The sequence below is a fragment of the Syngnathus floridae genome, chromosome 12, assembly GCF_059516105.1.
Source record: "Syngnathus floridae isolate MCC-2025c chromosome 12, RoL_Sflo_1.0, whole genome shotgun sequence".
In the NCBI taxonomy this organism is placed as follows: domain Eukaryota; kingdom Metazoa; phylum Chordata; class Actinopteri; order Syngnathiformes; family Syngnathidae; genus Syngnathus; species Syngnathus floridae.
Window position 1 is genome coordinate 8,801,140 of NC_142424.1, and position 107,445 is coordinate 8,908,584.

A 107,445-nucleotide genomic window follows, 5' to 3' on the forward strand; every position below is an offset into this window, starting at 1 on the left:
AATAGCTTAATGACCCTTAAGGAACTGTGTAATGTATGCCTGATGTTTTTTCTCTAAATCATGGACACGGCCAGAGTCGTCTTGACCGTTCAGTACTTGATTGTATCTTATGTTTTGACTAATGCTAGACGCCAGTTTTTGATTACTACTGAACGCTCTGCACAGAGGGAAATATTTTGCCTAACAAAGAAAGAATGAGGTACGACAGTGTATGTCCAAGATTGGAGAAGAATGTTCACAGGAAGGTCACGTGGAGATAAAACCAGCAGGTGCCAGAGGGAGCCAGCCAAGGAGTCGGCCAAAGATGATCGCCAAGGCCGGAAGATGGGATGGAAGACAACAGCCCCCCACTCACACCGAATCGTCCATAACCAGCACCCACTCCCATGGCGAACTTGCCCCACCCCAAAGACTCATCACCCATCAATCTCGGCCCACAATGGGCAACTTAATATAAACTGATCAAAAAACCTTGAACATTGCCTTTTCTGAATAGAGACTTTCCGCTCTTGAAGAGCCCAGCGCAGTATTGTACTTTCCTGAAAACAGAGCTTTTTGATGAGCCTCGATGTCTTTAATTTGAAAAAAAAAATTAAAAAAAATCACCAAAGAGGGGTTCGGTGAATGCGCATATGATACCGGTGGAGTTCGGTACCTCCTACAAGGTTAAGAACCACTGGGTTGGAGTCAGCAAAAAACCAAAAGTGGCTCAAAAGGAGGGAAATCAAGGCTGGAGACAGCAAAAACCAAAAGCGCCTCAAAACGAGGGAACAACACGGTGGCAAAGAACAGAACTGAAAAACACAGAGCTCAGGCTTGACGAAAATGTTTCTTCTAAACTAGGTTCTCTCAGGTTATCTCTGTAACTCACACGATCGCTGGTGCTCAAGACGGGACAAGACGCATTGGCACAAGACAAGGGGAAGACGCTGGCTAAATACACACAGAAGGGTGTGGACACAGGTGCAGACAATTGGGATCAGGGAAGAGGAAGGACCCAGGAACTGAAACGAGAGGAGAGTTACCAAAACAAAACAGGAAGTGACAATACGACGAACAGGACAAGACAAAAACAACTCATAAAACATGACAGCATGACACTTCCTACTCCTTTTCGAGCTGTCCTCATTGTTGTTGTGTAAGTTATTTACGACTTGCTTGGGACATTTTGGTATTGTTCTGTTTTCTTTTTCCTTTTATATTTTACTGATATCTTTTTCTGTTTTTAAGCTCGAAATAAAACTGATCAACACGTTTTTATGATTCCCCCCTCACTGTCGTTACTTGCGTCTCACGTCCCACACATCATCCAGGTACGTGTTCAACTCCTCTTGATAGTTCATATCTCGAGCTTGTTAAACACCAACGAATAAAGGACGTTGTGGCCTAAGATGCATTTAGAAATGAGCTAGAGGCACTATCAAAATCAGTTACGTCACTGTCATTATATACAAAATGACAATAAAACAATAACTCTTTATTGGTTTGTGCCTTGTGGTGCGCGCAGCCATTCAGGTATTATGAACAGCATCGAACAGGCCCTTCCAACAGGTCAAAGTCAAACAGGGCTTTTTTTCAAGAAAGACATCTTTGGGGAATGTTCATACTGTCTTCGTCTGTTAAATTGAAGATAATTTTCTTTTAATAAGTCAGAACATGTTGTGAGTATCACTCATTTTGTTTTGTCTGTGTGTTTAGCTTATTGTAGTGCAGGCATTCCTGATGCTTCATTTTAAAATGCCCTGGTGTTTTACAACACAATATATTAACAGATGAAAGTCCATCCGGCCAAATCGCGTACGCACATACGCACACACGTTAGTCTGACGTGAATATAGTGGCTTGCATTGCATGGCTAGGTTAGCTTCAATTATTTTTCAAAGCTAAATCAACAGGTCAACTGTATGTTTTCTCTATGGGAGCGGTGCTTCTCAAATCATGGGGCAGACCCCATGAGGAGGGGTGCATGGTGCGATGCGATGTCGGGGTGGGGGAGGTGGGGTGCTTGTGACCCCAGGGAACACGTTAATTAGAATACGCAAAATATTTTCTTTCTTGGGGAGGCATACCATGAAATAATCAAGAAGCACTAGGGTCAAAGGTACAAGCAAGCAAGTTCTTTTTGCTACATATGATAAATTTAATTTTTTTAAAAAATTGTCATCTTTTGTTCATTGACTATACAGGCGCATTAAACATTTAGACGGTTAGTTATAGACATGGAGAGGAGTCGATAGTTAATCCGTGACAACAAATTTAAGGGGAAACCAAATAAAAAAATGACAAACAGTAGAGTAAAATAGAGTAGATTCAAAGGGTTTTATTCTGGTAACTTTTTAGATTTTCTTGAAATTTATATAACTTTAAATTGTCAAAAAATGTGAACTACAACAATAATAGCAGCCAATTTTTTTTAATGTTAAATTGAGGGGGGGCTATTTACTGGCTGAAGGGGATGATGGGAGTTGATCTCAAGACAACTGAACTGAATGGATTTGAGGGATGGATTGTGCTCATCAAAACCAACTGAGTTAACGTCGAACAATCTGTAATATTAGTGTAGCGGACCTTGACTGGCAATTTTTATATGCTGCTGTTGCATTGCGCTTTTTGGACATCACTAACTCAATGGGTTCAAATTCAGAGGATGCCGTTGGTGGCAAGATGATTGCGATGAGCATAGTTAGGTGCGCTTTCTATGAGCCACAGACTGGTTGTAGTGGAGGGCAGAGGGAAGAGCTGTCTTCCTGATGCGACATCAAGTCTCCAAGGCCTCCCTCTGCACTTGCTGGTGTTAAGGCTCTCGTTGCTGTCCCCTCTTGAATGGCGGTGGTCATGCCGTCTTCGTTGTACAGGCGCTTGATACCGTCGTAGAAGTCATCCACTTCCATCTCCTCCACCTTAAGACATAGAAGACATAAAAATATAGATTTTTTTTAAACTAAAATGGATCATCTTAAATCCCTTTGTGCAGTTCAGACAAATCCAAGTGGATTAATGCAATTTAATGTGACAAATCCTTCTTGTGTAAAACAAAAGTTGGCGACCATGAGAGGATGCATCTTTTTATACTTCTCTGAGCTCTTTGAGAAGTTTGTGATTAAGGCCTATATAAATAAATTTGACTTTGATTTTTTTCTTCGGCACCAACGACAAAGAAGCTACCCAATGCATATATATATTTTAGGGATGATTTATGCCTCCATACCTAAAATATATATCCAAAAACATAGTATAAGAAGAATTTTAAATTTGGTCTTCACAATTTTCGCCTATCGCGGATTCTTTTACAATCATAACCCCCGCAAAAAACTCCACAAGACTTTACTCTCAACGGATTTTTTTCGCTTTTTTTTTGCTCTTAATAATATGTCATGATGGCGGTCAATGCCAGGCATCGTCCACTAGGGTGTAGCAGTGAGTGAAAAGATCCCAAGTGATAAATGAAAACACCCATTTCAGCTTCTGTGTAAGATTAGCAAAATAAAGTTGTGGATTTCAAATTTTCTATTTTTGGTGTCTTCAAAATCAAACCGTTAAAACACAAGTGTCAAACTCAAGGCCCGGGTGCCAGATACGGCCCGCCACATCATTTTATGTGGCCCGCGAAGACAAATAATAATAATAATTCATTAAATTGTGCATCAAATTCGTGTGTCATTACTAGAATTGCAAATTGTCTTCACTTTTAATATCTTTTTTTTTTTTATATTTGACCAGTTTTTACTCGTCTGATTTGAAAACGACTTATTTGTCAGTTTGTTTTGTAGCTTTTACTGTATATAATATGAGGTGCTCATACATTTATTCGGGTTGACAGTCATAATGGCCCTCCGAAAGAAGCTATGGCTACAATGCGGCCCGCGAAAAAAAATAACTTTGACACCCCTGAGTTAAAACACAACTAGTAAATCAACTTGGCATTGCTGTATACAAAACAAATTGATATCAATTGTTATGCAAACTTACAGTTTTATGCTGTATTCATATTATATTCAAACCTCTAGTTTATTGCTGAATTCAAATCAATGCTGTATCCAAATCATATTCTAACATCTACCTAATTTGTTATTTCTGTATTCAAATTACGTTATTCTGGCCAAATCTCTGTTTATTTTATTTTTTCCCTCTTATCCTGATTATAGTACATAGTATTATAGGTAGTACAGGAGTAATGTGGATTGTGTGGCAGTGAAACCATTGGTTGCAATCAGGACGGGACTAGATAAGCAGAATCGGTTCAACCCGCTTCCGTTTTTGACAAGTCATGTAAATCAAAATGTGAATTAAAGTTTAAAGAAGTGTGTTGTACTTGCTGAAATACACAAAATGTAATGAAATACAAAATCACACAATTCAATTAGTGAGTTATGCACTACAATTTTATAATTTAGTCTTATAATAATTCCCAGTATCTTTTGGACGTTAAACACGTTAAACTGACTTGATTCTCCAACATTTTCAAACAAGAATAGTTGTGTGCTCGTCTTACCTTGCGCTTTGTCGAGGCCTTGCAGCGCACAGTGACTTTGTGCAGGCAGTTGAGCTGACCAAACTGTTTGCGAGGAGAGAGGAGCGTCACGTGGCTGCTGCGGTTGGCGGTGGACAGGACGGTGCCGCATCGCTCATTCACTCGAGCTGCTGCCATGGAAGGCTCAATGGAGGAAGTGAAGCTCCCTGAAGACAAGTGGGAAATAAGTGGGATAAGAAACACTGCGGTGGAATGACTTAACTTTCGTGAAATTAGTGTTTAAAATGAGTGGGGCATTTGAATTACTGATCCACATGAAGTTAACATTAAAAATTCAGAATCCAGCAAATTTATTTCACATTGGATTAAGGCTTGAGATCTCTTTTTCGTTTTTACTGCTGTATGGAATATTGTGTCTGACACCGTATGTGTGATGCAGTCTGATTGTATACCCAGAATGTCCTGTGCTGCAAGTTGCAAATTGGTATGGCTTTGAAGAGGTTGGTAGATGTAGACAGTGTTTGGAGGTAAGGAAGCTCTGGGTCTGGAATGACGACTCGCAACCAGCTCTCGACTCCGAATCAACTCCGAGGTGTCAATCTAAGAGGACGAAAACGGAGACAAAATCAGGTATGTATTATTTAAACCCAAAATACAACAATTTACTTTCATCTGACCCTGTCCTGGATGGAACTAGATGTTATTTTAATAAGTTACCAGCATTAGTTCAGTATGAAACACGACATACTCCTGGAATATTATTTGATGCAAAGTCGACATAAGCTTCAGCATATTTGAACTCCTGTATGAGGCAACCGCTGAGCAAAAATTACACATGGCAATGTTCACCCTCTTTTCTTTTTGAGGTCTGTGTCGTAATTGTGACACGGGCACATTGCAGGTCAGTTTGCCAATCTTTTTTCATCTATGGCACACCTTTTTTGGGGGAAAAAAATCTCGAGGCACACGAGCGCACTGGTTTGCACGTCCGCTTCACCGTCTAGAGGGGGCGGGTTCGATTCCAACTGCCTGTGTGGAATTTGCATGTTCTCCTCATCCCAGCGTGGGTTTTCCCCGGGATCTCCACTTTCTTCCCACATCCAAAAAACATGCATGATGGCCGATTGAGCACAACTTGCCCATAGGTGTGAGTGCGAGTGTGGAGGGTTGTTTGTCTCTATGTGCTCTACAATTGGTTTATCGGGTCTACATATTACGCCTGTATATTACGTTTCTGTGTGGCCCCAAGAAATCACCACATTTGAAGGCGCTCTCGTACCTGTGCCTTCCTGAGCAGCTCGATGGTGACAGCCAGCCAGTGGTGACAACAGGTCTCCAGCTCCAGAGTGATGAGGGCCAAGGCCAGCATGGATCCTCTCAGCTAAATGACAAAAGCATCAAACTTATACAGTACATGCACAAGTCCAAAATGTATGAATAAAAGAAGACAAATACTGCAAACAAAATGACTCAAGCAGAGGGAAGAAACAAGATCATCTCCCAGCAGGGAAATTCACTTGTCACTGCAGCGCATATGAGTGCAAGAATAAAACAAGTGCCAACATTTCAAAAAAGGGTAAATAACAGACAAGGACAACTATTCTGTGAAATAGCAAAATCAGCGGCAGTCTAAAAGGAAAATAAAAACTATTTTGGTTGGGCCCTAATATATATATATATATATATATATATATATATATATATATATATATATATATATATATATATATATATATATATATATATATATATATATATATACACACACGCACGCACGCACGCACACACACACACACACACACACACACTAGTATATATAATACTGTTCTACGTATAAGCAGTGTTACTCACGCAAGTTGTACCTGAATGAGTGCGTGATCAGCCAAACAGCGGTAAAGTCGTTGTGTGAGCAGGGCAAGATGCTGAGAGCGGTTCAGTCTCGGCAAAGAGTCCAAAAACCCAGAACACGACAACATCATTGCATGGAACTACGGAAGCAGTAGAAACAATTGGGGGAAAATATGAAAAAAAGAATTCACTCATTCATCTCTCATGCCGCTTCTCCCCAAGGGGGTCAGGGCGTGCTGGAGCCTATCTCAGATGACTCTGGGCAGTCGGCGGGGGACATCCTGAACTGGTTGCCAGACAATTGCAGGGCACACACAGACGAACAACCATACGCACTCACACGCTCAGCCATGAGCAAATTGGAGTGCTCAATCATGCATGTTTGTGGGATGTGGGAGGAGACCAGCGTACCGAGATGAAACCCATGCAAGCATGGGAAGAACATGCAAAGAGGTGGCAAATATTTGAGCTCAGTTCAATTAATAACATAATGTTCTTTTAATTATTTACATTAAATGAATTGCCCGTTAAAAAATTCCTGATTACTGTTTACTATCGATTTATTTTTATTTATTTGGTATTATTTATTGGTTAAAAACAATTAAATAACACCTAAGCGATATTGCACAAGGAGGATTGATGGTCATTGTTTTAAAAAATAAAAATAGATGAATGCAAATCTCTTACTTTGATTGATTACAAAAGATAAATCTGTCTGCTTTCATGAACTAGAGAAATCACAGAATTATTACTTTCCAGATCCTGAAATCAGAAGATTTGAACAACCCTTACGGTATTTCCCACACAATAAAGGCGCACTTAAAAGCCTTTTCTTTTCTCAAAAACCTAAGGTGGGTCTTTTAATAAGGTGCGCCTTTTATGTGTATCGATTTCCAAAATCTGTAAAGTTGTTTTGTGCGGCTTCCGGATACTGGCTTCTGTGTTACAAATTCGGATACAGAAGATGAGTACTTTGATGGATAGCGTATAAATATTGATTCAAAACAATGTAAGTACAGAACATGGTTATATAATGAAATAGGGTACAACCAAACTCACCGCCTTGCTCCTGTGTTGTTTTATTTGTTTACCGTAATAGCATGTATGCGCCCTATAATGCGGTGCGCCCTGTGTGTGGTTCAAGTAACCGGAAGCGCCTTATGGTGCGGAAAATACAATGTTCCAAAAATGTCTCAACTATTCAAATATAAGGCAATTTATTTGATAAACAATCTGTTACCAATTAATTGATTAATTTTGACACCTCCATTGCAAAGATTTCTGAAGCAAACCTCGGCTTCACCAGCTATCAACAAAGCACAATAGGTTCACTTGTGAACGGTGCCGGTCCGTGGATCATTTGGTACCGTGCCGCACAGGAAAGAATAAATAACTTGCGTTTTTGTACACCTTGGTTACGTGTAAATACAGTACTTATGTTGTTGGCACAATGTTATGAGGATGCTGCAAGTAAAGTTGCAAAGAATAGACAGTGGATTCACGTTTATTATTATGTTATACTGTGGTGTTCGCATGCAGAATTCCCCCTCGGAACTAAGAGTTGAAGGGTGTGTTGGGATGGTGGTGTTTATGTGGTAATGCATTTCTGCTATATGGCTGGAAAGACAGTACGATGATGTTTAGGATTATAGTTGGTCTGTTTTACGGGTTGCAGTTCAAACGCGGATGATTTTTGTGAAGAAAATCTCCACATAGAATGTACAGTAGGTGATTATTTGATTCCTTGATGCTTTCGACATTTGATTGTGATTTTCTAGAATTGTTTTTAGAAGTTTTCTTCGCAAAAATCGGGACGTCATCAAACACTGGTCCGTGAAAATATTGTCTGACAGTAATCCGGTCCGTGGTGTTAAAAAAGGCTGGGGACTCCTGAATTAGACAATTATCATCAATTACTGAGACATTTTTAGATTAGTCACAAACTCCAATAAGACAAACATACTATATAACGTGAAAATATAGACTGCAACGTTAAATCCACATAGCCTTTCACAGGAGGTCCTACCTTTACGAGGATTTTAACGTATGATCTTTCAAAGTGATAAATTGTAGACCATGAACATGTAACAAAAACGGAATCACGCGGGACAAAAAACTACATTCGAGATTTTAAGGTTTAGGTTCGAGGTTTTATCGTTAGTCCCAGACCAAGCAGTGTTTTACCTACAAACATTCGCTGTAATCATGACTGAACTACCACATACTCATAGCTCCTCAGTATTAATACAATAACCCCTATCAGAAACGGTGAACAAATACGTACAATACGTACAATATGCAGAAAGTCCAATGGTGTTGCGTTGTGGAGATCCCAGTTGAGTTTATCGAGGATGATTTTTTCCATTCTCAAAATTTCAGATGGAGAACAACCACAGTTGCTGGACACAACCAAATCCTTTAGAGAGGGCACACACTGGGTGACAAAAAAAAGCACGCACGCAAACGCGCGCACACACATACAAACGCACACACACACACACGCATCATGTGAAATAACTGGCAACTGCATCACTCTCTATTGCCGTTTTTTTCCCTATTGTGTTTACCTCATCCTCCTCACAGGTCTTGACAGCCAGGAAGAAAGAGGCAATTGCGATGCAGCGCAGGTACTTTGGCCGAGCCTAGAGGCAAAGAACACAATGAGATACGTAAGACATATCTATTATCCTATTCATTAATCCATCCATTAAACAAGGACTCACCCCACAAATAAGGTTGTCCAGACACATTGTACGTAATCCATAGGTTTGGCAAAGTTGACATATGAACTGGATACCAATTTCAAATATAATTTTTGGTATTGATTTTTATGGTTCTGGTGTTCACATTCACCTCGCTATCTTTCAATCTCAGATTTTTATTTTCTAGATGGTGACAGCAACACTGCCTCACCGCAAACAGAGACGGGATGGCCTTTTAACTCATGTGAATGTCTAAAACTTGTGTGTGCATGTGTGTGGGGATCTGAAACGGCGTGATGTTTATGTAAAAAATAAATGGTCATGTCCGCTGATCCTCAAAGGCACATCCAACAATTTGTAAACAGAATTTAATATTTACAAAGAATAAGTCATGATAGATGCACACACACAATTAAAAAACAAGGAAATTAATGAATGTATTCGTGGCATGGAAAAATAAAACATGACAATTATGTAAATATTTGTACATCTGAAAACAAAATGAAAGTCACAACTGTATTCGTGTATATAATTTTGACACAAATTTCACCCCAGACTAGTGCAGCTTTTGAACCTGTTCTAAAAATAGCTCACCCGTGATGGGACATTGTACTCTCCTTGGAATGTTGCATAAGGAATCTTTTGAAAATGTAAACACTTGCGGAGGTTTATAAAATAAAAATGTGTACATTCACTTGTCAGTCATAAAGTCTCTGGCAGGTTGCAGTGGCAAAGTGGCGTGTGCCCTGCATTTACTTACTTTGATGGAAGCGAGAAAGCGATCCAGAATGCTAACTGCTAACACCAGAGTTTCTGGGTACAGCTGCAGTCTGCCATGGAGCTCCGACAGCCAGCACACGGCCTTGTCCCGCTGAGTCGGGGAGATATCTGTATCCTGAGTGAAAAAAGTAGAGAACTGCAACAACCTTGCACCACACTGTCAAGGATTTGCTTTTGTCTGAATTAATTATATTATCTTATGTTCTGGTAGAAAATAATGAAGATTAAAATAAGTTTGAAAGGCATTGCAGTAGTTGGATAATTGTATTCCTAAAACATCTTACACTATATTCCCAGTGACCACAGTAGTCTCATTTTAGGTCATGGAGGATGAAAGAAAAGATGTTCATGACGCCACATGGGGGATGGGTCAACTGTGACAGGCCGTTTTTGTAGGAGAGATTTGACTCATTTTTTTCATCATCCCCAATACAACACAATACACTAGAAACTAGGCTGTTGTTTAGAGGTACAAAAACTTGACAGGCTTGAGCATTATAATCCGAATAGGGGACCAAAACAGGAAATAGATGGATAGCTATAATAATTAGTTATAATCGTGCTTTGCAAGCACCGATATGCATTAGTCTGAAAACATTAAAAGCACCGAACTCAGTCATCCATCTGTGCATCCATTATCTGAATCACTTAACCTCAAAAGAGTCACTGGCGCACTGGAACCTCTCCCAGCTGATTTCAGGCAGTAGGCGGGGGACACCCCTAACTGGTTGCGAACCAGTCGCAGGGAATACAGTCAAATAACCATTCAGACTCACACCTAGGGCAATTTGGAGGGGTCAATAAGCAAACCAGGGAGACCTTGGATTGTGGGAAGAAACCCATGCAAGCATGGAGAGAACATGCAAACTCCACACAATCAAATCGGCAACCTCTGCACGGTGAGGTGGACATGCTAACCAGTGCACAACTATGCCACCCAGAACTCAGTCAGTCATAACTATTTTAGATTCCTACTTTGACTCTGCTTGTGACTTCAGAATTGACTACAAACTGTATGAGAAATATTTAAATAGATAAGAATCCAGTTTGAGTCCATCTTAAAACAATTTTTCTATCTGAATCACTTTCAAGCAAATTTATGATCAACATTAGAGAAACTCATCCTTCAGTCTTGCACAACTTCCCATCTTGTCATTATAATGTACAGTACATAATAGTGTGACAAACTCAAACATGTATGACTACGCAATGCACTATTTGACACCGCAAGGCTGCGGTGTCTGTATGGACTGAAAGTACCAACTTCTTCTTAAACTCTTGTCTCAGTGAGTATTTTCGGTTAAGCCTTTTAATGTTTTTTTCCCCATGTTTTCCTTCCCTGTAAATTATAAAGAATAGAAGGTGTTGATTTATAACTATGAAAATGAACTGACAAGAAGTACTTGCAGAGTTCAAAAGAAGGTTAAAAAATATTGTGTTACCAAAATAAGGTATAAATATGATTCTATATCTAAGTACACACATTGAGTTACTAGATGTGAATTTGTTATATAGTATGCCTAAGCCCTTACCTGTGAGGAGGGCTTCTTCAGCACGTAGACCCTCCACATCTTGGCTTCCCTAGACATAGCCTTTTGTAGAAGAAAAGACAGCCTGTGGATTTCCCAGGGTTCGGAGAACTTCATTCCTTCTCACCCTGGTCAAGCCTTTCTCCCCACTGGACACAGCTACCTGTGAGATAATAGAACTCAATTTGACTCATCCACTTGAATCAAAAGCTGGTTCATGATTGCTGCGAACTCATGTAACATTGTGATACATTAAGCTAATGTGGGACAGATAGCTAGATGATAGATCTAGTATCAATCTGTCATCGATCAATGGTAGGTAGGTAGGTAGGTAGGTAGGTAGGTAGGTAGGTAGGTAGGTAGGTAGGTAGGTAGGTAGGTAGGTAGGTAGGTAGGTAGGTAGGTAGGTAGGTAGGTAGGTAGGTAGGTAGGTAGGTAGGTAGGTAGGTCGGTCAATTGATTAAGGTGGCTCATAGATAGATCGATGATAGGTGGCTGACAGATCAATGATGGATTCATGGTAGAAATAGATATAGATGAACTATTACGTTCATCAAAGCTTCTGCTTTGTGCTTATAACAGTAAAATGCAGCATCGATTGTGGAATGTTACATGTGTTGGAGCATAACGTTCTGCTAAATCTATATTATTTTTTTTCTCGAACTGGGCTAATGACAGTTTCCGCAAAGCTCGCTAGCTTGTTGACTTGCCATCGCAGATATGCTAAAACCTCTCTTGTACGTGTAACAATTAATTGATGCGAAAGAGCATTATTACTATATAAAACCTGGATCATCAGTTATAATTGACAAAAGAATGTACGTTTGCTGTGACAGCATCGCTGGATGAATGGTAAGACCATTTAAATAGCTGTCAAGTATCCAAGAAGTAGACGGCGCCCCATAGCCTCACCTCCCCTGCGAAGCGGAGAAACCCACGGTTGGATTTCATCCGGTCCACTCAGTTGCGAGATAATTATAGTCGGGGAGACTGTTTTTTCGCTTAGTCGTCCATCTTGACTTTAGGTTGGGGCTATTATTGCAAATTATTTAAAAAAATAAATTGGGCAAAGCAGACAGCTACTGCCCACTTCCGAAGATGGGACTGGGGAAAGAGAAAATGAAACAAACCCCGCCTCCTTCTTGGCCCAGCTAAGAGGAAGAATAAACAAAATACTCTATGAGATCGGGTTTGTTTCAGTAAGTTCATTAATTTTTAAAAGCGTTTCCTCCATATTTAGCTGGACGTTTATTTAAGTAATTTCCAAACACACTAACATTCAGTCAAGCACAAATCCACGAGATACGTTGATAAATAGGTCTGCTTGGATGCTGGTACATTTATAACGTCATTTTTAAGGACCTATATTTCTGCAGTACAATATATATTTTGCACTCCATACTAATTATCTAATTCTATCATTTTGATTGGGTATCTGTTGCGAGCACTAACGACAGCACAAGAGGCTAGATTTATGTAGCGAGCTACCCAAAACCCTTACGTAATGCCTTTATTTGCGTCAGTACCCAGTCAGTTCACGAGCCAATCAAAAACGTCTGATTTGGGCGGACTATTTGAACGTAAAATAGTGCAGTTTGTTGATTGGGCAATGGAAATGTCAATCTGAAAACAGTCGTCTTTTGTCAAGGTCGGCACTAGTGTCTCAATTTTCAGTTTCAATTTTCGTCTACGTGAAAATATACTCAGTATTATGTTTATGATTGTTGTGAAGTAAGTCAAAAATAAAACTGATACTGTCTGTAAGAACGTATGTATGCTTGAATGTTAGCCAGTACGACTGGAAGCAAGTTGCTGATTTACAACAAAGCCATGATTGGTACATCCCCCATGACGTCATGGAGGCGGGGCGGTGTATGTGTTAGCAACATCAACAAAAGAAAAGCGAGAAAAGAGTACCGAGCGATAGAAGGAAGACCGAAGAAATACGTCGGCAAAGTACAACCGATATGTGGATGTAATTTACCTTAATAGGTAAGAACACTCATATAACTCTATCGGGATTAACGGTATCTGACACCAAACGCGCGTTTTCTTTATTCTGTCTCCTACGGAGAAAAAAAATAACGGAGGAAAGTGAACGAATGACAAAATTTACATCGACTAAAGCTAAAGTAAAGAGTAATCGAACGATCATCACATATTCACAAAGCGTCTTTTTCGATGAATGCATCATTCCAATTTACGTTTAATACGTACAGTTAAAAAAAAAAACTACATGGAAAAGAGGCATTCAGTAAATATTTCCTGCTTCTTACGTTGGTTTGGGTTAATAGGAATTTACCATCAGTTTTAGAACCGGATATTCCTCGAACAAATATCTGTTTATGCGTTTTTCACTTGGTGTATTTGCTATCGTTCTGTCCAAGAGATTTTTTTCAATCACAGTAATTCAGAAAAATGCATGGATATTTAATCTATTGATTATATTCTTGTGCCTTAATGTCGAAAACGTTTGTTGTTGTGTCGATGATGGTGCTGTAGGATAGAATGTTTTGCAGTTTGAGGAATTGGAAAAAGAGCCCCTCCCCCGCTCCTCAGGGTCGATTTTAAAGGTTTGCTAGCTGCAGTCAACAACAGAATCAGCTCCCTCGGTTGCCATCTATAAATTAAGAAAACAGAACCGAATCGTGTGGCGCATTTTAAGTGTTTTTTTTTTTTGCCCAAATAAACAAGAACAACGTAAAAAAAAAGAGACTGTTTTTCGGTCTGTGACCCAGAAGGCGTTCACTAAAGGAAATCTGACACCCGAGTCCAGCTGTGGGGAAATGGGCCGGGCTGGGAGCTGTTCGTCTAACACCCCCCCCCGGTTAAATCAGGTCAACAATCTGGACTAGATATCAGTGACAACACGTATGCCAACAAGAATTACATAAGTTTTATACTTGTGTAGTGACAAGACGAGACTGCCAGCTGAGACATGGATGCCTTCAAATTGATGAAGGAGCTGCGGGCAAACTATGAGTTGGAGGTTTATTATCTCCCCAAAGAGACAGGCCTGAGTCTCATTGAGTCTAGTAATCAGGTGAGTCCATGCACTACATCATCTCAAGCAAGTTTCTTTTAAAATATACTCACGACTACCCGTTGTAAATTATGATCATAAATCCCATAAAACAATTAACCAGAGACAAATTAAATAGCAGTTCAGACGCAATGTGACCTGCTTTGCCCAAGTGTTGGTTCCCCACCCTTGATTCACAGTAGGAAAATCTTTTACGTTTGGAGAAAAAAAGTATCTCTTGGCGGCAAAAAAATGTACGCACAGGCTAATGGTCATCAAGTTGAAGATTTCATTGCATTTTTATTGGGCTGGAACCAATGGTGTTGGTTGTTAGCAAGTCCGCCTCGCAGTTCTGGAGTTCCGCTGTGGTATATGCATGTCCTCGCTGTGCTTGCTTGAGTTCCCTTCACTGGCATCGTCCCGCATTCCAAAAACATGCATTTTAAGATCGATAGATAGTTGCCCATAGATGTGCATGAGAGTATGAGGGCCGTAATGTTTCAAAGCCTAACTGACAAGTGTTCATTTTCTAGAATGATGGGCGGATCTCAGCCAAGTGCAGAAATGCCAAAGTGGAGGATTTGTGGAGTCTGACCAGCTTCTTTGGCTACACCACACAGACTTTCGTCCTGGCTATTAACTTGCTTGACAGATTCTTGGCCATGATGAGGGTACACAGAGTTCCTTATTTGACCGTTGCCCTTTAAAAGTCAACTTTTTGATGACACAACATGGGAGGATCATTGAGTATTAAAAACAGCATCTTATTTCAGATCCAACCGAAGCACTTGTCTTGTGTCAGCCTGAGCTGCCTCCATATGGCCGCCAAAGCGACAGAGGAGGAGTGCAACCTCGCATCCACCGACGAGCTCATCCGCATTGGACAGTGCCGCTTCAGCGTGTCCGACCTCGGCCGTATGGAGAAGATCATCACAGAGAAGCTTGACTTCAAGTGCAAATCTGTCACAGCTTTGACCTTTCTGCAGTTGTACCATCAGATTGCACTGTCTCACTCCACGGAGAGGTAAGAAGGAATACTGATAACTTCATTATTTTATGTTCACCCCTTTTCTTTGTAAGGTACAGGGATAGATCGATAGAAAACTCACAAAATACCAAGAAATCATTCAGACTCACAATGACACCTATAAACAATGTACAGTAGTCTTCAATTAAATTAGCATGAAAGTGTTTGGATTGGAGAGGAAGTACCCAATTAAGCATGGAAAGAACATGTAAAAAAATAAAAAAATAAAACAGACTACCCCCTCGCTGAGAAAAACAAACAAAAAGTATTTTTGCCTATTCACATATGCGCCTTTCTTTCGCTGTAGACGTGTGTGCCGTCTGCAGAATTCAAATTTGGTCAACATATTCTGCTGCTGGCATTTCTGAAACCCTATTGTTTTTGCTTGGTGTGGTGCTTTTCCACCACACTCTCTGTTGTTTGTGTGAGCAGAACCGCTCGCTTTAGGTCAGCAGTCAATTATCAGACAGTTGCGTCTGGCTGAAGCGCTGTGATAAGATTTATGGCTGACTGCCACTGACTCCAACACTTGCATAACCAGTTTGTGGGTCATGTTTGTTTTTTGCAACACACCATATTACACATAATATATATGCTTTTAATCACTGTTTTAATTGCTCTTTTTAATATAGTTGCGTGTCAGCATAAATGCCTTCCTTCCATCCAACTTGTGTGAACTCCATTGATGCTCATAATTTGTGTGAACAGGAAGGAAACATTGAGCCTGGAGAAGCTGGAGGCTCAACTCAAAGCCTGCCTGTGCCGGATCGATTTCTCCAAAGCTAAGGTAGAAATTCTCAGCAGAGATCAACTCGCATTACAACTTCCAAATAAAGTTTTAAGATGAGCCCAAGCATGAGAGCAAATGTCAAAATGATTCTACAATTTCATATTTTCTTTGCCTTTCTATGCTTCCTTCTCTTCTAATTCCATCCAGCCGTCTGTCCTCGCCTTGTCCCTCCTGAGACAGCAGATTGAAGCTATTCAGTCGGTGGACATGTTAGAAATAGCCCATCACATCCAGAGACACTTAAAGGTAAACAAAACATTTGTGGGAAATGTGCTGGAAAAACATTAAGAGGAAAACTGCCACTCATTAAAAGAGTTTTACAGTTTTAACACCAGGAAATCGCTCTAATGTAACAATTTTACCATGATCGCAACCTCTCTTTGTGGATGCAAAAATCAGCTGTTATTTCTGCCTTAATGTGAGGAGTGTAGTATCCATTTTAAGTTACTAAATACTAAATACGTCCGATGAAGTGCAATGACGACAGGTTTGTCCACTATAAGTTTTACATGAGCAAAGTGAATTCTCGGGATCATGTAACTCTGCAATCGCCGGAGAGTTGTGTGCATCGTGTATTCAGTGAGTGGCGACCCTCATTTGCATGTGTACAAATTAAGCATGTTTATTTTTAGCCAATCTCTGCACCATTAAACATGAATTATCATGTCTGTGGAGGTATGTTCGTAAGAAAGATTATATTAATGATTTATGCATGCTAATTCTGTCAAAAGTCTAGCAGTGGAAAAAGTACAGTGAAATGAGATTTGGAATTAGAACAGATTTGGTGGATTTAAAAATTTGTAGTTTCCCTTTTTGGATTTTGAAATTTTGCTAAAGTTACTTCAACATTTCAAAGACTATGGCTGTTGTTACCGGTATAACTTGTGATTGGGGTTTAAATGAGTTTTTAACCCAACTACTTTTGACCTGGTGATGTGAAAAAACGAAATGTTTCAGTGTACAATGTCACACTTGTGTTTACGCGTTTACTGTCAGTGGCGGAGCAAACCAGGCTAATCGCTCTGCTGCCTGTTTGGTTTCAGATTGCAGACAGTGAGCTCCTGTTGTGGCGCGATCAAGTTGCTCAACGCTTGTCCGACTACGCCTCGCCAGAGTGCAGCAAACCCAATCATAGAAAACTGCAATGGATCGTGTCTCGTCGTACCGCTCAGAACCTACACAGCAGCTACCGCAGCGTACCTGAACTGCCCACCATCCCCGAGTGCTGCTGGGATGAAAGCGAGAGGTGAGAATTTTAATTTTAACCAACGCAGCCTGGGTCTGAGGTTTACAACCTTGCAAAAAAACAAACGTCCACTGAATTTGGATATAATGGCTTAACAAAAGGGACATTATGTCGATGCAGCAAGCTCTAAAATAGTAGTGCGCGCACGCACACACACACACACACAGACTTAGTCACTGAAGACAGGATTCAGTAATCAAAGCAAAGCAATTTGCAATTTTACAGTGTCTGATAACCTCTGGGTGGGCCAGTGTGATTGTAGTTTCTGAATAGTTTATCTATGCACTCATGCTAAAGTCATCATGTAACGGCGGGTAAATGTCAGCTGAAAAATACCGAACACGTCAGTGCCCGTGCGGGTTTTCTCCGGGCACTCCAGTTTCCTCCCACATCCCGAAGACATGCTTGGTAGGCCGATTGAGCACTCCAAATTGCCCCTAGATGTGAGTGCGAGTGCGAATGGTTGTTCCTCTTCAACTGGTTCAGAGTGTCCCCCACCTACTGCCCGATGACTGCTGGAATAGGCTCCAGCACGCCCGCGACCCCCGTAGGGACAAGAGAGATAGAAAACGGATGGATGGACTCCTTGTGGTGACATATCAGAAGAAAACAAACAAACCCTGAGGGTCATCACACACATTTGAAGTTTTTCTTCAGCAACCACAAGTTTTTCTTCTTAATTTTCACATTCAAAGTGAGTTTTTTTGTATGATAGCTTCATTCCATAGAAAGTGCAACCACACACATTACGTCACACAGACATGACGGGCTGCTCGACTGAGTGACTAACATGTCTTGCTGGTGCCTCTCCTATCTCACAGTATTGCATGTCTGGATGTGTGCGAGTCATGGGTCACGTCCCAACTGAGACAAGACCAGTTTCCGTGACATCACACAAGGCCACGCCCTTTAATGTATCATGGGGTTTGTTTGAAAATGTCCGCTTAATGTTGAAACTAATGAAGAAAGAGGAACTTGAGTCACTGGCCACAATATTAGTTGTGAAACAACTAATGACGTCCATTGTCAGAGCTGACTAAACAGTAATGTTTAGTTTTAATAGGTATTACATAGTTTTGCACCCCTCACAGCTTTTAATGAGATGACAAACATTAGAAACTGGCTTGCCTGACTATTTATTGCCTGACAAACAAAGACATAACCCACAGGCTAGGTCAACAAACTTGGTGATGTTCACTTTGACGTTACAAATAACTGACTGACAGTCAGCTGACAACCGTGACGCAGACAGGTTTAACACACTACTATCAGCTGATAATAAAGTGGAAGCTTGAAATGCATGTTTGCTTATCTTTTTGCTGTATCATGCATATCAAAGAGGAAATAAAATGTTTGAATAACCTTGTTTTCCTTTCTACATTTAAAGGTGCAGTGACATTTCTGTCTATCAAGTAAACAAATATTTTCTAATTATCTTTCAGTGAGGACTCTTGTGAGGACATGATGAGTTCGGGCGAGGAGTCCCTCAGCAGCTCACTGGGCAGCGATGGCGAAGGGCCGTTTTTTCCGGCACACCTCTACCACCACCACAAACGCCGCCAATACCTCAATGCCTGACGCCTTTGTCACGTTACTGTGCCTCATCCCCACCCTAATCATTCACTTTTAATTTATTGTCTAATAAGCTCCAGTACTGAAAGTAAATTGCACAACAACTGGCTGCTGAGCATGTCTAGATCAGTGATTCTTAACCTTATTGGAGGTACCGAACCCCACCAGTTTCATGTGCGCATTCACCGAACCCCTCTTTAGTGAACAAATGATGTTTTTCAAATTCAAGACATCATTGTTTATTTATTACAGGTGCACAAAATGAACCATGCATGAACATCACCTTGTTCAAAGAACATAACCAATACAATGCATGAACTCAAAACAAATTACATACCTGCAAATCAGCGTGACTTCTGCTGTTGCCTTTGCGAGACCAGTTCAGATATGCGTCGTCACGAATTTACACAATAATTCAGGTGTGTTCAGATCTCCGCAGTGAAGGCTCTGCCGGACCCCTGAGACTGACTCACCGAACCCCTAGGGTTCGACCGAACCCAGGTTAAGAACCACTGGTCTAGATTTTTAGTTAGTAGATGTGTTGGTACATGGTACATTCCACGATACACAGCAATTGGTTGAAGACACTGGTTGGTTGGAGAACAAACACTGCAACCAGATCAGAGCAAAAACGTGCCAGTCGTTGTCAGAAACTTTAATTTACCAAAATCTGGCAAGTATAGAAAATGTCGGCTGTTTATAATCAAAGATGAATAAGTTTACTCATCCACTGAAGCTGAGGGCAGCTGCAGTTGCAATTATCTGGGCTTGATCTAGTTGCTTACATTTCAAGACTACTTTCATTTTTAATCATACATTTTAGATATTTCTATTGTATTACAATATTTGTGAACATAAACCCCAAGATATGTTGACTCATAATAATTTGATATCAATACAACGTCAGCTGCAATAAGGATGGAAAATTAGTAACTAAACCTGAACATTAAATTGCAACACAACGTCCCGTTTTGACTGAATACTTTAGTGACTGCAACTGCCCTCACCTTTGGAGTTTGTTCATTTGCACAGGATGTCATTTGTGTGTTAGAAGTAGTTTGTGTCCTTGGGGAAAACAGATGTGTGACAAATTTTGTTTTTCTTGCATTAACTCTCCTGAGGCCATTTACTCAAAGTTCAGTAAAAAGCACTTATTTTCCTTGGTCAAACACTGTTGACTAATTTTGTAAGAATTTATGATTTTGAAATTGCCAATTTTAGGATGTAGCTTATGGATAGAATGTCATGTGGAATGAACTATTGCTGAGTTCAAGTTGGGAAAAAATGTACAAAAATGCACAGAAAAATGTAAAATTGTAAATGATGTAAAAAAAAATTGTTCATAGTTTATAGATACGTTAATTTATTCTTTTCTTCACATGTACTGAAAAAAATCTTATAAAAAAAGTTGTTTTTTAAACTTGTTGGATCTCATTTTCACCCTTTCAAAACCTACAATGAATCAACAGCTTGGCTGATGGACAAAATAAGGAAGAGTTACATCATAGATGTCCCACTTCTAGAGCAGGAACAGCCAACTTAATTTTGCTAATTCGGTTTTATTTATAGTACCTCATTTGCACTACCATTGCCAAAGTAGTTCTACTGTACAATGCACATTGACAAGTTAAAAACCTCTAAATATAAAGACACATTCATACTTAGAGGGCAATATAGTCCGAGACAACTTCCATCACTTGTTTTCTGTAATGTTCCTTTACTTTAAGCCACAAGCTGGTTGCTATGACAATGTGTAATGGCGTTCAGCACACATATGCTAAAAGTGAAGGGGAGGAGGTGATTGTAACAGAATTAATAGGCAGAGAGTGCAGAGCAGAAGTAATCAAAGATTTATGCACATATTGTAACCCGTTATCCCTTTATTTTAGCAACACAACCCTACACAATTCAGAACTGCAACACAAGTCGGATCAGTTTCTGCTATACTTTCGTGGAAAGGTGACTACAACGCAGAAACAGTCTCTAGCCATGATCTGTAGTAGAAGAGAAAATTGCTGTGACATTCAATTTGTTTGGAGAATGAACTTTAAGTACCTCCTGCCGCATGCCATAAGTGAAGTCAAGGTGTTTCCATGGAGATGAGAAGTTATGCAGAGTATTAAGTCACTCCAAAACTCTGGCAAACCGAACAAGCTGATTACACAGTTTCGTAAAATAGGTTACAGATTTTCTTAATGACATTTGATAAAATGAAATTAGACACTTTAATGATTACAAACACATGCAAACAGCATGTGCGCGTGCACACAAACACAAAAAAACGGAGTTTAAAAGTGAAGATGATACATTTTCAAGCTAAGATCCAATCTGTGTGCGTTTTTAATAATTAATGATCTTGAGGTCTTCAAGTAGTAAAACTGAAGTGTTTAAAGAACAGAGACACTCTGTCCATAAAGTCAAATTGTTTGATTGCTTTGAGGGTGCAGGTGTAAGGTGAACTGAATACATGACTGATGTCATGACTTGATTTTGTTGAACAAGGGATTAGAAGAGTAAAAATGTATGCAGTCAATACTGCATTTTGATTATGGGCTGATGGACAAACTAAAATCCCATCCGTGCCTTCTTTTTCTTTGGTTGTGAAAACAGGCGCCCCAGAGAACTCTGGGAGAGGGACTGGGAGGAGTGAGCCTGAGGTCCAAGTGACTGCTGCTCTGCGTCAAAGTAGTTGTCGTGTTGAGCGGGATTGTTCTGTAAGCACAGCAGGAATGATTAGAATGTACAGAATGTATCGCATTCTTTTTGTCCAAAAGAAGATACAACACCTTTTCAGGTGAGGAGGATACGGCTGCTGGTGTGCGCGACTGCAATTGAACAAAATCCCGGACAAATTTGAAATCCCTCCTGGACATTTTTTTGTAGGACATGTCCGGGAAAAAGAGGACGTCTGGTTACCCTAGTCTGGTCACATATCCGTCCGCCCAGCAGAGCGGTGCCGCACAACAGCGGTCTACAACCCTTTCACTATGTTAGAAATCACAAAAATCATGAAAATCTATAGACGCCTCACCAGACTCCAAGCCCCAGGGTTCAAAGCTTGTGCAAAAAGTAGCCGCTTATAGTCTGGAAATTACCGTATTTGTGATTAAACATGGCTCTCAAGCTTGTTTCCTCACTACAGTAGCGAATCCAGATTAACACTCGAAAAACATCCAGGGGTTTTTCCACGTACTGTACAAAATGTTCTTAAATTTAAATGTGGACATGAAAGTGAACCAAGATTTTACGAGCTTCAACTCCAGGTGACTTTCTGTCTAACGCAGTTTTGGTCGTGGATCCCAATTTTGTTTGCCGTAAATACATTTTTGTGGCTCCAATATTTTTTTGTCTTCTAAACGATTTACAAGACTTTTGGAGTTAACACGATTTCAAAATTCTTGACTCCAAAGTCCATGTGAAATCGAGGAACTGGGTTTGTGACTATGCAGTGAAAATGCATGTCCCCAAGAGACAACAGTTGAGAACCATTGGTCTATTTGATGAGTGTACAAGAGGAACCAACACTGAGGGTTTGGGGAACACAATGATACATGTCCAATTTGAAACCAGCAGTGAAAAATACAGGTACCTGCGATCCAAACAGAGAGCTGAGGTAGTCCTCTGCGGGGCGTTTGCTTCTCCCCTGGCTGGATGGTGTGGAGTCCAGTTGAGCAGATCTTGATGAGACGATTGGAGTAGGAAATGTGGCCTCATTGATCGCAGTGATGGGTGTCTTGGTTATTAGCGCTTCATTTTCTATCGTGCCCTCAGACTGCGATAATTCTGTCTCCACCCTTTCCGAGTCTGACCCTACCCCTTGGCTTGCAGCAGAGGACCAGCCCGTCCAGTCGGAGAAATCATCCAGCTCTGACTGGTAGGTGACTGATGAAGTGAAGCTTTCAGAGAGTGCTAGCCGTCGCCCGCCGGATCGCATCCTCGCCTCCCTTTGCCTCCTCCTCTTCCTCCTGAGAGCATTCATCTTTTCTTCCCTATTCAGCCCCAGCCGATCTTTCCACCAGGCTCGCCAATTTTCCTCGCCTTGCCAGGCCAGGGTCAGACGTTCACTGAGATCGTCAACCCATGCTCCTGTGTCCACCTGGTCTGGAAACGGCACCACTTTCGGAGGCTCGGAGGTGGCGGCGCTTCTCACCAGCAGGGAAGGGTCAGACATGCACACACTCAACTGATGTCTCATGCGCGTTACGTGGTCATCTTGAGACAGTTCTCTCATTTTGTTGCGGGAAAGACTAAAGAGACTACTGGGATCGCATGTCATTTGGCAGTGCATACGGTCCTTCTTTTTGTGGCTCTTGTGCATTAGTTTTTGCAGCCAGCGTTTCCATGTGCTGAGAGCATCCTCACTGAGTTTTACAAAAGTCGGACAGTCAGGTAGATTAGCATGATTAAAGTTAGGGCGCGTCTCCTGATTGCTGCTTGGCTGCTCTGAATCATTGGCTGCCGAACTGGTCCCGTCTTCATTTTCTGCATTCAATCCTGGATCATCATTGACATGTATCTGGAGGTTCAACCTTTTCAAGTTTTGTCCTTCCTCTCGTGTCTCTGAATCCTCAGAACCGTTGTCCGAATTGTCCAATTGAAGTTGTTTCTCTGGCGTTTTGGTCACAAATGTATGAAGCATTATTCCCTGAGTTGGCCCGATTATGTCCTCATCGCTGGATGTTTCAGGAACTGCTTCGGAGGCATTTTCCAGTACTGGAAGTAGTTTTTTTGGGGAGGTTTTTCTAGGTTGGGCTTCATCCTCTGAGGCTGGGGCTAAAGAGGCATCCAGATGCTCATGTTCAAGGATCTGATAGAATATATCACCTGCTTCAGTCAATTGTAGCACATAGATGCAATCATTACTTCCATCTCTTGCAGTCTTTTGGATACAGGTTAGACCTAAAAATGTAAAAACATAAAATTTTGAGTTTTAACAGGACCAAAATTGCTAAGGGCTTATCAGAGCCACTATTTCGTTTCATTCAAGATGTTTCTGATCCAAATAAAATCTGTTGCAATTGTCTTGTTAATTGCAAACATAAAAAAAAAACACAGTCCCTCTGACCCGAGGTTCTTATTCTTTTTTCTTTCCTTTAGGAATGACCGACTTAACTGAAGGCCCACCTTTCTAACTTTGGACCTTTATTTTTTTTGCAAGGGTATTAGACAAAATTGTGACAATATAAAAAAATGAAAAATTTATTTTCATACCGAGTCAATAGTTTTGATTTCTTAAACTCGCATTGTGGAAAATGTGAATTGAAGAAATTCACATTATACACAATATGAGTGTATTTTCCTGTCCAAAAGCAAAACGAAATTGTTTTTAAGACAGCTTTGCTGTAATTTTATAAAAAAATAAACATTTATAAAAAGATTGCTTAAAAATGATTCCACTAAATTAACAGACAACAATTTTACAAATGGATGAATTATTTACACCAATTACCTGCAGATGGTGAGGACAGTCGGTTAGATGCTATGTCCATGCGGTGCGGGATCTGGACGGGAAGGTGTTGGAGGCTATCACAAGGCCGAAGGAGTGCCTGAGGAGGACCCATACTGATGCACGCTTCTGCTCTGCCACCTGAAGTTGTAAACATGTAGATTGTTAAGCAGCTCGGGAACTGGCCTAAAAATGATGGACAATCCCCAGTCATCACAAACCTGAATACTGCAGCTGTGTGATTTCCTGAGAGCACTGTGAACCCAGTAAAACTTTAGTGGTTCCTGCTCCGCTCCGAGATGAGGATCCACCAGGAAGGACATGACAGAACACTGGTGGGAATTGCATCATGTGATCCATCTTCAGCACTGGTAAGCAAGGAAATCGCTCGTCCATTATGTAGGTTGAGTACTAAGAGTGAAATGGAATGACATGTAGCCTTAATAAATTTAATGTCACACAATCTAAATGTAACAATAAATATACATGTCATATTTGTAGTGATTATTAGACAATATATAGCAAGTACAATTGAATTCAGGCAGCCTGCAGCCTCTTTGATTATGTAAATAATTGATACGTTTAAAGTGTGTGGTTAAAGAGAGACAAAGTCCCAAGCATGACTAAAGTTTTACCAGGGAAAAATAAAAGGAGTATAATTGGTCACACAGTACAATCAAAAGTTGCTTGAGGCGAAAACGAGTGATACAGTAAAGTTTGTTGAGGAGCAAAAAAGGAAAGAAAAAAACAACAACACGTCACTCTATCTTTGGGACTAGACATAACATGACCAAAACACCTCTAGGGAGAAAACCAAATTTTCTCCCAGGCTAAATCATGAACCAACTGCATCCAAACGTCTTCAATTTGAAGTGGTGGCTAAAATTGAGTATTCATTGCTGTACCTGAGTGTTGACAAGATGGTGAAAAGGGTGAACATCTGCCAGATATTTACTGAGGATAAGCCTCTCTCCACTTCTACAGTCTGCAGTGTTGCTGATACGAAACAATGTGTGATTGGAGGCAGGACACGCCTGGAGAAACGTGGAGAGAAACAAAACAGACTCATTGAAAAAGTAGTACAGTAATCCCTTGTTTATCGCCGATAATTGGTTCCAAAACCACCCTGCAATAAGTGAAATCCACGAAGTAGGGTCACCCTCTCATCATTTTGTGTCAATAAATGTATATGAAACCATTTAAGTGCATATGTTATTATAAGAACATTAAATAATAGTTCCAAACATGTAAATAATACATTAATAGTATAAATAAAAGACTGAAAATATTGGATAAATATTGAAGATATACGACATACGTGTGTGTGTGTGTGTGTAACATATGTAGATGTGACGTTGTTGTTAATCTTGGTTAAACAGGGACCTCTAGTGGTCACAAGTTACCATAGCAGCGCTATGCGCATTTTGTAGATGTATATGTAGCTAAAGTATACATACTGTAAATATGATTTTAGGACTCTTATTATGATAACAACTTTATAACAAGGTACAATACTGTAAATATGTTTTCAGAAGTCTTTTATTATAACAACTTCTTTTATAAAAAAGTCCAACACTGCAAATATGTTTTTAGAATTCTTATTATAACAACTTTTTTTTTTGGCTGGAAAAAATCCGCAATGCAGTGAAGATATGATAAACGAACTGCGAAGTGGCGAGGGATTACTGTATACGCGACACATTCCATAGCCACTTAATTCTTGCTTTTCCAACATGAGTATCGTCGTACCAAAATCCAACAATGTACAAATAATAATAGTTGCGTGAATTCAGAAATGATCATGGGGCCATATTAGGATGCAGTAAATAGAGTATTACAGAACAGAGGAAAACCATAACCTAAACGCTTTGGATACTCCCTTTTTTAAATAATATGATGCCGTTACCAAAGTGTGCAGTGTTACGTGTATTTCAAAATGTTTTGTGTTGTTTAATCTCACCCTGATATCGCAGAGTTCTGCACCAGTCCTGTCAGCGTAGACAATCACCCGAGGATGGGCAGAGAATTCACACCATCGCCATGATGACTTAGCATTGAAGTAAAGGTTGCTGATGTCTTCCCAAACCTTTTGGATCCTGATATAAGGTGAGGAACAAAAAGAAAATCTAGCCGCAATTTTTATTTTTTTGCTTAAGCCTGAACGACACCAGTCTCTTCTCTACGAAGAATTTTGCAAAAAAATGCTCTTACCCTTTGCCAACAGTCCACAGGTTTACTGTTCCACTTTCACTTGCCACCAAAACTTCACCTAGAATGTGAGGACTAACAACAACAACATAATTGAGATGTTTTTTTGGACCCTTTAGGCTGTATTGCATTTTGGTAACTTACCTGACAGTAATACAAGTGGCAACCTCTTTGGTGTTAACGACTTGCAACAAATGTGGTTCTTCACGCTCACTAAATCTCCAAAAGCCACAGAAACGATCTGACCGCGCAGAAACACAACCTACACACAGAAAGGTATCAAACGGTGGTTCTGTGACATACCGATGACTGAAATTGTTTCTTTGCCTTACAAATGTTGAACAAAGATGCTGAGCTAATCTGCCGGATGGGGCCTTTCAATTGGAAGTGGAACGGTTTCCTTTTGCTGGATTTCATAGAGAAACATTTGTCTTGGTGGTGTTCCCACTCGACTCTGTGAAAGTCTGAGGTACTGCTTTAAGGATGATCAGAACACACATTTTGTTGGGTTGAGTTATAACTCTGATTGGAGCCATCAAGTGTCAAATGAAAACCTTAATGGTTCTGTCAGTGGCCGGGCTTTTCATGAGCTAGAACAGTCAAATAGGCTAAACCTTTTCTGAGTACACAAAAATAGAACAAACGGAAGAGAGTGAAACCTCTTTATAGTCTGTCTTTAAAAACAAACATTACTCTAGCCCTGATTGTCACAATCCACTTCTAGCTCTCCTTTCTATGATCAAATAAAGTAATTGAATGTTTAAAAAAAAAAAGGCGTGTTTATGTGTTTATTTGGTAATGCTGTGAAGAAGTTAAGTTGATGTGACAAAGATTTTTGCATGGCGTGGCCTAATGCAAAAACATTCGAGGTTGAATCCAAATTGCATGAGAAACATTAAAACGTTACACAATAAGTCTGGCAAGTCTGTTAAATCTGACAAAATGCAATTGTTAACTGCCATCAAATTGAATTAAGACATTGTTTTGCTGAAGGATACTGAGGCGGTCCATTCCCTGGTTTCCAGGAAAGAGAAGGCAGCCATTTTGAGAGTGTTCACTTTGTGAGAAGGGGATTAAGTTGAGTGCGCCCCCTGTGGCTCCTTCATAGAACAGCCGGCGGTCTCTCTGCTCCGTCAGTTCCTCGTACAACAGAGAACCCAGGAGCTCTGGCGGGACAGTATGCACGACATCTGACATTAAAGCACTGTACGCCTGCAGTGTTCTGGATGAACACGACTTGTGACATCTGAGAAGTGACAAGAAATGTCATAAAACAACCGTCAGACATTCACAAGTGTTTGCATTTGGAAGGCCTATATATTGTGGCACTTACATTGGCAAATTCAGCTTGTCAAGGAACCGTTTTATCTTCCATGTGTGAACTGCATCTCTGCGTTGACGCTGGAATTTACACACATGCACAACATAATACTAAGTCCATCACTTATTTTCTTCCCTTCAAGCAAACACACAATTTAGACAAGAGTTTGCGCCAAGCACAGCACTCAACAGAGGCTCATTAGACACTCAGCTTTTACCAGTTCTTGGTGAACACAACATTTCCATCATATTGATGAACCGTGGTTGAATACAGTGGCGAATATCTCAGTGCTTTAAAGCAAACTTCAAACACACAGCTAGTTTATGTTTCTTTAAGAGAGCAACGGCTTCCTTCTTGGTGTTCTCCCATGAACATTCTTGTTGAATGTTTTATATATGGTAGAATTGTCAACAGAGATGTTGACATCTTCCAGTGATTTCTGTGTCTTCAACTGACAATTGATGGTCATTCCGTAGGAGGAAAAGCAAGAGTGCTGAATTGTAGTTTTTAGTTTTTACGTTATTTCAATTTATAATAACTGCTTGACCTATAGCTACAGTATTTTCCGCACCATAAGGCGCTTCGGGTTAAAAGGTACAGACTCAACTCCGGGGTCTTTTCTATAGTTAATCCACACATAGGACGCACCCCATTATAGGGTGCATGCATGCCATGACTTACCGTTAAAAAACAAAACAAAAAAAACCTAACAGTCAGTTCTGTTGTACTTTATTATACTATTTATTGTACTCACAATGTTAATTAATATTAATACGCAAATCCATCAAAATCCTCATTTTCCATATCCAAATTAAACAGTTCCCTCGTCATTGTCTCGTCGTTGTTACGGTGCTCTTCGGCAATGATCCCGGCTTGAATAGTGCCTCATAAGCATGTCTCTTTGTCTATGCCATTTTAGAGGGTCCTAATGCTGTTTTCTTTGCACAAACAATAGTATTTATTTATCAATGGCGGCGGAGGTACGTGCTCAACGTGTTACGTACAGTCCTCTGTTTTTTTTTTGCCCCGCTCGACGTAAAACGTGATGTCCTCTAATCGGTTTATCGGGTCTACATATTACGCCTGTATATTACGGAAGCCACACAAAACAACTTTACAGATTTTGGAATTCAGTCCACACAAAAGGTGCTGGCCGGCTGACGTGCCCACGCGTGAGGGCATCCGCACAAGACTTTTTAAACACTTTATTGCATTTTAAAACTGTAGATCGTGGACTGTAAATTTGTGACTCAATCGAAGGTACTTAATTTAGTCAGTGATGGGAAATACATTCGTTTTTTCCTATTAACAGTTTTTTTTTCCAATAAAAGCAAACCCACCTTTTTCATTCCATATTTAAAATAGAAATTTTCCCCGAGAACTTCACTGATGCACCCAAAGGCGTCTCGGCAATGATCGGAGTAGAAGTTTTGCATCTAGAAATAACATATTTAAAATAAATAAATAAAACAAATAAACATTTCAGAAAAAACAAGCAAGATCCAAGATCAGACTCACATGCTCTGTGAAGTCGTGCGGATCTGGAGAAGTTGAGGACCAAATGAAAGCTGGAAATTTGATAAAAACAAACATGATTTGAACAAAAGATTTGATAATTCAATACATTTGCCCGATACAGGAAAAGACTAGTTGCAATCAATTTGACTCATTCATTTAACTTCCGGAACACTTCTACCCACGAGGGTTGCGGGCATGCTGGAGCCTATCCCAGCAGTCTTTGGGCAGCAGGCGGGGTACACCCTGAACTGGTCGCCAGCCAGTTGAAGGCATTCATGCTCACAATCACACCACAAAGGCAAAGTTGGAGTGGTCAATTGGCCTACCATGCATGTTTTTGTGATGTGTGAGGATACTCGGAAAAAAACACTTATTCAAGCATGGGGAGAACATGCAACTGCCGCACAGAAAGGGTGGAGCCAGATTCACACCTCTGAACTGTGAGGATATTTTCATTCAAATAAATTGAAACCGTTTTGATGCACCTATTTTTCCTTCTTAATAATACATTGCAGCGGTATCTGATGAGGCCTTGGCATCAGCAGATACTCACAATCAAGTCAGTCAGACTCTGGTGCAAAAAAACTTGAACCCAACTTGATCTAAAGTTGATTCTGTTTAAAATACACTTGTGTGACATACAACGGTGATTGCCTCACAACTGCTCTTTTACCATGTCAAAAGTGCCTGCTACGTTACATCAACGGTGTACACACAAATTAGAAAGATTAAATTGCATACCAGATTCAAGCTGGTCACTGCACAATTGTATACTGAGCAATTTAATAGCACTAGCGAGTGAGGTCAGTGGCTCGCGGGAATTTCTTTATCTGCACCCAGCTATGAACAAAATGCCGAGATTAAAAACAAGTTTGTGGTTACCGAAGATTGAATGGCTTGTCATAAACTTCGGTCGAAGAAGACTTATTTAATGAATGAGAATCACCTAAAAAGGCCGTTGATGTTGTGAGTTGATTAGTAGACAGATAGTAAGATTTTATCGGCATTGTAATCAACAAGGTTATGTGGTGGTTAGTTTAATAAAGTGTGCCAGATGCTTAATAAAGCAACCAGGTGGAGGCGCAAATGGTCACAGCCTAACTACTGTATCGTACTCAAGTCAATTTTACTTGCTAAGGTCAGAATTTCATTACTAACAGAAGTATTTTTAATTGATACTGTGGGGTTTTAATACAGTAACAGAAGGGTACCAACACATTTGTCCATGTGTGTAGATACCAGCTGTAAGGTCACTTACAGTTCTTTGGATTGAAGAGGGGAATTGGTGCCGGTTCTGTCTGACGCCATATCTCCCCCTTCACCTGATGTCTAGATGTAAAGGTCCAGTTGCTTGGAGGATCAGATCCACCCTGAAATCAAAATGTGCTTTTTAATTTTTGGTGTAACGGACACAACTTGTGGTTCGAAGTGACGTGAAAATACCTCGTGATTGTATTGTCCGTTTTCAGTTATCTGTACTTTGAGTATTTACTGTGCTGACGACGTTTTTTTTTTCTTTTAAAAATGTGTAGTTCGATTTACTTTTAAGAGTCTTCTTCAAATGGTTCGAATTTCTAAAGTACTACAAGAAGTAACATAGCGGTATGTCATGTTTTGCACCAACCCTCACAGTTCCCTGACAAAAATAATCAAAATTGTTAAGACAAATGTCCTAAAACGACGCAGTGACAATGATCTCTGGAACAAATCTGACACCGCGTTTAGAATTAATTGAACATAAGATAATTGTTCGATGCATTCACAAACCTGAGGTTGGACCTGATCGTAACTGCCCCAAATTCCAGCACATGGTTTCTGCGTGCAGCCTGGTGGTCCATTGTTGTAAAATGAAGGGAACAGCTGCTTTGGGAAGCTATAATCCATTCTCTTTGCATTAGCCGATTTGCGAGATGTCCTGAATGTGAATGGTGACAGGTCCCACGCTGTGCAAAAGATCAAGTCTGAACATGTTGCTGCATCAGATTCGGCTAAAGCTAGCCTTTTCAGTTGCAGCTCGGGTTACATAAACGTGGCTTCTTGTTCCCCGATCGAATTATCACGATAATCAGTCATTAAATTAAACCAGATAAGAAAAAAACAACAACAAAAAACTGTTTCCAATACGTCAAAACTTGAAGCATGTAGCTCAACATTACATGGTCAGCACGTGTGTGAATAGAACAATCAAGTTTGCATTTTCCAAGCTTTGAAAAGTGGTCTATTTCCGGTAACATTTCCCAAGAATTTAATAAAGTAGCGGAAGTATATGCGTGGCTGACACAATAAAAGCATTAACCACGACAACGCTGTTTTTAGTGGGTGACGTCTGGTCACCCTAATCGGGTATGTTCATACACGGTGCAACAAAAATGAATAGAAATAAAACACTAATATTTTCAGCAGCACTTTTTAATTATCTAAAGCAATAACAGGCTGATGTATATTTAAACTTATTGTAGTCCACTGTAATATACACAATTTTACTATAAACAGCACTTTAATATAGGGAAAATGTAATCCAAGAATGACCAAGTTGTCATGCATATTCAAAATCGAGTATATACATTATTTGAGGGAAAAACTTTTTAATTACATTTCTTCATGATTCCATTAGTTTTATATATGCCCTGCTACAACGTATTAACATTCCCATCCATCAATTGCAAAGGTATCCTCTCATCGCATGATTACTGCACGATTGATTTCACAAGCAGAGGGGGTGCACCGTTCCTGGAGGTACTGCAATACCAGGTCGGTGCGTGGAGTGGACGGAGCAAGCCCCTTTTCCATCTCCCTGTTCCAAAAATCAATTTAATATATGGTCCCCGGATAGGGGACGTATCAGATATTAAACTGATAAGAACAGATACTACACTTGATCTTAGCCAAAAGGCCGAGAAGCGATAACAAGAAATATGTTAACGGGGCCAATGTTATGTCCAGCACTACAACCTAAAGTGAGAGTGACAAACGTCACCTGACGCCAACAACACATATTTACACGCGGAGACATTTTCAGTGAAACGAGGATAGTTGTGCCTTTTTGGGGCCTATAAAAACAAATAAATATTGAGTAATTGCTAGGTTCTCCAAGTCACGTGACCTATGGTGGTCCAATGAAAAAGCACCATGAAAGTTATCTTTATTAATGGCATTACAATGATATTTGACGCTCAAAGAACCCAATTACAGGTGTTCACGAATATTTCAAACACACGGTGACTTGTAATAGGACAATTATGTTGCTTAGCATGTTACAAATGAAAAGAATGTTCGGCTAAAGCTCGCTGGTCACGTGATCCAGCGACATATATTCTGTTATCTCGTTTAATCGCGTGAAGACAGATGTCATTTGTAAAAGTTTACAAATAAATTATCATTCAAGAAAAAGGCAGTTTAGCTATTTTAACGATGTTTGACGATAATGACCAGTCAGTTTACTCCACACGCCAAATCATACTACTTCCTGTTTCCTGTTAAGTGAAGCGTTATTAAGGACGCCACCACCGCAGTGGAGGCAAAATACACTTGTACCTCGCAATTCGTTTTCACATATACTGTAGGATAATAAATAAACGCATCCAAACTTTACAACAAAAACAAAAGCTTACATATTTGTTATCAAATGTCAGTTTAAGTTATATCAGTGTGACTAGCGCACGTACGAGGATAATAATGGTAATTAGGGTGGGCCCTAAATGGTGATTGTCATTAGCTTACCTGTTTAGAAGAAAGTGACGTATATCCTCTTTTTTTTTACTCATTGCTCCCACCGGTTCACCTGAAGGACACTCTTTTCATACTTTCGCACGTACTAATAATTTTTGTCAGTGGTCAACAGCGTTAATCTCAAATTTCAGGAGCTGTCTTTAGTTAATGCACCACGCTGACCAGCAACCACCCATTTTTATGAGTGACATTCAGGTCCACCTCGGACTTCTAAGTCTCATTACGTAAACGGGAAAATAAAGTTGTTCTAATGTAAACGTTATGTATTAATTGACTGCTCAGTGTTTGATGAAAAAGTACAATATGACTCAATGGAGTCGAGCATAACATTCAACAAATCTCCTGTGAACAAAGAAGTGAGAGAACTAACTACATTGATTCAGAGCACACGGCAGGAAGGCTTGCTTGCATTTAACAGTTAGACCTGTTTTTGAACAACTTTATTCTTCAGCTCACGTATAGCTTCTTAGTGTGCGATGGCAATCGAACAAAATCCTGGATAATTTTGAAATTCCCCCGGACATTATTTTTTGTCTCAAAAGTAGGACATGTCCGAGGAAAAGAGGACGTCTCGTCACCCTATTTTAGGCATCCCTATTCACTTGCAGTGCACCCAAATATTGACTGCAAATATATATATTTTTCAAAATCAGAATACATGTTGACTAGAATAAAAGAGTCTTTCATTTGACCAAAAATTAAAAATAGGCTAATTAAATTTGCGTTTTTACTGCATGTTGAATTTGGAGGTAGAAGACAGCCGCTGAAAAGCCAAAATCAAGATAGACATTACCTTACCAGCTCTTTGTTTACTCCCTTTGCATTAGTTGTAAAGATTAAATATCAACCCCAGGTGAGTTGAATATAGAAACTACAGATGGGTGAAGACATGTCAGGTTGATGATGGGATAATAAATAATGCCACAAGAGCTAGACAAATTCAACAGATTATAATTGCCGTATGAATAACTGATCATCAATATTGGTAATTAAAAAAAACAGCCACATGGAGGCATTTTTAAAACAAAATACACAAATTATGCTAAAAATAATGGAACAATAAAGCAATTGCTGTCTGAATACTGATCATCAATATTGGTAATTAAAAAAAACAGCCACATGGAGGCATTTTTAAAACAAAATACACAAATTATGCTAAAAATAATGGAACAATAAAGCAGAGTTCAGGAAATAACTTTATTAATCAATAATTGTTTGTACATATTTCAAGATGACAAGATCTGGAAAAGCAGAACCACACAGGTACAGGAATAAATAAATGAGTTGTCAGTGCCGCTCCATTGAAAGCATTATATAGTTCAACAATGTAAATGCTAGCAACAAAGATATTCTGACAAACGTGCCATGATGCAATAGGTGGATTCACAATAAAGCATAAGCAATATAAAAGAGAGAGAAGGATCTGCAACTCTCTTCTCAGCATTTAAGATAAAAACAGATCACAAACTTTTAACAACGGAATATTTGACCTCTATGGTAGGTGTAAAAAGCGTCAACACTAACTGTGTTTCATGTCAATGTGTCATGGTTTCTCAACGTCTCTAAATGATTAAATTCTGCAGTAAGTAATTTGCAATTTGTGATAACTCATCCCAATCTCCGTGTGACGAATAGGTAAAAAATTCATGGTTCACAAGGCCTATTTGAGTTGAGCAAACTGAACCTTTGAGTCCAATGAATGAAAAAGGAAATGTGCTTAAGAAGACACCCGCAAAGTTTGATCCGATGTACTTATAGTGAAGATGGAGATATGTAAAAGCCAATAATGTTCACGTTCATACAGTCGACAATGTTTAAAAACTCCCATAAGTTATGCCAGTACTATGAACGCAATCGTTTATAACACGCATTAAGTAAAGACTATATTATAAATATGGAAACACTTGCAAAAATAGTTTGGAAAACTGTAGTAGCTAAAACACATACAAAGGATTATAGCTGTAGCTCCCCCTGCTGTCAAAGAAGATCGATTGATACTGTAAACACGTGATTGCGAAATTGGTTAACGCTTAATGTTTTAGATAGTCTCCCATTGGACCCCAATGGTGCTTTTTTTTGGGCTGGAATATTATCAGCAGGGTTCAGATTGTTATTTAAAAAAAACAAAAAAAACAACAACAATATGGTGCATTCAACTGCCATACACAAAAGATGAAGGAAGCGTCCGTGGGGATTACTGCATACATAAAAAAACAATCATCTCAGAGAATTTCCATCAAAGGATTAAATTGGTGTTGAGGTGTGCAACATCAAACAAGAAAAAGATACAAAGCGAGTCCATATACAACACACCTTGGTCTCTCACAAAGTGAGTGTTGCGGATGGGTGGTCTTTCTCCGCTAAAACTACATCCACTTCTACAGGTTCGATGAGACTGTTCTGGCTTTTTGGGCTATTTTTGACAGACTGAGGATGATCGTTTGGAGTGGAGTCAGTGGCCAATGGTGGCTGTGGTGACAGATCAGCTTTAGCTATGCAAACCTCCGTAGTTTGTTCGCCGTCACCTTCCTGTACTGCTAATTCTATTTCGTTAATAGCACTCTTAATCGCCGCTTCCTCCTTATCGTCTTCCTGTTTCTTGTTTCCTACCAACTGCTGGAGCATTGACTGTGGTGATTTCTTCTCTTGTGGAGATTTTAAGGGGACATCCTCCACTAAAGGAGTGACTTGGCTCATCTCCCCATGCACTCCATCCTCCAGTGTGATGGAGCTCAATGTTGGCACTGACCTGTTGGACATGTCGCTTTTGGCTTCTTCTGGTAGTACCACTTCCATCACTGGATTGATCAGATCTCTGATTTCCTCCACACTATCTGGAGATTTTGGCTCCTTGCACTCATTGCCCTGCGCCTGCTCCTCTGTATCATTGGACTGTACGGTATCTTCTTCGGGGATAAGCTCCACCCCTGGAACTTCCAAACAGGACTCATAGGGTAGAGGTACTCCATCGAGCTGGATCATGGACACGACTTGCTTGCGTCTTTTTCCGGAATCTCCGTCAAAATCACCACTACCACTTAGAGAAACCTCTGGTTGACCGTTGCCAAATTTGGTGGCCCAGTCCACTGGAGGATTTTCGCCAAGAGCGTGGAGGTCAGGGTCACTGTTGGTCATTACAATACTGTCCCTGTAGAGATTGTGCCTCCTCTGGACAGCAGCCTCCTTCACAGCTATACATAGGAAAATAATGCACAGTCACAAATAACATTTATGGCAAGTCTTTAAGGCTGGATTTACACTTCAAGTGTGTCAATTCAAATGTTTTTTTTTTTTAAATCAAATAAAAATCTGATAGATGTCCGGTATCTGCCAATGTGACAAGGCGGAACAATTTTGACAAATAATTGGATTACCCTTAATATTTTGATTCAATATACGATTAATTCTCCAATTTGCCTTGTATTTTTTTAACAAACAAAAGCAATTAATGAATCAGTATTATAATAAAGAATATCAGCTTTACAATACATAAACTGGTTTTACAGGTTAGGCTTATCTTAAAATAAAGACAATTGAACCATGAATTAAAATACACTGACTTCATTATGACATTCCACAAGTCTAACAAGTGTGGTGTTAACTAAAATCAGTAAGTCATAAATGAGATTACAATAATGCGAACAAATCTGTGGCTTTTTTATGTTTCATAAAACATAACATGAATAGATAAATAATATATAAATGAAATAAAGTGAGTGAGTGAAGCATTTTTATTTAATTAAGCATTTTTTTAAAATTACAGTCGTGTTTTAAAAATCGCATTTGGATGTGGATTTAAATTTGATCATTGTTCAGCCCTAATAAAATGCAAGACACTTTATAGTAATATATAGCCGTCTTCGTTTGCATACAATAAAAATACTCTGATAATCTAAATCAAAGCAAAAATGTTCACATTAAAATACAATTATTGTAAATTAGATATTAAATAATAATAAAAACAAATAGGTATCATTGAATTGTAAAAAAAAATGTGACTGTGGCAAACAAAATCATGAAAGGGTCACGCTAGAATCTTTAGCATTTAATATATAAAGTGAACATCTGTATTCTTATTATTGTTTACTTCCATGTTCTTACTGCCCAGTGTTGCTAATATGTAATTTTAGGTTTCCGGATGAAGGTTATTTAATGTTTTCAGTGGATGTAACGGTGAAATTTTGAAAACATGTCACTTGAAATGAAAAACTGGGAACTTTGACCTGTAGTGTAAATCCAGCAAGTCATTTGGTGATTTTCCTAACTACAACTACACATTTCATTTATCAGTCTTCTTTCCTTATTCCTTACCCATCATTATGTCCTTTGTGACAGACTGCAGCACCACCTCCTCAAATATATTTTCCACAAGAAGGAAAGGGGAGAAATCCGCAAAGATGAGCTCTTTAAAACGTGGAAGCTCCTGTGAAGGAAGTGGACACAGATTCTTCTATTTAATTTCAGCATCATTCAATAAAAGCCTGCTGTGTCTAATATTGTCCATTGGGACCATTCGTTATTTGTCTCATTATTCCTAGTCCATTCCAGTCCAGTCAAGTCTTACTTTGGGCTGCACATCACCCAATTGCAGCGCACACATCCGTAGACGAAGAATCATCTGCATTCACACTCACACCTACGGGTAATTTGGCATCGTCAATCGGGATTAGGATGCGGGAAGAAACCCAGAGAAAACGGACGCAAGCACAGGGGCAACAAGCAAACTCCACACAGAAAGGCTGGAGCCGGAATTGAACCCAACATCAACTGTGAGGCTACGTGTGAACCACTACCTTATAGTACATTATTGTAAATAGTATTGTTTCAATGCTGGTTTAACAGCACTAACTATCAAATCTTGAATTTAATTTGAAGAAATGGTATCTATGAAACATTTAATTTGAAAAAAAGAGTATCTATAAAGCAATACATGGTTAGCAGCATTAAACCTTAAAGTGATTGAGGCCTAATAGAAGGCAGATCTTTTGGTTATCTCTCCTATGGCTGTCTCCATCAACACAATTAAATGTAATACAAATATTTCAGAAGAAGAAAAACCACTAATTGCTGTGTGAAATCATTTTTGAAGCCTGCCGGCATCATAACTAAATTGGTACGACATTAATCAAATTGAATTGACGTGAGGATGTAGCAGTTGAGTCACGACACTCTTGATAATATAATGTAGTATACAACAAGCAAAATAGAAAGACAAAAAAATTGTAAAAATAGAGTGCAGTATTTACGGGAGCGCAAGACGGTGCGAGCTGCTGCAGCATGTAGGGGATTATGATCTGGAGCAGAGCCTCTCTGAAGAACTTCTTGCGTACTGTGCTGCTGTCGTAATCATACTTCTGTGGGGAGAGACGAGTAACAGACTGCTATACCATCTTTTTCTTCTCAATGCAGCTCATTAGGATGAAAGCTCTTTTTCAACAATCTGTTACACTGTAGGATGTCTGTATTGGTTCGTGTCAGTTTACCTTGAGCACCCTGTCCTGACACCCTTGGATGATTTTGCACATGTCATTTTCTCCCTGGCCAGCTAAAGACTGTTGCAGCAGCTGCTCAAAGGTGTGTACTGCATTGTCCATTTGCTGTTAAAACAAGAAAACCCCCACAAGTATTTCAGTGGTTTAAAATGTCATGCACGATCACTAAGAGGCAACTGTGAAGATTTTCTCAGCCAACCAACAGGTTTGCCGCTGCCAGCCACACTGACGCTGTATTGACTAGGTATTGACAAGCTGTGAACATTCCATGGAGAAAGGCAGCTTGGATTCTCACCTCCCTCATGAGGATTTGAGCCCTGCTGACAAACACAGACGGGCTCGACACTTCGAACCTTTGCTGTAGTCCCTCCAGGTTTAGCTCCTCCACGTTGTCATAGCAACTCTTCATTTTGACTGGGTGGAAGGCAAGCATAGAGAGCCTCTCCATATGCTGAGAAGAAATATAGACACAGCATGACACAGAGCAGGGTGGCATGATATAAAAGCAACAAATGTGCCCTGACCAAATCATGACTAACCTCTCCCAGTCTTTCTTTGTCTCCTCCATTTAACAAGTTCTTGCTGATATCCACCACCTCCCTGAAGAAAACATCCCTGACCTCAGCAAACCCTCGGCTGGTAGGCTCCATAAGGGCCTCTAAGATGGAGTTGATGTAAGGTTGGACACTCCTTTTTAGGAGAGACTCAGCTTTGGGTAACACCAGGGCTGCACATAGCCGCGCCACACACAAGAAAACAAGTAAACATCATTTGCTTACATGAATAAGGCCACGGGAACTGGTTAGTACTTTTCTTTGTGACATTTAACGCTATGGTGTGACAAATGCTAAAGCTTCAAGTTTTTCAAATTCAATCCGTAATATAACACTGACAAGGTTTATAAATTGTTTTATATATTGTTTTATATACGTATTGCTTCGGTCATGGCTCCAAGACCTTTGAAAACGTCTGTGAAAACGTCTGTGAAAACTGCGTAACACCTATGATCGGGGTCTCGACGGGATGGCTGATTTGGATGTGAAGTGATTGTACCAATTTAATCATTATGGGGTGGTGTGTTGAATCAAGATTGGTTTTTATGTTGATTTCCTGAAAAGTAGTGGCTTTGGTAGATCTAAGAAAACAACAGTGACGCTCTCCAATTACTGATGCCTCTCAAATAGGAAAAAGGCAAACATTTATGTTACGTTGCATTAAACTCCCACTGTCTGCGTTTTGCTCAGGTCCAAATGATATCACTTAAAAACGTATCCTTTTCCAGTCTGCAGACTAGCCATCTCACCGTGCTTATGATCACTGATGCAAGAAATCCACCACATCATCTCACTAATACACACATGACAACAGCCAATGAAGCATTAACTATAGCTTGCCAAGGTCAGGTTACACAGCATAGTTAGCATCAACTGATTTATATCATTATACTAGTCCGGTATGTTGTTTTGTCATTAAAAAACCCAGCATGTGAAGTTATAGAGAGGGTTGGGGGGCTCAGTGAATTGAGTTACCTCGAATCTTACTGCTGACATGTTCTTTAGATGTTATGACCTGGTCCATGTCAGTTCTCAGCCTGGTGTCCAGCTGAACCTTCTGAGCATTACAGGTGTCAAGAAGAGTATCATACTCATTGGTGGTCTGGGCCAAAACTTGCCTGTAAACTGCATCAGAGATCTACAAGAAACATTATTATGACAATAATAAGCAATGTTATCACTCTTTCATTGTGGTTGCGCAACATTGTAATAATCTCACGGGAACTCACAAACATCCAATCTCTCTGCCTTTGTTGCATCTTTCCTTTCAGACGAGGACCAATTGCATTTCTCAGTTCAGGATGGAGACCTTCCATCACTAGGTTTGCCAGAATCTGGACATAGGACAAACATTTAGAGTTAAGTGATGATGGCTGAATAGCCCAAATGTTTCAATTGCAGCAATCATTTTGAAGATAGCCTTCCAGGCCTTTTTTTTTTTTTTTTTTGGCTTGAGGTGTGTGTGGGGAGGGGGCCAGCCTCAATGAAACCAAAAGACACACTTTTACAGAAAAATGCTTTGTGAATATGCTTCGGTATGTTCATCTGCAGTATTGGCAAATAATGTTATATAGTTCAAAAAGAACAATGGCCAAAGTGAAATATTAACTTGTTTGTAATACTACTTTATGTTTACTTTGTGTGCTCACCCATTCTCTATTATTTGCCTTTTATAATGTCAGAGAACTGAACAGTAGCATGTTGAGAGAACTAATCGATGTGCAGAATATTCAATCAACACACGTGAACGTGGATCTGAAGCATTTTTGCGTATTGATCACATTTAGTAACAAAAGAAACGGTTGAAGAACAGACAAGTTGATTTGCGTAAGTCATTATGAAATAAATGTTGTATTTTCATAGTCTGTAATACTGATTTGTTTTACAAAAAGTATTTGTGTGGGGTTAACACGCCTACTCAGAAGCACTTAACTAAATTTCTTACTTCCCAAAACCTAAAAATTAAGAAAATCTTACCAAGCAGGAAAATTTGAAACAGTACATACAGTGTGTTTGGTAGAACACACAATCTTTTCTAAACCTGTACAGTCTATCAGTAGCACATAGCAAAACTTAAGACACAGCATTACTTAAAGCCACAGAACATGCAATAAGCAAGGGAAAGGTGACAGCAATGAACACAGGGTGATTCAGGAGCTCTCTTAGAAAACTGAAAGGGACTCATTGAAAAGAGAGACCCACTCAATAGTATGCGTGTGACCTTTTACATGCTGTTAAATCAGATATCTTCTACATCCATGTGTTCATGCATTCTTGTCTTACTATTATTACTGAAGTGGGTGAGCACATGAAGAAGAAAATGCCCTCTTTTTTGTATGGCCAAAACATTTGTATTTATATTTAAATACAGTTTTATGTGTCATTTGAGGTGAACAAGGCCAGGGGCAAGGGTGATAGGTTGAGAGATGGCATTCAGTATCAATTAGACTTGGGTGTGGTAAAATGGGAGCAATTTATTTAATGAGTTTTTAATCACTTGCTACAATGATTATATTTCTTCAAGGTGAAAGGGGAAAAATCAGACTTCAGTGAGAAGACTGATTGCAGTGTAACTTACTAATCCTTCTATTTTCTATTCAGTGAACCTAGCATACAGTTTTCAAACTTTGGTAATGCACATGTTTAAGCCCTTAAGGAGGAGGGCAGAATGAACAATGAAAAGCCAGCCAAGCGCAGGGTTAGGTCATCAAAGTAGAAAGAGAGAGAGAGCGCCCAACCTGTGGAGGAGTTCCACACATCATGTCCCAGGTCCCATAATGTCCTTTGGCTTGTCTATGAAGTCTCACACTGTCAGTGAAGGCTGGCGTCTGAACAGTGCAGTCCTCAGGGAGACCTGGAAGAGGGTCGTTGTGTATGTGAAGAAAATTGCATCAACCGATACAAGAAGCCGAAAACCAAATATCATCACAGTAGGACTAATATACGTAGTTAATATGATTCCTTTTGTGTGATTGCATTGATGATTTCCAGTTGTGACTATTTATTGCAGACCCCTGTTTAAACATCAGGTTTTTGAGACGTGAAAAATTAAGATAATTTATTTATTTTTAACTTTATAAAGGAGGAAGTACAAATAAACAACTGAAATCCTGTGTTTGCCCACGTATATCTGCGGTAACATGGCCTTTATGCAAAATGGCCAAAACGTTAAATCTTTGTTTCATTCATTCATTCAAAAAAAAAAAAAAAATGCTGGAATAATAGTCAGGTTTGGCAGCCTGGAAAAAAAAAAAAAAAAAAAAAAGACAAAACAACAATTAAATAGCTCATCTCCCAATTAACCTTAGTTGAGAGACAGCAGATTAGTTAATTCTGAACACAGCCAGGTCCCAGGTATAAAAAGGTGTGCACACTTAAGCAACCACCTTACTTCTTGAAAAGATGAATAAAAAGTCAACATTTTCATGTATTTATTGCGGCATGAGAGAATGTCTATAATTGCATTCTGGCTGTGAATTGCATTTAGTACCTTTGTAGAATTTTCTATAGGAGATGACAAAGATGAATCTTTGTGTCTCAAGAGTCTAAACCAAATGTTTGCCATATTCCTCAAAAGAGGAAGATTCTTTTTTTGTTTGTGACAGAAGTCACATGGTTACTGACAACCACCCAAGTGACAGGAACGTCAGGAGCTGTGCTAAAACAGCAAGAGTGCTGTATTTTTAGGAAGTTACTTACTGTCATGTGGTTATGTTGATGTGATGAGTGAGACTGAACTGGCTTTAACGTGAAAAACAACAACAAAGCCATCAAGACCACAGGATATAAAACCCGGAGCCAGACATTGATAATTACTTTGTGATTAGTAGTTCACCTTTATTGAAAGTATTCTCATTAAATAAGATCTTGTGTAAGAAGACGTAAGAAGAGCTAACATTTTTATTTTGGGGAAATTGCTCGTATGATTCTGTTTTGTCACTTGTCACTTAAAACTTTACCTCAAACTATGAACAAGCCAGTGTTGTGATTCCAGGTCTTTGACTCAGAGGAGGCCCACAAAGTCAGGAAGTGAGTAAGGAATTGTTGGTAGGAGGGGGCAGTGTGAGCCAGACAGGAAGTTGCCCCTCCCTGATAATTTTGCAGTGATGGGTGAAAGGGGCCAGTGGACGATGATCTTGGGTAAATTTTACATGTAGATGCTAGACTGAGACTTAGAAGAATAAATCAGACATGTTGCCAGGTTTACGCCTTTCCATACCAGCAAAAATGTAGGGGGGGGATGCCAGGGGGGGCGTAATAATTGAAAATAATTGAGAAGCACTGCAACCCAACCCAACCCAACCCAATCACAACAGCCAAACACAAGTGTTGTATGACACCAACTTTGCCCTACTTGACCTTCTGAACCTGGGAAAATAGCTGGATGATGTGTGAAGTTGAGGCAGGAAGAGAAAACAGAAACATTTGAACTTTCGCTCTAACTTAAGGAAACATGCGCCACAGTTGAGCTTGTGAAAGCCCAATTTATTGCTTTGTGACAAAGTGAGAAGGTATCTGAATTGTGAGGTACGTGATGCACAAGTACAGGTCAGATCTATTTTAGCTCAGTCTTTATAAAGTTTGATTGGTTTAACAAGCTGCAACAAAAAAATTCAAATATTATCTTTGGTTATGTTTTGGTTCATAATTATGCTTGCCGATGGAGTATCATAAGTATTGACATAGGATTCTTTAATCCCAATCCTGCGTTTTTTCTTATTCCCGACAAGCCATGTCTTTTTACATCTAATAATCTTTTTGGTCCCCATGCCAAACGGTTTAACCACTAGACTATACAGTTCCTCTGCAGTGACTGTGTGTACACTGTGTATAAATAGAACATGTGGCAGCACTTACCACGGCATAAATTTGGAGGTATTTCCCTACTTGCCGGGCTCACTGCACTCTATTTGATCTATTTAACAAAAAATTCCCAGGCCTTCAAAGTCACCAGACAACGGCCTTATCTAAGCTTATCTATGATTATCTAAACAATCAATTCAAGGCTTTAAAGTATTTGTAATTACATGTGAAACTTAGTTTGATAAACTTTACATTAGTACCGTAATTTCCGGACTATAAGTCGCGGTTTTTTTCATACTTTGGGTGGGGGGGCGACTTATACTCAGGAGCGACTTATATATGTTTTTTTTTCACAAATTTTTACTTGATCATTAAGACATCACTTAAAAGTATAGTTGACCACTTCCCATGTTATTTTTAGTATAGTTGATCACTTAGCATGCTTTTATATCTTTATCTTGAACATATTCAAAACATAAAAAATAGAGAAAACATCAAATAAAGCAATTAACACTTTAAAGCACCATATCCAAGTCCACTGTCTGTTTGCTCCTCTTATATTTATTATTATTATTTATTATTATATGTTTATTTATCATTTATTCAACACTCTTATTTATTCATTGTTTATGCCTTCTTGGGTTTTTTTGTGTTGCTTGTATGGATATGTGTACTATCTCACCGAGGGATAGTGGGAACGTAATTTCAATTTCTTTGTGTGTCTTGGTATATGAAAAAAAAATCGACAATAAAGCAGAGTTTGTCTTTGATAAAACAACCAAATAAACAAAACAAAAAACTACATCTGAAAAAAAATATATTTTCAGACGAAACTGGATGAGGGCGCTTTAAATTTCACCGTTGGCCGTGACTCATCAACTGGGTGGGCTTAAGAAAAATGGCACCAAAAAGAAAGTCATATTTTGCAAGTTACAAACTTCAAGTTGTAAAATATGCAGCTGAAAACAGTAATCGAGCAGCAGAAAGAAAGTTTGGAGAACCGTGATGTACCAATGGATTACTATTTCAAGTGACGTCATGGGCACCGCGCGGCGCGACCCACGTAAGGACGACCGGCGTCATTAGCGGTGATCATTTCTAAGTGACACGGAGGACAAAGAGTTTAAAGGAATTAAGGATTTGGAGTGACATAGAAGGTTTGAAAAACTATTATGGCTTTTACGCACGCCCGGTCCTACTCTACTGAGTCGGGGGCCGGCGCTCGGTCGAGTGGCTGTCCGCGAACGGTGCATGGGGCTCGGACATGGCCATTACGCACGCCCGGTCCTCTGCCATGGAGCTATCGTCTCTGGAAGTCCACGCCGCAACACGCTTGGAAGTTTGTTTTGTGGAATAAAGAGCCGTTTACCAAACCCACGTCTATCCTTGTACTTTGTTAACGCTACAATATAGTTATATAGTAGATCTGTGGAATAAAGACGAGGCTGACGTCAGGGCGCACGCGCGGCGATGTTGACAAAGGACGAGGAATTTGATCGATGGATTTAATGGATTTAAAGTGCACGGATGGTTTGATAATATTATTGCTTATATTATAGTTATTTGAAATATAGTTTATCTATCGTTATATGAGCCTGTGGAATATTTTGAAGTGCAAGCGCCCTCAGCCGCGCGCAGCCATTGTTGACAAAGAACGATCGATGGATTTAATGAATTGGAGGGACACCGATGGTTTTATAAACATGTTATTTGTGTAATGGTTGTCCTAAATCACTCTATATGTTACGTCAGGCCCGTTCTCAGCTCCTCATTTGTGTTTGTCACGTTAGCATACCTATCGTTTAGCCTGTTGCTATCGTATCGAATGATTGATGGATTTAATGAATTGGAGTGACACCAATGGTTTTATAAACATGTTATTCATGTAATAGTTGTCCTTAATCACTCTATATGTTACATCAGGCCCGTTCTCAGCTCTTTGTTTGTGTTTGTCACGTTAGCATACCTATCGTTTAGCCTGTTGTTGCTATCGTTTAGCCTGTTGTTGCTCGTTCATGACTGTTTTTGGTGTGGGATTTTGTCGAATAAATTGCCCCCAAAATGCGACTTATACTCCGGAGCGACTTATATATGTTTTGTTTCACTTTTTGGGGCATTTTATGGCTGGTGCGACTTATACTCCGGAGCGACTTATAGTCCGGAAAATACGGTATATATTTGTTTGTGTTCATAGAGGTGTTTATGATATTTATCTCTTCAAGTGTAGGTAAATAAATCAACCATATGATTTTAAGGACCTCTTAGCATAACAAAGTACACTTCTGTACTATACTGCAATAATACCATAGATCAGGGGTCAGTAATTGTGATCATCTAGGTCCAATGTCCTTCATGTTTTATCAAATGGTTCAAATAATACCTCATGAGTCTAAAAATGATCTATACATAAAATAATATGAACCGATCCCATATGCTGTACAAACGTGGACAAAATTCTCGATACCCCTATCTTAGGGAATGAAATACTCACAACCAAAACAAACAGATGTTTCCAGACAGCATGTTTTGACAGCAAAAGAATTCATGGCTTATAGACGGCCACTTGAGAAAAGTCTAATGTCTTGCTGGTAGTCATTCTTGTATGTTACATTAGTTGTGTGTTTTGGATTAATATTTTGTTGGAAGACCTTAGAGCTTTGACAGAGACCAATGTTTTTGGCACATTTCTCTACAGACAGAATGCCTTGATAGTCTTGAGATTGCCTTGTACTCTGCACAGATTCAAGGAGGTCTGTTCCAGAAAAAGCAAAGCATACCCAGAACATAACTGAGCCTCCTCCATGTTTTACAGTAAAGACAATGTTTTGTTTCTTTGTATTTTTCATTTTTATGTCTGTGAACACAGAATTTGTTGGGCCTTGCCAAAAAGCTCCCGTTTTAGTATATACACAGTATATCATACATTCAAAGTAAATTCTCTTAGACATTTTGTCATGATGAAGTGTGGCAAATTCCAGTCTTGCTTTTTTTTACAATTTGCATACAGCAAAATGGCTGCCCAAGCCCACCACCTTGTCACCGGCTAGCCACCACCACACCACCCCACAAACTGTCGGCCTATGCAGGGAAGGTTCTCGTGTGGTACACGCTGGACTGCGCTCAAGCCAGCCAAGTCAAGCTAGCTTCCACAACAGTTGTTCATATCACGCAATGCCCACTTAAGGGTCAACTCAAAAGAAATATTGGGAATGATTATCTGTTTGATTATATTTTAGTGGCCATTGAGTCTTTTCATTTCATTAACAGAGGGGTACTAAAATTGTGTCTAGATGTTGCTGAGATGCAGTGGTCTTTATACAAATACTGTACATTAAAATGCTTTACATGTGTTCTGATATCTGTATGCAAAGGCACAAGGAAAGCAAGTATGTTTAAATAGCTGAAGGGGGAGGAGTGTTGGCTGTGATTGATGGTGTTCTGGAGGCCCGTGGGAACTCATAGGTGCCTGTAACTGCAAATATGAGACCCTGGTTCATCAGAGTGAAGACCAAACTATATCATGTTGGTCTCAGAGCAAAGTCATATTTAAAGGTTAGTAACGTATGAGTAAATGATGTCTCCAAAACACACCGTACTTAACATACGTAGTTACACAAGTGCCGTTTTTATATGCAAAAACTTTTTTTTTTTCTACAATATAGGGCAAACTCAGTTCAACCTTTTTACAATTTGCCCTTTCTTCCTGATAATTTAGAAAGCCCCATACTTTAATGATGTGTACAATATGATAAATTCCAAATCCTTTTTTGGTACTTGTATGTGCTCTCTACCATGAGTCTACTGCCAAGGCGCGCATTTAGGTCAGCTCATGGTTTAATTCTGCGGTGTACATTCATAGTGACACATAAACCCCAGCTTTCTGGGCGATGAGGTCACTGTTGAGCAGAAATGATTTACATGGCACTGTGCAAATCATTAAGGCCTCTAGTGTATTTGAGTTATTTTTAACTCATTAAGCATCCCAGTCGTTTTTTGTATTCAGCTGACAACTGCCCTGCATAAACAGTTTTTACTTACTCATGTGGTCTGTAGCTGTTAATTGATTCCCTATGAAGAATTCACTCAGTCATGCATCATGTATGATGCTTTGGAAAAGCTGTGCCGAATGTTTTGCTGTAAAATTAGTGTGTGTGACAACTGAGACTACACGGCCAGTGCTAGAGCTTCGATTTATTTCATTACCAACGTCAATGTTTTCCCGACTATACGCTTTTGCCTCATCTGCAATAAAAGAGGCAAGGTTTGGATTGTAAAATTTGATGTTCCCTTGAAGAAAACAGGGTGCACAGAGCTAATCAAAACACATTTTTAAATTGCCTGCATAGAGGGCAAGTGTCACATCCGTAAAGCAATTTTATGACCTCCAGGAAAAGTTTTTGCCTGTTCTGTTTTTCTTTAAAATGACAAAGGTGAGACTGGGCTTGTAAACGTAAAGCCATGAATGTCATCAATTCACAGTGATGCAATTAACCTCTGCATGCCACTGCTATCGTGAAAGACCAACACTGTCTGGGTTCCTCATGACCCAGGCTCACAGATGGAATGTAAATCAGGAACTAAGTGAGCATGCCCAAACACGTTGTGTTGAGAAGTAAAAGGTTGAACAAGGCTGGGTCCAGGCAGGGACTGGTTTTCTTTTATGACCAAAATGTATGCACTAGTTGTTCTTCTAACACGTTTACACCTTACGTCTGGTTTGGGCATAGGAATGCATCATTATGGCGTAAGGAAAATTCCACTTTTTGGGATGCTTTCAGGTATGTGTATTTAAAGTCAATGTGAATTCCTCCCTAACCAAATTGGGTTATTCTGAAATTGTTGAATTTAAATGACATTTTAAAAGAAAATGCCACATAACTCGTTTCAGCACTTGGGGTATGTACCCAACTGCATATGTGATTATTGAGAAAAGATTATGAAGTGAAAAACCCCCAACAAATTTTGCTTCTATTTCTTGCATCATTTGAAGCTAAAAGATAACCATTTACTAAATAAGAATTCAGTTTTCACTGTAACCTTTGGCACACATCAAGATCTATTCTAATAAGTTAAATATTAGCTACTATAAAGAAAGCCTTTGAGCGTTGATCGGAATCGCTGGCTGGTGTTAAGGTGTGTCTTCACAGCTCCATGCATGTACAGTAAAACCTCATGCTTGTATACAGTGCTCAACATAAATGAATACTATATCCTTTACACAGCAAACATCTATATCGTGTCTGTTATGATTAGACTAACTTGACTAACGATGAGTTTTTGTGAATTAGGTTACTTAATTGCTAGATTTTCATTGGTGTGTACTACTGCAGTCAGTGAGTTGCATTATTATCAAATTAGTATCTGCTAGAAAAAAAATACTGTGAGCAAGTATTTTGTAGTATGCCATCGAACAGTGATTCTCAACTACATCAGGACTACATGCCATCGTGAGGATGCCGGAAGGATAGATGAATGTCTTCTTCCCCCAAGTTGCTCTGGCAATGAGTAAAGTTAAAGTTAAAAGTCCCAATGATCATCGTCACACACACATCTGGGTGTGGTGAAATTTGTCCTCTGCATTAAACCCATCCCCATATGATTTTGATCCATCCCCTGGGGGAGAGGGGAGCAGTGAGCAGCAGCGGTGCCGCGCTCGGTAATCATTTGGTGATCTAATAAATAAATAAATAAATAAATAAATAAATAAATAAATCATCAAGTAGTGCCAATTTCACACCAGCATTTTTTAGCTTTATGTTTGCACCCCCCAAAACTGTGTGCAGCTAGTGTTAGTGAATTAGATGTTGTTCATCTATGATTTTGCAAAGTGCTCAATTGAATAACATGCACATACCAATGGGGCACCAAAATGCATTTTGCTTGGCATCATGGAGAAAAACGTTGGAGATCACAATTTTTTTTTTTTTTTTAAGAAAATGTATTATTTTCTATCCGTCTAAGATTAAATATTAGCTTGGGAATGGATTTTATAAATGATAAATGAGCGCAGACTTTTAAGTACCACGTTGTGTTGTAACTAATAAAATTCTTCTTAATTACAAGGCACTAAGTATTCTGAATTTAAGTTGACCAAAGTGCCATCATTGCTGATGTCCAGCTTATAATTTATGACATATTCAATTTAAAAAAAAAAAAAAAAAAAAAGCCTCAGTACTCCATTTTAACTTCTTTTTTCCACTGCTGGACATAGCCATAGTCCATGACCAAAGTGCCATCACTAAAAACCCTCAGCACTACATTTTTATGTCTTTTTTCCACTGCTGGACATAGCCATAGAAGTTATGGTTCTGAGCATAGACTCCCTCCGTTGAACTTTCCTTTACAACAACAGCGTGGCAGCCAGCTAGAGATTCCTTTTTAGCAAAGCATGCATCACTAACTGATTGTAAACCACTTTCATTCCAAGAACAACAGCACAAAGGCAGCTTCTAACATAGTTAAACTGAGACATCGCCTAACTTTGTTTCCTAATTCTGTTAAGAGGACAAAGTGGGAGCAACATCAGCCATTTTCTTCACTCTGTGACCATAACCGCAACACAGAAATATTATGAACTTTGACCGGTGTCCTGTCCACAAACTCAAACCTCTCATGATTCACACAAAGCGTTTCTGACATTTTTATAACACAAGCATATGATAGGCAGTAGATCAAAGACATGTACTGTTTACCTTACCTCATGTGGACATTTTTAATTACTACTTGTGCATGACTGTGTACTATTCAGTTGACAAAAATATAGACTTTACAAGCGTCACACTCATTTTTGAGTTTGAACGACTTTCACTTACTGTATTTTCCGCACCATAAGGCGCTTTGGGTTAATCCATCAAAATTCTCATCTTCTGTATCCAAATTAAACAGTTGAGCAAGTTCGCCATTAAACATACCAAGTTCATGTGATTCGTCTCTACCGCTACTAGTGGCAATAGTCTTTGTCCTTGTAACAGACACATTTATCCATTTTTACATTTGGCACTTGTCTCTTGTATTCTTGCACTCTGTACACTGCTGTGTCAAGTAAATTTCCCTGCTGTGGGATGAATAAAGTTCTATCATTATCATTCAATTTCTTTGCTTTCAAAAACTCTAGTTGCTGTGGAGAGTAGGTTCATTGTCCATCTGCACTGTGATGCTACATGAGCAGATAATATTGGACGGAACACACCAAAATTCCTCCTGATACTTTTGCCAGTGGTCACGTCATCAATAAACAGAAGGTAGCCAGTTCAATTTTCAGCCATTCTTGCCCAAGCCACCACTACCACTGCCATGCTTCACTATTGAGGTGCTATGTTTTGGTTCATGGGCAATTACTTCTCCATACGCATTTTCCCATCACTCTAGTGGAAGTGGATCTTTGCCTCAATTGTCCACAGGATGTTCTTCAAGAACCATGAAAGGGTTTCTTTGAGAGGTTTGGCAAAACTCTAATATGGCTTTCCTATTTTTGACACTCACCAATGGTTTACATCTCACGGCGAACTTTTCAGTCTCATGATGTCTTCTCTTGCTTGTTGTCTTTGACTCACAAACATCTACTTCCTGGAGAATGTTCTTGAGTTAGTCAACTTCTTTGAAGAGTTTTTTTTCTCCACCAGTGTTATCCACTATCTTCCAGGTCTTTTGGTGTTGCTAAAATTACCAGTGTCTTCTCTTTTTTCCATCTCAGATGGTTACAGTATATTTTAATTTGAGAGTGCTAACGATATCATGTGCATGTTTGGACAATGACATTTTTCTGGTTTTCCTTACCATTGTTACAGTGCCGGACGCAGTCTTGCAAGACGGCATGCCACTTCTGCTGCTCCTTCTCAGTCATTACACAGAAGTAATGATGGCGGGCGTACGGGTGCCATAGGATGAGTGGGAACTGGGTTGCACACTTGATAAAAGGACTGCTGCCCAATTTGGCTTTGACATCTAAAACGAGGTACAGAACAAAATAATTAGGAAATTGGCAAATAGCATGCCTTCACTGTTTAGTTAATGATTTATCATACACGCAAGTTTTGTACAGCAATTGTTCCAACTACGTAGCTATGCTATTACTAGCACTAAAGGAACGAGATGATTGTCGGTCTACTATGTACCTGGAAGGCTGGTGTTAATCAATTCAATGTAATCCTCAATGGAGGTCAGGGCCTTGTAGCCAGCACAGTTGATGGTTACTTTGGGATGTAGACTACGCTCATGTGCCTGTTGAAATAAAATAAATAAATAAACAATTACATATGGTAATGACCAAGCTAAAATTAGATGAAGTTGCAAGAAAAGTGAACCCACTGATTTGCTCTCATACAGGTTGATGCTATAGTTGTTCGGCACTGATACAAAACGATTTCTCCATTTGCGATTCTCCTCTAGGTACTGGAACAAATTCCCTGAAAAGATTGAACGGCCAGCCAAAGGATCCTGAAAAAAAAAAAAAAAGTTTTTATAGTCATAATAGAAGAAAAGCTTAAACGTTTTTTCTTGCCCAAAAAGCTTTTACTCCATAGTCTTAGTTGGGTAGAAGGAAGGGGAGGGGAGAAGATTGGGGTGGTCAAAGTTCTACACAAAATAAATTGATGTATTTCTTTTCATTTGAATTTAATCAACCTAAATTGTTGGTTTTGTCATTTCCAATATATTGTTATATGTACATTCTGTATTTTCTGACAGAAAACCTTTCTGCATGCTGGTGACTGATGAAATTGTCAAGATTTTCTTTTTTGTATACAAGATAAAAGTAGTACAACAAAAAGACAATAGATACAGCTTTTATAGGTTGTCTTTGATTATTTAATACTGTATGAGTAGGTGATGTCACGGGGACACACACTTGTCCTTCAAATTATGAGGAATTAAACACTACAAGAGAATTCCAACAACTCTGATTATGTGTGAAATGTGCACCACTTTCTACTGCATGAAAAGCATGCATGACAGACACCAAAATGATGATTAAAAAAAGTGCTGGTTTAAAGAGAGATCACTATTGAAAGTTGTATCTCATGGTTTCTGCATTTTCAAAATTAATTGCATTTACTTATCAAAAGCTAAAAAAAAAAACACCCCATGTGAAAAAGTACTTAGTAAAAGTACTCCATACTTCACTGCATTCTTCGTAAAAATAGCATGATTATATATATATATAAAAAAAAAAACAACATCAGGCCAACAGCCAAATATGGTGTTGGCAGTTTGATGGACTGAGGCTACTTTTCGGATTCAGGACTTGGATGGCTGTTGTAATTATTAGAATCAGTTTTGTCACATTTTTCTGTTAGTGTCTATTTTGATAAATCACCCGGCAACTTGTGTTGTGTTGCTCATCTTCATATACAAAAAAAAATCTCAAGATTGTTAAGTGTGGCTTATGAGTTACCCTGCTGAGCAAGGACATACTTGATTTATCATCTGGACTAATGTGACATACTATTTTTTGATGTAAGATCCACGTAAAAGACATTTTATATTCTTGAAATTATAAACAAATCACATCAATGTTAAAAGTATACAGTGGAATATTTTACAATTTAGAAACACCTAAAAAATATCTGTCATGACTTCGACCGACTAAAGCATTCTTAAGTATTTACTTTTGGCTTTGTTGTGATGTTGTGTATTATCATGTGTGCAAAGGTAATATGATTTTTTTATGTTTACGAGTTAGTATCTCACAGAGGTAAACCTATTTTTTTCATTTGACAATTGGGTTTGCATACATTTCTATTACTTTAAATGGGAAAAGCATTGTAGTGTTGCAACAAATGTAGACAAACAACTACAAAATTCTGAATATTCTTTCTCCCTTCAGCACACTATATCCATAGGTCTGCTATTGTATCCCTGCTGGCCAAGGCACACAAACCAGATTGGGCATCACCATTATAGGACAAGGGGGTGACAAAAATGTGTTTAATAATGTCATTGTTTTATGATTTTACAAAGTACAATAGTTCAGTGCATTTTTGTCTCTAAATTTTTTTTAAAAAACAATCTTGAGGTTTTGGGTGGCAAGCTGGAAAAAATTAATAGCATTTCTATTCATTTTGAGGTAGGAGCATGGTCATGGAAAAAATTAAATATGTATCCTAAGGTATCACTGAATATAATATGGAATCTGTCAAGGTTCTACACAACTACAAATTAAGCATTAAGATTTATGTAAAGGCAGAATTTTCAACATGTCTTTTGCAATGTGTGTATATGACAATTTCTATATGCTGGGAAACATTGTGCAGAATATAGTGTGTAATCACAGGATAATAAAGAGTTAATCTTGGAACAACACTACACTCATGAGGGAATGCTGTTTAACTGCATAGCCTTTAATTAGCCTGGTTGTTAGAGGCTTTCCTTGCGGTTATGAAAGAAAACTGCTTAACAAACTTGCCTTTCTGTGGAGCAACTGTGATTGAGGCCCACCACCTCCTTCTATCTCGTAGCGGACGCAGTTGAAGAGAGCGACGGTGTATTGCTGCTTATAGACTTCACTGAACTGTCTCATCACATCTCCAGTCTTCACTGCAGGTGAAAACAGACACACAAATATACAGTGGGGAATGTAAAAGACTGACAACGCATCAGCAGACAGTATGAGGGTACTGCAAATGTTTTTTCAATTTTGGATTCATTTTAACTAAGTTAAGGTATTATCAAACCTCTCAAGCATTTTTTGCATGTTGGCTTGTTTGAATCTATTATAGCTCCAGTTTAGGGTGACCAGACGTCCTCTTTTTCCTGGACATGTCCTACTTTTGAGACCGAAAAAAATGTCAAGAGGTAATTTCAAAATTGTCCGGGATTTTGTTTTTGGACTGCCGCCGCCCACTCCAGCACTCTCACCATCAGACTCATCGTTAGTTGCAGTTCCAATTATTCCATAGACCTATCTATCTATCTATCTATCTATCTATCTATCTATCTATCTATCTATCTATCTATCTATCTATCTATCTATCTATCTATCTATCTATCTATCTATCTATCTATCTATCTATCTATCTATCTACTTACACACACGCACACGCACACACACACGCACACACAGACACACACACACACACACACACACACACAGTAGCTCACAAAAGTGAGTACACCCCTCTCATTTCTGTAATGTTTTAATCATATCTTGTCATGGGACAACAGTGAAGAAATGCCACTCTGAGACAATGTTAAGTAGTCACTGTAAAGCTTGGATAGCAAAGTAAATGTATTGTTACTTCAAAGTAACTCAAAATACAACAATGAATGTGTAAAATGCTGGCAACAAAAGTGAGTACACCCCAACAGAAAATGTCAAAATTGGACCCAAATGTCAATATTTTGTTTGGCCACCGTTATTTTCCAGCACCGCTGTAACCCTTTTAGGCATGGAGTTCACCAGAGCTTCACAGGTCGCCGCTGGAATCCTCTTCCACTCTTTCACGATGGCATCTCGGGGCTGGTGGATGTTGGAGACCTTGCGCTCCTCCGCCTTCCGTTTGAGGATGCCCCACAGATGTTCAATAGGGTTTAGGTTTGGGGACATGCTTGGCCAGTCCATCACATTTGCCCTCAGCTTCTTTGGGAAGGCAGTGGTCGTCTTGGAGGTGTGTTTGGGGTCGTTATCGTATTGGAATACTGCTCTGCGGCCCAGTTTACGGAGGGAGGGGATCATGCTCTGCTTCAGTACTCCACAGTACATGTTGGCATTCATTGTTCCCTCAATGAACTGTAGCAGTGCCAGCAGTACTCAGACAGCCCCAGACCATGACACTCCCACCACCATGCACTTGTCTTTGTACTCTTCATCTGGTTGCCGCCACACACGCTGGACACCATCTGATCCAAATATGTTTATATTGGTCTCATCAGACCACAGGACATGGTTCCAGTAACCCATATCCTTAGTCTGCTTGTCTTCAGGATATGGGTTACTGGAACCATTATGGTCTGGGGCTGTACGAGTATCTTGGAAGCAATTATCCTCGACAAACGAGGGATTACACTACAAATACCATATTTTACGCACCATAAGGCGCTTCTAGTTAAAAGGCACAGACTCAATTGCGGGGTCTATTTTGTATTTAATCCACACATAGGGCGCACCGCATTTTAGGGCGCATGTATGCCGTGACTTACGGTAAACAACAACAAAAAAAAAAAACGTCACAGGAGCAAGACAGTGAGTTCGGTTGTACTTTATTCTATTGTTTAACCATGTACTCTACTGTACTCACATACGCAAATCAGTCCAAGTCCTCAACTTCTGTATCCAAATTTAACAGTTGGGCAAGTTCGCCATCTGACATGCCAAGTTCCCTTGTCATTGTCTCATCGTTGTCACGGTGCTCTTCAGCAATGATCCCAGCTTTCCAGGAAGCTTGAATTGTGCCTCGTAAGCATGTCTCTTTGTCTATGCCATTTTAGAGGGTCCTAATGCTGTTCTTTGCACAAACGATAGTATTTATTTATCAATGGCGGCGGAGGTATGTGCTCAACGTGTTACGTACAGTCCTCTAATTGTTTTTTTGCCCCGATCTACGGAAAAGGTAACGTACTCTGATTGTTTCATTGGGTCTTCATATTACGCCTGTATAATACGGAAGCCACACAAAACAACTTTACAGATTTTGGAATTGGGTCCACACAAAGGTGTGATTTTTTGCGAAAATTAAAGACTTTTAAGTGCGCCTTATGGTGCGGAAAATACGGTAATAGTCATTGTCAGTTGCAGACCTGATTTAGAGCAGTGTCTTCCTCTACAGATCAATCAAAACCCATTAGTTTCCATTCTTGTATAATGGTCTCCCCACTATTTGACCTAGTTCTACTCCTAATTCTTTTTCCTCAACACTCCGTCCAAGAAAATATCGGAGGGGATGTGCGTCTTTCCCACGTTCCGGTGCTGGAAAAGTGAGTCGGTGTATTTGGCGCCGTCGGCAGCAGACAGTGTTGACTGTGATATGTTTATGGACGGGACAAAAGGAAAAAGGGAGTTGACCTTAAGTTGGAGAGCAGGAAGCAAAGCGCTGACATGGTAGCACTGATGTGACAAGAATGTGTCAAAGAAAAAAAGTGACACCAGAACTTAATAAATGCATCGTGTGTTTTTATATTTAGTACACTCAAAACATTCAAAGACTAGATGGCTCAAAAACAATTTGAGAATTACACAAATAGCTCTCAGGGAAGGTTATTTTTGTTCCAATGGGTGTGTGTTGTGTAGTTCAAGGGGACCAGTCTAGGTGCATTTTGTTAGCGAGATGAAAATACTGTACTGGGATGCTGCTTATGTGGTCTAAAGACTATCCATATCCTGAAAAAGGTTTGAGAGCACTAAGTCTATGCATCATTACTCACCCAAAAATGTAATAACTCTATATTTTCCACTCGTTGCCCTTTTTGTAAAACATTCCAGATTAGGGAACCAATGCCACAGAAATCATGATGATAAAATGAGTAATTTATTCTGTGTAGTTCATTCTTTTTTATATACATGTCTTTTTTTGTTCAGAAAGTGTCTGGTCCATATAAGAAGGACAGCAAAAACATTTACTTCATTCAGGTGAGATGTGGCCATTAGGAATTTCAGGAGACTACCAAACGCTTGGTCTATTTCTTTTAACCATAAGAATTGGCAGGCTGCCTTTGAAATGTAAACAGACAGAACCATAACCAACTCTGACCTTGTTAGTAACACAATGACCAATAGGAATTGACAAATCATAGCTATCATGATGCTAGCTGCTGTTTTGACACAATACAGTCTTAAATATTGCAATACACTTGGTAACGTGTACTTTACATTTGTATATTATTCAAAACCAACCAAGGACATTTTTCTTGTCTGGTGGTAACTTTGCATGTATCCCTAGGACTCAGGTTGCAATTCTGCTATTCAAACTTTCTGATGACAACGTTATGAGCTAACATGCGAGTGTGTTGCAAGTGTTTTGTGGGGTCATGGGAGGATCATCCTGTGACAATGTGATTCGACAGCAAGAACAAATGAATGAATCACCCAAGTTGTTTGGAATGATTTAAACTTCAAATCAGTGTTTTATCTGCCCAGCATATACATTTCATGGCTAGAAATCATGTTTTGGGTATATTTTGGCCACGCACAAACACACGAAAAAAATAAATCCTGTGTCATATCTGGAGCGCCAACTTTGTGATCGTTCATCATGCACAAACAATGGTAGTGCAAATCGAGATGCAAATTGTTCCATTAAAAACGAACACCAAATCAGAATTTAGGTGAGAATGAATCATAGAAGTGTCATGCGTACTAGTGTCGCAGGCAGTAGTGGAGAACTTAGGTTCTGAAAGTACAAGCCATGCCACAGGTTTTTCTACTTGTTTCTATTCAATCAGCAGGTAAAGAAACTCAATTGCCTGCTGTCCTAGCACAAAGGAAGTTTGCAAACTTGGACGCTGGTTTGAAGAGATGAGCTCTATCAGGCTAGGTTAGCGAAGGGGAATATCTTCAAGGTTGGTACTGGCCTGCCCTTTTATGGCGCTTCTGATACATTGCACAGCTTATGCTCCCTTCCACTCCCTTCTCTCGTCCACACACATAGTCAAAAACATAACACCTTAATTAATTTTGTCTTAACCCTTATTTTTTGTGTGGGGGGGTACATAACATTTAGTTGATCCCTACAATTCATGGGGTATCGAGAAATGACCAGCCCGCGAATAGCGAAAGGCAATGTATAATTGATGCCCATTGTCCCTGCTCTCTTACACACAAAATAATTACCATTTTCATAGTGATCACACAGTAATGTGCCCTTAGGAGTTAACATACACACCATATGGAGTCAAAGAGGCAGCTCAAAAGTTAAGAAAAGAGTAAGGAGTGGGTGGTGGTGGTGGTTTAAAGGGTCAAATTGTAGATTTCTCTTCTTCTTAAAACATTATTTTATTATCTACATTCATTTACAATTTGCATTTTTTTACAATCTGAGACAAAATGCATTTGCACACAGAAATACCCCAAATGAATTCTCATTCCACTCCACATCACAATGGCATCTAAAAATACTCATGGAAACAAACATTTGCAGGTTGTCAAATGCCAAAGAGAAAAGGGTGCTAAAACTCTAAACCATCAAAGCGAATCAGAATCATACATTAACCTGTCAGTCCTCTCAAATGGATGTCAAAAGCCCCAAGCAATTAATTCCATAGACGAGGTAATGTTTAGTGAGAAGATCCAATAGGGACAACTTCCATCTTACAGTATGTATAGTTTGTCTGGCTCCTAGATCAACTTCCAGTAAAGACAATGCCTTTTGACCATCAACGACAAATGTCACCTGAGACGATGTATTCACAGAGTAAGATACTTGGATGAAAACCAAGAAAAAAAACATAATATGGGGGTCTGAGACAATTTGATCCCAAAGTCAATTAGTGTGAATCAAATGGGTTGATTGCTGTTATTTTTATGAGATGCATAAAAACAGTTTGTGAGGATCAACAAGATCTGGGCAGCAAATTAGATTCGTAGAAGTCATAATTACAAAACCTGTTTTAAGCCATTAGACAGCGTGCAATTGTGTTCAGTATTTCTGAGAGCCCATTGTTGGGTTCAGTGCCACAACAGATACCTCAGACCAGTTTTTTTTTTTTTTTTATTTGCTTCAATATATTTTACATTCAGTACACAGTATGTGAAATGGATGCGCGCAAGGTCAACTGATTGAACTCATTTTCTTCTCATCTCTTTGTCCATGCATTTTCAGGTTGAAAGGTGTTTTTTTTTTTCACTGAACAGCTAAACATCGGTCTACTGACAATTTTCACTTTTCTATTCACAAAAGCATGCACTATCAAGTATTGTTTTTTGGAACTAAAAGCGGGTCGTTCCGATACAATCACACATTATGGGAGATGTTTACTAATACACGTCGCTCATTGGTCGACTAGATTCACCTTTGCAGCACCTGACTGGAATGCATGACTGGAATTTACATTAAATACTGACACTATTTTCTTAGCTTGAGGTGTTCTGACCATATAGACCAAGGTCTCCATTGCTCTGACACTTCTGAAAATACATTTTATGGTTACCTTCAGTCACCTGCTGAGAGGTAAATACAGGAGATGCTCATTCCTCATCTATTGCTGTTTTTTTGAGGAATGAGCATTCACTGCAGTGTGGTTTTTGAAGTTTTCTGTTTTGTCCAGCCTTGCAAAACTGAGCCAAGTTGAGTGCCAGAGAAGAGGAAAAGTAGTGTCAAGGCAAAAAACGACCTATATGTTGGTATGAGCACAATTCGCTCAAGAGATTGTGAATGTGGGCACTCATCCAGAAACGAGTCAGCCTGCCATGTGAAGGTCAGCTTTGTGTAGTAGTACCCAAATGTCATCCTGTAGCTTGCCTTTGAAAATGCAGAGTTCAATAATTTCTCAACAGCTTTGAGTCCACATAGCATCGTGTTTCACGTATTCTGCCTAGTAACCGATGTCCTAATATGTCTAGCGATTACAATGTACAATTACAATTACAACCGGGTGGGTAAACTCATTCTTTTCGCGGGCCGCATTGTAGTCATAGCTTCTTTCAGAAGGCCATTATGACTGTCAACCCAAATAAATTTATGAACACCTCATATTATATACAGTAAAAGCTACAAAACAAATGAACAAATAAGTCGTTTTCAAATCAGACGAGTAAAAACTGGTCAAATATTTAAAAATGAAGATATTATTAAAAGTGAAGACAATTTGCAATTCTAGTAATGACACACGAATTTGATGCACAATTTGTCTTCGCAGGCCACATAAAATGGTGTGGCGGGCCGTATCTGGCCCTCGGGCCTTGCGTTTGACACCCGTGGGTTATATCTACTAGACATATGAACGACTCCTATCATTGCGTACACAGTTAAAAAATTACGAGCAAAATGACCCAAACAAAGATCATTTATTTCATCATACGGCTTGGCAGTGCGAGTAAACATCGCTTTTTATGTACCCGTATGTCGTTTGAATGCTTTCATGTCGGATGTGAACTTAAAGCAAACGTCCTTTTATGAGCCTCATCGTTATGTGTTCCCTTTTCCCAAGTTGTTTGAAAGCCTTTGCCCAGCTCGCTCTTTTCAGTGGAGAGTGTTTAGAAGTCAAGACACCGGCCTCGACACGTCTCCTCTGCCCCACGTAGCCTCTGCGCCTGGTTGGACTAAATCCCACACAATCTACGGGTCCACACGTCAGTGTGAGGCTGGAGGAATCCAAGACTCAAATACATAGCAGCCACTACCAATTTATACAAACATACTCGCTTTTGGGAAAACCTACTTATTATGTCTGGGAAGAGGGCCAGCAGCACATTGGGCAACACAACTCTTTCGTAAGCTTGAGTAGAATACTCCGCTGTGATCAAATGTGATGTTTTTGTACTGACACGGGGTAAGGTGGTGGTGGGTGACACTTGCGAGCAATTATGTCGATTCCCTCGTCAACTAATGATTGTTATTAATAATCTATTTTGGGCGGCATAATATGAGCAAAAGTAGTTAAATACGTAACGAACAAACCGGTGCATTTGCGTTTCGAGATATTTGACATTGCTTATGGGCTACACTGTACAGCGACGAGCAACGGCTGACTAATTGCTGGCAAATAAAATGTGACTCAAACCAAAATGTCGTTCCAGTTTGGGCTTTGCGCCAAATTAAAGGGTGTTGTTGAAACACACCCTCCTCTCATACCTGTAATCATCTCCCGCTTGCCTTCATCCAGGTGAGAGGAAACCACGTCCCCCATGGTTGCAGTAGAACCTCCAAGACTCGATCACAATCCGAACTGGTTGCAGGCGTGTAAATTCCGGGACGAGTGCAACTAGATTCCCAAATCGTAGCACAATTATTTGGCCTAAGCCCGAAGGCGAAAGCTAAAACGTCTTCACGAGAGAGTCGCGAAGCTTCGGCGCTGCTGCGGCTGCTGTTTCTGCTCGTTTTGTTCCGAGCACTGGGCGGAGTGGCAACACCCTGGCGGCAGGCGGGGACGATCGAAGAGAAGGAGGAGGAGACGAACGCACGGTTCTGCTTCAGAAAGTCGGGACACACCTTCTGGGAATCATCACTGGTCCAACGTGTTAAGGCGGCCCTGCCTTGGGTGTGGCCACGAGCTGCTAGGTTTCTCCACAACAATTACATTGTATGACTGTATCATACTATTGTTTGAAGATGAAGGCCACCATACAACCTATATGAGGTTTTGTTATGTCATTCCTTGCGCACGGCACGGTCCGTAAACGCCGGGTGACATTTTAGGTTCATTTCAAACGATTACTTCGCAGGGTGGCATGGTAAGGCCGATTCTATTGTTTCATTGTGGTAGAAATACAGATTACCCTCATTTTCCCCTTATGCATTCTAATGTTCATGCGGAAAGATCCATGCTGCCCCCTTGTGGACACTTTTTGTATCATTCAAACACACTGGTTAGTTATTTTAGTCATGGCAAGCATTTGATACCCTACTACTTGGTGTTCTCATCGCTGGGTCGCCCAATAAAGTCTTGCATCAGTAGTAGGACAGTTTAATTTTGGGATATAAGTCAAGAGACGAGGGCGCTTACCATCAATGTCTGTCTGCATTAGTTGACATTTGCGTGACACTAGTAGCTAACTAGTACCCGTGACGTGCTGGATGTCACGGTGACTCCTAATTCAGATGTCAACGAGTGTGTAGTTCTGATTCACTAAGTAGTAATGTAATTCTTCTAGGGCCCCCTCGACACGCGTAGAAAGAAGAACGTCATTAGGCATTACGTCGTTTCACCCATGTGCAAAAATATATTAAGTCAAGACATATTTGATCATTTATTCCACATTCTTAATATCAGACTTCTTTTTTTTACTATAGTTCCGTCTTTCTATCTGATGTGTAGGTTTTGCTGCCTACCTAATTATGTGGTTGGATGGTTTACCGTCACTACCAGTCGACAATCCACCTTTCTAACCACGCATGATACATTAAAGTGTTTTTTCCCTAAACATACAACATTTAAGTGTTTAATGGCTCATAAGACTTTTTCCAAACGCCCCAGTGGTGTTGCGCAAAGGGCGGAAGGATACGTTCTGACGTCTACTTGTGAAGGCTCCTCCGCAGTGATGGGAGGAGGTGAGCACCGGGTGGAGGAGGCGGACTAGAGGAGGAAGCACTCGACTCTACACTCGGCACCATTATGGCACCTATCGGATTAAAGGCGGTGGTCGGAGAAAGTAAGAATCTGCATTTTATTGTTCCGAATTAGCATTAATGACCTTCTTCGGTGCAAATGTATTTGTTGCTGTTTTTAAGTAACTGGATGCAAGTGGTTATGAAGGATGAGGATGAAGGTGGTGCTGTTGACGTCTCACTGTAAATGCTGTCGTGAAACACAGCAGTGAATGTGATGGAGGTAACCCGCAGAGTCTCGGTGGTCTTGCTGTGCTCTTGCGGCGGCTATGCGCCAATGTCAATTCGGCATGAACGATCAGCGATGAACCACTGATGACTAATGTAGAAACGCCAATACGTCCATCCTTTCAGATATAACCTGCGTCTAGTCCAGCATTAATATAATCACCGCATAGTTCTGCCTGGATAGTAAGCGACGTACACGATCTTATTATGTTTTGATTGGCTCATAGTAACAGCAATCCTAATGTCATTATAATTACCGTGTTATTTGAAATTGATCCCCAGAGGTTAGTGTTTTCGGCAGTGCCTCACCCCTGATGGAGGATGTGGCGCTTGCGTAAATTGCAGCACTTGGATACAAGCATCAGACTGCTGCATGTCTTCATGGCGGACGATACCCAAGACTACTAAATTGCCTTTAATGGCCGCAATGCAAGCGATTGCCCGCAATCTGCATGACATGCCAAAAAAATACATTTACAAAAACAATCCAAGCATTCTTCACCGCCAGTCCCGATTTATTTATTCACGAGAGGATGTCCCGGTAGCTTCTGTGCGTTTCTGGTGCAGGCTCAATATGGAGGCGCAGTGTCATTCTCTTCTTGGGCCAGGCCCACTGATGCAAGTATCGGTGGTCTTGCCAGGCCAGGCATGAGATGATCAAAGTCACTTATTTGTAATTGATTTGGGCATGAATTTATTTGCTTGTCCTATTCTTATTCAAGTGCCTTTTCAGGGAGAAAATTAAGATTAGCATCATTAGAAATTATATAATTGAATTATGATGCTTCAAAGTTAAGATCACATTTTGCACCTTGGAGCTATAGTTTTATGACAGCATAATTACTACATTTTATTATTAAAAAATAAATAAATCATACTCTGTGTTAAAACATGTGTAAATTGTCCTTTCTGGAGCTGCCGTCCAATTTGCATTACATACGATATTGGACTAATTGCATGCTATTCTATTGAGCGATGAAAATGTGTTTGCCCCTGAATCTTCCAACATTCACTGTGAACTAAAAGTAGTTTATATAATTTCACAAATAATAAGCTTGTAAACAGGTTCATTGTGTAGCCTTCAATTGACTGATATAGAATGTACATTTGACACAAATGCAAATGTTATATTTTTGTGACATCTTTGCAGAGTATTTTATGATATTATATCACTAAATCACAAAATATTGCACAATACACGCAGGGATTCCCTAATGATACTGGACTTGTTCAGTATAAATAACGTCAAATAACGTCCTGAGAGAATCTGAGCAAAAACTTCCACAACCCCGAATTCTTTACTTATTAAGGCTTTGTTACCAGCTCATGTATAATTCTGCATCTAAGTAAAGCCAGGCCCTGAATTCTCAAGTGTTTTTCAGACCATTCTGAACTTGGCACTAGGAAGCAAGTAGTCGCTGGGCCTGGGATGCAGAGGGTGACACCTGCACTTTGTATAGCTGAGGTGAATGGTGGAGGGGATGAGAGGAGGGAGGGCCGAAGAACCATCATGGGTCTTTTCTGCAGCAATAGATGTAGAAGCTGGGGATGGGGGATGGGCAGTGTGCAGTGCTTCAGGAAAAGAAGGAAAATGAGGCCAAGTGGCCAATCGCATCACACATATTTATATAGATATACTAATATATTATATACGTATACATTATATACATATATATTAGTTTGTTGATTGGCAGGAACAAATCATGTGAATTTAGTATTAACAACTACAAAAAAAACATCCTTGCCCTTTGCTGGCCTACTCTCATAAGCACAAATTCTACACAGTCACCTAGCAATCCTACTTCTATGGCGATTTGCAGAGCTACCAAGATATTTTTACTCAACCCATACCTACATAAAATGTGTATGGCCTCTGTGTCGTGGTCAACAGGTTCATAAATTGATTCTGCCACGCATGTTTGGACAGACACATTTATACATATCTGATTGGAAATGCAGGCAAACAAGAATGGTTTTGGTAAAATACCACGACTGGAACAATCCCCATCACATGATCCCAAATCTCAAAAGAGTCAAGTTTTGGTGTAAAAGATCAGTGAATTGACGCAAGAAAGAATACACGGTGTTGCATGCACTCTAGAATTATAAAGCTGCAAATTGACCTTGGAAACATCACTGAACCACAGCATCATACTCGTCTGGCTTTAGTGTCTGCTGCAGCGCTTGCAGCCCTCGACCCTTTGTGAATCATGAAGCACGCACATATAGATGTTGACTGTTAATTCACAAACGTGCATGTGTGTGCACGCGTGCGCGCGCGCGCGCACACACACACACACACACACACACACACACGCACACATGCACACACACACTAACACACACACACACACAAACATAATTGCTGTGGTTATAGAGCACAAAGACAGTTCTAAAATCAGTTCTAAAATCAGGCTTATACAGCGTACTGTAATTATACGCTGAGGAAGAGTGCTGCGTCAGAGCTGGTAGGCATTCTCTCTCACTTTCTCTCTCTCTTTCTCTCTCACTTTCTCTCACTGTCTCTACACACACACACACACACACACACACACACACACACACAAGCACACACACCCACACACACAGTTCTACGCATAATAATTTGCAGAAAATTTCATGAAAAAAATAACAGAGGTCATAAAAATAACTAACTTGAGTCAGACAAAAGTAATAATAAATGATTATTTAAGGAAAATTAACCAATGAAATTATTAGTCAAACGCGGATCAAAGAAAATACAGAGTCAACGAGTTTCCACCTTGATGGATATTAAGAAGTTCACAGATGCAGAAGAAACAAAAAAGGTGGTGGAGTCAAAGTCTATTTTGAAAACACTACTGAGTAGGTCAATGGTGATTGAAAATGTGAATTTGTGACAGTCGAAATCAGTCTTTTTCTATCTGTGACTATGAAAACAAATGGCACACGCACCCTACAGAAGTTCTGTATTGAAGAAGAAAGATGAAAAGCCACACTGGGGACACACATAGTACAAAACCTATTCAGACTGAGACAAAATAACCTTGAGCTGTTGATATTTGAACACCTGCAAATTAGCAGGAGCTACGTACATGCTACGAGTGGCTGGTGTCAAATACAGGAACAGAAATCTCTCGTATTATGTCTACAATACAGGCTGGTGCCTGTGCTGCTGATGAGTGCAAATGTTACAAAATCCCTTCAACACTGTTGTCAAACGTTGATACCGAAATACATAAACAATATTGTGGAATGTTGAATAATACATAAATGAGAGAGAGTTGCAGTCTTGACGGCGCACCAAGACAAGAGCAGATCTCATAGTGGCAGGAACAGGCACTTCCCAACTGTATCATAAGCTATAGATCTTCTAATTTAGGTTCTCAGTGCAATCGACCAGACTATCTCCACTCGACGTTGACCCTCATAGAGTTGCACCTGTAAAAGAGCTGAAAGGAACTAAATCTGGCGCCCTTGGAAACGAGGGACTTACAGCCTTGGAAAGGAACCTGAGGGCCAAGAGCAGAGAAACCAGAGAGATGATGACAACGCTCCGTCTTGGGATGTCTGAACTCAATAAGAAAGTGGTCAAGTTACAGGAGGCCACCATGGGAGACGCTTAGCTGTGTGATTGGTCGGTGCAAGTGCTGCCTGTTGCTGCGGACGATGCCCGGGGTGCCTTCGGGATTATGACTCCAACCCCCATTGAAATTGATTAAACTGTCACAGTTGTACTCAAATCAAACTGTTAAAACATTATAACTAAATCAACGTTGCATTGCTGTATTCAAAACAAATTGATATCAATTGTTATACAAACTTCCAGTTTTATGCTGTATTCAACTTTTTTTGTTTCTCTCTTTTTGGGATTATGGTACGTAGTATTATAAGTAATCCCGTATTTTCCGGACTATAAATCACAGTTTCTTTTCATAGTTTGGCCGGGGGTGCGACTTATACTCTGGAGCCACTTATGTGTGAAATTATTAATACATTATTATATAATTTCACGTTATTTTCACATTAAACCGCAAGAGGGTGTTCTAGGCCTGTATTGATAATTATGTTGATGAGTCTGACGTAAGCAATGCGCCGCATCTTCTACCTTCGGTGTTAGCAAAGTTTTTTTTAAATTTCATTGGGATTTGTCATTTGAAGTGACACGGATGGTTTGGAAAACTTGTTAGCATGTTATTTATGCTATAGTTATATGAATAACTATTAATATGTTGTGTCAGGCACGTTCTCAGTTCCTCATTTGTGTTTATATAACGTTAGTATACCGTACCGTTCAGCCTGTTGTTGCCTATTCATGCCTGTTCTTGGTGTTGGATTTTGTCAACTAATTTTCCCCCAAAAATGGGACTTATACTCCAGTGCGACTTATATATGTCTTTTCCTTCTTTATTATGCATTTTATGGCTTGTGCAACTTGTACTGCAGAGCGACTTATAGAATAACAACAAAACAACAAACAAAACAAACAAAAAAGTCAGGCATTGCTTTTGAATTGTAGTTCAACAGAAATATTTTTTAAAAACAAACCCATGAAACAGTGCTGGACAAAAACTGTAACGGAGGTTCTGTTATGATCTGGCACGGGATGAAGAATCTGGGCAGGGTACAGTGAAATTTAAGACAATCTAGGCATTCCCAAGAGAAACGTCCTGTCAGAAAGCTCGGTCAGTCAGATGTCAGTCATTTTTTAAAGATGATTGCTAAAAAAAGAATAGGTGGACATTGTCATGGCCTTTGTTTCTTTTTTGAAGGTTCAAGCGTAAGGATGTATATCCTGTTAAACTGGACAGGACATAGATTCTAAGGCTTTTGTGTGTGTGTGTGCGTGTGTGTGTGTGTTGTGTTTTGGTTGACACAGCTGTTGCACTGTGTTTGATCAGGTTCCTTTCCCTCTGTCAGAGTTTCTTATGTTGTCCAAACAACTATCTACATACCAATCACATTAATGTTTCCTAATGACATGTTCAGGAGCTTTATGTTAACTCCATGTGAAAAGAAGTGTTGCGCCTGTTATAATATAATTTGCAGTGATTCTGTGCTAACCCAAAAAAGACAATGCTGCAGTGTAATTAAAACACGGGTGTTCAGTAAAACATGGAATTATATACTATTATATATTATTATATACTATAATCCAGTAGTTTGGAATCAAAATCTGTACTTCATTTGCAATATTCCAGTATAGTGACAGTTATGGTTTTGCAGCATTCATCAGAGAGACAATATCAGCAAAGTCCTGTTATGCAGAGCCTGAGGAAATGTCAGCTCAAGAGGAGGAAATGGGAGAGCAAGTGACGGAGGGCCCCTTTGTTTGTGGAAGCTTCTCATACTGTGGTGCTGGAACCACTGATTCTTGGAAAACAAGAGACATTTTAAGATAAAAAGTGCCTGGTTTAGTTGTCTGAAAGACATTTTTTTTGCTTTGTGTGCTAACAGAAGAGGTTAAGCCGCACCCTCAGTGTCATTTAATGAAAGTCATAGTGGGCTAAATTGGGACTATTCCAGAATCACCTTTCCCACAGGAGGTCAGCTACAGTTCCTGTGACTCACAGGGGTCCGCTTCCCAGAGTCCGCCAAATCCTGTTTTTCCCTTCTTTCACTTTTATCTTTTTGTTGCTGCCAGCCTCTCCACTTGCTCTCAAATGAACCAATAAACTCTTAGGAATGTATCAGATATTGTTGATATATCATTAATATTGCAAAGGACTTATAGGGTATTATGATCACATGACAGTAACTCTGTATCTTGTTCCAGAATAGAAATAAAGTAGATAAATCCTAATACAACATAGTTAGGAAAGGATCAAGCTCATTGTTGCATTTACCTTTGATACCTGCCATTGGCTTGTGCTGATTAAAAGTCCTTAACTTGTGCATGGTTTCTTGTAATAGTTGTAATACGTTCATTTTGTCTTCACTTATAGATTATTTTACTAGTTCTTTTATCACAGACAAATTATTTAGGTTGATTTACCTGACATGTTTCAGCGTGTACTTCCGTGTGCAGTGTGCATGCTGTTATTCTGTGTGCAATTTAGAACAAATAGCATCTACTTATCTTCTTGTATTTACCTCAGTTAATGTATCCACACATCTTTGAATCTATGTTTTATAATAAAATAATCAACATGGATTTCATAGCAAGGTGTGTTGTCCATGTAATTTGTACATAGGTCTTGTGTCAAATGTATTTCCACACAACAGTACAATATTCTAATTACATTTTTTTTTTGTGTGTGTTGTAGAAATTATGAATGATGTCATCAAGAAGGTGAAGAAGAAGGGAGAATGGAAGGTGAGAAGCTACTTTAATTACGATACAGTTCCCACGTTAAAAAAAACAAACAAAGATGACCAGGCATAGAATGTCCACTGTGACTACTGTGGAAACTCTGTTCTAACTACATTAAACTGTGGTGACCATTGAACATCCGTCCCACATCTCAACAGTGTCCATTCAACATGCACTTCCCAACAACTTTGATGTATTTCATCTCTGTTGTTGTCAATAGTTGCTTGTCTTTATCTACCATGCAATTGTTTTCCCCCAAAATTGCTGGGATGCGTTCCAGCTCAACTGCTGCCCCAAAGAAGGACAAATGCTATAAAAAAAAAAAATTGGTGGATGGATAGATTATTGCAGCTTTTTGTACTGTGGGCTGGGCTACATTAAGTATGTATGTTATCTCCTGTTTCCAGGCCCTGATTGTGGACCAGCTCAGCATGAGGATGTTGTCCTCTTGCTGCAAGATGACAGACATCATGACAGAGGGCATCACCAGTAAGTGAAATGTCCTCACCCGACGTATTTCCATTTGAAATTGTACTATATGGATTTTTCTGCATCTGCAACTGGTATGATAAAGTTCCTATGCAATTCATCTAGTTGTGGAGGACATCAACAAGCGCCGAGAGCCTCTTCCCAGCCTCGAGGCCATTTTTCTGATTACACCTACAGAGAAGGTGAGGATGCACATGCTCTCTCTCTCTCTCTCTCTCTCTCTCTCACTCTCCTCATGGCAATTCTAAACTACACCATGGATTCACAACCCTCTATTTTTCAAAATTATACACACGACATTTTTTTTAACTTTCATATTGCAAAAGGTTACAATTTATGTTAATTAATGTATGAACGTTTCATTATATATAATATAGGCTACACAACAAACTAATAAATAACTAGGTTAGAAATCGGAGATTAGTAAAAATACTAGCAACAGCTCTATTTTTTAAAAAGTGAAACGAATTTCAGTTTTAGTACTGACACATAAAGTCGATGCACACATTTTCTTCACAGGCCAAATAAAATACACTGCAGGCCAAATTCGGCCAGAGTTTGACACCCCTGGTTTAGCCCGTCAGCATAGACCATTGCCTTTTGATTGCATTTCTCAATACCTCCTTTGTTTTGTTTTTAACTGAAAGAAATTGCAATGCACCTCTGCCAAAAGTACTTCCCTACAATCCCATCTGCAGTAATAATAAATAATACTCGTGTAACAGTACAACTGTACTTTCTATCAAAATGAAAAAAAGTAGTTTCATGTTGGCATTTTTTAGGTTTTGGTTGGTTAGGTTTGGGTATTTTTTCAAATGTTAGCTGTACTTATTCCTCGAGGAGAAGCAACATCTATTGAGTAGCGACAGTGTTCTCACAGCTCTTTTTCTTTCCCAGTCCGTCCATACCCTCATCGCTGACTTCAAGGACCCTCATTCAGCAAAATACAAAGCAGCCCATGTTTTCTTCACCGACTGTGAGTATTTGCAAGATGGCCCAATTTATTGGTTTCACAATTTCCAACATTTTACCATTTTTTTTAATGTTATTTATTTATGTTTTTATTTCATTTATTATTTTACTTTTGTTTGTAAATGTGCTGCTTATTTATTATTTTCCATATTATTATTGTTTAAATTATTTTTTGGGGTATTTTTTAATTTTTTAATTTCTCTTCATTTGGAACACATTTATAGCCACTAATTAGAGTCAGTGTTAACAGTCTGTTAATATTTGGACTATTACGCTTCCCTGATTATGGTTGATCAGAATAAGAATAAAAAATAACTCCTTTATTGGTCATTTAGTGCTTATTGATTTGTATTTTTGATCTTGCATGATTCAGATTTTAAAATCTGCTAATACAGTTGCTTGTCTGTTCCTTGGAAATGACACCAAACATGTATGTGTCACAAAAGAGGCAGGGCAGCCAAATGTAACACAAGAAAGATTTATTGATATTGGGGGGGCGGGGGGAAAGCAGAGATGTGGTCGAGTACTGGCAAAACCGTGGGAGCCTGCAAATTACGTTGATATGGGTGATTCAATAATTTGCGTTACTGCTTGGATTGTCCAGGTACAGCAGTTGAAAAACCCAGAGTGCCGTATTCCTAAAACATTCTTACGGTTGTGTTCCTTCCCTCACCAGCTTGTCCCGACCCTCTATTCAATGAGCTGGTGAAGAGCCGCGCTTCCAAAACCATCAAAACACTGACAGAGATCAACATCGCCTTCTTGCCCTACGAATCTCAGGTAATCATAGTAATTTCATTCGATTTCAAAATTGGATGAAAACAAAATCCAAAGTGGTTTATTCAAATCCCTCTAAGTCTTGATATTTCTCAATGAATGTTCAATTCTCTTGGTCAGACACGCTTGTTCGAGTGACTGCGCAAAGGAACTTAGAAATATTTGGAGCGGTGGACCTCCAGCGGTGTCAGTATTTCTTATGGTGCTGACGTCCAAGAGTCAATAAAAATGCAAGCATATGAGGGAAAAAAATGTGACACAGCCGAGCCTTGGCCACGCCCACCAACAGCCAATCATTCAATGCTAGGTAGTAGACCTCCCTGATTCAGCCTGTAAATCTACAAGAAGGCAACGATTTTACAAAAAAAAAATGTCACGGGCGAGAATGGACATTGATACATACATATAGCTGTGTACCACCTGAATATATGACAACCAACTTTGGTGCTCTGATAATTTAACAGAACAAAATTTCTCACTGAGTAAGATCTGAACCATTATAGGACTATGCCATTTAGTCCTACCCTATTTTCCAACCTGTCCAACATATATTCGATGTACATATATTATGTGTAATCAATTCTACCCAACAACCTAATTCCCCCTCAACATATATTTGGTATTCATCCATCTCAGCTGGATGTTTTTTCTTGACCCACAATGCTTTGCTCTCTCCTGTCTACTGTTATTAGTTCAGAGTCAGTGATTTTCTGCTCCAGGCAAACTGCCGCTTAGCCACACCTACATGCCCATGCATAGTCCCCTTTTGGATAAGGCGAGAGCCACACAGCAAGTATTCGCCTATTGTGGCAGGGCTATCATGGGGACCCTTCTGTGGTGCAGAAGCACGGTCATGTGACGGTGCGCAGATGGTATGGGAGACTACAGGGATGGTTATTGACTAAGCGGAGGAGAAGAGAAAAAACACAAGCGGAGAAAGGAAATTAGGCAAGGACACGAGAGATGGGAGAGGAATAAAGGTCGGCTGGAAAGAGACAAACATCGACAAGAAACAAGGCAGAAGGATTGTCAAAATGGCAGGAGCTGATAATGTCAACCCCGTCTGAGTTGTGTTGTTATCTGTGCACAGGTGTACTCTCTGGACAATGCTGATGCTTTCCACAGTTTCTACAGCCCTCATAAGACCCAGCTGAAGAACCCTGTGATGGAGAGGCTGGCTGAGCAACTGGCCACACTATGTGCCACACTGAAGGAGTATCCTGCTGTCAGATACAGAGGGTGAGCACAAGGGGACACTGCTAAATGGCCTTGGAACGGAGTCATGTTAGTTTTCACTTTATGTCTTGGTGCGACAACGAGCTACTCACATTAATGTTTTGTTGTGAGGCGATTAGAAAAATTTGACTAAAAAAATTTGGATGTCATGGAAAAGTTTGTTTTCCACAATTCCATTCAAAAAGTCATATATCATAGGTTCAGGTTCCACAATTGAAACAGTTTCAAGGCTCAATTTGTACATTGTTATTATTCACAAAATGTTGGCTTTCCACTGATGAAATCCACAAAAACAGGAATTCAAAAAATTTGAATCCACAATTTAAACAGTTTCAAGGCTCAATTTGTATATTATTATTATTCACAAAAGTTGGACTTTTAGCTGATGAAATCCACAGAAACAAGAATTCAAAAAATTTGAATCCTGTGAAGAAATCAGAAAGTACTTCTCAGTTATTGTAGGAGAAGAAAAGAAATTAGGAACACACCAAATCAATCAAAATGTTGTATTTTCAAAACATTAACCCTCGTTACTTGGTTGTGGTACAGATAATGGATGAATAGATGGATATACACACGCACACACACACACACACACACATGCACACACACACACACGCACACACACTGTATTTGTGGGATTATATTTCTGTCTGTCTGTCAATATATCAGGGACTACAAAGACAACGCAACCCTGGCTCAGCTTGTTCAGGATAAACTGGATGCCTACAAGGCTGATGACCCCACCATGGGAGAGGTGAGTCTTCCCTCTACCTTTGTCCAAATTTGTATCTTTGAAGTATACTACCCTCCAGTGAGGTAGTTTCCTGTTTTCTCCTTCGACCAAGTATTTATTAATCATTCTATGTCTATGTTTTAATTGATATCTTTGTACCTGCAGGGTCCAGACAAGGCACGCTCTCAACTTATCATCCTGGACAGGGCCTTTGACCCTGTCTCACCTGTCCTGCATGAGCTCACTTTCCAGGCTATGGGCTATGACTTGCTGCCCATTGAAAACGACGTCTACAAGTACACAGAAATAATCGCTTTTTAGATGCAATCAAAGGCATAAGCGTCAATATGTTTGTCATCACACATTTTCCATTCTGTTTTTGTCCAGATATGACACAAGTGGTATCGGAGACTCTCGTGAGAAAGAGGTTCTTCTGCATGAAGACGATGACCTGTGGGTGAGCCTGAGACACAAACACATTGCAGAGGTGTCTCAGTGAGTACTTTTCTTATTCATCCATCCTCTCAGTGTTTGTAATGCTGTGTCCACGATCACACTGTATCAACATTATGTTTTTTTTGGGGTTTTTTTGGACATAAAGGGAAGTGACACGCCAGCTGAAGGAGTTTTCCTCCAGCAAGAGAATGAACACTGGAGAGAAGGTAACATGAATCATTCAACAGCTCTCGGTTCCCCTTGAATAATATTTGTTTAGCATAGCAAGATATTTTGGACAATTTTAAGAAACAGTGAGGCAATTTTTTTTTTTTTTTTTTTTACTATGTACACATTTACACTTTTAAATTCCAAGAGAGAAATGGTGTTCTAATACTTGTCTCAGTTGTATAAATACTGTACTGTATAATAAAACTGATTAGTTAATTTGTGATTAGCAACCATTGATCTTGCTGCTCGTTCAACAGACCACAATGAGGGATTTGTCCCAGATGTTGAAGAAAATGCCTCAATATCAAAAGGAACTCAGCAAGGTGTGGTTATTTTACAATGGGTGATTTTATTCATGTTGTCCTTGTTTATGTGGGAATGCTAACTATGTGTTGCGATTTCCAGTATTCCACTCACCTGCAGCTTGCTGAAGACTGCATGAAACATTACCAAGGAACAGTCGACAAGTTGTGCCGTGTGGAACAGGTGAAGAGGGAGCAATGTTTTCACACATTAAAATAAAACAAAAATGATCATTGTACATTGCAACATTTCTTTCCCTTAAGTTTTTGTTTTATTCAGTTAACACACCTGATTGGTTAGAATAATCCTCAAGTTGAGTGAGATTTGTGGTTTCTATCTTGACAGTGGAGCCTGCTCATTGTACTGTATTACGTATTCTGTGGACTGGTGGGATCAAATTGCATTATTTTTTCAAGAGGGTGAAGAACAAAAAATAGACACCTGGACACACAAACATGTTGAGTTGTGTGTTGTAGGACCTTGCGATGGGCACGGATGCTGAGGGAGAGAAGATCAAAGATCCCATGAGGGCCATCGTGCCCATTCTGCTGGATGCCAACGTCAGCACATATGACAAGATCCGCATCATCCTGCTCTACATCTTCCTCAAGAATGGTATGGGGAACACAACACAGTTTATATTTACTACAGTATTATTAATGATTACAGTATATATATATATATATATATATATATATATATCATCATCATCATCATCATCATGTATGTATGTATGTATGTATATATATATATATACATATATATATATATATATATATATATATATATATAAAAATAACACATTATGGCATGCCGTTCAGGAAATTAATATTTGAATATATTGAATGAACCTTGAATATATTGAATGAACTTCGGAATATATTGAATGAACCTTGAATATATTGAATGAACTTCGGAATATATTGAATGAACCTTGAATATATTGAATGAACTTCGGAATATATTGAATGAACTTCGGAATATATTGAATGAACCTTGAATATATTGAATGAACTTCGGAATATATTGAATGAATTTCGGAATATATTGAATGAACTTCGGAATATATTGAATGAACCTTGAATATATTGAATGAACCTTGAATATATTGAATGAACTTCGGATTATATTGAATGAACCTTGAATATATTGAATGAACCTTGAATATATTGAATGAACTTCGGAATATATTGAATGAACATTGAATATATTGAATGAACCTTGAATATATTGAATGAACTTCGGAATATATTGAATGAACTTCGGAATATATTGAATGAACCTTGAATATATTAAACGAACCTTGAATATATTGAATGAACTTCAGAATATATTGAATGAATTTCGTAATATATTGAATGAACTTCGGAATATATTGAATGAATTTCGGAATATATTGAATGAAACTTGACTGACGTCATCATTGCCGCCATCTTGTACATGCATTTTGTTGCTGCCGCAACTATGAACCAGTCAGCTCGCAATATCGTGTCAGCTATTCTTAGCAATGATGACATTGTCAATGCACTGGCGAGTGCTTGTACCACCCAAAATCCCCCGGAGACACATCCATCCATCCATTTTCTGAACCGCTTAGTCCCCACGGGGGTCGCGGGCGTGCTGGAGCCTATCCCAGCCGTCATGGGGCAGTAGGCGGGGGACACCCTGAACTGGTTGCCAGCCAATTGCAGGGCACACAGAGACAGACAACCAATCGCACTCACACTCACACCTAGGGACAATTTTGGAGTCTTCAATCAGCCTACCAAGCATGTTTTTGGAATGTGGGAGGAAACCGGAGTGCCCGGAGAAAACCCACGCGGGCCCGGGGAGAACATGCAAACTCCACACAGGGAGGGCCGGAGGTGGAATCGAACCCGCACCCTCCTAACTGTGAGGCGGACGTGCTACCCAGTGCGCCACCGAGCCACCCCGGAGACACATGCCCAGCAATATCATGCTTTGGACGAAGAAGTCCAGGCTGCTTTTAATCGGGGCGGTTTAATGTCAGACAATATTTTCACGGACCATATTCACGGCTCAACGTGCGGTTTAAATTAACCCTACCTATTCTTACCTCTTCTGTCTTGGGCCCTTTCTAGTGAACGGGCGTAGATTGTACAGGGGGGCTGTTGTGGGGCACTGCTGTGAGGTCGATGGCAAGCTGAGGTTGCGATGATTAACAGAAGCCTGGTCTGTTGTGCGCCCAGGTCTGCATGCCATAATATATATATATATATATATATATATATATATATATATATATATATATATATATATATATATATATATATATATATATATATATATATATATATACATTATTTTTGCTAACATCACTTACCAGGCCTGACACCTAGGGTCAGTATCCTAATTGTCACGGGAACCCAAGCAGGGAGGCATAGACTGCAGGAGCCTCAAAACTAATTTATGTTCCTAAACAAAAAGGCATAGTACCCCTCACTAGGACAAATGAAAATAAAAAATGGCCAAAGTCCAACAAATAAGCAAAAAAATGGACAAACAAAACAAAATCTATTCTAAAGCAAATCATGACAATAACCAAAGTGTAATGGCATCTTGGCTCAAATAAGCAAAAGCGATCATAACTGCTCCCCTGTCCGTATGTCATAAAGTAAAAACTACTCATGACAGACATATTGTGCGCAAGGTGATTTCATGTCATATGTAAAATGTATGTGTGTCCATAGGCATCACGGAGGAGAACCTGAACAAGCTCATCCAGCATGCACAGATTCCCCCTGAAGACAGTGAAATCATCACCAACATGGCACATCTGGGAGTCCCCATTGTCACAGACGTAACTCTCTCAACTCTCTTCTTATGACTCCTCTTTTTGATCATACGCTTTAATTCGAATTATAGGAACAAAAAACATACAAATACTGTGCCATATACAGTATGTTATGTAAATACGTAAATAAAACATGAAAGTATAAAGTACTCAAGGATACACATTTTTTTACAACTGGACATAAAATACTGTACACGATTACCGTATTTGCCGGTGTACAGGTCGACTCGGTGTATAAGTCGACCCCCTAAAATTCGACGGAAATTTACGATTTTATGATATATCCTTTGTATAAGTCGAGCTCAATTGTTGCATTATATTAAACTTCAAAATTCAATATGCGAAATTTATTGACGAAATGTGTTCAAATTCCGGGAGGCCGTGCGCATGCGGCTGTTTATAAGCACCGCGGAGGAGATCGCGGCCGGCGAGCTCGCGCACGCCGCCCGGCACCAACGGGAGGCCGGAAATAGCTCCAAGCCGAGCGGATCGGCACTTTATAAGCACCGCGGAGGAGATCGCGGCGCCTCATTGGACTTCCAGCGGCCGGCGAGCTCGCGCACCCGCCCGGCACATCCGGGAGGCCGTGCGCACGAGCCAAGTGGCCGAAAATAGCCCCCGCCGAGCGGATCGGCTGTTTATAAGCACCGCGGAGGTGGTCGCGGCGCCTCATTCGACTTCCAGCGGGCCGCGCACTCGCGCACGCCGCCCGGTTCAAATTTTCTAAGTGCAACGCACAATGAGATGCATGAGAAACGGCCTTGGTTACCATCACATTTGAAGCGATGAATACGAAGTTAAATTTTATGACTCGGTGTATAAGTCGAGGTCGATTTTTTTCGGTCGATTTTGGATCGAAAAAGGTCGACCAATACACCGGCAAATACGGTATAGATAACAGATAGATGGTAAGTTGTTTCCTATTGCAAGCAGTATTAGCTCATTAAATATGGTGGTGTTACAATTTTTCACAATTTTTCTTTCATTCAGTCAACCCTCCGTCGAGGCAAGAAATTGGACAGGAAGGAACGGGTCAGTGAGCAGACCTACCAATTGTCGCGTTGGACACCACTGGTCAAGGACATTATGGAGGTGCGTTTACAAGTCCGGAATAACTTCAGAATGCGTGGTTTTGATTTTGATTGGGGCACTGGTTAGCACGTCTGCTTCACTGTTAGGAGGGTGCGGGTTCGATTCCACCTCTGGCCCTCCCTGTGTGGAGTTTGCATGTTCTCCCCGTGCCCGCATGGGTTTTCTTTGGGCACTCCGGTTTCCTCTCACATCCCAAAAAACATGCTTGGTAGGCGATTGAGCACTCCAAATTGTCCCTAGGTGTGAGAAAATACAATAAAAATACAAAAAAGTGTTTAAAAACAATAAAGTGCATAAAACTACAATAGAGGTTCATAAAAGTCTTGTGCGGATATTGTAACAATACATTTACTCTTATTTATTTTCTTTATTTTCTTATTTCTTTAAATAAAGAAGAATGTTTATGAAAATCAGTTTGACTGTAAAATGTTTACAAAAGTGTTTAAAAATACAAAAAAACACATATACAGTGTTTAAAAATACAATAACAGTTCATAAAAGTCTTTTATGGATATTGTAACAATATATTTTCTCTACATCGCGGATTTTCACAGATCGCAGGTTGTCTTGGAACCAATTATCCGCGGTAAACGAGTGATTACTGTTTTTATTTGAGTGGATTTATTAATTGAAAAGTATTTGTCTTTTTGTCCCTCTGTAGGATGCCATTGATGATAAGCTGGATACTAAGCACTACCCCTACATCTCCACTCGGTCCTCTGCCTCTTTCAGCACCACTGCTGTCAGGTACACACACACGCATGCACACACACACACACACACGCACGCACGCACACACAGATATGCATGTATTTACAAAGACTGGTTCTAACAAATCAATTGTAATTATGGGTAGGAGATGAGGCCCAGAGCAATATTTGAAAAGTCACTAAGTGATGATGAGTTGTGGAAATGTCCCACATTTGTGACTGGAGAGTGACACTAACCAAATTTCTGTAAATGTTTTGTTTGTAACACAGAGTAAACAAACATAACTGAAAACTTGATAAACTTACTAATTTCGGACTTATTTATGTATGTATGCATGTACTATGTCTGTATTTTCTTCTTTCTTTCTTTCTTTCTTTCTTTCTTTCTTTCTTTCTTTCTTTCTTTCTTTCTTTCTTTCTTTCTTTCTTTCTTTCTTTCTCTTTCTTTCTTTCTTTTTGTCTGTCTGTCTGTCTGTCAGTCTGTCTGTCTGTCTCTCTTTATTGTCTCTCACTTTATTGATTGATTGGTTGATTGATTGGTTGATGGAGTGTTCAACCTTTCCTATTAGACATTATTAAATTCTACAAGTGAACATAATGTTCTCGTGGGGTTGTGAATACTGGACCAGTAAGAACCAAGAAACTCATTTGCACTTGAGGTGACATGCTTGTGTTTCCTGGCAGTGCTCGATATGGACACTGGCACAAGAACAAAACACCTGGAGAATACCGCACCGGCCCAAGGGTTATGGTCTTCATCATTGGGGGCGTGTCCTTCAGTGAGATGCGCTGTGCCTACGAGGTCACACAGGCTAATGGGAAGTGGGAAGCCATCATTGGTGAGTAGTGCAAATGGGGTGGTCAGGGGCTAAAGAAGAACCCGGCCTCACGTGTAGGTCATGGACATGACTCTTGTGATGTTAAACCACACTGTTCACAATATTTTAGATTTTAAAAGGCAAACAGTGGGAAATGTGGATTATCCTCTCTCCAAAATCCAAATTTTTAAATGTTATTATGTATGAAGAAATGTGAAATCCTGTTCCACCACCAACTGACCTATATAAGCATCCAACAGTTACAACTACGAACTTCTTAAACCTGCCATTAATATCCAACCTACAAATGAATGGATGTTTTCAGTATTGCTATTCGGAGCCTCCATTACTGTCGCGATGTAACCAAATAATTAAAAGCAGCGCCTTTGTATCCTTTCCTGTGCATCACCAGTCAACTAAACTGTTAGAACCAGAATCAGAACCACTCAAACCATCTCATTGTTCTGTACAAGATATTTTGAAAGTGAAATAAGTCTATCAGAATATAAGAGTTCTTATATTATGAAGTTTATAAGCAACTAAGCCCTAAAAATCATATCTTCGTCTTATCTGACTGCAAAACAAGATTGAATTAAATGTGAGCTGCGTCGGCTGCAATTAGTTTGTCCTTGACAGACACGTAAAAAATATATATTTATTATCTAATTATTATTATGATTTATTGAAGCATATTCCTCATTCAGGAATTATTTTATTCCTCATTTTTAGGCTACCTCAAATCTTTAAACAGTGTATATTTATATTCTGTACACATTGTGTGTATAATCAACAAATTAATACAATAAACCCAAGTGCTTCTCGAATGTGCGTACCAAGTTATACTACGTACCTAGTTCGATTTAATATTTAAGACACTTTAAAACACAATACAAAAAAAGCCTTTAAACACACTTGGCGTTTTATATCATCAACTCATTTGCATGTCAACTTTTGGAGAATAAACATATTGTTAGTCATACTATCGATGTGATTGCGACCTAAACTCTGTGGAACATAGGCAAGTCTGCAAATGTGGACATGTCGACTGCTCAGGATTCATAATTTTTAAACATTTATGAATCTTAATCGAATTGTCACGTGTCGCTTCGTGATCAATTTAACAATCAATCAAATAAGGCACACGTCTTGCTGCCAGGAATTTTTTTTTGAAAGGAAGCGCAACTCATTTCGCCACCAAGATGCCCCCAAAAATTCACAAATGGGTGATTTCACAAATGTACAGAGCGTCATTGTACTGTATACTGCATACAGTCTCCAAAGCCCCGCCCCCAACACCCCAGATGAAGTTCTTCATTCCATGAGGCTAGTTGTGGAATAGAAAAGAACTAACCCATAAATATAGCACAAAGAGGTAGCATTTGACACTAAGCATGATAGACACATTTTCAATGTTAACTGATGTTTTAAATGTGAATCAAGATGCCATCACACATGCTTGGGAAGTACTCAACAATTGTGCTATAATCATACCTTATAGTGCAGGGGTGTCCAGCTTGGGTCCTTGAGGGCCACTGTCCCGTGTGTTTTAGATGTTTCCATCCTCCAACACATCTGATTCAAATGATCAGCTCCCTGCAAGCTCTTCAGGACTGCACCATTCTGTGGCTTGACCAGTGGGGACAAAAAAAAAAAAAGAAAATGTTGCCTTTGATGATGTCCATCTCTCACTAAAATTGAAGTACAGTACAATTAAAATATTAAAATAAGTATGTTTGCTTACAGTTTAATTGCACTAAAATAAGTATGATTGCTTACAGTTTAATTTAAGCAATGAGCAAGCGCTATAGTACACTTTAAAAATTATTACTGACAATCATACAGGTAAGAATGTCAGGCATGTATTCATTTGTGCCATTGCAATACAGTTTTCAAAAATATATAGTAACTCCAGAATGCAAACTAACAATCCCAATAAAGTGTTTCCGTTTTCTGTGTTGTTCCTTATGTTATATAGCCCTTAATGTTACTCTCCGTTGGACTGTTGATTTGCTGTCTTAATGCGTTTCTGTGCTGCTCTCTTCTATGTTCCTGTTTTGCTGTGCTTCAACTCTTGTCTTTCAAAACTTCTGTTTCCCTGCATCACACTTGTGTGGCAATGTAATGTATATATGTCCTTGTTTGTGTGTTCTGTGAACGGTTAAGTGAGTGTGTATGTAATTTGTTGGTTATTTAAAGAAAAAAAGTTTGTTGGTGAGTGGATGAGGGCCTTGGCATGTGTTGAAAGACGGTGAAGCCACCTCTGTTCCTCCTACAGGTTCCACCCACATGCTCACCCCCAACAAATTCTTATCGGACCTGCAGCACCCCGACTTCCGAGAGTCCACTAGGGTGTCCTTTGAGGACGCAGACGCCTCAGACGAGTGAGGCAGAGACAGATTGGGAGGGAGGGAGAGAGAAATCACACAGAAAAAAGTAAAGGCAGCCACTCAAGAAGCCCTTTCTGAACTATAAAACAGCACAAGGGCTTCCTTGTTCTTCTTTTTAATCATCTAGTAGTGTTTTTTTTTTTCTACCTCCACCACCTCTTCCTCTTCGTAACCCTCAGGGATGGGTACACCGTGGCCTTTTCTCATTGCATGGGCCTCTCTATCAGGGTCAATAGCCACAAAGTCAGCAAAAATCTTTGTTTGCAAACATCTGTGCTCATACAGTTACCTGCAAACATCTGTGCTCATATAGTTACCACTCTCTCTCTCTCCCTGCATCATATTTAAAATACAACTCTATCAAATATATGTTTTGAAATCTGAGAATGGCATGTCTGTCATCACTCTGTCATCACTCACTCTGTGGCAAAGAAAACAGTGTAGGAGAAATGTGAATTAACCTTTTGCTAATTTACTGTATAAAATCGGCCTAAAAAAATCCGTATAAGTCAGGCCCTATACAAAGCACATTGTATTTGTATCTGACAATGTAAGAATGAAACTGAGCAATATCATCAGGCAGAATTTGTGGATGTCATTTTGGTTCTGAATATTACATTCTGTATTGGATCTGAACTTTGAGTCAAAAGGTCCTTCCTGTAGTAAACATGCAAAAGTTAATTAGACACCACGCATGTACTTCAGGGAGTGTGACGAAACTAGAACCACACAAAAATTTACTCTGCACAGATGCTATATAAAGATAAAATTATGTGCTGAAGAGCGCCCATGCTTGAGTAGGTTGTCCAAGCCCCATCCCTGCTGCCTCCTCCTATCATCTCCGCTGGGTGGATTAAATCGCCCCTCGATGGTATAAAGGCTCACCGTTAACCGCTCACTTCAGATTTAATCTACCCCAAGTTCCATCTTTAATATCACTTTTTTTACTGTCTGTTTATAATAAGCTCTCGGCCAACAACAATCACTTTAATTTCTTTCAGGACATGTTTGACGTTTATTGAAGGAAAATCGTCTTTCTCCCTTGACGTTGTGTTGTACAATCATCACATGCTCACATAGCCACGGATTGTCAGCAGAGATCGCTGATCCGTATTACTAATTTGGTGAGGAGGAAACAAGATTTGCATTTTTCTTCTCTACATTATCTGTATGTGTATAATGCATCTCTGCTGACACAGTGTGGCTCTGTAGCATTACTCCACTTGATATGCTTTAGCAACCTAACAGTTACGATACAAATAGCTGCCATTGATGCCAGGTGCTACATAGGCCAAAAATAGCCTTTACCTCCCCCCACACTAGAAACTCACGAGGAAAATAAAATTCACACAGTCTGCCGTAGCAACAGTCCGAGTGAGGGACTGCATAGCGTTAGCATTTCCAGTTGTGAGATACATCTGTGGACAAAATTTTTGGTTTCTCTCTGTTAATGAAAGTGGGAAAGGAAATAACGTGCACCTGACAAAAGTAAAATTACTGCACATGAAAATGAACAAAGAAAAATCTGACTTTTTGAACTATGGTGCATTATCAACCGAAAAACAAACAAACAAAAATGGACAAAAATGATAGTACCCCTTACTATATTTTGTTGGACAATCTTGAGGCAATCACTGCAGTCGAACAATTTTTGGAACTTTCAGTGGGACTTTTGCACTGCCAAGGAGATAATTTGTTCCACTCTTCAAACTACTCCAGTTGTCTTAAGTTTGAAGGGCGCGTGTTTCAGCTTCATCCACAGATGTTCAATGGGATTTAGATTGAGGTTCAAAAAAGGCCACATAGTAAGAAGAGTCCAACGTTTTGCTCTTAGCCATTCTTTGGCATGTTTTGTGTCGTTATCCTGTTACGAGACAAACGAACTGTGACTGAGCCCGAGCGTTCCGGCGCAGGGCAGCACATTTCTTTCTGGAATAAGTCATTTTCAAATAATTTTCAAGTACCATTTTCAAATACCATCATTCTTGTCCAGGCTTGTTAAATGTGTTTATAATAATTATACTGAACCAAAATACAAAAAGTAATGTCCAATTATTATTAGCTAATTTACATTAAAATTTGTATTTATTCTTGACGGATTCAAGAAATTTTTATGACCACTTTAGTTATTATTATTTTTTTTTAACAGAGACCAATTGTTCCAGTTTTGAGCTTTCTTTCATGCTTATATATTTACTTTTACTCTCACACAGATATACATATATGATTACTTTTATTCTGCATGTGAAGGTTTTTGGTTTTAGGAAGCGTTTCCTTGGGTGAACTTAAAAAAAAAAAAATCTTTTTAATGTGTGTGGATGCCTGTGCATGTCTACAAGTGTGTGCGTGCATGTTTGCTTCCACAAATGTTTGCGAGAGAGACATTTTAAGGTTATTTTTGGCCTCTACAGCACCTCATCCCACTCACCTTTAGACTTTCCAAGGCACCAAAGTGATGACTTTTATTTGAAGTTTGCAAACTAAAGTTCTTTAAATAAAACTGATTAGTAGACGATAAAGGTTTTGACATTGTATTTATGTAAATATTATACTGACATGACATGCATCCTTGGAAGGGGTCTTAGATAATATTCTCATTCCCATGTCAATAACCATCTCTCTAAAGAAAACATTAGAGAGCTCATCCCAAATGTAGCCGCTAAAGCGATATCACTTCCGAACAAATTTTTATTTGTGGTTTCGCAAGTCAGCAGTATGTTCCCTCCGGCACATACTGTATTGTACATATTCAACACACAAAAACGGCCATCGCCTACTTAAAGTATTTGTGTTTGTTATGTGCTTTAGGTGTAGATTTAGCCATGTGCAAGAAATCAGTATTGTAGTTAATTTTTAATTAGTCAAAGCGTTGTTTGTTTCTAGGGCACAAAGCAGCATGTTTGAGATACAATTAATCCACTTTGACACAGTGTGACAAACCAACAAAAATTGGACTTGGTGCTTCTTTTTATTTTGGTAATTTTCTGGAATTCATACAAATAATTAACAGTTAAAGTGGAAGAATCATGTCATGCAGCTCTGGAGTGGAAACAAACAACACAAGTTCAAATGTTGTGTACTGTGAGGAGTAAATCAAATGGCCGGAGCTTTTCAAAAGAAAGAACTTTGGAAACAATTATTTGGGAAAAATGCTAATTAGGCTGAACCAAATTTGCCAAGATATTTGCTTTACTCCACTCCTGCACTTGTCAAGTTAAAACAAAACTAACAAACAAAACATCAATCAAACAAAAAAATGTTAAATGTGTCTTCAGCTGTCTTGAAATTTCATTTTACATCATCAACGTTTAATTCTCATGTACTCCAATTGAAACCGATGAAGACCTTAAAGCGACAGAATGTATATTTCTCACCTTCAAATAATTTAAAAATCATTTTGATGCTACACTTTCTTGCGATGAGTACGTATAATTTATGTCATTGATTTAGCAACCCCAGAATCTGAACCTTGGTGGACCAGCCTGGGCACCTTCTCCTTTCTTAGCACTAATGCTAACGTAATGACATATAACTTTAGTGTAGATCTATATGAATTAGTTTCAGTATCTTGTGACCACAGTGGGCAAAAATAAATACGCCACCTGCCACGACTGTAGGCTGAAATGATTTTTATTGTTAATTATTTCATCTATTCAAGTAATGTGTTTGTTAATGCTTAGTTAAACATAAAAACAGTAAGGCGATATTTTTCTATTGGCTGGTCAGCACTGCAAATGAGAATCTTCTCAACCAGATACCGGTAACTTGGATAAATGAAGGTTAAATAATAAAAAGAATAGAAACTTTAGGATAATACAGTATGTAGTAACAAGCGTGTGATGTGAAAGTCTCCCTTTTTCAACATTCCTACATGTAAAAAAAATACACGTTTACCAATGTTAATAGTAAGATACCTACTGTAACTTTAACAAGTAATTGTGAGGGATAAGCACCAAGGCTCGCTGCAAATAGCAAACATCCATGAGTACAGCAAACCTCCATGAGTACTCGACTCACACCCGCCAAAAAAAAAGTCTTCGGATAAAACATGACAGCAAATCCCTACTTTTGTCCAAATGAAGCTCCTCAACTTATACTTCAAAATACAAGAGTTACTTGGCACCAAAATGCCACAAGATGGCACCAAAGTCATACTTATTATTTTTTAAGTCTGAGCAGAAAGGAGCAAATAGCCGAATTTGCCAATGCTGAAACTAAATATGTAAGAGTTGACAAGAAATGTTTTTTTTTTTTAATCTTTGCTTCTGACACCTTTTGTTGAAGCTTGTCCTTCTTTTGGAATAAGCGTAATACTTCCGTTTCAAATCAATCCTTTGAAATGCGTTGACCTGTGAGACATCGTGATGGCGATGACGGTTAAACTGCTACTTTAAATTGCATTAACCCAAAAGTACATTCTGAATCGTCAGTTATCCATTTGACAGATGGGAAAAGCCGTTGTAAGAATAATGCAATGAAGGATCAAAGTCAATAACCGTAGCGACTTTACATGCAGCGGTAGAGTAGTTCTTCCATTGCAAGAGCTGAAAACACATTTTTCCTCTGTGCCTGTGTTCAAACTCATATCTAACTGCAGGCATTTTGTGTGTTTGTATCTGCCCTCAGGATCGACCAACATCTTTACCCCTACCAGCCTGCTGGAGCAGCTCAAGGCTATGAACAAACCAGATGAGGAAGTGACAAGTTAAAAATCCCCTCCCACCCATCAGCCAATCTCTCTCCTCCTTACTTTTCCCTTTACATCAGCCATTCCTTTCTTGTGTGCACATCTTGCTTGAGAATACGTTTTAAAAAGTCATCTAAGATGACCCCAAAAATATATGTTTCAACAAAAGAGTAAGTATTCTCATGTTTTGCAAAGTATGCAACAAAAAAACCTGATATAAAGATCTAGAAAATATGGCCATTTAAAAGGGAACATACCAAAATGTAATACTGTGTGCTATAAAACCTGCGAGAATATGTCAAACAAAATCTATCCTTGGTCGCCTTGGGTCACCTGCTTTGTGTCAGTGTAGTGAAAGTGGGTGGAGGAAGGGTGTGCCGCTTGTAAAATATAGCATATCAATCAACATGCAATACATATAAAAATATATTTAACCAGAGAGGAGTCACCCCCGCTGCCCATTTGAGATGTTTGTATCAAGTAGCATGCTTGGACTTGTCTGGACTGTTAACTGTGTTTGTACCCTGTGTGGATGTTTTTGGGAGCTAGCTTTCCCCTCGAAGATGTTGTGTTTGGATACTCTACTGAAAGACCGTTCCACTTTGAAAACTTCTACTAAAGCATCCACCAGTCAGCCCGAGACTCGGCGCATTAGTTCAGACTATGCAAATTCACCACACGAATGCTTTTGCCGTCATGTTCGGTTAGCGCTGTCGTAGCGCTCTCACAGACGATTTTAAGTGAGAATTGGGAGGTTTTGAATCCTACATGAGTGTCGTTTGACTGAGAGCTAACAATGGACAAAACTAAAATGGAGTAAATGATACTAAGTGCTTCTGAAAGCTCTGTCCGTTGGTGATTTTGAAGAGAATCATTCATTCCTTTCCGACTGGAAAGTCAAAGTATTTGAAGCATCCCAGCCAATGTAATGTTTTCATGTGAAATGAATCTTTCAAAAGGCTTCTTGTATTTCAGTATTGTATCCTGTCAGTCTTATTATTGCTTCGTAGTGATGTTTCATTGGATCATGCACTGTGTAGTGTTGTAACGCCATATGTTGCTGTTTAGCGTCTCACTGTTGACTGGTGATGTTTCGGACTGTGAAGTAGTGCTAACGTTCCTTTATTAATTCCAATAGGATGCCGCTGTATTTGCAATGTTTTAGCTGTAGCTATTAGTTGGAAAACAAATGGGGAAAAAAAGAAATATATACATTTTCTTTGCCTGATTTTTCCTTTGGTGCAATGTAAATCTTCTCCAATGATGAATGGCTTTGCAAGACTTAAAAAACAAACAAATAAACAAAGCATTCATTTCCTCCATCCCTTTCCTCTCCTCCAGCCAAACAAGTTGAATATTGCACTATAACAAGTTTTCCGTGCTGCAAACGCTTACTTTTTTTTTATTTATTTGCTGTTCGGTAGAATTAACTGCTTGATTTCTTTTGGAATTTATCTGAGAAAAATATCAGCACATTAGTCTGTCCTTAAACTGTTTAACTTATTGGGAATGTATGTTTGCGAGTGGTGAAGCACAAACAATACTTCCATGTGTAACATAGTATATGTGCTAAGGCTGTTGAATAAATTGGCTTCCAGTACGTTTAAGACTCTAACTTATTGGTCATATTTGTTGAATGAACAGTGCAGTCTTGATCACACAATAAGTATATATACAATTGGATATTTAAAGGTAACATACCATGGTTATAAAACCTTCCTTTGATTGATTAAAATATGTTAACAACAGAAGGATTGTCCAGCTAACCATATATAACACGTAACAAAATCAATCCCCTCACAATATTTATGAACACATTTTGTAAACAAGCACTGCAGTCAAGGTAAGCTGTAAGCTAATGCTAGCGTTAGCGAGAAGCAAACAAATGCATTTAACACATTATTGTGTTCCCCTAGAATCCTTGAGTTATTTGGACTACAAAAGTCTCTCAGTAATAAAGATGGCAGATTTCCGAAACCGTTTGGCCGCACCCTTCCTTGTTTGGTAGTGCCGCCCCAAAGACTGTGGGAAAAAATAGGCTTGTGGACAGCGAACGGTGGCGAAATTCCGTTGGGGCACCGGAGCCAGAGTAAGTTGACAATCCTTTCTATTCATCTCAGCCATTCGCCACCTCCAGAAGAGAGGTCGCACGGAGACACACGAGTAGACGATAGAGACGGCAAAAGACAGCATAGTGTGGCGAGAAGAACAGATCGGAAGGCCTCTACAGCACTGCTTTGGCGAGAGGTGTCGAGCTGTGTAGAGAGTTTCCTCTGTTTCAACACTCTGAAAATGCTTCGGAATGCATTTAGGAGTGGACTGTCCAGCACGCATGCCAGACACAGCAGGAAAACTGGTTAATGGCCCTCCCTGAACTAATGGCGTTCATTGCAATCCTCATCCTGCAAGGGCTTGTCCGCCTTCCAGCGGTACATGATGCATGGTCAGCAACACTGGGAGTGCCCTCAATCTGCAAGCTAATGGCTCAAAACGGCTTCCAGGACATTATGTGGTACCTACGCTTAGATGACAAGGACACAGGAGGTGCAAACAACCTGTTTGCTGCAGTCTCTCACATTAGTCTTTTGTTACTAACTGCATTACTTTTTACAACCCAAGAAGGAACATCACCATAGATGAGCAACTTTTTCCAACAAAGACAAAAACTATCAGAAAATGTGGTGATGAATCTTATAGAACCATTTACCACAGACAATTTTTTTACCTCATTGTCACTAGCGCGACGACTGCTCAGTCGGAAGACCACACTCCTTGGTACAGTAAACAAGGTTCACTGTGAGACTCTGGCAAAAAGACTTTGGACCGTAAGGAATTCAGCACACAGGTGTTTTCAACCTCTATGGTCACACTGACCATTTATGCGCCCAAAGAAAGAAAGACTGTCCGCATCATCAGTAGAATGCAGTGTGGTGGAAATTGGGGATACCCGAAAAAAAAAAAAAGCCCAACACAGTCACCGACTACAACAGCCAAAATGCGGTGTGGATGTCATGGACCAGATGCTATGAAAGTACACTGTGCATTCAGTAACACAGCGTTGACCAGTCGCTGTGTTTTACAACATAATTGACATTGCAGCACTGAATGCACAAGTGCTTTACCAGGCAAGCACTGGGGTCAAAGAGACACAGGCAGTCGTCTTGGTGAAGTTAGCAAGAGCGCTTGCACAGTCTCATATGGTAGCCAAGAAGGTGTCTTTCAGCAGCAACCACCCACACCTGACACAGGGAAAAGGTTATTGTGCCAGGTTATGTGTTACTGCAAGAATAACCATGCCACTCAGCGTTGTGTTTATTGCAACAAGTTCACTCGTGGCAAATGCAGAAAGATGTTCAGTGCCAGGTGTGTTCAGACTATCTGTAAGCAATGTAGTGCACTACTGCACTGTGCATATGACAAAGCTTTGAATCTAGATTTCTTCGACCGAGTGTTGCGTTTATTGTAACAAGTTCACGTGGCAAATGCAGAAAGGAGATGCAGTGGGAGTGCCAGATGTGTCAAATGTCACCTGGTAAGAATAGAAATAATAATAATATCTAAATATCAAAACATTAGCATCATAACTATTGAAGTAATGTGGTACAAAGATAATTCCAAATACTACTATGGTAATACTTTATGTCAGAGTGATTGGAGCTGGTTGACCAAATGCAGCTTGGACGAGGGTTTATTGAAGAACTCAAAAGACAGACTAGAGGCTCGACTAGGGATAAGACTAAAACAGAACAGAAAGATAAAACAAGACTGGAACAGAACAGACCGCGGAATAGAAACAAGGAGACGAGAACAATCCGACAGGGGTGCGACACGCAGACAGGACTTATATACGCGAAAGGTAACGAGAGGCAGGTGACTGTGATTAGTACATAGATTGAGAGTAGACAGAGGAAGGGAGGGGCGAGCACACAGACAGAACTAATGACAACGTACACATAATGGACTGACCGGGGGCGAGTCGTGACAGTAACAGGAATGGCCTAATTTACATGACATAGCAGGTGACAAGGACAGAACTAATGCTCAAAACTAAAATGCCAATACAAACACAATCTTCACAGTAATATTTTCTGTATAAAACATTTCGATGTAAATTTAGTGACCTTCATTTGCACTCCCAACTATAGATGTGTTCCCTCAGAAGAAAAATAACACTTAAAACTTACTTCCACATAATTCAAAATATGCACAAACATTCCATGATGTGGCAGTGAGTGCCAATAAGACACTTAAGGGCAATGAATGACTCAAAAATAAACCCGTCATTTTTAGCAGTGAACGCTAATAAGGTAGTTCTAAAAGATGACAAAAAGAGGGGATTACGCCCTGTTTCAAAATACTATACATCCATTCATCCATTTTGTACACCAGCAATAAACTGGAATTTATCGCAGTTGACATCTGACGAAAGATGGACTACGTCTACGCTACGGGCTGAGAACTTGAATCACCTGCTCCAGGCAGGATCTATGGGCAGAGACACTTTTAGTCAGTCTGAGTTAGAGTTGGAGTTGGAGTGGGACTTGGACAGTCGTTCCAGAGAACGCAGGCCTGCGGTCAGTGAACGCACCATGCGTTTTGATCTATCATTCATCTTCCTCGCAGCTAGGAGGGCGTCATCTATAGAGCGTTGTGGAACAAGGCACGACGCGGGTCGCAACCTCTCCTCCTCGTTACTATTGCTGACTTTTGAAGGAGAGCCTGCGTTGTTGGTGCACACGTGGATGGGTTGAGGTTGGAGATAGAGGCTAATGATAAAAAAAAACAAAAACAGCCATAAATTCACATAATGTGATAGGTCACACGAATAAATAAAAAGTTGTGTTGCGTTAAGGTCAGGTGGGCATGTTCCCTTACAGCAATGGTGTAGGACACAATGAGGGGCACACAGCAGGTGGTGCCGCTCGGCTGAGAGTCTCGGTTCGTGTGCAACTGGAGGTCCTCGGGGTGTTTGAGTTTTTCCAACAGTCTGTTAAATCATATCAGATACTAACTCTGAGAAACGCAACAACCATATTTCTAGAAACTATCATTTATCACTTTGACTTTTTGACTTTGACTTTATCTTAATACTGAACTAATTGACACAATCCATGCCAGTTGATGAGGAGAGGTGATGCAACAGTTTCAGAGGGTAATTCACTTTATTGGATGCAATGATCGACCTTATTGGACAAGGGATGGTGGTAATTAGAGTTACAAAGGTCTTAGTCCCATGAGACAAGTTGCAGATATATTCAAGGCCATAGAGACACACATACAGTACATACATGTTTGACCGCAAGACATCCTCACCTTTCTCATTGTTTGTCTTGATATCAGAATGTCCACAATGATGACAATGACAACAGGAACAGAACTGGGCTGGCTCTTGATTGCTACCTGCTGGTTCTGGTGGTTAAAAAAAAGCCGCAATAAAGCTAGATAAAAGACAAAACTTCACATTCAGGATGAAAGGATGGTGCTTACTTTCCAAAGACACTTTGGTATGTGAAAAACACTGAGAACAAGGAACAACTCTGCTTGTTCTGCTATCATTGTCATCTGAGCACTCCGTATGATCCCGCTCTAAAAAACATAATTCCAATACAATGTTCTCCTGATTGGATATCATTTTTTACAGAGTGATGCATATTCTTACTTGTGTGCTGGACTTGGGCACTTGTGTGTGAAGGTTGGCTGTCAGCTACAGCAATAGATGTTTGAGTCGATCTAGACACCAGAAGTCGACAAGCAGAATTGACATCCTCTGTTGCAGTTGCTGAAATATAAATGGTCTTGCATTTATAACAACAATAATAATATCCATTTACAAAGGGTCTTGGAGTAAACATAGTGGAATGAAGAGCGTAGTGAAAGCACCAGAGTCGAGTGAAGGTTGAAGTGAAAGCTCCCATCGTATTTCAGATAAACATACATGTGTCACGTGTTTGTTGTTGGTGTGCTAATCTTTTCCTTGCTGTGCGTCTCGCCACCTTCTCCACCTCATTCCTATCAATTGTCCATTTCTTTCTGTTGCATCCGCCAATTTCGCTCAAGGGATCTTGAGACCTAAGCGACAAATTGTCAACAAATTTAAGCAACGTCAAGGATAAAGATGCTGGGCTGTTACACAAATACAAGCACAAGATACAGTATATAGGGCTTAGACAGTCGTTAGTATATTAATGCTATCATGTCCAGCTTTTATAATTGCAGTCGATTTTATGTGGTCTTTTCAATGGAATATTAAACCAAACAGAAGAAAATGATAAAAGGCAGAGAAAGTGCCAAGTACCATGTACACCCGTACATTCTCCTTAAGCACATTACTCTCAATATGCAATAAAATCAACCTCAGAACCTCTGTATATACAGTTATTCCTCGTTTATCGCGGATAATTGCTTCCAAAAACCACTCGCAATAAGTGAAATCCGCAAAGTACAGTCACCAACAAGAAGTACTGAGCAGGATAACGAGTTAGCGGAACTATGCAAATTCACGATCGTGCTAACACGCGAAAACGGACTTCTAAAGGAATGTAAACGAACATTTGGAGCATTACTACACTGTCCTAAAGGTTAGACACATGTTTCCTCAATTTAGAAGTTTTATTTTGACTTTTAGATGTTTTTTTTAATTTGGAAAAAAAATCCGCGATGTAGTGAAGCCGCGATAAACGAAACGCGAAGTAGCGAGGGATCACTGTAGTTAGGTTTACTGTCTAAAAATATATAATGAGGGGAGAAACCTTGATTTAAGGCAAAAAACATCAATAGATTGCATTGTACAGCTGCAAAAAGCGAGAGCTGCTGTTGAAATCCTGTATATGAAAAAAACTGGGTTGCTCTCAGAAAAGGTGGTCTGCCTCTGTCTGCAGATAGTGACCCAATATTTTTTTCCCTATAAAATCAATCATGAGATTTGACAGTTTCCAGTATCGCATATTCTGTAGTGTACTGTGAATAATGCTGAGACAAAATAAACAACCTTCCTGCCATTTGTGTTTTGAGCAGTGAATTATGACGGCCAGGACTGCTTTTGTGTGTTTGTGACATGCCGATACTCCCATACAAGAGTTCGTTGCCAATATGCTGCCAGAATGTCATCACATCACGATCCCTTTAAATTGAGTTCAACACTGAAGTTCGGGGGTCATACTTTGAGAAAATGAACCAACCTGAGAGGATGTGAAGTTCTATGCTGAGTGCAGTTGCCTTGAGTGGTATGAGTTACAGTACGATGGTTTGTCATGGGATTCTCCCCTTTGTGCTCTGGCGTGATGGACTTGGCCTGCAGAGCCTGACTTGAATTACTATGAAGAACACAAGTTCAAAGTTTTTTCCCCACAGCAACTCATGTCAAAGGTCCAATAATAAAGGTGCAGGAAATGTAAGTGCTGTGCTGTGGCAACAGTCAAGACAACACCATCCAATCAATGCAGGAGTCAAACTCAGCACACAAAATACACAAATCTGAGTTATTCCACACCAAACCATGCAGAAGGCAAGACGCAGTAGACTACCTCTACACATGTAGCCCTACTCATTAGCAGCCAGGCCTGAAATAAAATATAAAACAATGCCTGATGTTACTGAACAAAGGCTCAGTCAGCAATGCATGAGCTGGTGAGATTGATACTCTGCAAATAAATGGTTACTAAAGTGTCTGGAGGGGTTCTTTGTTTACACAGCCATCGCCATGGCAGCAGCTGCGTCACACTCACTTGCAAGTCACCACCTGACTGGACCTCAGCGTTTTAAGAGCGTCGCCTTGGTGATGATGCACAGCAGAGGTGGAGGAAGAAGAGGAGGAGGAGGAGCTTGGAGAGGAACAGGGCAGGGTTTCTTCATACTGATCACTTTGTAAGTCCTCAGGTGCAGTATGAGCTGGTGATACAAAAGATAAGAGATTCAATACACAAGGAAAGGAAAAAAAATCTAGATTTGATAAAGAAGTCTTGATTTTTATTTCATATAATAATATATAATAAGTAAAAATATATATATTTTAAAGTTAAACTATTATTGTGACCAGTGTAAATCATGGTGGTGTAACTCTGCATAACTCTGAGTGCTTTCCAGAGGATCTATTAGAGGGATGGCTCCGCTGCTGTGGGTGTGGTCACAACTAAATTCTGTCATAGCCTAGCAAAGCAGCCCCTTTCACTCCCATTAAATCTTGAGTCTCAATATAGTGGAAGACATAAAATGGGCATTTTGGAGTCGCCTCCCCAGCGCTCTGCCAAAGTGGGAATTGCTCACAGTGAGCCATGCACTAATAAAGAATTCAGATGTGCTGTCTAGAAGAATAAAACTAACTTGCAAACTCACTGGTTTCACTGTCAGTCTTGATTGAGTATGTCTGACTGATCCACTGCCTTTGGTTGCGCTCTCCAGGATAGGGCCTCCTCATTTCTTGCTGGAAATATTCACTGGGTTCTACCAATGTGCGCCTGTGTAATTGTGAGTAATCACGAGATGGTGTTGAGGTTCGGATTATCTGAGGCTTCACAACGCTCACTTCGGCAGGTCCTGAAACACTGGCCCAAAAAAGGGAAAATAATCGAGAAGACTTCATTGTCATTGTAATGGAAACACAATCTGAAAATAAATGAATTACTGTCAGATTGAGGGCGTTAGCAAAGTATAGAGTATCGCTGCTGCAGGAGAGTGAAGGCTACTTACTCACCGCTTTGAGGCTCTCTGGTGGCAAGAGCTGTGATTTTCAGCCCAAATCTGATGACTATACTCAGAACCAACAAAGCCGCTGTCAGTTCCTGGAGAAACGACCCCGTCCTGTTCAACACAGTTAACCAGTTAACTACTATACATGCATACTGAATTGCTGTAAGCTCATTTTAAATCAGCGGGTCACTGCTGACCTGAGAAAGCACCCTCCTAATCCCAGTTTTGGGTTTGGCACTCCTCTTTTCTGATGTATTTATTTCTGCGAGACTGCTCTGACTGCTGCTGTAGGACTTCCTCACCTCTTTCCTCCTTCTGCATTTAGGAGCATAAGTGAGATGCACGGTTGAACTCCTGTATGACAAATAACGTGCCACATGAAACGTAATACAAAACACGAAACTCAACATAACAAATTTGCGTCTGCTTACTGGTTAATGTCTGTAGTTTGGTCACCATGTCTGTTATTGAAGTCGGAAGAATTCTGATTAACTTGCGTTACATCTTTCTTGGTCAGATCTCCTGAATCTAGCAACAAAGGTGTATGTTGACTCTGGAAAGAATGACAAACATTACGCTTAGACACTACTACGTACTAAGTGTACGTGTTTTTGCGCTCCTCTTAATTAATTATTTATTTATTTATTGTTGTGTTATTTATTCATTATTTATTCAGCACGCTTTTGTTATACTTGTTTACTGTTTGTCTGTTGTGAGCCATGTCTTGTCACCGTGGGATAGGGGGGAACGAAATTTCGGTTTCTTTGTGTGTCTTTGGCATGTGGAGAAATTGACAATAAAGCTGACTTTGACTTTGACTTTGACTACTAGTAAATCTAAGTCTGGGATTTAATCTCACATGAATAATATAGTTTGATATGCGGGTCAGGAGCACACAGTGAGATGTTACCTCTGCTTGAGAATTATCAGATGGAGATGACGTTTGGGCTTGAGGACAAAGAGCAGGAGCAGAATCAGCATCATGGGAATTCTGCTCCGTCCTCTCCTTCAACTCATCCATATGCTGCCCACACTGGTAAATGAACTCCTCCAGCTCTCTAACACACAGAGGCAGCACAAAGATATAATCATTGACAAAGTCATAAAATAGAGTCCAGCCGTCCTACCGATTGGGGTCAAAGTGGCCGTGTTCTGCGCCTTGCTCCTGTAGGACTTTGTGTTCTCTCCTAGCTGACAGGTAGCCTTTCTCCAAGGAGTCCAGTCCTTGATAAAGTTCTGCAAGACCCTATACAGAGAGAGGTAACAAGTGGGAATATGTAGAAGCCAGCTTTTTATCTGTGGCATTCCAAGTCGTCTTAACTTCACCTGTTGGAAAGGTGTATTGCTCTTCAGCAAGTCCTCATAATGTTGGAGCTGAATGAAAAAAAAAAAAAAAAAAAAGATCCACCACATAATGAAATGAACCTTTCACACATTAGACATAAGAAATGACAAATAGGCAACCTGCTGGAGGAAGTTGTCAGCCTGTGCGTAAAGTGCATTTGCCACCTTCTGTCCGCTTTGGGACTCAAAGCTCTTTGAAATGGAGGCAGACAAACATAGGCCAGAGGAAGCTGCAAGGGAAGGAAAACATCCTGAGATGTTATTGTACAAAGTTCATCAATCATTACATTTTTTTGAAACCATTTCATAATTTACTGAATGATACGTGATGCGATACACAGGAGCAGAGATGATGATTATGATAAATTTACTCAAGTGTGTGCCGGGTCCACTTGGCTGAAGAGAAAATGATCTGGGCTGTGCTTTCTGAGCTTGAGGAAAGTCCAGCCGCATGAACTTTGAAGGCTCTACATGCAGTCCTGATGGCATGACTTGAGCAGACGTTGGTTGGTCAGAGTACAGGTTAACCTTGGAATAATTAAAAAAACAAAACGAGTCACCCAAAATGAGAAAATCATCAACCTTACAACCACTACAGTCCGATTCAATACTAACAACATTTTTACATCTAAATCTGGTGAATGGTGTCGGGATAACTACAGTTTGTTTATGTCCCTGGCAGTTTCTTAGTTCCAAAAGTAATGGGACAATTAGTGGCTCAGCTGCCTGATGGATATGTGGCTGCCAATCAAACGGTTTCCCTTGTATTCATAGTTGGAGTGAGTGGAAACAAAATCACTGAATGAATTCTGAAGTGTTTTGAGTAATTATTTGCTCATATTCTCCCAGATACTTGTTGGATGTGGAATGTGGAATGCAATGGTCAAGTCAATCACCTGACTGGAATCAAACTGAGCATGCATTTCAGTTGCGATGAGATGAAATCTATGTGTTCCAGAATTCAGGTTGAAATTAAGTGCAAAGTATTAACCAAGTATTAAAAAGTAAAAGTTTGATTTTACCCCATTACTTTTAGTCCCTTAAAAAGTGGTGGGCATATATACAATCAGATCATAAGACAACTTTTACCTTTTTTTAAATATATATAGTATATATATACTATAACTATCATCAAATGAAAGCATTTTCATTTAATTTAATAGCCATTGTAGCCCGAAATTACAAGTGTGTCCATGTCCCAATATTTATGGACCTGACTGTACGTTGAAGGAAGATCACAATTGGTTGTGCACATTGGTTGCATACAGAAAAACCTCAACCAATATGTAAACACTAAAGACTATAGGAAAAAAATATCAATAAGGTAATATAATGAAATAGAAGATCTCAAGAACATTTGCACCGATGACATCAATAAATTAGAAAAGCTGTTTCTCAATTACTTTGAAAGTAAGCCTCAGGTATGAATAAAGTGAATTTTCTTCACACATGATTCATACAATTAATACTGATGGAATCATCAGGGTCATGGGGCACCATTTTTATTTCGAATATTTATTTATTAGTGACAATGTTGCAAATGACATGTTTTCTTTGTTTGTAACATCCAATAAAATGAAAATAGTAGTGATGAAATTAATGAATTCAAACAGTGGTTTAAGATGATCAAACCTTGGCTTCCAGCCGCAGGCGGTCAATTGTGTTTGCTGCCTCTGCATACTTAGTCAGCAGTCTGCCGTGGTCCTCCTGCCAGCCAGAGGAGAGGAAACATGGAAGAAAATAGAAAAATATAAAGGGTAGTGCTTTGGTGGAAAACACCTACATTCAGTCCTACTTTCAATATTTACTTCCAATTTTAGATGGTGTAGGTGATAGCGTTCCAATAACTATCTCCTATCGTGTAGGTTGAGAGTACAGTGGATATAAAAAGCCTACAGAGGAGGTTTATGTGATGTAAATGAAAAATTCTGTATACATACTACAGTATGACCTGCAAAACCTGTTTGGTGGGGCAGAGTAAAAACAAACAAAAAAATTATATTGAAAAATGATATGCACCAGTTTTTAACCATCTCAAGAGGTGGACACTTGCCGTCAACTGAAAATGACATCACAGTTGCCGATCTCAGGAACAACCAATCACGGCTCACCAGTTTTCTGAAGTTGAGCCATGATTACTTGCATCGCGAGACCTGGCAACTGTGAAGTAATTTTTTTTTTTCGACGGCAAGTGGCAAAATGGCCTGAGATAGATAAAAATGGGGGAATTTTGCTGCTTAACTCATATTCCACAAACACAATATTAATCTTAATCAGAATGTCGTGTTTAGACTAGTGGAGACACATACAGGGAGTTATTTTTCTGTATTCCTTTGTTCAGGAATTTCAACTCAAGGGCTAGCAATTGTACTTTTTAGCAATTGTATTTCCAGTACAGCAAGAAAAGACTGTGACTGGCATACCACAAATGGGGACACATTCCAAGTCGTACCTGGAGCTGATCAAGCAGGATACCGGCTTTCTGCTGACTTCGGAATTCCTGAGGCACGGTGCCATTGGGTGATGTTCTTTTGTTAAAGTCAAATGGTGGCTGAGGTCCGTCATTTGTGTTCAACAGAACTTCTTTCACAATCTCAGCAGGAGATTTAAAGACAACAGGGGCCTCTGGTGTCAGCGACTTTGGAGGATTCTTGGAAGACCATCTGCTCTTGGGTGGCTTGTAATCCCCTTTAGGAAAAGACACCCTCGGCTTTACCTGGGACAAATCTGGTACCCAGTGAGTTGGATAGGCTTTCCTGAAATAACAACACGGTTAATTATTAATAGACAAAAAGCAAAGTGTAGTAAAGAGAATGAGTGTGGCAAAAGTATAGACAGACAATGACTGGTATACAGTGGTACCTTGAGATTCACTTTCAATTCATACTGTGGCCATGCTTGTAACTCAAAGTACAACTCAAATCATCTTTCCCCATTGACATGAATGGAAATACCGTTAATGTGATCCAGACTTCCCCCAGAAATAGAACAACATATCGTTTGTAATATGTATTTTAATGAGGTTTACTGACACCCCATAATACTGAACTGAAAAATACAGAAATGTCATTTTTGGTTTTGTCGTACTACATTGAATGAATGCTGCTTTTTCTGATGTGCCTTCCTTTGGCCACCTTTCAGGCAGACGGATGGAAAAGTCACTGACAGAGCACTACAAGCTCATTACAGTGGAGCATGTGCTATCAAGAAGTCAAGTTGGATTCATAATTACGTTTAATTGACTTATCAACTCCCATGTCAGCTCCATCAGTATGGCACTGATATTTTTCATTCTACACGGACAATAAAAAATATATATGACTGAGTACTGTTATATTGTCTGTCTACACGATGTTGCTGTGGGTTCAAGCACTGCAACATACATTATTTCCTATCATTTACTATACTGGAGACGGAAAGCCAAAGCTATATGGCTGTTTCAAATACAGAAAGTGTAATGTTTTTCTTTGAATTATGTTTAGTTTAACAAGTTCACTATTTGCCAGACCAATGCGTAAAATGTGTTCAGTTGACCTCACTGTCTGGCACGGCACCATACACCGATGTTTACATAGTTTAAAAAAAAAAAAAACCACAACTTCAACACAACAAATTCTCTCGGGCTACAAATGTAATCTCAGTTGGAGCAACTTCAAAATATAAATTATTGACAGATATGGTAACAAAGTTAGCTTGATTGAAAATAATGTGTAAACTGATATTTTTCTGTTGAAATGCAAGAAAGCCAAATTTCACATAAGCAAATTATAATTGTTGAATTGTCCAAACAGAAATGCGTTTGAAATTTTGAGTTCACACAAAAGGTTAAAAAGAAATATGTACATTTAAGACAATCTCAAGGCACCATTGTAGTTGAATCACCTTGATTCATTAGCTCTTCTGGGACTGTGACAGCAGTTTTCCTTTGGTTTGTTATGACCACTTGTCCTTGGAAGTACAGCATCACGACAGTGATGCGACACATGCGTCGGTGAGTGAGTGGGTTTTTTAGGACCAGTCTTTGAATTCTCACTAGTCTCCTGATTAGTCATTCGTTGTTGAGGAGAGATGACATCTTCTTCTACATCTATTTGCTCCTCATTTTCAGAGCTTTCTTGGTGGTGAAGACCGAAGTCGCAGCTCATGATGCTGTTTGAGTCTGCAGGCCTCATTTGTGATTGAAGAGAGATGGCATCTTTTCCTAGTACTTGTTCTGTGTTTTCAGATTCGTCTTGGTGGTGAAGACTGGACTCGCAGGTCATGAGGCTGTTTGAGTCTGTAGGCCCATCTGCAAAGAACATATCTGGAATGGTCTCGCTTGTGATCCTCGGAGCAGCAGCCATTTCCTCCAAATGGCACGGGCGAGTGAAAATGGGGAGTGTCGGACGAGCGGAAGCCTGGTATGTTGGATACTGAGGTTTACAATCTCCATCAGCTTCTATCAAGGGTGGAGACTCAAAAAATTGGTGCTCACTGATGATTTCTGACTCCTCTTTGCTATTGTTGACTGGTCCACTTGGCAAACCCCACTCACTTTCTGCTCCATCTGTTTTGACAAATTAAATCAGCACAATTAACCCAAAATGCAAAACTGATCTCTTCATTTTTTTTTTCCAGAGAGATGCTGTTATATCATTATTTTACAGATTTTTGTCTCTGAGGTATATTATGGCATAAGTTTTGTTTGCACACATAACTCAGTTAATCAGCAAAAATTTAAATTCAATGACTCACAGGGTGAGAGTATAGCTACATCTTTAAGATGTTCATCAAAGATGTAATTGAGCTCCTCAGGTGGCATATCTGGTTCCTCACGGCCCCCAAATGATTTTCGATTGTATTCTGCGTGATCATCGTGTTCCTGTGTCTCCTCCACCAGTGCTAATCCAATGATGCCGTTCTCATCCATCTGGTTGTAAAAGTCATCTTGCTCTTCCTCCTCATCGCACACATCTTCAGACATTTCAGAGTTGGTGGGTGAGATGCACGTTAGAGCTGGAGACAGAAGCTCTGCTTTTGTGTTCTTCACAGTCTCCATTTGCTTGTCAGATTATTGTAACTCAACTCTGACCTGAGAAAATATTGCAGGGTGGCCCTTGCGGTCCCATCAGTTAGCTGCTCCAATTGTGTGGAGGAAGTCTTTAAATGTAGCTCCTAGAAAGTGACAACAATGTTGAGTTCACTTGAAGCCTAAAATTATCATCATAAAAAAACCTGAAGATACCTTTGTCTGATTAGTCTTTAAAGTTACTTGCTGATCCAAGTAAAAAAAAAAAAGAATAAAGTTGAATTGAATTTTTTAAATTGAAGCACCCAAGTGGTCCTGATTCGGGACTTTTCTCATTGCCCTATGGGACTATTATAATTGGGCCATTTAAACTTGACAACACTGACTATCACTTGTTTTGGAGTATTTTCAATACATCCTGCGAGCATCTTATCAAATACATAAATGTGGGTCAGAGAGAGCAAATGAAATTTGAAGGCATTTATTGTTGCAATATGGTAACAAACAAAACAAAAGGGTTGAAGTCCAGCAAAGCTACAATTCTAATTTAACATGCCAGAATAATCAACAACATTTTAAAAATGTTCTCCTGCTCATTGAGTAATTCTTATAAAAGGGGCTAAGTAGAGAGCACTGCAGGCAAGTAGCATTCACATTCTCATTAGGAGAAGTGGCTGCAATGCTTCTTCAGTAGCCCAGATTAAGAGAAGGAGATTTCTATCTTGGTGCAATCTCGCATTCTCTGTATCTGTACACAACTATTGAACACATATTCATGATGGAGAACTCGGCCATTATTTATTATCATACTAGCCAACGTGCCAAGCGTTTTTTCCATCCTGCAATTTTGGATACCAGCAGCTGAACAAATGCAGCATGTTTAGAAAAGAACCCATGAGAATCTCAACAGAGGAAACCACAAAATATCATCTGCAGGTATCTCAATTTATCTTGGGAGTAAATTCAAAAAAGCCCACGACAAACTTGTTTGCTTATTTTAAGACTATACAGGTCATACTGTATATCTTGTTGGGTGTTTTTTTTTTTTTTTTTAAAGTGGTATTATCATCATTTTGTGAGATACAATTCAATGAATAATGTGTATAGGAGGATCAACACATGCAATTTCTAGATCGCACAGGGCATGCCATGAACTAGTTTACGCAGCGAAGGAATACGTAATCACGTGACGCCAGAAGCTCAGTTACCACTATAACTGTACATTACCATTATTCTATTTTTGTATTGCATTTTATCTGTATTTTATACTGTTATAGTATATATGTATGATCTGCCACGTGGAGCTGCCAAACTAATTCTCACAGTTAACACTGCGTTAACGTAACAATAAAGGAATTCAATTCAATAATGTACTATGCTTTCATGTTTATTTTTATGAAGAGTGTTTATACAAACAAATATACATGTACTGTATTTATAACTTTATTACTGCATTGGCACAGCCTAGAGATATATTTTATGCTTACATCAACAATGTAGGAATTAGAACCTTTGTTGTAAATCAAGGTCCTTTCGTATTTTTTAAAACATATTACAGGTCTACGAATATGACCTTGGACTGCAGCCACCTTGAAATTGTTATTTTAGATTCCATTTAAAGATTAATGGAAATTTTGTTCCCAGTAAAGACAAACAGACCAGAGAAGTATAGATTGTCTGAGAATTGCACTGTGATAGCTATAAATAGAACTCACTCAACTAGTGATGGGACATTGTGATTTCCTCAGAATGTTGTATAAGTGATCATTTGAAAACGTAACCTTTTTTTATTCACAGACATAAACGTACACAAATTGATGTATCCGGCCTCGTTGACAATTATTGTGATAGATTATTAATATGATTAGTGCATTGAAATGGCTTATTATCTTAATAATAACATAAAAAGCGTAATTTAAATTTTTAATAATGTGCAGTATGGCATTGACTTTCCACGAGCAAAACTAGAAAACATTATTCGTTAACTCATGAATGAAAGAGGATCACAATATTAATTCTGCTCTTGATGTTGAATGAGCTTTAGACAGTTTCCATTTCATGCAAGGCACACTCACATGTTCATCTTGCAGACAAAACACTTATAAGTATTACTTAAATCTTACATCTTGACTAATCCAAGTCTGTGCAGAAAGACTTGCTCAACAATTAAGAACTACAGAGCAGCCGATGAGCTGAGAGACGACTCATCATCCCGGGAGACAAAATATTTTGGGCGACAAATATTCAATGAGTTTAATATATATAAAATCATTTACCTCTACCTTAACATGAGACGGCTCGCAGGCGGTATTTTCAGATTTCACAAGGGTACGTTGCCATGAAAACCATTAAACTAATGAGAGCAAAGACCCGCCCCTGTGTCACCATGGGACACACTCAGCACAACAAACCATTCCGTTTTCAACACACAACACGATACGTCAAACTAAAGTAAGCAAATTTACTTCAGTGAAAATGATACAATTTGTACGAGGTGCAGGTAACTGTTAACGAGATGAATGCCTTAATTTACACCTTATATCTTATAAACTCACTACTTCTTACGACACATTTTGCCAGCTCGCGATATGAAAACAACTTTGACAAACAATCCTCATACCTGACTTTGGAACATGTTTCACCGTTTGTTTCTGTCGAAGTAGCCAGATTTGTAAAATTGAACACGATGCTGCAAGTTGCAGACAGATGAGCATGCTTGGCACAGAATGAATCGCCGATTTAACTTGTACTTTTGGTATATCGTAATTGTAATACCCTGAGTTGGTCTGTAAGGCACATAAGCTGCTCTGCTTCTCTCAGATCATTACTGTAACAAAGCCGCCATCCTACCTCGTCATCTTACGCTACTGCTAGCTGTAACAATTTTATAGGCACTACATAAATTAGGTTTCTGTATACAATGTGACCGCTATGTGATCTTCTCGTATAGCTCCCTAACAAACAAGATTCGGGACTTCATAAAATAAATTTTAAATGAAAGAAGTCGTTTGATTGGTGAAGTACCTTGAAGGAGGAGCTTAGCGGAAGTTAGTCATGAGTACAAACGTCTTTCAACTTGCTTTTACAAGATTTGCCCATGAGGGGTCACTACCAACTAATTTATTTCTAAATGCTTATTACACTTACTTTCCGTGCATTTGTAATTGGCCTTTGATGCAACTGTTGCGCAACATACGTGTCATAGAGATGCACACATGCAGCCAGAAAAGACATATCGAGTGATGTCAAAGCTGGTTCTGGGCGATTTACATAATTCAATCATTTCAAAAACACTGACCATAACATTCTCTTGCATGATTTTAACAATATATGACCACGCCCCCACATTAATTCTAAATTATTATTGACAGACTATTAATACGATCAGGAATAAATAAAAATGTCAAAAGGGTTCCGGTTTGAGTTTTTGCATTTGAGTATGTATGCGGCTGAGTATTTTATGTTATTTTATTTATTTTATTGTTATTTTTCAAAATATTTACATGTTAGGTTGTTTGAGTTATGAGTCTTGAGTCACTCATGAGTTATCCTGCAACAACTCTTAATAATAAATAAACAGAGTATGGCATACAATGATTCTTAGTATTGTAGGTAGGCTCCCTTTAGTGGTATGCCAAAGAATCACTTTAATAAAACAAAAATGTATTACAACTTTATATTGTTCCTAAGTGGCTTCAACTTTTTTTCCTGTTCTGTATGGTTTGTTGACTACAGTTATATTTAATTTCAAAATACGATACAATTGCATTTAAGCCTTTACAATTGTTTTAAACATGTATTGGAGTATAATCTGCATTTTATTTGTATATACAGAACACTATGAATAATAATTTAGGTCCCGTTTGTATTTTCTTATCACCTGTGCATAATATTACTATATATTAAATTTCCTGGTTCGTAATAAAACCTCAAACTTGTTTTTGTTAATTAACACGCATCTAATACGCAACCGTATTTTACAGTTGGTACAGTAGCTTTTGTAGTTTGTGGAGAGCCAGGTGTTTTTGGAAATGGCATTTGGTGTAAAAATTTCAAGAACTACTGTTACACAGCATTATGTGTTCACTTTTTTTTAAATGATAATTTGAAAAAAAAATTTTTTATTCAAATTACCCGCAATGATTGATATAGTACTTTAGCCCATGTTTTAGATCAAATAATTTTTTTTGTAACTGTTATTTAACTTTTAGGCATACAAAAAAGCATTATCTTGTTCACTTTAAAAAAGTTGTCAACTTCTCTCCATAATTGAAATGACATCTCAGAGTTTTGTGTAGTTTTCTTTATTGAAAAATTAAACACTTTCTGTACAAATAGCATTTTATAACCCTCGTTCAAATGTGCTGGGAGCAGGCCAACAGCACAAGGACTGTGACATGAGGAACAAAAGCAAAAAGAAAGAGGCCGTTGTGGAACATCTGGTGGAGGACAAACAATAACCAAAACTAACCGGCTAATAAAAATAAGAGGAGGCACACTTAGTGAAACAAATAAGCACAATCTATTTCACAAGGAAGTTGGTCATGAAGGAACCATTGTTGGGGGAGCGTGTTAATAAACATACATTGTAGATTGGAACAAAAAGTAACATCAATGGCTGTTTCCCGTCATGTACAACATTTCTGATCACTTTTCACACTTGCCTTTCAAAAATGTAGGTTTGCATTTGTCTACAGTTCACCTGAGCAGCGTTAAGAAAGCAGCGGAACATTTTCATTGTAATCACACAAGACACCTTAAGCCCAGACGTTATCTTTGTCATAACTTTCTATAGCTTTCGTTCATTAATAACTTCACTTGCACCGCCAGAAACTTAAAAGTAATCTTGGATTCAGACTTCACCTTTAAATAAAAAATAAATCATTTAGCATCACTTTATTAGCGCCCAGTCGGCTTTAGAATTGATTTTAGGACTCTATGACAAACTT

General features: G+C 39.4%; 6 protein-coding genes, 1 non-coding gene and 1 pseudogene across 15 annotated transcripts; 3 read left to right on the top strand and 5 right to left on the bottom strand.

Annotated features, from left to right (window-relative positions):
- Positions 1 to 2,305: 2,305 nt before the first annotated feature.
- On the bottom strand, positions 2,306 to 12,456 carry ccni (cyclin I). Of its 3 annotated transcripts, none has more exons than XM_088391423.1 (10): positions 12,243 to 12,456; positions 11,334 to 11,493; positions 9,782 to 9,916; positions 8,887 to 8,961; positions 8,613 to 8,753; positions 6,334 to 6,459; positions 5,751 to 5,852; positions 4,924 to 5,071; positions 4,493 to 4,677; positions 2,306 to 2,900 (listed from the first exon to the last, which is right to left on the bottom strand). In XM_088391423.1, the coding sequence occupies exons 2-10, from the start codon at positions 11,445 to 11,447 to the stop codon at positions 2,697 to 2,699; spliced, it is 1,230 nt and encodes a 409-aa protein (XP_088247549.1). In that variant the 5' UTR covers positions 11,448 to 11,493; positions 12,243 to 12,456; the 3' UTR covers positions 2,306 to 2,696. The 3 variants fall into 3 exon arrangements, with proteins under 3 accessions (XP_088247549.1, XP_088247548.1, XP_088247550.1); XM_088391422.1 differs by having other exon boundaries at positions 8,604 to 8,753; XM_088391424.1 differs by lacking the exon at positions 6,334 to 6,459.
- Positions 12,457 to 13,166: 710 nt separating this feature from the next.
- On the top strand, positions 13,167 to 20,407 carry ccng2 (cyclin G2). Of its 2 annotated transcripts, XM_088391426.1 has the most exons (9): positions 13,227 to 13,322; positions 14,069 to 14,167; positions 14,242 to 14,373; positions 14,886 to 15,023; positions 15,126 to 15,376; positions 16,088 to 16,166; positions 16,317 to 16,415; positions 17,213 to 17,415; positions 18,858 to 20,407. In XM_088391426.1, exons 3-9 carry the CDS (start codon positions 14,269 to 14,271, stop codon positions 18,991 to 18,993), a joined length of 1,011 nt encoding a protein of 336 aa, XP_088247552.1. In that variant the 5' UTR covers positions 13,227 to 13,322; positions 14,069 to 14,167; positions 14,242 to 14,268; the 3' UTR covers positions 18,994 to 20,407. The 2 variants fall into 2 exon arrangements, with proteins under 2 accessions (XP_088247551.1, XP_088247552.1); XM_088391425.1 differs by lacking the exon at positions 14,069 to 14,167 and having other exon boundaries at positions 13,167 to 13,322.
- Positions 20,408 to 20,814: 407 nt separating this feature from the next.
- taf1c (TATA-box binding protein associated factor, RNA polymerase I subunit C) lies at positions 20,815 to 33,133 on the bottom strand. The gene is made up of 15 exons (XM_088391421.1): positions 31,248 to 33,133; positions 30,739 to 30,850; positions 29,481 to 29,530; positions 29,303 to 29,398; positions 27,975 to 28,042; positions 27,640 to 27,887; positions 26,974 to 27,105; positions 26,786 to 26,903; positions 26,645 to 26,716; positions 26,394 to 26,529; positions 25,339 to 25,467; positions 24,655 to 24,844; positions 24,437 to 24,574; positions 22,577 to 23,886; positions 20,815 to 21,699 (listed from the first exon to the last, which is right to left on the bottom strand). The coding sequence occupies exons 1-15, from the start codon at positions 31,362 to 31,364 to the stop codon at positions 21,553 to 21,555; spliced, it is 3,063 nt and encodes a 1,020-aa protein (XP_088247547.1). The 5' UTR covers positions 31,365 to 33,133; the 3' UTR covers positions 20,815 to 21,552.
- LOC148389979 (U2 spliceosomal RNA) lies at positions 32,195 to 32,385 on the bottom strand. Its single transcript, XR_015861947.1, has one exon. It is a non-coding gene; the product is annotated as a U2 spliceosomal RNA (small nuclear RNA).
- Positions 33,134 to 34,387: 1,254 nt separating the features above from the next.
- Positions 34,388 to 62,153, bottom strand: niban2a (niban apoptosis regulator 2a). Its single transcript, XM_088391111.1, has 14 exons — positions 61,779 to 62,153; positions 54,461 to 54,591; positions 52,366 to 52,494; positions 52,173 to 52,278; positions 51,835 to 52,002; positions 41,994 to 42,109; positions 40,485 to 40,589; positions 40,231 to 40,393; positions 39,241 to 39,428; positions 38,997 to 39,152; positions 38,693 to 38,806; positions 38,456 to 38,563; positions 37,521 to 37,632; positions 34,388 to 36,400 (listed from the first exon to the last, which is right to left on the bottom strand). The coding sequence occupies exons 1-14, from the start codon at positions 61,831 to 61,833 to the stop codon at positions 35,532 to 35,534; spliced, it is 2,520 nt and encodes an 839-aa protein (XP_088247237.1). The 5' UTR covers positions 61,834 to 62,153; the 3' UTR covers positions 34,388 to 35,531.
- Positions 62,154 to 62,275: 122 nt separating this feature from the next.
- stxbp1a (syntaxin binding protein 1a) lies at positions 62,276 to 89,059 on the top strand. Of its 2 annotated transcripts, XM_088391113.1 has the most exons (21): positions 62,276 to 62,377; positions 63,121 to 63,295; positions 69,725 to 69,774; positions 70,179 to 70,260; positions 70,366 to 70,442; positions 71,158 to 71,236; positions 71,909 to 72,012; positions 73,100 to 73,248; positions 73,918 to 74,002; positions 74,147 to 74,277; positions 74,369 to 74,476; positions 74,583 to 74,643; positions 74,905 to 74,970; positions 75,053 to 75,133; positions 75,427 to 75,565; positions 77,662 to 77,771; positions 78,756 to 78,857; positions 79,519 to 79,604; positions 80,252 to 80,406; positions 82,661 to 82,818; positions 87,399 to 89,059. In XM_088391113.1, exons 2-20 carry the CDS (start codon positions 63,259 to 63,261, stop codon positions 82,768 to 82,770), a joined length of 1,812 nt encoding a protein of 603 aa, XP_088247239.1. In that variant the 5' UTR covers positions 62,276 to 62,377; positions 63,121 to 63,258; the 3' UTR covers positions 82,771 to 82,818; positions 87,399 to 89,059. The 2 variants fall into 2 exon arrangements, with proteins under 2 accessions (XP_088247239.1, XP_088247240.1); XM_088391114.1 differs by lacking the exon at positions 82,661 to 82,818 and having other exon boundaries at positions 62,279 to 62,377.
- Positions 89,060 to 89,902: 843 nt separating this feature from the next.
- Positions 89,903 to 90,925, top strand: LOC148389982 (uncharacterized; annotated as a pseudogene).
- Positions 90,926 to 91,129: 204 nt separating this feature from the next.
- On the bottom strand, positions 91,130 to 105,541 carry akna (AT-hook transcription factor). 5 transcript variants are annotated; one of them, XM_088391110.1, is made up of 23 exons: positions 105,521 to 105,537; positions 102,560 to 102,642; positions 102,223 to 102,441; positions 101,371 to 102,034; positions 99,941 to 100,244; positions 99,121 to 99,195; positions 97,860 to 98,016; positions 97,609 to 97,718; positions 97,471 to 97,518; positions 97,272 to 97,390; positions 97,055 to 97,202; positions 96,576 to 96,697; positions 96,342 to 96,498; positions 96,149 to 96,255; positions 95,791 to 95,999; positions 95,184 to 95,346; positions 94,638 to 94,772; positions 93,395 to 93,528; positions 93,119 to 93,238; positions 92,947 to 93,045; positions 92,773 to 92,868; positions 92,335 to 92,446; positions 91,130 to 92,225 (listed from the first exon to the last, which is right to left on the bottom strand). In XM_088391110.1, the coding sequence occupies exons 2-23, from the start codon at positions 102,594 to 102,596 to the stop codon at positions 91,967 to 91,969; spliced, it is 3,594 nt and encodes a 1,197-aa protein (XP_088247236.1). In that variant the 5' UTR covers positions 102,597 to 102,642; positions 105,521 to 105,537; the 3' UTR covers positions 91,130 to 91,966. The 5 variants fall into 5 exon arrangements, with proteins under 5 accessions (XP_088247236.1, XP_088247235.1, XP_088247233.1 ...); XM_088391109.1 differs by lacking the exon at positions 105,521 to 105,537 and adding an exon at positions 105,117 to 105,416; XM_088391107.1 differs by having other exon boundaries at positions 102,223 to 102,642; positions 105,521 to 105,541.
- Between the last annotated feature and the right edge of the window lie 1,904 nt (positions 105,542 to 107,445).

What these genes read in the sequence shown, in the direction of transcription:
- ccni (XM_088391422.1), bottom strand. Translation starts at nt 11,447, where the DNA reads ATGAAGTTCTCCGAACCCTGGGAAATCCACAGGCTGTCTTTTCTTCTA. An exon ending in GCTTTCTCGCTTCCATCAAA is followed by an intron (nt 8,962 to 9,781) that starts GTAAGTAAATGC and finishes CTTTGCCTCTAG; the next exon opens with GCTCGGCCAAAGTACCTGCG. An exon ending in AGCTGCTCAGGAAGGCACAG is followed by an intron (nt 5,072 to 5,750) that starts GTACGAGAGCGC and finishes TCGTCCTCTTAG; the next exon opens with ATTGACACCTCGGAGTTGAT.
- ccng2 (XM_088391425.1), top strand. Translation starts at nt 14,269, where the DNA reads ATGGATGCCTTCAAATTGATGAAGGAGCTGCGGGCAAACTATGAGTTG. An exon ending in TCGATTTCTCCAAAGCTAAG is followed by an intron (nt 16,167 to 16,316) that starts GTAGAAATTCTC and finishes AATTCCATCCAG; the next exon opens with CCGTCTGTCCTCGCCTTGTC. An exon ending in ACATCCAGAGACACTTAAAG is followed by an intron (nt 16,416 to 17,212) that starts GTAAACAAAACA and finishes GTTTGGTTTCAG; the next exon opens with ATTGCAGACAGTGAGCTCCT.
- taf1c (XM_088391421.1), bottom strand. Translation starts at nt 31,364, where the DNA reads ATGGATTATAGCTTCCCAAAGCAGCTGTTCCCTTCATTTTACAACAAT. An exon ending in TTAAATATGGAATGAAAAAG is followed by an intron (nt 28,043 to 29,302) that starts GTGGGTTTGCTT and finishes TGTAAATTCCAG; the next exon opens with CGTCAACGCAGAGATGCAGT. An exon ending in AGCATCTTTGTTCAACATTT is followed by an intron (nt 26,904 to 26,973) that starts GTAAGGCAAAGA and finishes TTCTGTGTGTAG; the next exon opens with GTTGTGTTTCTGCGCGGTCA.
- niban2a (XM_088391111.1), bottom strand. Translation starts at nt 61,833, where the DNA reads ATGGGGGACGTGGTTTCCTCTCACCTGGATGAAGGCAAGCGGGAGATG. An exon ending in GATTAACACCAGCCTTCCAG is followed by an intron (nt 52,003 to 52,172) that starts GTACATAGTAGA and finishes ACCTCGTTTTAG; the next exon opens with ATGTCAAAGCCAAATTGGGC. An exon ending in GTCAGGACAGGGTGCTCAAG is followed by an intron (nt 38,564 to 38,692) that starts GTAAACTGACAC and finishes CTCTCCCCACAG; the next exon opens with AAGTATGATTACGACAGCAG.
- stxbp1a (XM_088391113.1), top strand. Translation starts at nt 63,259, where the DNA reads ATGGCACCTATCGGATTAAAGGCGGTGGTCGGAGAAA. An exon ending in CATGACAGAGGGCATCACCA is followed by an intron (nt 70,261 to 70,365) that starts GTAAGTGAAATG and finishes CAATTCATCTAG; the next exon opens with TTGTGGAGGACATCAACAAG. An exon ending in CACATTGCAGAGGTGTCTCA is followed by an intron (nt 74,477 to 74,582) that starts GTGAGTACTTTT and finishes TTGGACATAAAG; the next exon opens with GGAAGTGACACGCCAGCTGA.
- akna (XM_088391107.1), bottom strand. Translation starts at nt 102,526, where the DNA reads ATGGAGACTGTGAAGAACACAAAAGCAGAGCTTCTGTCTCCAGCTCTA. An exon ending in TGTAGCTATACTCTCACCCT is followed by an intron (nt 102,035 to 102,222) that starts GTGAGTCATTGA and finishes TTGTCAAAACAG; the next exon opens with ATGGAGCAGAAAGTGAGTGG. An exon ending in TCCTGCTTGATCAGCTCCAG is followed by an intron (nt 99,196 to 99,940) that starts GTACGACTTGGA and finishes TCTGGCTGGCAG; the next exon opens with GAGGACCACGGCAGACTGCT.